The sequence below is a fragment of the Vanessa cardui genome, chromosome Z, assembly GCF_905220365.1.
Source record: "Vanessa cardui chromosome Z, ilVanCard2.1, whole genome shotgun sequence".
NCBI lineage: Eukaryota > Metazoa > Arthropoda > Insecta > Lepidoptera > Nymphalidae > Vanessa > Vanessa cardui.
Genome location: NC_061154.1, coordinates 6,246,028 through 6,375,656, shown reverse-complemented (window position 1 = coordinate 6,375,656; position 129,629 = coordinate 6,246,028). Strand labels below are relative to the sequence as shown.

The window sequence follows — 129,629 nt, the reverse complement described above, 5'->3', positions numbered from 1 at the left end:
AAATAAAATGGTATTTTTATAAAACTTTTCGTTTAATTTAACGGTTACAAAAACAATCCCTGATGTTTTCTGATGATAAGTACATTTATCAAAAACAAGTCATAAGTTATTGGACAATAATTAAACGCACGTATAGATTGTGTTCTCAACAGTGATCAAAATGTGTGCAACATTTCCGTAGTGTCGGTAAGGCGTAATTTGAACGTCAACTGCAATATTTTTCCTCTCTGACAAGGTAAGATCCTAGAAGGCAGCAGGGGTCCCAATGGTAGAGATTTTAAAAATAAACAAAAAAGACTCACTGAAGACGTTATTTGTAGTATATTAATATTAGGTCGTCTTATAGCCTCTTTAAAATTGGCCAAACACATAAACCGCTGACAAAAATAATATCGTTTAATTAAAAGACTTTAAAGATTATTTGATAAAGGGCACACACCCCACTAGTAAGATAACTTGTTAAAAGGTAGATATGGTTGAGAGTCTGACTAACTTATACTCGTATATACAACAACAATATTAGGGGTCATTGATTTTATGATTTTTTTGCAAAATAAATGAATATAGTGATTGTAGAGAAAGAAAGCTTTATGGTTTGTGCACTCATTCGAGCAAGTATTACCTTCTGTTATAATAATATTATAGATACCTTTTTTTTGCAAAACGCATTATGCGCTTCCCCACGTGATGGAAAGTGGGGGGGTATGTGGGACTCCCCGGAGCCCTGCACACCGGATTTACCCACTAAAAAACCAGCGGTACCCTCTCCGTCTTTCGGCGGACGTCACGAAATCGCTTACGCATGCTACCGTGATATTATAGATATCTAATATAAAGCTATAATTTACACTGGTATTAATTAATTTGTGTTAAGTTAGATTAGTATATATGTACAAACATTGTGTATAAATAATGTACTCACTTATTAATCAAATCAGATCAAAACATACTTTATTTAAAAGGGCTTTTACGAGCACTTTTGAATCGTCATTTAACAACTATATTAAGTGAATCTACCACCGGTCCGATAATGAGAATTCTAACGAGAAGAACCGGGAAGAAACTCAGTAGCTACTCATTTTCAACATTCAAAAACACAAAGTCCTGTTAGTTGAATACAATTATATATATGTATGTAATTAATCTGCCTGGAAATCAACTAGTATTAATTCCACGCTTTTTATCGTCTGTATAATCTTGTATTGAATAATATGAGTGGTTAGAGCGCGTGCATCTTAACCGATGATTGCGGGTTCAAACCCAGGCAAGCACCGCTGTTTCATGTGCTTAATTTATCTTTATAATTCATCTCGTGCTCACCGGTGAAGGAAAACATCGTGAGGAAACTTGCATGTGACAAATTTCATAGAAATTCTGCCACATGTGTATTCCACCAACCCGCATTGGGACAGCGTGGTGGAATATGTTCCAAACCTTCGCCTCAAAGGGAGAGGAAGCCTTTAGCCCAGCTGTGGGAATTTAGAGGCTGCTGTTTTTTGTTGTTGTTGTTGAATGACAGTATACAGAAACTTAGAACTGATAATACTGCAGTTTAAAAACCCTAAAAGTCCTAAATGTCGTATTAAGATTAACTGAATCAAAGAATATAATAATTAAATTTATTATAAACTAGCATATAACTTCAAGTATCGAATGGCAGCAACATCGGTCAGCGCAAGCTACTTCACAGTAGGTACACCAAGGTATCAAATAAATCAAAAGAATACCGCCTTACGCTGTCCTTGAATATGAAACTAAAATTTTCAACACGTTGACTGAAAAGTGCCTGGAATTTGTTTACATTAACAATAGCCTTTTATTCATATCTCTTAATAGGTTACAATTAATTTAACTTAAAAACAAACATTTGACTAATTAAATAAATTATTTATACTGTTCCTTGGTGTCTAGATCTGTTTGCCCGTCAACAAAGACCTTCGACCTTTGAAAGGGATGATTGGACCCTTATAGCCCTTATAACTATAAAGTAGGATATTATTTTTCAAGTAATTTGCTTGACGGGAGCTCTTTGGGTATACCCGCTTGAGTAGCTACCACTTATCAGAAATTCTACCACCATTATGGATGGTTAGTATTATGTATTTCTATCAGTCCCAAATACGGTTAAACCATGCAGTAAAAAAATATCAAGGTGGTAATAAATAGTGAAAATTTTAGAGAAAAATATTTCTGCAAAAGATGTAGGCTTTTTGAGAAGACAAATTTCAATGATTATTATTAATTTGAATAAGGTACAAGATTTTTTGATCCATAATAAATACATCTATACATATTTATTATACTATTCTATCTTCTTATAATAATAAATAAGTTAGGAGGCATAAAAAGATAGGCAAAATGCGAATTTGTATTATAGAGAATAAGAAACTTTTTTTAAATGTGGAATACATTTGTAAGAATTATCTATATAATTATCTATATTATCTATTTGACCGATCATTATGAAAATTGTTATGCATATGTGCTTTTTGAAATATGAAGTGATTATGCTATCCTATAAAAAGACTTCTACACCATTCAACCGATTGACATAAAAATGAGAACGTACAAGTATTTTTATTTGATAAACCGAAAAAATAAAGAAAAAAAAATCTATTCAAAAAGCATAACAACTAGCTTACTTACCGTCAAATGTCAATAAAAATAAAATAATCATAGTCATTTTAAAATAAGATAATTATAAATTACATGTACCGGACGAAGTGATTAGCTATTTTGATTATAAGAAACTGAACAACAATCGTAATTGGTTAGTATACTCCTAACTTCAATAACAATCCAAAACAACAACTTATTTATCAGAACATCGACGAGATATGCGCAGAGTCATACAACCAAAAGAGCTACTGAAGCAACACACCAATAAGAAATAATACATTTAAAGTAAATAGAATCCGAATTTCTACTTTGAGAGCTGCTGAAATAGATAGTCAACGTAATTATCAAGTTCCAGATCTTCGAACAAGAGCATCTTCAGCAAGAGCTAATGATAAACCTGACGAGCGAGTCCAACGACTGGATGACCAACGATTAAAACAGACTAAGTCAAGAACTAGAACCAATCTCAATAATTTAGCCTTCAATTACCATATAGATTATTATACCAAGATGCATCTCGATGTGATAATTGGTTCGATGAATATAGTGTGCCCATATTGTCACGCTATAAAGTTTTAAATAAACTGCTGGTATGTGCTGCTCCACTAGCAATTTTTTTGTACCTTAACTGGTTAAACCACCAGAACCTCTTCTTTGTCGTCAACTTTCAAGTGTCGTACATATCGTCAACTGTTTCAAAAAATCGTCGTTAATATGTACGCTAAGGTCGAGAACTAGAAACAATTAAGCTACACACAATACAACCAATTAAAACTGCGAGTCGAAAAGTACTTTCATTTACGACATACAATATGGAATAACAAAGTAGTTGATATTGGACAAAGAGCAATACTTCCATCTTCGTACACTGGAAGTCCAAGGCATATGCACGAATATACCCATGGATGCTTTGCCGTATGGTCGCAAGTTTCGACGTTTTGGAGTGATGCAAACTTTTACAGATTATAGAAATTTAAATAATGAGGTGCAATCAACTTTACATCGATATTACACCAACGAAAAAATATTCATGAATCATATGTTTCCGGATTCACCAAAAAGGAGATGTGAACTTAACAAATAAGTTCATGGGTTTCTTGAATAATCTGCAGCCTATCAAGAACATCATCGAAGAAGGGGAAATAGATGACAAACATTAAATGAAATATTTTTTAAGAAATTGAAGATCTCGCAGGTTTCTATATTTGTTCCTTTGTTATTTATGCATCGTTAATGATCAAAAATTAATTACAAAGTGAAAATTTAAAAATTCATTTTGCTGCGACAAATGTTCAGCGTCCAGATAAGCCGAGATGGCTGAATGGTTAAAACGCTTCTCGTTCATACTACAGTTTTAAAACAGTTTCTAAGTTTTCATTGAAATATACATAACAATTATATATATTTTACATAATAATTCTCAAACAGCGCCATCTATCTTATCTTAATGAAATCACTACAAGGATTGTCCCCCAATACTGTTCCTCGGTTTTTAACTACAAAACATGCAGCTTATACGGTAGATGTCACTAGTAAAATATTCTTTTTTTTAATACCCCTTTTATGACTGGAAGAAATTTTGTAATTAGTAATTTAAGCATTATTATATATAATATAATGATTATATATAAACAATCTCAAAACTTTATTATATATAACAGCTTTACCAAGTAATATGCACTTTCTTTTTCTTCCTAAAACTTCTTTCTTTTTTGTAATTTATACTAAATAATGACATTGTTAATTTTTAATAAATATTTTAAATCATGAGATAGGTACGGTAAATTAAGGTCGGTGTCAATGTATAATAGCAATACGAAATGAGATTGAATTAATATTTCCATATTTCATTATGTGAAGTATAATACTGGGGGGAGGGGGTGTAGGGCAGTTCAATAAGGAGCGATAGAGATTAATTTTATATTACCAGCTTTGGTGCATACTGCTACAAAAGCTATATAAGGTTATTAGGCAGGACCTTCTTAAAATGTTTAGACTATAATACAACTGGCATTAGGGCAGGATCCCCAGACCCGTCTTGCCCATTGGGCACTTTGGGCAAGTGCCCAGGGCTTCGAGATCCGAGGGCCACCAATTGGTTAAAGACGGCCCAGAGGATGCCTGAAGAGGATAGAGAAGGTTACAGGATCGGCGTCGGAAGAGTGTAAAGTGGCCTCCACGGGCTTCAACTTACTGTTTGCTCATGAACGAGCATGGTGAGCTCTATTCGTCCAAATAATCAAAATCATGTAATACAATCCGTCAAATAAGCCCCTAGCTCCATGGGGACACTGCTGGTAGTAAACAGCGTCGCGGCGACTGTTCCTACCAGCTTCATGGGCGACGCCGTCGCCCATGAAGCTGGTAGGAACAGAAACAGAATTAGTTACACTATGTATATTAATTATAAGATATTTCATTCAGTACCTCATTGCCGACTTTTATAGGTACACACTTGCACATTAGAAAATTTAGTAGTATATAGAATTTCTAAAATAATTCAATGCTTCATCGCAGAACCACTCTCAAAAATTTTAATCCTTATTTTTCATCCCTATTATAAAAATAGAAAGAACAGAAATTCGACGTGGAATATTTCAGGGCGATTCTTTGAGCTCCTTGTTATTCTACTTAGCTCTAAACCCATTATCTTCAATTTTAGATTCAGATTTTCAAACAATAGTAAACATTACACACTTTCATAACTTATATAGGTATATGGTCGACATAAAATTTATATGGAAATAGTTTAAATGGACTAAAAATCTTGCTAATTTAACAGGAAACTTGTTAATATTGTTGATAAAGAATTTGGCATAGATAAATGAAGTATAAAACTTCCACTTCCCAGTCCTAAAGATCGTACAAAACAGAAAAATGAATGTGTCCACACAAACACAGCCACAAATTAACACCTGAATACTGAATACAAAAGTCACTTCACGGAAGACATCGCCACGATTTGATGAACCGAATTGTAGCCAAGACAAAGTAGCATAAACTTACACGGCCTCACAAGGGTGCAAGGAAAACATTGTGAGGAAACCTGCATGTGACAAATTTCATAGAAATACTGCCACATGTTTATTCCACCAATCCGCATTGGAACAGCGTGGTGGAATATGTTCCTAACCTTCTCCTGAAAGGGAGAGGAAGCCTTTAGCCCAGCTGTGGGAATTTACAGGCTGTTGTACGGGAAACAATAGAAAACTCATAATCAGAGACCATACACTATAATTAGACCATTGCTGACATTTCCACAATAGCTCAGAAACTATACAGCACATAACGGGCATGTAGTTCAATAACACAGACAGATTATAAACATAGGCACGATCAAATAGCTGCCATTGTTCACCAATACTTCGCATTCAAATACAAACTTGTTGGTGGCAAAACTGTTAATTATACATATGAACCAGACATATCCTTGAAACACGCGAATATAAGCTGCATTGAGATAGGACTGTGTTACATGATTAGATTGTGCCCTTTAATAAACTGGATATTAAGCTACATGATAAGAAAAATAAGACGGTAGGTATACCTTATAGATATTGCTGTACTGGATACTCAGAAGACAGCCTCTACTTTCACCGAAAAATTGCCAAATATACTGATTCATCAATCGATATTAAATCTCAGTGTAAAGTGAAACGGTAAAAACTATACCCATCATAATCACAGCAACTGAGGACATTCCCTACTTACTATTCTTCAGGTTTAGGGCGCTTAGTATACAGAGACTTAATTTTCATTGATTACAGAAACCAATCATACTCTCAACACATGCAGAATTGTTCGTAAATTCCAAACCACTGTTTAGGTACTGCTAACGGTTTTTTGTTAAAAATAAAATCTTGCAGAACCTGAAACAAAACCTCAATAAAACGGGAGCCGTGCAAAAATATAAATAAATATTAGTAATAGAGCAAAAATCTTCATTAAAAGTGTAACACCTCGCCTTAATGCCTTCACCGGTGACAGGAGGGCTGGTTCAATTACTGAGAATTGCAATAGAACGGGGAAATGCTGCTAGCATTCTTGCCACCATTCAATGCGGTTGATTTGTGTAGTAATCATTTTTAAATAGGATTTTTTTAAATTTATACCACAACTTATGTAAATATATCTTCTTCTTAATATGATAATTATCCTTCTCAATTGTCATCACCATCATATATTACAACAAGGTAACAAAACTAGCTATTAAACCGCTTCATGTTGTTTTAAAATAAAAATGGATGGAGGTTTAAACCAGGACTGTTCTTTTAAAGACATCAAGCGTTTAGCGTTGGCCCTTGCATCATAGTAAGTCTTCACCACCGCCCAAAGACATTGATGCTATAAGGAATTTTATACATTCCTTCAGAGGTTATATGCCTGTAGTTTTACTGACTCAATCACTTGTCAAACCCGAACAACAATTTCTACTAAAAATTGATGATTAGCCCTAAAATTTGTTATGTGTGGGCTGTACCGTGCCAGTTCTTGCAAAATGGGATAGCACACAGAATAAATTAGTTTGATCGTCCCGACTTCGAAACACGAAACAGAACGAAGAGTACTTACGATATGCAAATTTAAAATAATATGTTCAGTTAAACCAAGTACCGGTGCTGATAAATTTTACGTTAATACTACACGGATTAAATGAAATCTATAAAAGTACTAAATGATCAACAAATTTTATATACTGAAAATATTCTAACTGATTTTAGTATTGTATAGATATTAATATATGTTTTAGTTAGTTAATACCTTTTGGAAATATTGATATATTGTGACTGTATTTAATTTGAAGGCTTGCACAAATATTATGCATATATATACCTGGATCTAAGGACATAACGTCATGTTGGGGCTCCATATCTAATTAAAGGAAACGGGGTATAAACAAATATTTTTACTATTTTCTAAAATTTAACATTTCTGACAATAGTAAAATTATTAATGTCATCCGACATCCTGAATCAATGAAAATCCGCATCAACTTTAAATCTGATTTGTCTCGGATCACAACGTAATCAATATTGTCGTTATACAAATACAACAAATCATTACACAAAAAAATACCAAATTTCAGTTTATTTTATCTCGTATTATGATTTTTCTGATAACATATTTAAAAAAAAAAGACTCACTATTAATATACTTTTGTTTTCGACAGAAAAATACTTTTATTACTTTGATGCATTGTGTGATCGCTAGATGGCACTAAACAAATAATTCAACTTTTCTATTTGACGCTAGATGGCGATAGTGGAACAGCAATTAAATTAACCCTCGACTAACGACCTAAGCACATAATGATATATCGTAATCGTAATTGAATTGGTTGGTAGAGACCACTTATTTTAAAGTTAAACATAAATAAGAGCGTAATATTTCATTAATGCATGCAAAGCATCATTTTTGGATTTTTGATAAAGATGTAACAAGTAATCATTACGTTATAATCTATAATTTATTACGTTATAATCTCGAATGTATGTACTAAAGGCAGATTCAAAATGTTATATTAGGCTTAATACTGGCAACAGTTCGGAATTCCACAAATTAGCAATGCTACAAGTTCTAAATCATATAATAAACTTTTAGTAAACGAGATATTTTTGAAAAAAAAAATATCATACTATTTAGCAGAAGTGTATTGTTTGCAATAGAAATCCAGAAAATAAATCGTGGATTGCTAAATTGGCCGACACCGGGCAGACATTAAGACATCCAACAAGACATTGAGGTATTCTTACACTGACAATTTATTACATATGAATTCAAATGTTATGTTATATAATATAATTACCATTTACCTTCACCCTACACCACAAGAAGTACTTATTTCCATTTCGCGGCAATTTAACTGCTAATAGATTAACATTAACTTGGTGGTAGGGCTCTGTGCAAGCCCGTCTAGGTAGGTACCAGCCACTCATCAGTTACTATACCACCAAACAACAGTCCTCAGTATTATTGTGTTCCGGTTTGAAGGGTGAGTGAGCCAGTGTAACTACAGGCACAAAGGACATCTTTGTTCTCAAGGTTGGTGGCGCATTGACGATGTAAGGAATAGTTAATATTTCTTGAAGCGTCATTGTCTATTGGTGATGTTGACCATTTACCATCAGGTGGCCCATAAACTCGTCCGCCAACATATATAAAATACTTTTATAAACCATACATAATAAATTCTATTTTTCGAGATTCACGCAGAAGCACTACTCTAATTGTTAGGAAACCTTCATACTCCATATGATATTTAATAAGTTCGAGATAGTCTTAAGCGATATGATACCCTATGTTTGCAAACTTTTAAGGCAATTACCTCGACATAGTCGAAGAGAAAATTGTTTGTCCGGGCGAATAACCAAGCAAATGCTGCCAAGACAATAAAATATAAGAAAAAAAGGCTCTTATATATAATAATTTACAGTATACAAGGTTATTATTTTACACTTTTGTGCAAATGAGTATTACCACTTATGTACACTTTGCTATTTGAAGCAATGCTTTTAAGTTATTAAGCACTAAGGTTGATAAAACTCAGTATATAAAGACGTAAGAAGTAGCAACAGGAAGGTTTATTTTATAAGCACTGGCTATTACATTATTATTAATACTAATTCAATTGATTTAAAAATTACCCTATAGCCTAGTCATAACAGATATTAAATTGAATAAATTTATAATAGTCTGTTTTTTTCCTTTTCAGATTTATTCTTCTTATTATTCATCAGATGTCTAAATACCGTCCATCATTTTTTATTCGTTGGTATAAAAAATAAAGTATACGTGAGAAACTGTTACGGATAAAACAAGAATATAAAATACACCGTCAATAATTTTATTCTTATTTATTACAATCAATCGATAATCTGTTTGTAGGTTTCGAACTTACTATATTTATATAATACGGAAGCTGTATGTTAGTAAGCCATTGAATTAACAAATAAATAAATACCTAATATCACATTCCTAATAAAGGACAACTTTCGAAAAGCCGTTAAAATACTGTTATAATAACATTCATAATTTTATATAACTAATCGTAGGCTGAAATGTTTCTCTCTGATTTAATACTTCAGTAAATTCGTAGAGAGATTAGTAAAAATATTTTAACTCTGAACAATACAGATCCGAAGCTACCTGCTTTAATTGTGTTGTCAGAGGAACCATTGTTTCATTCATTGTACATGCCTAGGAGAGCTTTTTGTGAAAGCACTGCTATTAAAAATAAGTTGAACATTAGACCTTTTTTAATACAATGTAACAACGAACTCGTACCTCTTTTCTTAAGAACGAAGTGCTAATAAAAATAACCTTTTGTGACTTCTTACTTTAAGTATTATTTTCTGTGTTTAATAAATACAAGGAATCACATTAATTTTTATTTTTATTTAAGTAAATCGGAAACTAAATCGGCTTAAAATTATAGTCTACTAAAAACATTATAAATTAATAACAAAATTTATTGATAAGGAAATAAGTTAAAATGATATTGCTTATCGGTATGATTCGTGCGAGTTACAAATGATACCGAGTCGCCTTCACTTGGGGACGTAATTACTCGGGTCCAACGGTTCACAGTGCATTTGCAAAGTGCGACATATTGGCTAATAAGTAATAATAGGCATAGTGGCTAATAAGCCATGACATTAACTATTATAGCGAGCAGAGTAACCATGATCTCCATACTACATTATTTAGAGACATGGAACACATCGTTTTAAAATATTGGTATTAAATTATTTTAAAGCCTTCTGGGTATTTAAAATGCTTACGAACGTTACATAAATTATGTAAATATTTCATTATTAATCACCAATTTTGGTTGTCATCCAGCTTAGCTAAAAGTTTAGAGGTAGACCGTGGCAAGTCCATTGAAATATGTTATATAGTTTAAACAAATTGTGCAAGTTGGAGCTATTCCCTCATTCCGGTGGGATAGTAATCCTCCACGAACGGGGAGGGATCAGGCGCAGGTGCTCTGTGAAATACGGAATTAGAAAACTACCAACTTCCTATCACTAGTCTGCTAATTAGAATTCCTTAACAAAAAATCAATAATTTTAAAGGCGTGACTTGAGATTTAAGCCTAAGGTATGTACGCACTCCAACAAGAGACCAAAATTATTTACTATTTTTTAAATTTGCCATTTTTTTTTAATAGAAAGAACTAGTACGAACGTTACGTTTCAGTACTAGTAATTTTCAACTGATTTACTCTTTTTTTATTTCATAATAGTTAATAGCTATAGTCGAGCTTAAGTTATCAATGGAAAAAAAAGAATCGAATAAAATATTCAAAACATGCAAATTATAGTGTTCTGCTCAAATTTTCAATAATAGTTATCGTTAAATTTCGACCACTTTGTTAATACTACTTTAGGTGAATGTATTTTCAACTTACATTTAAAATCATTATCAATTACAAAATATTTAATAGATACACTTTGTTTTAACGAAAATTTTTAAGAATAGACGTTATATGCCATAAGACGATAATGCATTTTGACCACAAACAGTTAATAATATTTTTATTGAAATCTTCCCGATGTCGATTGAGGTGTTCTTAATGAACACTCTGTTAGTTCCATGACTCCATCTTTTTCCCTCGAGAGAAATTTATATGTTCACTGCACTAGTCATAACTAAATTGTAAATTATTTTGACATTTGATCTGTAGAAATACTTTAATTTTGTTGTAAATTAAAGTAATACCTAGATATTTCGACATAACTAGAATCTATTAGGTCGATAAGTAAATACTGAGTATTTCCACCCTCTGAACTCAAGTCAAGATTTTGAAATCCTTAATAGAAAGCCAATATTTGTTTCCTCTGCTCAAGAGGACTGGCCAAAAGTGCCCGTTGAATAGATATGAGATTGTTATCGAACCACTGAATTTACATGTAAAAATTGTGTTTTATTTCATTTATTAAATTGAAATATAGATTCTGAAACAATCATGCATTAATAATTCAACAAGAAAGTAACGCATTTTTTGCAAATGCTTTTGTCTAATGCATGCTTTGTTGCATTTTTAACGATGTTATTTTTTTTTTTTTGTATTAAAACCTGAATTTTGGTACCAAGCTGCGTAATGCCTAAATATTGTGATTCTAACCAGCAATCATTTTATATTGCGAATGATAATGTTATCAGTCTGAAATGCTTAGCAATAGGTAAGTAAGTTCCTTAACATACTCAGCAATATATATTAAAGTGTTAGATATCTAAGCGTAATAGCGGTAAGATCTAATTCTTAGAGTCATCACATTTGTCCATTGAAGTAGTTTTTATTACAAAAGCGCACAAACATATCTACTGTCTGCGTTCTTTAATTACCTATTACATAATTTTTAACACTATTTAATAAACCGTTGGTGGATTTGTAGCTAAATCACACCAAAGTGGCTGAACGGATCCGAATGAAATTTGGCATAGATATAGATTATAGACTGGAATAGCACCTGCACCCTTTCAAACGCAGTCGAAGTCGGCGGATCCTAACGACATATAATGAGAGGGTGGAAGTCACAAAATATGCCGATTTTGCATAGTTAGACCTCAAAATTGTACTCACTAAAATAAATATAGAGTAATTAGAAATATAATTTTAATAGATAAATAAAAAAAAATAAAATCAAGTAAGTATTGGTAGTATCATTAAAATAATGAAGTTGTATAATTATATTTTTTTTTAATAAAACCTCTTTCCTATGTAACAACTTACAGTGCGTGGCCATCTTGACGGTAAAATATTGACGCGTTCGGAATTCAGCTGTATATCAATCCGCTTATAAGACAAAAGAAAAACGATCCATCGGACACGTCACTCACCGTACAGCTTTAACTGTTTTCCATAGTACAGGAATCATAAAACCCAGATAATAGCCAGCATGAGTGAACAATTGAAAACTGTTTCGGCGATGAACAAGCTATACATCGGTAATCTTCCAACCGAAGCTGATGAGGAAGCAGTACGGCAGTTGTTCGCGGAGCACAACTTGACGGTTGCAGAAATCTCGGTCAAACGCGGAGGATACGCCTTCGTTGATTTCCCCGACCAGTCAGCAGCTGACCGAGCCATCGACAAACTACATGGTAATTATCTGACTATCACAATCTAGAATCTCGTGTAATTAATTTAATGCAGTTTAAAAAAGTAATAAGGATTGTTACAAATTATTTAATTCTTCCTAGGTTACTCTTACTGCGGACTGCCTTTGGTAGTGGAGCCTTCGGTTGCGAACAAAAAAATGTAAGTTGAAACTAGTCAATTTTTTTTTCCATAAATATTTGGTACTTATTCAAATTAATAGAGTAATTTTCGTATACTTAAATTATTGGGATCTTCACTGGTAAACTACAAAACAACTGATTTAAATTCTTTTAATTTATTCTACATATCTAAATATTAAATAATAATTTATATATAAATAAAAATTGCCTTAATGACGCGAATTTATAATTAAAGTCAAAAGGCAATAACCGTTATTTGTTAGCTTTATTTAAAATCATTACGTTTTTAAGAAAAAAAGATCAAAAAAAATTATTTAAATGAATAGCAACGCTAAAATTTTTGTTATCAAGTCAATGAAGCTACGTTGCTGTCTGGGTCTGTAATAAGATATAAAAGTGCAACTTAGGTAATCGGATAAGATGAGTCAGTTGTTTTGGTTTGCGATGCGGGTCGCGGACTGAGAAAGACTATACAAGTAGTGTTACCAGCCTGGGGTTTTACCCTTATAGCTAACAGTAAATCTAGGTTAAAGTTTTTTTTTATATACAAATAAAATAATAATAATTATAATATGTATCTATATACAAAGACAGCGAGTCATTAATTTTATAGACAAGACTAAAATAGTTCCGCAAATTGGGCCTTATCTTAATATCTGTGAGATAGATATAATCGTTTTATTGAATTAAAAATTATAAGGGGATTTGCTTAAGTCTAAGGGTAAAATATTTAAGAGATTGAAAACACCACACACAAGACGCCCGCAGGCATCTCGATCATTCTGCTGTTCTCGGCGAGTTTCGGAGAAGGTCGTGTGTTTACCTGCTCCGATTTAAAAACGCATTGTCCTCGCTTAAACAATGCTTCAATGGAGCCCAGAAATCTCTAGAACCGACGCTCTAGCTCTACTATAAACAATGTCCACGTGGCATTTTAAGTTTGCAGTATAATCATTGATTTATAAGAATCCTGTACTTGATTTAAGTTAACTAATGGCTTTTTTCACATCGTAATCACGATATAATTATATTTCTTTGTGTTAACTATCTTTTAATGTACATATAAATGCATTTACATTAAAAAAATGAGAAATAATCATTTTTCAAGAATAGGCTCGTACAAGCTGGCGTGAATACTCATTTTACAAATGAAATATAACACGGGTTCGGTATGTAGATTCTAAAGTTTAGAATCGACAAGAAACTTGATAAGGAGTATTTTTTTTTATATAAATACATATTTCTTTTAGTCACCAAAAGGGTTATATGAATAAATTACCTCCAATGTATGTGAAAATTATTTTATATCTATGATTATTTTGATTTAACCCTTTAATATTACAAAACAATGAAATACACGTATTATAATACATTTATTTTAATCACGTGTGTGACTGCAAAGTTTAGTAACTTTGCTAAATTCCAAAATACAAAAAAAACTTACAATTCCTTGGAAATCTTGGTTCGTATAATACTACATCCGAACAATTGCAAGACGCCCTAACTGTCCTAACGGTCTCTTGAATAAAAAAATTATAAACCGAATTTGTGTACAATCAAGTTTTAACATAGAATTTGAAGTTTATTTTATTAAAACCACACAATTGTTTATTAACCTATTATGTTATATCCGTTTAAATATCTTAACTCAAGTCTAATATATTAAAGTTATTCATTTCGGGGTATTTACCATGTTTTTTTATTTTTGTTTGGTGCAGCTCGATATTTAGACATTTTCTACGAATGTCTTTTTCACGAAACAGTCTCGTAAAAATAAAAAACATGGTAAATATCCCGAAATGAATAACTTTTATAATAAAAATAACCATGTTAATTTAAAATCTTATAAAGTCTAATATAATTTCGCATATTAATTAAAGACACAAGAATTTATGTATCAATGTAGAATTTAATGGTAATTGTATTTAATCTCTTAATATATTTTGAATCATTTGTTTCGCAGTGTGAACGTGCCAAACTTGCAAAGTGCGAGCGCTATCCAGTTGAAGGAGACCAGCAACGACTCTTCAAATGCAGGAGGCGGCGGGGGGTGGCGGTGAGTACCCTTACATTTACAATCTTAAGACGTCGTATCTCACTCGTGTTACTAGCGAAGAAGATTACTTTATCAAAAGTCAATAATTTGTATTTGAAGTCAGCGCTCGAAGCGAATCTAGCGCTAAGGCATGTCTTGATTACGTCTGCGAAAACCAGGCTAAGTTCGAAGCGTGGTCCAGATCAACCGGTGGGAGACAGCAACCACCCTTCGCGGAAACTGCGGCGGCTCAATTGACCACTTGTTGCGCGCTCACTCGCTTGCTCTCTCTGAACTTGTTGCAGTTCACTTTTACGCTCGGTTCTACGCATTCTTTGATTGTTAATACTAACTTGACTGAAGGCTACTTTTACCCTCATTCTGATTCGTTTAGTGTGCTCGGTTGGATGCAATTAGCGAGCTTTAAAGTATTATATTATATACATGTGATTTATGTTGTGATTATACCTTGTTTGATTTTTAGGCTTTGTAACAATGCGTCTTAATATATTACAATATCAAAAAAGTTTTTACTCCAAACCCGAAACTAAAATGTTTTTACGAAACATTTTTTTAAACATTCAGTTTTTGAACTATTAGCCTAATAGGCAATAGTTTTTAAAAGATTAATATTGTAATTAAACTAATCAAATTCAACAATACATGTATAAAATGGTGGAAAGGAGTGATTGCACGATTAGTAAAGTAGAACGAACCGGAGCTCGTCAAAAGAGGTATTAGAACGCTCGCGGCGCCGGATATAACAAAAACAAGCTCACAAGTTCCAACAAATAGTTGCGCTTCGCCGTTTTGTAGAGGGAAGAGGAATACATGAACACTAGTAATTTTCCTTGAATGCCTCTAAGCTGGCAACAAGTTTCAAAGGGGGTTTTAGTTCTCTACACGTGTTCTCGGCAAATGTTAAGTGATCGCTGCAGATGTGATATCGGTGTGTACACATACCGCGCCAACCGGCTCATATCTACGCCCTTTTCCGCTGAGCCCCCCGCGCCTGCTCCCTTCGCGGCGACCCTCACCTCACGGGAACGTAGCGTAAGATCACAAATCAGTAGGGGTAGCTCTTTTGTCATCTTCCAACTGAATTTAATTTAAAATGTTAGGACCGTTGCGGGAGAGCTGTCAGGTTTCGCTTTTGTCATATTGTGCTGGGCACTCTTATCTAACGGTTAAATGTATTCCAATCTTTTTATGCCCTATAGACGTACGACTACCGTCTTAAGCATAATAAAATATCTAATGCTCTCACGTTCGTTACGCGAGGGGATTTGCCAGGGCTAATTCCCATTATTAAGTTTCTAAAGCGGTTAATGTGTGTATTTATAAACATTTTATTAGAAGATAAAAACAAAATATCGATATAGTTTGACACACATTTGCGGGCAGTTGGCGTAAAAAATTGTGAATTAGTCGTTGGGTACGATCGTAGTGAGCGTAGTAAAATGGTGCGCTACAATAGTAGGCGCGGAGGGCGGCCGGGCGTGGTAGTGACATGGGATGAGGATGGGGTTTCGGGCGAGGCGGGCTCGCTGCCACGTGACGCATCTCGCGATCGATGCCAGCAGTCACGCTGTACCGTCCGGCTCCCCACCACACCGCCACCACGCCGCCGCGGCCGCCTTTGCAGATGCCACCCAGACTACCCAGTATTCTTGAAACTCCCACTACAATTCAATTTGTGGCAAATTTCTCATTCAACTACTCTTATGAGATTATTAAGCTGTTGTAGTAGAACACCTGTGGAGCTCCACTATCACTTTTCTAATACTTTTTAATACCTACTACAATTATTAAATCTAAAATAGTTTTTATTTCAATCCGAAAACCGTGCTCAATAATTACAAAATAAATGAACGTAACGGTTTTTTCCCACCGCACTTAGGTAGCCCAAATCATTCTTATCGTCACAAGGGTAAAAATAAAATGCGAGGCTTAGATTCTGCCCTAAATTCTGCAACAGCTCTTATTGTTATACGCGCATTCTGATATTCATTGTCAAATATTGCGCATCTGTAGCCAAAATTAACACCTGCCGATATGACGCGGTAGTGAATTTGACCTTAAGATTTGAAATCGTTGACCAATTTATTACTATTTACTAAGATCCTATTATGTAATATTTAATAAGTGTCTAAATGAATTCATTTACAATCCTCTCAATTCAATCTTCATTATTTAATACATTATTATTATTCTAAATCTAATAAAAATAATCCTCGCTACCTAACCTAATTCACGAGTCTAATTTTACCCTCGCATTTACGAGTATACAATCTTATTGTCATGGCTTGTATACAATTTTTTTTAAGCGACTGCTGTACTTTGTTGGGCCCCTGTAATAAGTATAACGTAATTGTGAAGCAGCCATATGTCATTGTTAATGTGTGTGTTTCTGAAACTAATGAAGAGACTTAAGTTATTACTTCTCTCATCGAAGAAGCGATGCAATCGCTTAGTATCAATTGGTTATTATCCATAACGCCATAATCCATAAAATGATTGTGTTGTTTGCATTTCATAAAAAAAATATTGTTTTTATTTATTGAAACGTATATGAGTTAGCTTGCGAATTAGATTTGGATTTTGGATTTGATTTAATTCAAACAAAGCTATGCTTCACACAGACCTCGACTAAAGTTGAAATTTCCAAAGCACTTTTTAGTAAACGACATAAAAAAAACGACTAAGATATAGCTTTCTATAAAAATCGTTAGACGATCTATCCACTAATTTACTTTATGTACATATTAGGCGATTTAACGCGTAAAATATACATATACATACCTTACTCCAAAAACTACGAAGGTTTGTGCAGTTAGATCGTGCTTTTTGGCTTTTGCTTTCTACACGCACGTGCTCAGTTGCGCAAACCAGTTTGTACAAGTAAGCGCGAACTGATACTGGAGCGTGTAATTCAAGCGTTTAAAAAGAAAAGACCTTGCCTAAATACATATCGCATTATGATTTTGACTGTTACTCTCCACGTTATTGAATAAAATGTTTTAAATTCTTGGGAAACCGAGGACGAACACTGTTATTGTAAAAAAAAACTACAAAGATCAAAAAGTTAGTTGTGTTCATTTCAATGGTGATTGACTCAAATTTGGCATTATTAATCAGTACTTACTTACGTACTAAATTATATTTACTCGGAAATACTTTTTCTTCTGTTACATTTTTATAATTTCATTTGCGATACGGAAATTACAATTTATAAGAAAATCTTTGACTTTTACTTGTGAGGATTCGAATAATTAAATGAAATTAGATTTTGTGATGTTTCTATGAGCGGAGCTGCTCGATTCTACGAAACGACAAATGAAGAATATATAATTATATAGCTCGATGAATAGTCTGAATCGAAATGGTTCAATTCATACTTTGAAAGTAGCAGCTGTTTAGCGTCATCTTCTACAGCCCGTAAGCTTTTTTCAACCGTGTCGTCAACTGACATATGCTGAGCCCATTATCATTATATAATTAACAGTAGGTTAGCTCTGCTTTAAGTTTTTATGTACGCGGCTGAGCTAATTGTATCATCTCTGATTTGTAATTAATAACGATAAATAATTATTGGATCCTATAGAAAACTACCAAAGTATAAATGCCAAAACAAGGCGAGATTTTTCGTGTAACACATTTTTAGTACGAGTTTTGTATTTTACAGAGGAATATCCTAAGGTACATTCAAACATACGTTTTTACCAGCACTGGTTCTTCTAACTACTTAGTAACTGAGTTTTTGATCATGACGTTAATTAAACGATTCGTCTATAGATTGTTAAATCGTTTTAAATCACCTGTTACATGATTTTAATAATTATGCGTGTAATAAATACTCATTAATATTATTATATATATCATGTAATATTATACATAAATTCATTCAGATTGTCAAACGAACCCTAAATACGACGAGGACTATATACTTGTATGAATTGTATAAACTTTTATTGAGCGTTAAATATTTATTTCATAATATAATTACTGGCTATTATATTATTATTCAATTGTCCAGATAAGTCCAGTGTGTTATATAAGAATTAATTATTTTATTTAAAATTGAAACGATGACATTGGCTGAAGCGAGTCGGTTACATAAGATACAGTTTCGCAATCAACGCTGATTTCACGATTCCTATGGGGGAGGGGGTAGTTGGACGGGTAAGCGCATTCGCGGCCTACACGTGACGTGATATGGCCTAGGTGCTTCCTATTAGTTAGTGCGTAAGCGTCACCGCCCGACCCCCACCTTATGTACTTTGCGCCCCTCTGTAGTGTAGTGCCATTATATACGTCCACTATTAGTGCATATAACCGAATCTATTGTTGAGATGAATTTTTAGTATAAAACTTTGAATTGTTATCAACTCTATAAAATATTTGATTATTTATTATTAATTTACGTAATATTACCGTAAATCTTTCATGAATTATTTTAAAAATACACAATTATTATTTTTTTTAATTTTATTCCGAAACGTATTCTACTATCGCTAATCGTTCCTATTTGTCACACCAGCGCTACCTCACCCCATTCGTTCGCTAAAAATCATTTGAATAGCCAACAATAACTTAAATTCCTAACCATTGATTACCCTATTCATTCCAAGACTATTACCGGATATGCAGTCTAATTCATATCCTCACAAGGCACAATAACTGTTGTATTGAAACTGTAGGTATAATTTTCATATTCTCAGCCCCGTGCTAAACACAACAAGCGCCCGGGGCCATGGCGCAAGTGTTTTAAATATCATCAACCAAAATATTTTTAAGATAAAGGTCTTTAAAATATTGGGGTACATAACGGATGGCTTAAAACTTGACCACCATCGACGAGGTATCCCTTAAAGCGCATTGCTCAGGTTTCCAGCCTCTGCACCCTGAATTAAGAAGGCCCTTTTTATATGATCATGTTTGCGTATTATACATTGTTTTTGTATTAAAACTCTTTGTGCCGCTTAAATTGAGGTTTCTCCCCTTTTTTAAATATTAAGATATAAACAAATAATACAATTATAATGATATTAGTACAAACCCCAGCTATCTCTTGGCCCCTACTAAATTCTTAAACGTCTTTACACGCGCCCCTCTTCTTTTCTTTCGTTTAAACATTTTATCATATTTAAAAAAACTGGTCCGAATTGCAAAGTGCTAACGGCAATTTTATTTTCAGATAGGTACGCTACTTATGTTCAAATTTAATGCGTCATTACTTTGTCAATAGGTAGTGTATAAATTCAACGATAAATTATTATTGGAAATTAGAGAAAAAGTGCGTTAGAATTTTGCAGTTTTCATTACTCTAATTTCGAAACAATCTATTTCCAAAAGTACCTACTAATGAATATAAAGACGGAAAAAAAAAAATTGAAACTGAGGAGTAAAATTTAGTATATTGTTTAACCTTTGCTTGTTTATACATAGATAAATGATACTATATTACTGATACTATATTCTATAATTATACAGTACACTACAAACATCAAATTTGGTTACAAAAAGATGCAGTCGCTTTGGCCTGGAATGTGTCATAGTTTGGTTAAATCGCAGTCCAATGTGATTCGAGCTAAATAATATGAGTCAAGAATTTAAAAATAAATTAACCTTATTATAATATAGCATTCGGAGACTTAATAAGTTAAAGTACTACGTTGAAGCTAAACTTTGATAAACAGTAAATCTTGTAATTATTCAAACACTTGAATATCTATAATGTCGGTATAGTATTTGGTGATAATGCATCGTAAACGAAAATGTTATTGCATAATATGTAATAAGTAAATTTAGTTTTTTTTTTGTAATATACTACGATACTAGAATCTTTTTTTAAAATCATGTCATATCAACCACAGATAAAATTAAGATGTGATTTTAAATTATCAATGACGAAAGTAACATAATATTCTTCAAGGGAAATGTTACGGGCGTACCCGTACCTGCAACATTTCTATTTCAAGAAACATCGTAAGGACCTGTATAAAACAAACGAAAAGTATATATCAAATATATATCCCAGGCCAGATATTTCATTTACATTTGAGAAAAAAGTCGCATTTCCGGACTCGGTATACACAGAAATCTAAATTAAAATTAAAAAAGCGATTGAGGAAACTTTTATGAAAGGATATCTTTTTCTCATCTAATTTTTAATTTCTTCTATTAACACTGCAGGAAATATTGAAAAAAATCCTTATAATATTATTAAAAAAAAAACTTCACAATCTTGTCTTCTCCTGATATACAACCCTGATCTATAAATAAACCGTTAGTAGACTGCACTGTCGATTTCCTGTTGCTCCTGAACGAAGACAGACAAACAAGATAAATACGATTGGCAGGAAAATCTAAAATTATTAAATTCTATCTTTATGTATTTTTCTATAGAATTTTATTTCCTCATTTTTATATGACAGACATTATGTTCCGCGTTACGTTATAATATTAAGTTGAGCAGAAGCGTCAATTGCTAAATTTTTATTTTTTAAAGACAAATAAATCTCTGGACGCATTATATAATATTAATATTTTTTTAAATATTTTATTTCTATTTTGCATGAATTTCAACAACCACAGAAAGAGAGTAATTTAAGATAAATCAATACCAAACTTTTAACTGGCTCTTTTTGATATTCTGACACCGTAAAAATACTACCGTAGAGATTAATTTTTCCAGTTTCTTTGACTAATCGAAAAAAAATTTACGATTAAAATAAAATTAATTGAATTAAAATTATAAATTCTAACTTATAAGTAAAGCAAATAAGAAGATGTGGTTATGAAATTAGATAAAGCGGTCGTTGGTCCATCAAAATGCAGGGGTAGCTAGGGAGAGAGGCAAGAGCGCCCAGCGATCCGATATGCAGCCACGCCGACCGTTGACACAATTACCTTGTCGGAAATCAGTCGTCGCGACGTCGACGTTGACTTGAATTTATTATAAGATATAATATAAATGTTCATTACAAAATACTTATTTTTATATTTAGAAGCCGGCTTCCGCTTATCTGAAAGGAGGTTTAATAAACTATCAAGTTCAATTCAATTTAATGAATTTTACTTGATATACGCCTAGTAGTTTTATTAAGTTAACATTATATAAGTTTGTACCATATATACGTTTCAACCAAGACCATTCATTCGATTGTGATGAAGCGTTATTCTGCGTACGTCCGAGAAGGCTGCTAGCCAAAAAAACCAAGATTTTTCTTTGTATGTTTGTCCCCCAATATCGTATCAATGCATACATTTATTGTATTCGTGAGAAGCTAGGTCAGGTTAATTGTATATTTTATAAATTTTGTAAAGTGTGTTTATCTATAAAAGATGATAGAGATATAATTATATAATAATATTTACTTGGTGGTAGGGCTTTGTGCAAGCCCGTCTGGGTAGGTACCACCCACTCATCAGTTATTCTACCGCCAAACAACAGTACTCAGTATTGTTTTGTTCCGGTCTGAAGGGTGAGTGAGCCAGTGTAACTACAGGCACAAGGGACATAATATCTTAGTTCCCAAGGTTGGTGGCGCATTGACGATTTAAGGAATAGTTAATATTTCTTACAGCGTCATTGTCTATGGGTAATGGTGACCACTTACCGTCAAGTGGCCCATATGCTCGTCCGTCAACGTATACCATAAAAAAAAACAAAAATTTTTTTTAATGCGAGCAATGCACATTTTTATTACGTAACAAGTTATAAGGTAATACATATCTTTGTCAAACATCTGATAGCGATAACGGTAGAAGAAAATTTAACATTTGTAAGTATTAAACATTGAAATTTGCAACCTTGATGTTTATTTTGTCTACCGCGTGAACCTACTCGACTTCATATTCAATATGTTAGTAACATCACACCGCAGACACCGGCCTACCCGCCAAGGTCAGACGTTAGTTGTCTCTATCTAAGATTGGACCTAAAAATAAACCCCAAAAAATAATCTTTGTTTTCTTTTTAAAAAGCGCGTTGGATTTAACCTTAATATAAAAATGAGACCTTCGGCATGATTTAAGTCCTGTGATGCATAGTTAACTATAGTAATAATAAATAATAACGTTGTATTCAGATAGTATACATATCAAAACAAATAGGTTAATATATAACTTTACTCAAATTAAAAAAGTTTAAATTCCTCATACATGAGATTAAATATTTCGATTCGGAATTTATAATCCATAAAAATAAATGAAAGATCTGTATTAACATTTTCATTACTATATAGATTACACAATAGATTCACGTTTTGCGTCTAGATGCTCTATATTGGAACCCAAAATACATCATCGTAAATATTTATTTAAGAAATGTTCATCACTATACTCAAAATTAATATTAGCCTCAAGCTCCTTTTACTTGTATAAAACGTAAATATAAGCTTCGTACCTAGCAAGAAAAATAAAAAAATTAAATTCATTTTATTGCATTAGATTGGGTTTTTGTTCGCCACTGATTCTACACCGGTGAGTCACAACTAGCGATACGTTGGGAGTTTAAGGACACTTAGACACGATCACGACACGACCACGACACGACAATCTCTAACTAAATAACATAAAACAAAATTCGTTTCCCGCTGTAGTCTACCGCTGTAGTCTAATTAATCTTTTAAACCAAACAACGGATTTGAATGCGGTTTTCATTGATAATCCGAGTATTACAAGATGAAGTGTTATATGTATACCTAATACATGCTTATTAAAACTCAAACTCAAATTCCTTTATTCAATGTATAAGCACTACACTTACTTATTGATGGTCAAATTAAACTCTACCACCGATACATTATAGTGTAGATAATCATAGAGGACATCAACTCAAAAACAATAAGTACATAGATCGGTCGGTAGCTAGTATGAATAATTACAGCCGTCCTAGTTTATGAAAAATTTGTTATCAATAGAAGCTGAACTTTAATAAACAAGCTTCTTATTTATATGAACGGATGAACTTGTAAAATCCTTGTAAAAAACTTGTTAAATTAATTTTTAATGATTATACAATTAATACTAATTGATAAGAAATGAATGTAAATATTAGTTTGTTTTGACTATTGATGGGCTAAAATAGAAAATAATGTTTTTTTGTCAATTACCAATTTTAATTAGCGTATACTGTATACACTTCAGTTTATCTTATTACTATGAATATGAGATACCTACTTTAAATTAAAATATAATATTGCAATGTTAACCAAACTGCGGTTTGTTTTATATAAATTAATTAATTTGAAATATACACAATATTTTCATCAATAATATTTATTTAAATGTAACACCCTTTTCGAGTTGAAAATATAAAGTCCATATCTTATATAAAGTCCTATTGTTTTCAATATAAAGTGACTCTGGGTCCTGGGAGAAGCATGAGGTAAAATCTATTCTAACATAATACAAATTTATTTCGTTATTGGCATTGTTAATAATCAAATTCGATAGTATATATATTTCTTAAAAAACTAATTGTTAATCACTTGGCATTAAATTACTAACAACGTTGTTAGTTTTGAAATCAGTAAAATAACCAACTAAGATAATTTCTCAGAGATTTATTAAGTATGTAAATTTATTAAAGATTTTCAGGTTTTATTAAGGCTACCGATTAAAATACAAATTAATTATTGTGTTAAATAAAATCTTAATTGATCGTATATTATAACAATACCATTAAAAGTAGAGGTGACGAGAATCTTAGTTTTTACGCCAATAAACATGTCTACTCGTATCGATTTTAAAATATTCCCTTTTTTTATGGTACAGATTGGCGGACGAGCATATGGGCCACCTGATGGTAAGTGGTCACCATCACCACCCATAGACAATGACGCTGTGAGAAATATTAACTATTTCTTACATCGTCAATGTGCCAGCAACCTTGGGAACTAAGATGTTACGTCCCTTGTGCCTGTAGTTACACTGGCTCACTCACCCTTCAAACCGGAACATAACAATACTGAGTACTGTTATTTGGCGGTAGAATAATTGATGAGTGGGTGGTACCTACCCAGACCCTTCTTGTAGTCAAGAATTCTCGTTTAGAATTTTTACATTTAATCTTTCGTATATTATTAAAAATGGAATATTTTCTGCTCTGATAGGATAATAGCTGATTGGGATAGGACGATAGTGATATTCTTTAAGGAGGGACAAGGTATACGGAGAATGACCAGCACGTAGCCAGTCTATAGAAAAATCCGAATTCATCTCCAGGCTTAGCTCCTCGGATAATGAAATTATTATTATAATGCTCCTTGTTGAGTCCTCTATTGTCAAGGAAAATTCAATGAATTTTATCATCTATTTAGGAAAATTAAAAATGCGAAGATCCTGTAAGTAATCTATGCTACATAATAATTTTATTTAAATATTTCCTTACAGTATGAAAATATTTTCTATTGTCATAGATTTACGCATATCTATGCTAATTTTTATATTTTGGATTTTTTGGGTATCGCAATGAGCTGTCAGATACTTGGGAGCTAGGTTGTAATTTTTAACAAAAACTTTTTGTAATGTACCAGTCCCCTTCATAGAAATAACGGTAGACAATATTAAAGCAAGAGCTACGTAAATAATATAAAGATCGCTTGAGAGAAAAAATGATTTCATTTGAATTATTAAAAAGCAGATAAATGGTCCGATAGATGTAAAGTTGATAAAAGCTAACTGGGTGGAAAGTATAAGGTTACTTATGAAAATAAATAAAGGCAGAATCGGAGACTGTAAGAGCTAACTAAGCATCGGGGCGCAAGTTCCCAGTAACGGTCAACAGGACTTCTAGGTAGAAGCTATCGCCACGCCCATTTCCTCACATTCCCTGACTTGATCGACTGACCCAAATTTATCCCAATCAACTAGTCTAAAAGTTGTATCTTAAAACTTGTTCTACAGAAAACGTAAATATTTTATCGTGGTTCGTAGTAGACATTAAAGAATCGCTTAAACCTAATAGGTAATAAGTTATAAATAATAATATGCACACTTGATTTTAGTAAATAATATGACACCACAGATATTTTTGCTCTTTTATAATTCGAATAACTTTATTAATTACAAGATAAGCCCGTCTTCGTAGGTCGGGCCATAGCCATCCACTCATCCGATATTCTACCGAATAACCGCAGTACTCGCTATTATTGTTTGGGTTTGAAGGATGAGTGAGGCAGTGTAACACAGGCACAAAATATCATTTTTAATCCCAAGGCGCGATTGGTGACGTAAGGGATGTTTAATATTTCTTACAGTACCTTTGTCGATGGGCGGTGGGACCATTTACTATCAAGTGGCCCAAATGCTCATCCGTCTATAATCAAATAATATCATTAAAAAAACAATGATAGAATATACGATTTTTTACGAACTCATGTTTCTATTATCTACGTTATCTAATAGAAAAAACGCTAAAGAAACTGTCTGTTACACTTAAACCGAATATAAGAAATTTGGTACGTAGATAGTTTGAGACCCTGGGGTAATTTTTTTAATTGTGCCATCGATGTGACGATTTGTGTGTGCTATAAGTAGTGTTCACAAATTTCGCGCGCGTAACGCCGCAGGTTCAGCTAGTAACAAATATTAACCTATACTAAAGCACTTGCTTTAAATACGACATGCGACCAAAAAAATGAATACATACCTATTTGTATAAATAAATCTTGTCTCAAAGTTCAAGGATTATTTAAAACATAAAGCATGTGTTATTCACTTGGTTATTGATTCTGAATTTATATAGCTATAGGTAATTGAATCCTATTTATTATTTTTTATTATTTATATATATTATTATAATAATGCATATTAAATCTTGCAACTTATTTTCTTGCCTTTTTTCGTTTTGGTAGTACATATTCCTTTAGTACATAAGGTAAACAAAAGCATCTTTTTCTTTATGTCAAATTGTATTCATGCTGCATAAAACTTTGTCTTTAAATTAAATCATTGTTTAATTTTTAGTCATAAACCTGTATATGAACAACACTTCACTACACTATTGTACAGTCGACGAGTCTTTTGCTCAAACTCAAATGACATCTACTATTATTCGAATGTTTTCGAGGTGCACACTCGTATACAAAGCCGTTGGACATTATTACCTACAGGGAAGCAGAGCCAAAAATGAGCAGAACTTAGTTGGCGCTAAAATGTGCCTGATCGAAAGTAATTTGATCATATTATGCTGTAAACGCACTGATTTTTTTAAAGCCTCCATATAACCTTTCTATTGTCATCAAGATCTCAAAAGGAAATAGTCCGACTAGTCTTTAGTACATTAGTCACCAGTGGAAGTTCCAAGGCCCATTACAAGCAAACTAAGAAAGACTGCTGCCTTTAAATCGAACTTCATTTGTTGCGTTGAATTGCTTACATCGTTCAAATATATTTCGAATTGGCGGAAGGTCGTTAGTATTTACTGTTAAGTAATTTATATTAACATAGTTCGTGCATTTAACCGAAATGAATACTTTGGACCTCTGGGAGTTACTAAGTAATTTGGCTAACTAAAATTATGGCATTTTGTGTGCTATGATAATAAATCACCTCTTATTTTCAGCAACGACATTTTATAACCCACGAGCTCGTAACAATATTTTAATTATTATACGTTTCGAACTAAAATTTCTAACTAACGAATACCTTGACACCGAAACAGATTTAATGAAAATAGTGGAGGTAAAACTTTGACATTAAAATTGTTTGTGATGTAAATGTTAAATATTATTCAACATTTTGGATTGAGTCATTTTATGCACTAGGTGATATGATGCAGACAGGCTACTCAAATTATCTTAATATTCTAAATTTAATTAGAAAACTTTAAATTCTAAGCCATATTGTCAACTTACATTTTACAATATACTTATACTGACCTATTACGTTATGAATACGTAATATGAATGCGTTAACGCCTCGTTCACTTTGATAAGGTGTGCTGTTCAAATGGTATTTAACCTATAAAATATGTATATATAAACGAAATATTACTTATCACGAGATCTTCGAAACTATTTCGATTTAGATTAGGTCCGGTTGACTTGAAATTTAGCATTGTTATTAATTTCCTTTATTAATTGGTTTCCCAGTTACGATAGAAAATGGTTCTTCTATCGTAACTGGGAAACCAATTAATAAAATTACTTGAATATATTGCGGGGTTAATGTGCCTTGCCTTAAGTATGATAACATAATCAATTTGTTTTATTCAAACTAATTATTTTAAATACAGTAACTTAAAGTAATAGTTACATATTTTAGTACTTCCCGTATCTGAGCGCACGACATCTCATTATAAGTTACGTAGATTTTTTTTCCAGGTATATTTCTATGTGTCGTATCTTCGAAACTACGGGTCTTAATTACAAAATGTACTTAACTATCAGACTAATGATTATAATTATCTTGTCTACTCAATACTTAGCTAATGGGAAGGATTGACAGTAAAACAAAAAATCTATTATTTTGTGTAACTATAGGTTTAATGTGTAACGTGTAGAACTTGAAGTAACAGTATACATATCGATTAAAATGATAAAAAAGGGTAATCGTAAAACAATTATTTTGATATTTTGAAAATAGTTATAGATCTTATCACATATTTAAATTTGTATTTCTTACCGATAAAAATTGGAAATGGACCGAAAAAAATTATTAGTTATTGCCCGCAACTTCGCTCGACCGGTGTTAGTCACGTCAGGCATTAGGGAAAAAAGCCCATGTATAAGTTGAAACTTGCTATATATACCTATAATTTTGGCCGTGAAAGAGAAAATGTAAGAAGAGTTATGTCAATTTATATTTTTACTAGATAACCGAGGTGAAAAATATTTTGCATTAGCTTTTTTATAAGAATACAATGAAGGTTGGACTTAAACCTGCTAGAATATTTTGTTGAAACGATGGTTAACACACGTAGTGGCGCCAGATAATAAACAACCGCTGTATTTACCGTCCTCAGGTCGCCAACGGATCGCCATTGCTTTAATACATGACAGCTATTTCAATAGATACGTCACCTAGCAACTAACCGATTTAAGTTAAGAAAATTCTATGAGTAAGACATTGCCAGTGGTCTTATAACGAGAAGATTTGCCATTATTTAAAAATGTAAGGCTTTGTTTTCATTCTCGGTTTACATTTATTGATAACAGTAAAGCTCTACCAATATATCTGGCAATGGCTATCAAGCAGATATAAATCTTATCTTTATTCCTTCAAAAATCTTCTGTCTGTGTAATGTGTATGTAACTGAACTGAATGTATGTCCTAAACAGATTTCAATAAAAATGTTTGAACTGGGTCCATTGGTGCGTTACAATGGTAGGTATCTAAGTGGCACTGCTATCGGGAACTAAAAACAATCCCCATTTGGGGCAGCTACTTTATGTATAAAATTACAAAGCCTTATTAAAAAAAATACATTTTTATTTGTGTGTGTTGCATTGATTGCGCTTTCATTTGCTAAATATTTATTGTTGAAAATTGGTCGAAATTGATTATTTGCGCTCTGAATTTTGTTGCTGCAAAAATATTATGAACTCGTCTTCATTTCTTGTAGTTCGCTAAATGTACATTATGTACGTACCGATACATAAAGTACATTTTAGTAAAACGAGCAAACAAAACTGCATGTTGCAAGCTAGTTTTACTTTGTTAAAGCGTTGCAGTATTATCGACTCCGGAGATTTTATACAAAGCTGAATTTCTGTATAACTGCTCCAATGAAATTATGAACCTGATGAAATCACTGAACTATCCGGTCCGCTGGCGACGTCCTCGCAAATGAGTAAGCTAACTTACAGGCGAAATTAGATGCTCCTTGTCAAGAGTCTAAACGTACGTTTGAGAAGGCGGGTGTTGACGATGAAAATTAAATTAAAACAAATATGTATTACGAATCGCTGACGCATTTCGCATCGATATTCAAACAATTGGGTATTTGACAATTTTATAAAAAGTATTTCATTGTATTCTTAGGACACTAAAAAGATACGTTTAATAATTATTTATTTCATTTTTAAAGTTAATTTATAACAAAAACAGTCATTTTAAATAATACGATTCAAAATTCCCGCCAAAACAGCGAGTCACGTGACAAATTAGGCTGTGACGTCATGATTCAATAAACAAAGATTTAAATCGTTAGATGCGCCCTCACCTTCAAAAACTGTGGTATATTTTTTAAAATGCGTGTGTTGACAAGTCGCTTACGCGCTCACACAGATGCATGCGAAGTACGGTCAACAAATTCATCAAATTGTAAAATGTAAGAAATTAGGTTGTTTTAATTATTTGTAATAATTGCAAAAAATAATACACGTTATTAATAAACAATTTTAATTTTAACAAAAAAAAATATTATTGTATTATAAAAAATAGTATTATATTTTTTTTGTTATTACATACACGTTATTACATAATATTTATTCTCCACGAAATAAAATCAATTTATTATACTTTTGCCTGTTTGTTCTCTGAACATTTTTATGAATATGATGAAGGCGTACAGCAGCGTAGCATTTAATTACGAACTTAATTAAATGTATTTTATGGATCCAAGTTGTTGTTTGTTCTAGGCAGGACAAACTCGACTAAATTTCGTAGGTGACCACGCCTCATCTCCCTGGTCTCGCTGTATTACCTTTATCCACTATTCTTTCCAAGCTACTAGATTTCTAAGAGCAAAAATATTTGACGGACTAATATTACAAAAATATTACAATGCAATTTAAAACATTTTTTTTAATATAATATTTAAAAAACATAATATGCCGACGCTACCACAGTATTTTCGCTGTTAATGTCCATTTATAGATGATCCCTTTCCAAACCACTTCCGTAGTACTTCCGTGTATCTAGTTATATTAGTTAATAGAATGGTACTGAGACAATAGTTTCATCTCTGTTAATTATATAAATTATGCCATACTACTTTCTCTGTCGCACAATTTCTTTCATTTCGTGGTCTTTTCGGACATCGGAATAAAATAAATTCAATATTAAAATAAATATAAATAGTTACGAGTGAAATGTTTTACCCTGGGCTTTATTAGTATTTTTTGAGTTGTGATTACACTTTCGAAAGGCACATGACGGCATTTTGCGATTTTTTTTGGATTATAATTAGAGCATTAATTACAATGGATGACGTCTGACTGTCACTGCGTATAAATGAACACTGGTAGCGAATGAGTAAGCTCACTCATTTCAGGATTGACACATTTTATAGCGGTTATACTATGGCAGGGGCGCATCTAACGATTTAAATCTTTGTCAATAAACAGTTAAGTGAATGATCCTGTGTAAACTGTTTTTCTCTTGTTTTTCTTGAAATCTCAAAGAAATGGCTTCGTCATCATACAAAGTTTGCACAGTTCGTTGCTGTACAAGTACAACAATAAAAAATCCCAATAAATTATTTATTCATGTGCCACAATCGGGGCTTTTTCGTAAAAAGTGGCTGACGAACGTTATGCTCAGGGCATATTCTGCATTTCACTGTGCACAGAGTGTGGTCACGTTTTAATTGAACATAACCAATAGCATCATCACCATAGGACTGTCTTGATGATCTGTAAATAGAAATATTTCAATAAAATAATTATGAAAAAAAAATTGTAAATGGTCAGCAGACCATGTTACGCATCAATGTATTAGTAGTTATATTTTGATAGACACTTTTTGCATTCTAAAACTGCTTCCGTTAATTATAAATTATTACCTACCGCAATATAACCCGAAATATATTTTTTGACATACATAACCAACAAAGTAAATAATGACAAATAATATCAAAACTTTAAGGCTAAGGACATCGATTGAATTAGAACATTATGAATATATGTATATTAGATAGATACCGTTTTTTATACTTACACTGAAGTTTTCACGTTTCTAAATTCTGCAGAACAGAAGTCCGTGTTTGATGCAAAGAAATTTGCAATCATAAACGAATCAACTTTTGGCAGATTAGCACTATCAGCTTTTATAAAGTGTTTCTCTACTTGCATTTTGACTGAATAACTAATAAAATCAACACAAAATTATTAATAAAATAACACCACCGTACAAAAGTAACAGTGCAATTTGTTTGACAGACCAAACAAGATTTGTTTGTTTATTGAATCGTAACGTCACGCGTTCTGATTGGCTAGTGAGCCGTTTGAGTTTTGTAATTGCACAGATGCAAAATTTATTATTTATTTTTAAGAAATAAAAATATTTATAATGTTTAATTTGTAAATTGACAAAGTTATTCTGAATCAGCATCTTGAAATCTACATAGTTCAATTATTTTCTCATTTAATTGTTAGCCATGTCAAATACCGAATTGGGAGTCAATTTTTTAATAAAATTGGGATGATAATGTGTCATCGGAATTGGGATAGAAAATGCTATGAATATAAGGATTTTTTTGATAACTCATGGTTTTCATTTCGTTTTGTTGTAATGTAATATTGCAACTAAATGTAATGTGACGAACAGTTAGCTTCTATTTTGAATATAGTACTTAATTGACTTTGCACATTATGCCATAAAGAAAAAATAATTACTGGTGAGGTGTTCGGAAATTATATTAAATTCATATGATAATCAAATGTAACAAAATTAAACTCTATAGAAAATCAGTCGATATCAATAATTGCGCAAAAATATTAAAAATTCATATTTGAAATATCAATGATAATTGATACAAATGTTTCTCAATTACTGTTCTGGAGGAAATAAAAGAAACTGTTGGCTAGTTAGCAGCCGGCAGTCGAGACGTCAGCGGGTCACGTGAAATTCGTGATCATTGATATTTGTATCGTGATAAATTAAACTTAATATAAGTATGGAACGTGACACTTTTTGTTGTAAAGGTTGGGGAAGCCTTAAAGACAAACTGGCTTTGTTAATGAGTTCGTTATATTTTTTTATTGCCAAATTCTGAGAAAATAAAGGCTAGAATTTTTAGGTTTCATTTTATGTATTGTTTCGAAAGTTAAAACATTGTTTCGAAAAACTGTTAAAGAAGGGACTTTTTTTTAGAAAGACATATTTATGGCTTAATGGATAGCACCAAAAGTGAATAATTTCTAAGATTATTATTTAAAATATTTTCTTTCTCCTCTGTCTTGCTTGAATGACGCAGACTGATTTACAGTAGTTACTTTTAATTGATACTTCATTACAGGTTTTTGAAAATTCTGCTACGGAGTCATTTGAAACTCTATATTAATTCGATTACTTTTTGTCTGATAAGAACTACTAGTCCCAATGTAATATCAAATTGTGATTTTTGCAGTACGTAGCCCTTATGCATGCTAACAAGGACTATTATAGTTGAAATCGTATATAAATGATGGATGATTATTACGTTACTTGTATTCAGATTGTTTATTTATCCTTTGGAATAAATTTAACAAATTAATGCCAAGGTACCCTATTTTTCAACTGTGCTTAAATACACTTAAGTCTAATCAGATATTAAGAATTATTTAAATGAATATGGAATATTAAAATAATACCATTAAGCCGCCGACTAACGGGTTTTGTCTGAGGATATAAAGCCGTATAAGTTGGTATCAAATGTTAATAATCTTCTCGCTCGCTACTTTGTTTCCAGCCCAGGCATTGAAGTAACTGTATTGGTTGTCACGTCCGACTACCACAAAAGCTCGGCATATTTTACCGAACAACTTCTATGTTTTGTATATGCATATGTGCGTCTGTGTTGAGGGTGGCTGAGCCAGTTTAATTACAAACCCAAAGGGACATTACGACTTAGGTCTACAAACTGCACACGGTTGACAGTTTGTCGATAATAATACATCGTACATGTAGACACCTACGTCGCGCCCCCGCCCGAAAGAAAGAAAATAAAAGCAGTGATATGTAAATTCACGTATCCCTATAATTAACATAACTCAAATTTATTTGACGTTCGTCAAATCATTATCCTTACATAGTATAAAATACAGTCGTTCACTGCTGTCGGTCCTTACGTAAGTATGATTTTGAAGCGGTTGCTTTTAATAGATATTGATTGACTAGGAGGTTTTTGTATGCAATATATGGACAATATGGTAAAGAAAAAGTCTGTATATTTAGTATCAGCATTGTATCGGTGCGCAGCCGGGGCGAGTCGCTAGTAACACGACTTTCAGGTCGCACAAGAATCTTCGCGTTTATTCGACAGATTTTTACAAATGTTGAAACCTATATGTGTATCATGCATTACAAGTTTTGTTTTGATTTAATTTCATTGTAAGCTTGGCGACGTCTGTTCGCACGCTTCACATTTGTTTCTTTTTATACAGCCATAGCGCCGCTCTCTACCGGTCCTGTAACTTTTTCCGCTCTCAAAAATTAATTCTTTGTAACGTAACAATTTAGTAATTTGCAATCAAGAATTATACATATCTATGGTAAAGCTTTTGAAAATTAAGAATATCACCTCTAAAACTAATAAAATAAAAAGCAAAAAGTCATACCGTTATATACTAATCCATCGGCTTAAATTGCGCATTATATGTCAGCTCGATTTTTTTAACCTGACTATGTTATATTATATAATATCTCGGAATATAAAAAACCAGTTCCAAATTGAAATTACTCAGTTCTCTCATTTTCTGGTGGGAATGTTTTTGTAAGTCACTTTTAAAATTTGGACTCAATCAATAAAATTAAATGTAGTTGTATTTAAAAAAACATTAACATGTCTTGATACCAAGCACGCATATTGGTTGTCTGTGGAAAAGTGGATCATAAATGTAAAGCACCCACGGACCCAAGTACTTCGGTGTAGTGCTTCAAATATGGGATTTATATTTTCAAGCACTACGCCGAGATTTATACACTATATATTTTAAATTTTTAAATAACTATTAATCCAAATACAACGAGGTAGTCGAAAACGAACTAGGTCGATTACTGAACAATTTAATAATAAAAACTGAAAATCGGTACAATTTAAATTAGTACCGTTGATTGCCGGTGTCATAAAATTGAGAAATCGAAAGTGATGTTATTAAAAAGAGGGCACAAATAGTATGTATATAAAATAATACAATACTTTTATCATCGTAATCAGTACTCTCTATTTACTTTTACGGACGTAAATAATAGTAAATCATTTTAAAATTATTAAGTACATAATATTCAGTCATGGTTGTCCATATACACAATACACTGTTCCTATTTGGCAGGTTTTATTAACTGATTAAAAGAAATGCTTAAGTCAAAAGCTCACTAATCGATACGTCAACAAAATATTATTTGCATTTATGATCAATTCATTCGACTTGGAAGCGCTATTAAATTATACTACTTATAAGTAGTTTGAGTTGAGTTTGAGTTTAGAATGTCCCGCATGTAACTTGCACATCAAACGCAAAAATTCTATTCATAAAAACATGTAGCGTCGTGCCACAACCTAACCTTATCATAAATCATACCAGAATTCTATCTAGTTGTAAAAATGTGTCTGCGATTTGTAAAGCGCTGTCCCGTAATGAGTTTTAAGGAGATAGTTACATGAGCTTGCGTCATGTGTGTGCGATGTGCGTGCGACGTGGGCTGAAGAAAAGGCGCGGGCCACGTGCGGCCGTGGCGTTGCCTGGCGACGCGCGGGCGTCGGGGCGCCACATTCTCACGCCGCCCGCACCCTCCTTCGCCGCCGCCCGCGCGTCTCACCCGCAACACGTTTGGGGCCACCGTGCCGCCAAGCGCCTCCGACCAGTCGGCACCGAGAGCGCTCGCTTATACGCCGTATTTGGCGCCTACTCTGCGCGCACTCTGTGACAGCCGCACCCGCTGGTGTGTGCACTGTGACCCTTAACTGATCTAACCTAACCACCACCATTCTGCATTTCACCGTTGAATCTATCGACATGGACGGAGACGTGTCCCAGAGTCCTTCCGGAGGCGCCTCTCCTACGTTCGAGGAAAGGTATGCAACACGTCCCACTTCCCCTACTTGATATCCTGCTTTTCTCATTCGCTTCGATGAATTGATTCCGCTCCGTTTTTTTATTTTACTTTTATGAATTTAGTTTAAAGACCGCAACCTATAAAAATATCTCATTGAATCAACATTGCAGATTGCTTACATACACGTTTGCAATTTTAAGTTAAATTTTAACTAATTTTAAATTTTGTGTGTAACATTCATTTTATGCAACGACTTTCGAAAGCATATTCTAGGTTTTCATCGAAAACATACGGTAAATTGACTTCTAGTTCAGACATAGCACAAAGAGCATGTAGGGTTGCCAATTTTATTGTTTTACATAGAAGGTATTTACATAGCACAGACACAACGTTAGGTTGCTTTTTATTTATTTTAATTGTTAGTTTTGTACATGTGATATGTAAGGTTGGCTTAAATTCAAGTGTTTTGCATTTAACGTATGACATAGCACAAAAAGAACACTTAAAGTTGCCAATTTTATTGTTTTGTTTTGTGTAGTTTCGTACATAGAACTGTGTACAAATCGCACACAGAAAGACTATGATTGCTAGTTATAGTATTTTGCGTAGTTTAGGACATAGGAAAGGCAGAATGTACGATTGGCAATTATACTGTTTAGCGTCGAATTTAGGACATAACACAGATAGAATATATAAGATTGCCAATTTTTCTTTGTTTTTATTTATTTTATTTTAGACAAAGCACACACAAAATAAAACGTTGCCTATTTTACAGCTTTACATAATTTTGACACATCAGACAGAGACTGTCACGTTGCCTCTTTTGCATTTTTAGCTAATTTTAGACGCAGCACAGACAGAATATACCGTAATACCATTACCAACTTAACAATTTGACATATGATTAGTCACTGTAAGCACAGACAGTTCAACGTTGGCAAAAAATATAGTATGACGTGTGATTAGACACAACACAGACGAAATGTAAGATTGCCAATTTGACAATCCTAAAAAAAATCTAATTGAAATAAAAAATGACATATCACAGACAGAAGAACAACAAACGCTCTAACTCTACATAGTTTAGATTTTTAGCCTTTTACTTTATAAAATTGAAAGGAAACATTTATGCTTTAAGTAAAATTTAAACTAGCTTAATTATAGCATACGGATATTTTTTAATAATTCTGAAAGAAAACATAGCAAAATTTGTGCGTGTTGGCAACCCTAATATTCAATCTTTTAAATGAGCAAAATTGTCAAATAAATAATCAATTATAATGATTCCAAAACTTAAAGATAAAAATTGTAATATTGTGTACGTATTAATAGTATTTTATTTTTCGATATTCCTAGACTATCGTAAAAATATTTTAAACAATAACCTGTTTCATTAAATACCTATTAAATATATATATTAAATATTTTTTTGACCTGTCAGAATTCTTGTTTGTATTGTAATGACTTAGAATGTTCTAATAAGTTATAATACAAACAAAATTTTACGTTCTGATGCAATACTTACATCAGAGTTTAAAAAGATAGATTAAAAAAGGCTTAAGGTATCCTTTGATCTGGTATAACTGATCTGACCTTTCCATGTAATTATGAAAAAGAGGTAATTTGTAATTACACTTGTCGGTCGTAATAAAAATACATTTACACGTAATTAAATCACTAACCGCGCCTATACATTTACTAAATGATAGCCGAGACATTTCCAAGATAAAATTCGTTTATCTGCGTCCACATGATACTTGAAAACTAAATAAAGATGATCTATCAATTTATATACTGAGTCATAATATTGTACGATTTTGTTTTCGATTCGATTCGTCTCTTCGATCTTCTTATATTATTGATTTAGTATAAAATTATAGGTCGTTAAAAATTGTACGTGGCCTATCTCTATAAACAAATACTACAACTGTAACATGAAATAGATTTGTTGATCTCCAGAACTATCATCATTTACTTGCCCTGATGTAATTTATTTATGCTTGGCGACGTCTAATCAGCAAAAAAGCAGGGGAGTAGCTACCGCCGTATCTGCCGTACCAATTATACTGGCCCCCGGGCCACGGTTGCCAAATTATACTTCTTAACGGCCCCCAAACATTTTTTTATAAGTCACGCTACGCTTCTGCAAGAAAGAAAAAGATTTTGCCATCAATGAGAATTTCTCTGACGCCAACCCTCTTTGGTAATTCTTCAGCTGGTGAGTTGAGTCCCCGTTACAATACGGCTGCCTGTGACGCTTGCGTGTTCGATCGATTAACTTTAACGACAACTTAATTTCAAATGACTACTCGCATACATAGCACGCTATACTATATTGTCTTTAAATATATAGATAAAAAAACATGAAATAAAAACTTATTTTTTGTCTCATAGTAATTATATACTTAATATACTGAAAAAGGGTATTAACAGATAACATATAATTGAAAATGAACCTTTAAAATATAAACGCGATATAATAAATATGCGAGTCTGTTTTATACGCATAACTTGAGACCATTTAACCAAGATTGGTTGACATTTAAGGTTACTGCTTCACTCCTTATGCTCTTAGCCCTCAGTTACATACTTTAACATATTCGAATAAATAGACTAATAGATAACATGAAAAATTCAAAGTGGACTCTGGAATGATGGATCTATGGACTTTTCCGCAGAGAAATTCTCAAAAACATGTTGTTGTTAAAGATTGATATGTGTAAACTCTCGTGCCTCGGAAAGCACGTATGGCTGTTGATAATGCGCCTGAAATCTGTAATCGTATTGACTTTGCCGTCTCTCGGATTGTTGGATTGAAGAATAAAGAGAGCACCTATATTTGAGCATTGAGCACAAACTTGTTTACTATATGCTACTATATGTTATTACCTAGTTGCCGTCTCTCTCTTGAGACTCGCTGCCGTGGCCGAAATCGGTTAGAACGACATCAATAGTATAAAAGTGCTTTTTAATCGATTTTTTGGGTAATCTCGAAATAACCAAAAGTCAAAAAGCTTACAAAGCCTGAAGGTATCTTTGTGTATATAAGTCCACACTGTGAGTAAAATGGGATCTGAACAATGATGAATATTGTTAATGCGACATAAATATCTAAATGCATATCAGTAATCTTCTTGGCTTTCGTTCGTCGCAATATATCTTAACTATATAAAAGAAAATTTAAACTACTTAAGATCGTTGCCCTACATCCAATGAAGGTGAGTCTGGCATTTTGACTCTCACTAAATTATTTACGACGATACCCTAACCTACTGCTATTGCGTTTATTCGATTTTTTTTTTTGTTATTTGTATTTCTACGGATACTCCAATAGAATAATCGAATATTTCAAAGCTCAACCTTTGAATGCTATTTTTAATCTATTAAAAAAAGAAGAATTGTACTTAGTGACATACTCTGGTACTTAAAATGGTGAAAAAAGTAACTACTCAGGTTCTTGTCGATTCGTCTCCGAACCGATGATAGATTTACATTTAATTCAACATTGTAACAATTACATTAAAAAGTGCTATTAGAAGCCGACTCGAATAAAAAACCATTTGGATTTTGATTTTGTGATTATTACGTATGTATGTAGCCATGTTTTCGCTTAATTAATTTAAATAATTAGTTAATTTTTTTAATTTCAACATGACATTTGGGGCGACCACCTAATAACATATTCTTATTATTAAATTTTCGTGTCCTAAGGTTAATGGTCTATTTTTTAAATTTAAAAATTAGAAACTAATGGTTGCCCGCGACTTTGCGAAAATGTAATTTATTACATATCATAATACATATTAGGCGGCGCGGTGAGCGCGGTAGTATACGTGAACCTTAATAAAGCTGGATTGGGGGTATGTATATCGAAAGAGGATTAACAGTGTCGTAATAACCAATTTGCTTACAGCGAAGCGAACACAAATGCACGGCTAGCTACAGATACAACGCTTGTTAACGTACGCAAAGCGTTCTATTCGCATTCATTTTATTTGAACTTATCATGCATTAATAGCTGTATGGAGCATAAATTCAGCTCAATTTTTACTGTCTTTTATTCTTTCGGGTAAAAAGGGATTACCTAATAACCACTTAATTTGAATACTTCCTTTTGAATACTAGCCCCTGTATAACTGTACGAAATGTCGCTCTCATAAGTAATATATTTTCGAAAACACAGACTTTATTTTGAACTCCCTTTGAACGCCTTAGGACATGCATTTTGATGTACCCATTATGGACTTGCGAGCATAATGCCGTTTCGAATGCTTTGAAGTTGTCATTGGAACTTTGGAAGTAAAATTATAGTGGAAATAAATGGAATAGCCGCTGTCTTACAGCTAAAGGTGAGAATTAATTAAGAACTGTCCGTAGCGCATAACAGAAGTATACTCGAACCGCGTGGCACAGGAAACTGGTTAATCTAAGTTTGTTTATCTTCACTTCTTCTTTGACTGGAATAGGGCATAAACAATAAGTCGGTGACGCAAACTTCGCGCTCGCTCGATGCGTATGCTCCGCAGTATTTGCAAGAAAAGAGATGAAACGCCTGAAATGAAGTGTACTATTGTGTAATGTGAATTAATAAATTATTCAAGATGCTGTTGTTTAGGTGAAAACTTTACATTGTGATTACCCGATTACTGACAGGGGCGGGTAAGGACAGATTACATATAGGTATATCTCACATCAAATTAGATGGGTAATGAACAAAAGGCAAATATGTGAAATGTGTTGTGTAAATCAACCAAAACTTAGTTTAGATTAAAAAAAAACAATAAAAAGAATCATGTTAATTTTGAATCTACTCATAGATTCAAGAAGCACCACTGTACCCCGAGAGATGTACATGTAGTATGTACATATATGTAAATGTGTGCTGATTTTTTTGTATTAGAAATTAAACCTCCCTCAAACACTCTCAAGCGACAATCAGTCCTAAATGCAAGTGTGAGTGCAAGTCTCACTGAGTCTTGTTCTTGCACGATCAGTTTTAGTCTGGGTCTTACTGTAGCAAAAAATGCCAGAACAGGAGCAAGACTAGTGTCTTTGAACAACACTAATTAGAGGTCATTATTTTGAATAATATAAACGAAATTGTAAATAAACTGTATACATAATAATTGGTCCTAACATATGACAAAGTATATGTGAAGAATATGCTATTTATAATTATAGTCGTTAATTTATGAATAAATACTTAGTTTTCTTAATTCGTACAAGCACTCTCTGACGTATGAATGTGCTGAATTTGTGCGCTCAGCGGTAAAGGAAAACATCCTGAGGAAACATCCATATAATGTCGGAAGATATTCTAACACGTGTATTTTTGAACCCACAGCAGAACACAATATCCTGAAATCGGCTGTGTCATCAGTAGTATATTCTTAAGAACAGTTATTCAAAATATTTTATCGATTAAGGAACATAATAAAATTAATATTTTCATGGTAAAATTAACAATGCATAATTAAATTGTAGCCTTTATTTTTATAACTTAAACAAAAAATAAACTGCTCTCGTTTGCGGAAACTTTATTAAGAAGAATAAATATTCAAAAAGAATCTCATTAATGCATTAAAATAAATAAACACCTCAATTTCAGTGGCTCTCACTTACTCTGTTTCGTACTCGGAAAAACACAATATATTTTTACGATTTGCAGAGAAACTTAAAATGTCAAAAAAATATCAATGTGATACATACATTTTATTTTTAATTAATGACCCCTAGCGTATTACGATACCCCCCAAAATATTACGATTTCGTCTTTGTCAATTTAGAAAATACATTAGATTACAGACATACAGACAAATAATCGAACAAAAATACAACCAAATAGAATCAAAGTATGTGCTCGCTGCAAACTGTGCTAAATATCTAACGAACAAACACGCACCAAGTAATTTTTCTCATGCAACTTATCTAGGATGCATATATGTCGAGGACTTATCTATAGACGTTTCGAAGATTACAAATCTTACATTCAAAGTTATGAGTGATAGGGGGGGCAACGGCCGCTTCGGAAAGCGCAGGACCGATGATAATTAATTTTCGCTTTGACATGTTTACATAACAATATACTATGTCACTTACAAGATAAGGTGCGTCCTGATATAGCTACGTATCGTAATGTAAAAGAGAGTTAAAACTTGTATAAAGTTTGTTTCTCTTGATCGACAAAATATTTTTTCTATCAATACTCTTTTATCGACAAATGACACAAATGTACGAGTGAAATATTGACCTTAATGTCAATATTTTACTCCGATAATGCCGAGTACGGTCTGACTAACATTATTAAAAATTGAAGGGTTCCGACTCGACTGTGTAATGTTACCCTACACGAACAAAAGTAACAAAATTAGCTTGACCTTTATGTGGTTGTATTTGCTCGCATTCCTTTTAGTCGTCAAGCTCGGCTTTAGCTTAATGTGAAAACAAACTGAGTAACCCAAGTTTGTTTTGTCTGTAGTACTCCACGATTAGTTGCTATGGAGATTTTGTATTGATAACACTAATAACTCATTAGATACTCGTACGATACGAGTCACTCTATCGAGTAAATTAACTAAATAGCGGTTAAATTTATAACATTTTAATTGCGAATATATTTTTACATAATGTATAGATTATAACAGATTTTAAATTGAGCATTTTAATGTAGGTATAAATATAAAATATTGCTTAAGATTTTAAAAATTAATTAATCAAATTGTCGTGAAAATATATACGTAAAATAGCAAAAATAATAAAGTACGTATAATTCGATTCTGGTCAAATAATAATACATTTTTCACGTATAATCAGTATTACTTTTACATTATATATTATTTTTCCTTCAACAATACGGATTAATAAAATTTTGCAACTTGAAATGCTAAATTCTTTTGTAGCTGTATTCATAGTTCATACCGATACTCATACCAGGTGATTGCACAATTTTTTTTGTGTAATTGGCTTGAGTACGGAGTTTGTACCTATCAACAACCTTTTCCCCCGTAGTCTCGCATCCAAGTTATTATAATTCATTTAAAATTCTAGATCTAGAAAATATAAATGTAGATATTAAAATGTATACAGTCTTTGTAATAAGTGTCTCTGTTCAGCGAATTGTAAATAAGTCGATACATAATATTAGAATAATATCCGTTGCTACTTATCAATGTCAAACTATGTACGTAGTGTTGGCAATTTACAATTCGCTTAGTTACCATTATTTCAATGCCATCGGGACTATCAACATATATTTCTAATAAGTCTTGGAGGCCTTCCGCATACGTAATAATTGTATACAGATGAAATAGGTTTTTTTTTTAAATGCTGTGGTTTCAATTTCAAGTGATCGATGGTTGCTTGGAGTAGGGCGTGGAATTGTCGCGGGCCGCGGCGCAGCTGTGCGCGCGTCACTCCGCCCGGAGAACTGTTGCGTTCGCTCAGGTCGTTGCCACCAACTTATTTGATGTTCACTTACAACTCCTTATCTATGCATTTATCAAAGGTTAAAATGTATAATATTGTCAGTTATGTTTGTAACAAATTCAAGTTAAAACTTGCCTTAACTGTTTCGGAACTATACTTTTTTAAATTACAATATGTAATTTTAATTGGTCTCATTATATCTAAAAATAAAAACTATAAATTAAAGAGGCATAAATAGCCGCTAAAAAATTCAAAGTCAATCAAAGTAAATCATCGAATTATATAATATTTCTAATGGACACTTTCCAAATCAAATACTTTAAAGGAATATTAGATTTGAATTTACCGTCTTCGTTTATTTAATATAACAGGGTTGTGGAGGTGCACCTGCAGCTTAAGTGCGCGCCTCCTTACACCCCCGTCATGGCGCCCAAGTTATATTTGCTCAATATTTACTTAGTATTTTCTTTTGATTTGCTGCCCCCACATAACCAATTAGTTGTCGTTAGATCCTACTGTATTCTTTTAAGTTTTATTAAAGGTTTGTTTTTAGTGAATTCAACATATTATAATAATTTTTAGGCATAATTTTCTAATGTTACCAACATTAGAAAATTATGCCTAAAAATTATTACATCTACCATAGCTTTGTCTCCGGGAAGATATACGTAATGTTATACTTATTTATTATAATCTTAATTTTATTTAAATTTAGTTACTTAACGATTTATTATTACCATCCATAACAGTTACAAGTTAATGATAAGTCATTAAGTAAGTTAAACACTCAAAAATAACATCACTTAGAAGTAGGTCAGTGTTTTTATCTAAGTAGATTACTAATATTTTATTAATATTTCATTTAGTACTATATAACCTGACGATAAAATAGAATTTTATTTGAGCCGCTTACTTTGAATATATAATATTTTGTTAGGCTATTTAAGTAAATTATTTTAATTCAATAAAGTCGATGCACATTTTTTAGCTGCAACCAGTTTTTTGGTTACGTATTTTGTTTGGGCTTAGTTGAGTTCAAAGCGAAGCATAAGACCCTTCTTAACGTTAAGCTTTAGTAAAATTGCCATATCATTTTTCAATATTCATCCTCCTTACATAATCTCGCGTCGCTTAAACATCCTTCACTCACTATTCTTGAAAACTGTAGTAGTAAATATTACGTTTTTCCTGTGATAGACGTAGGTAATTGAGGTTATACTTAAATTTCAATCACTTACTCTAAGAATTTTTATAACTAATTTAATAAAAAAAAATATTCATATCAAGTAACATTATAGTTGATAAGATGAAGCCTGATCTGAAAAGATAAATCAGAAGGACCAAGAGTGTAAAAACTGCAAGTGTGACATTTCACACCCGCAACTGGACACAAAGTCACGAGAGGTCGGGTCAACTAAATTAGTTTGTACCTATTCATCTCAATTAATTGACTTAATTTTACATTTCATTCAAAATAGTCATATTACAGGTTATTAATGCTTTTATAAATAAAATTAGAGTTAAAATTTAACTCCATGATTTACTCATTTCAAGCCCTTTAGCTGGGCTACAAAAAGATCACGCTACAGCACAATGTACTTAGATTATTAAGTAAAATCTGGTTGTTTATTATTTCTGTTTTTTTTTTTCGAATCTCTTTTACTCTGCGCTTAGTAGCGTTGTAGCGTATTAGTAAGCTACTATTTTCTTCTTACACGTTGTTTACAGTTAGATTTGTGATAGCATTTTTTGTGCAATATTCACAATAGCCGTGCACTGTGCATTGCTCTTTTCTCTCTCTTAATTAAATTACTAGAAATTTTGCTAATAAATTTAGATTTTAGTGCTCTATCAAATGAAGATGATTTTTATATGACTAATAGTTGTACCAAAACTTATGCTCTGCTATTATCTGCGAATTTGACTGATAGATCAAACTAAAGCAAAATACTTTTCGCTATGTTAGAATTTGACCTGAATCTCTTAATAAGAAATATCTACGCATTTTACCAGTGACCGGCTATTTACAAATAAATAAACGTCACTTCATGTTAATAAGAATTGTTGGAAAACGCTTTATAAATACCAAATTGTAAAATATTTCAAAAGAGAGCAAAGACTCTGAACTCAGGAGGCGGTGAGTGCAATCGCACGCGTCTTCGGCACGCGCGAGCCCCCCTCGTTATGGAACGAACACGTTCACTCTACATGCACTTTCTCCGCAAAACACAGTGCATCTCTCAATCCCCTTCGACCCTCTATTATGTGATTTTGAATTATCACCATTGCACAAAGCCGTCTTTCCCTTTACCGACCATTGGACACGCGGCCTCACCGAAAACGTTTATTTGTGACCGTCTCAGAATTGACTTTTTGTAACATTTAATATGATATCAACTCAGTGAATATACAAAATATATTAATTTATATCAGACGAGTACGACGATATCCAAAAACAAGTTTTATGTTATTGTTAATATATGTATGTATTTCTGTAAGAAATATTCCGATAAAATAATAATCCAGTTCCTCGAGTAGAGTAAAAGCGCTAAATCAAATAAGACTAATTAAAAATTAAAACTGTTACCGAATACTAACGTATCCACAATTTTCAATTGATTATACTATTCATTAAATCAATAAGAAATTAAAAGCTTTTAAAAATGTTTTTTTTTTCTTGAAATAGGACCCAGTAGCTTTAGACTTTTGTATTATGTAAACAAGGTATTTGAATAATAAACACTTACTACTAACTACTACTGTTGTGTAGTAGTAAGTTGAAGGTACCGACTATATCCATGTATAACCTAGGACTTTCGCTCGACCTTGAAAGAACATTTCGAACACCTAATGCCCCGGATCGAGAAAGTAGCGGGTGTCATACATAAATCCCTAATATCGAGGGACCGAGGGAGGGAGTTTGTCGTCTCTATTCCGCGCGCCGCTGTCATGCGAGAAGTTATTGTTCGATATTCTTCGTAGTGGTAAAAGTATTATCTTGCTCTCTATCATTGGATCTTCTGGTGGATAGGCGAGACTGTACTGCCTCCATCAGATTGGCGATGGGCGAAAGTGGTAGAAATAAATAAGGGCTCTTGAGAAGTAGCCAGAGTCGGATTTAAAGTTCTAGAGGCCCCGGGGCCACAAAGTAGTGGAGGCCCTAGACCAACAGGAGCGTGGAGACCCCAATAATATATTATGCTTTTTTTATTTCAATCAGAAAGCTATGATTTAATTACATGTATCGGTATCTTTTAAAACATTAAGTAGTAAGATTATTATAAATTGACTATTTACTGTATTTGTTAACTCGCTGAAAAGTGTGGCTGGGGGCCATGTGGAGGCCCCAGGGCAGTTGCCCCGGTTTCCCTCCCCTAAATACGGCCCTGGAAGTAGTCCATAGTTCATGTTCACGAGGAAATAAACGGCGCTTCTGGATAAAAAGAAAACGACGATGCACATTACGATTTACTTAGGTAATTATTTAAAGGAGGGCGAGACTATTCTTCGCCCTCCTGAGTCGGTCTCCGCCAGCCACGAGCGTGCTGCGAAAGCGATCCCGCAGCCTCTCCGTTTCTGTGCTGATGGCGGCTATCGCAGGGTTTTTAGTGAGTACAATCTCACATAAACCGACATACCCCCCCCCCATCAGGAGTCGGGTATCTATGAAGATTTTCCCTGCGTTAAAAAAAGGGTTGAAGACGTGCGACGATGGCAATGTGCCACCTCTGCGGTAGAGAGCGAAACACCTCCCAGCATACACGTTTCGGTGTTCATCGAGCCTCCTTGTTAAACCGCCATGGTGCTCCTGGCGAATGATGACGATGTTGTTTGGGAGTTGTATTCATGTTGTATTCATTTGTACTTCAGTATGTGCCCAATTTAAATAAAAAAAATTCATAAAATCATTTATTTTTAAAAAAAGATGGCCGTTATACAAGCGTATAGTATATACTTACTTATAATATATACTTGAATAATATAAAATGGTTCTTGTGCCCGCATAATAAAATTCTAATTAATACTATTTTTTTCGAACTTATTCAAGCCAGAAGAGTGGGCGCGTCACCGTCGTATTTTGTATATTTTTTTCTATACGACACACAAACCTCAAAAATACAAAAATTTTTTTTTTTTAAATCTCGTCGTCTATGATATTGTAAAATAGACCTACGTAGTAAATACTAATGTCGCATTTGATTAAATATCCAAAGAATACTATTTCATTTTATATTATGATGTTATGTTTTATACTGATATTGATTCGAATTTCAACTAACAATATACTAAAACTAAGGAACTAAATGAATAACATTAAATACTTCCCTTTTTAAAGTATTCTATCACTTAGTCTACTAGACTCAATAAGTCTAGTTTAAGCTTCATTATTTTAATTAATTAAATAAGTATCTAATTAGTTACAAAACAAACACTAACATGTAAATTAAGATTTAAATCTATATTATTTGAGTGAAACAAACGAAATGGCGAATAAAGGGAAATTATTTAGTTATATCTAGAATGAGTGAATGGTTTTCTTTTTTTTTTATAGCAGTTTAACGTTCTGTATGTATAATGTATAATGTCTCTAAAAACCTTTCAGTCGAAGACATAAGCTCTCTTAATTATCTGTTACAAAAAAAATGAAGAATTAAAATTGTCAGAAAATAGTATTTAGGAAATTAGAGGTTCTTATATTATAGACCGCCTTATATAAACTAAATGAGTTAGTTTTTTTTATTTTAAATTATTAAGTCGCTGAGCGGATTAGTTTGTATTTATTTGTATTTTTGACCCACAGAACCAATCCAGTTTGTATAATGCAGTTATAGGGACGTAAGAATCCTAGCAATAACCATAAATTTCAATCAATCTAGCAAACTCTTGGCAAATACTCGTCACATTATGTATAGGACAATTTATGTGGGACTAATATGTTTGGCAAAAATTGACGCAATTCGTTTAAAATATTTAATCGATATACCTATTTGTATGTTAAAGGGATCTGTATGAGTTACATTTTAAATACCCTGCTAAAGAAAAAAAAATTTAAGTTTTTTTTTCCTCATATAGCATCCTTGTAATAGGCTTCACGCACAAGTATCACTTCAAGCTAACTCGAATAAACCAGTTAACGCAGTTAGGCGCGTGATTGTGGACGGTTAGTTTGTTTTCCCCGTTCGTTGCGTTGCTACTCTACACATTTATACTGCACTGCTCTGATATTGAGCAAAAATTTAAAATTGCTTTAAGGAAAGTTCACACATGTTAATTCGTACTGTATCGTAAACGTAAGGTTCTGAAATTTTGGATTAACTTAACTGCTTATAAGCGTATATATTAATCGCATTTCTGCAGACTACAACACTATACTTAATCCTACGAAAATAAGGATATTGTGTAATCAATGCCGGATTATCCATTAGGCAGTGAAGGCAAAATTTGTGTGTTTAAAAAATTTATTGTTCATGAAATTTGTTCAAGGTAATCATTTCTTCTACTGCAATAGGGTGATGGCATATCTTCGTAATATGTTGAAAAATATCGTTACCTTAAATTAACTTAAATTGCGGTACTAGTAAATATACTTACTATATATAATTAGTCCGGTCCTATTGCAATAAGTATTGTGTAATTTGTGTCACGAAAACCTAAGTATACCGTACCTTTTTATATTTAAAACTGAAAAAATAAAATCTATACATACAATAAAATTGGAGTGTAATAGTAATATTAGAATTGCCCTTTTTACACAATTAAAATATTTATTTTACAATTTTTGTCGGTCTGTCTGTCTGTTCCGGCTAATCTCTGGAACGGCTGGACCGATTTTGACGGGACTTTCACTGGCAGATAACTGATATATGATGTAATAGGGGGTAACTTAGGCTACAATAATATTTCTTTTTTGTTAAATTCATACGCGTACAAGGTCGTGGGCACAGCTAGTTAATATACATATCTATTAGTACAGGCCGAAATTAAAAATATGTCAAGTCTTCCACGACCTTGGAAGTCTGAAGTCTGAAATGCCCTATTCCTACCAATAACACTTTTCTAACTCTAGGCTGTTTAATTCATTGATTCAAAAAAATAAGTACCTCCTAAAAATTTATTCATATAAAATAATAATTCAAAACGAAGGTTCTCGAACCTTGACCCCCGCGCGACTTGAATCATATTAACTAGCCACGAGATAAAATTGGCAATATACAATAATGTCATGGCAAGTAAGGTTGTGTTACGAATCAATACGCCGGTATTTGGACCGAATTTTCTACAAGTAGACAATATATACGCTCCGAATGCATTGTGTGTATTTTTATCTCGTCGACACTCGCATGCGCAGTCCCCTAAGATAAACGTAGTAGTAGAGTACTACGTTGAGAGGCCTCCATTTCTCAATGTAGTTGTAGTAGTACTCACACCGCAGGCCGTCGACCGATTTATAGACGTAATTGGTCAGGGCTGTGAAATGTACAATTGTTGGGAAGTGAGGCAGTGGCCTTTACATTATAAGTGATATTTATATCTTTGTTTACGTTAACAAGCACTGGCAAATAGGAAAGTTACTAAATACAGACTAAAAATGATTTAGAATTCGATAGGTCCAGTGCAAAAATGTAATTTTACTGATTCAACAAGGGTTTGGACCTCGAATAATTTCACTAGGCCGTTTTCTTATGGAGGCCATGGGCTGAAGCACCATTTGCTCTAAAATTAATGTATATTTTTGACGAATGTACGGTAAATTTCGTGTGATTGATTTTAGCGAATTGTCCACGGTCAATTTGAGGTTTAGCACTTTATATGCACGTGTGTCTTCTGTGGGGTACCATGTACTCGATCTCGTATTAATTGAAGTAAGTGTCCGTGGTCTAGACGTCCATTTCCTCCGCGCGTTCGTTGACACCAACGGCCCCCCGCGTCCCGGCCAGCCGCCTCGTCGCGCGCCCTCACGATCTAGTACCAACCGGAAACTGCGCGTGTTCGTCACGCTCGCTGGTGTCCTACGCCTCGGAGAACTACTACCGTACAAAAATGACTCACATGTCTAACAGTGGCAAATCACAATTCAGTGCATCGTAATTGAGGAATTGTGCTACTGATAACGCTAAACTTGTATGCATTTTTTTTGTTTTTGTTATTACCATTCATATTCTAAAATTAACTTAATTTTATATACTATATATTTAAGATTAATGATTACTCCCATGAATATCCAATCAAAGGTGTATAAAGCTGATGCACACATGAAGTATACTAATTCAAAATGTAAGTGCTTATATAATAAGGTATTTAACATAGTATACGTTGGGCTAGTCCCATACTGAGACAATGTTGAAAGCTTGCGAACTTTAAAGCTTAGACTCGATACAATGCGGTTAAAGTAGTCGTAACAAACGACTCGGGCGCTAAAGAAATAATTATGTAAACCAGTTTATCCAAGAATAAAATGTATGCATGACGTCGTCATAATTTTACTTTTGTATTTTAAAAGTAAATAGTGTTAGTTGATACGCCAAAGTACGTGTTAATTACGTAATATTATTAATTACACATATTGTTAATAAAGTGGGAACTTAAATCAGATAAAAACTGCGTCTAGTTTTTAGATGATCATTGAAATACTATACTAGCGACCGCCCCGGCTTCGCAGGGGTGCAATGCTGACACTAAACATACTAGATTATTGTCCATGTATTATATACAAAATCCTACCTGTCGAATCAATCTATTAAAAAAAACCGCATCAAAATCGGGTGCGTAATTTTAAAGATCAAAGCATACGTAAGCGGATTTGTTTTATACTATGTACTATGATACATGAATGTCAGTCAGCTCGATGACAAAATAATAGTTGGTGTACAATAAAAATATTCTTGTTGAGAACTGTCAAGGGCCGAGGTAGTGGTAAGTGATAGATACATCACATACCAATTATAGGCGGTTGACATTTCCTTAATTATTCCCTTACATTCGTTAGCAAGAAATACTGTCAATAAACTGATGGACCCTCTTTTATTTAGAAAGAAATCTAAGGAATAATTCCAACATTTTCTAAATAGCCTATAATATGTGTAAATAAGTACGTCCTGTTTACATTTGTGAGTCTGTAAAACTGTTTGAAAGCATTTAACCGCTAAATTAGCCGAATTTTTTAAAATAATTTATAACAATGTTTGAAAATAACCGAAACTCACGATCTAAGGATAATTATATAAAGACACCCGTTACGTAAAGCTATCATGGATAAAACCAATTTTTTTAATGCGCCTCGTACTAACGAGCGAATTTCTCTGAAAATGAATAATATTGGAAGATTTTCATTCAAAACATGTTAGGTACAATACAATCAAGGCAAAATATTCACCAACCATATTCTATTTATTTAAATGAAAAAACAACAGTGTACGTGTACCTAATATCTCAAAATAATCATCTAAAGCAATATTCTATTTTTCTGTCTTACCCTTGCCTTTGTAAACATAAATATGATTATGTAATAAATAGACCAATCTCAACTTATTCGCCATTCCTCACTTAACTGAAACCACAGATAATAATAAGTATAGTACGACATAACTTAGATGTAGCTACGGCAAATTCGTAAAACCGATCACATCCGAATTAGGTACGCTATCCCAAATAATCAATAATTATTTCTTTTGTGAATCTTGAGACAAACGTTATAACTTTATGACCTTATGATATTCGTCAATTTGACACGTCGAGTAACATACACTTGCTTTCTCGGGTTGAATTTAGCGACGAATAGCGTCGAATGGCGCGATAGGGAGCTATTTCTATTGGTTGTGTAAATCGGCAGTTATCGGATTTATTGAGGGCTACGTCTAAGCTGTGTTGCATTATACAGCTATAATGCAAGGCAACTAATGTAACTAATGCAATATGTAACTGAAATAACAATTTAGAAATATCACAGAGATGATAATTTAATTGAAATAACAGTTTATTAACATTAAGAGAGATATTGTGGGCTGAACTTATGTATCGTAGATAAAACTCTAATCTACTTAAGTTTTCAATAACACTATAAAAACATTACAAAAAGTTACAATATTATTTTATTATTATTAAATGCTGGTAGAAAACATCCTGCATAAATAGAAGGAAATTAGTATAACAAAAATTTTTAATTCGTGGGGGCTTGTATTAAATAATAATCTAAATATTTTTTTTAACCCATTTAACACTTTCGTCCAGTTCTAGATCGATACTTAAGTCATAAAATTTGCTAGAGGCTTATGCAATTTCTGTGATGTGTCTGCCTCATAATCTAATATTCGAAATAATTCCACACCACTGTCATCACTGTTATAATATTACATAATTAATAGAAACTACACAGACTTCATTTTCTAAAAACTAAAGTTATCGGCTGACGTTGACGTCACTAGAGAGTAACTTCAAATTGTTTTGGAGAAACTAGGAAGCACTATTTGCATCAGCGTAATATAATGTCTCTTAGTAAGATACCCGTCATCTTATGTACGAATGACAGATGGCTAGTTTCGATTGGAAATGCTTAACCATCGACAGTTCTAATCGACTAATCGAGTACTAATAGTACTAATCGACATTAAAAAGAAAAGTGCGAGCAAAAGAATAGATTGGACTATCTTTAGTTGCTGAAATAGGGATAGATAAGTTGTTGAAAAGGCCCATAAATCAGTGATATTTAGTCAAATATTGAGGTGGTGTCAAGTGGTTTTATATGTTTCAGATGAAGATAAAAATAAGTTTTTAAATTCTTAAATTTTTTTTTAAGTTTTTAAACTTCTCTGAAACTGTAATATTATATTTAACTAATTGTTATTTTATTATATATCAGTTTAAAATTTTATCTAAAAACGTGTTTTTTTGTTTTTATGAAGAAAAAAACAACTACGCGAGTTTTTAACCGATTCTCCTTCGTTAAGAGGCTGCTTTCCTAAACGGTGTAAAATACTAGGAAAAAAAGTGCTGTTTTTGTATAAAGAAAAATTACTTTAGAAATAAAAGCTAGTAAAATAAATTCGATTATAATAGAAAAATTAAAATTAAATTAGGTAAATAATTGAATCCTCTGTGTCATACATGAGCGAGACATCTTTATTTCCTGATTTGCATAACATAATAAATAGTCATTTATAATAATTATTATTATACTTAATTGAAATTATTTTAGTATTTTATCTGAGTGGAAAAGTTAAAAAATATAAACCTAGATTTATTTATTAAATAGCTGCCACTGATTGAGAGCAAAAATGATAAAAAATAAACAGCCACAATCAGTTGACTTACATAGTAATAATAATTAGATAATGGTCATTGTTTTTGATAATTAAGAAAATATATGATTTTCTGTCTTTTAATGTTTTTTTTTTTGGTATTAGGTAACAAATTGCACATAACAGTGTTAAGGCATACGATAGGTACAATAGTTATTTGGATGACTAGGTGACGTGATGATGTTTGAGGCGGGGTGCGGATGGCGTCGCGGCGGCGCGTTGCAGGCGGGTCGGGTGGGGCTGCGTGCCATTGGCCATTGCGGTACCGGGTGAAAAGCCGCGACGCATGCACCTCGATGCACTCCGCCCATTGCTCGTAACATCCGCGCCCTTTCGTTACCTGGTCGTCCTGACCGAGGCCCTCGTGGTCATTGTCGCTCAAGCACTTACCAGAAAATCTAAAGTTATAATCGATTCGAATTTTACCATTCATTGTAGGTTGTGCTAAAAAAGTTTTAAGTTAGTGTCAATATAACCTCATTTAATAGTTTTGTTCACGTTATGTACGACCGTAACATTTAAATTGCTATTAATATTTTTAGATATCGTAAAGACTAATACAAGTTTTACAGATGTCTTTTATCCTCGCAAAGATCTGGGACACGATAATAACGTCTCTAACCCTTTTATAAGGGATGTCACACAAGTAAAAACATCCTTTAAACCAGATCGGTAATTAATTCATAATATTGTCAAGGGGTTCTCATTGCCAGCGGATGTCATCTAACGTTCTTGGCGGTTGCAACGACAGCTCCGCTGCTCGCACTAGCTCATGAGTCTCGTCGCCTTCATCGAAACCTGTTTTTGTTGCGCGGATTGCAATACCGCAAAGTTTTGAGATTCTATATTGTGGTTTACTTATATTACTATTATCAATACTACTATCCGTTACATTCTTTAGTATGTGATTGTATGTATACACTATGACTATGACGTTTTATTTAATTTCTTTACATTTATGACGTTTTTACATATTACCTACTGAATTGTCTTATAATATCTTATATTAGAATTTTAAAATCTATTTACTTATAAGTTAACCTAATTAACAATTTTCACTTATCATAGGTATTATCGTACATCAAATATTATACCTTGATTACATTGGGTGCCAGGTAGATCATAATAATATGCCTGCTAGAAATGTATTCATTAATTTGGTAAAGGGTTAATTTAGAAAATTTTCGTGTGCATTCTTTGTCAAAATAATAGTTCCTAGCTAGCACGTCACGTTGCACTGTCTCATCAAGTATTAATTTATTTTGGACATTGGACAGCGACAATGTTGTAGTAGTGTATTTAAATGTTAGCGTGTGGCAAGCATAATAAGTAGTTGCGCCGGAATTTGTGGCTATTTTCTGCTGTGTTGTACTCATGAAAATTTGCTTTCCACCGATAAAATACCTACCTAAGTTGTACGGGCACACAAAATTATAAAAGCACCACAAAGAAAAACCGAGTGTTTTTGTTAACTTAATCTAAAATCCCAAGACAGGTTTCGTTATGAATACTTAGTTAATACGTAGATAGACCTATGTAGCTGATCATCAGAAATGTAGCTATAAAAGTTTAGTTAACATAATATTAATGTACAAATAATAATATTTTTATACAAAATTACCTTGGAACAAGTTAATTTGGTAAAATAATAAATAAAAAGTAGAGGCCGCTAGTACTGCGTCGATGGCGGGCGGCGCGCGCGGTGCGATTATGAATGGCGCGTGACGCAGTGCTCAGTACCGTCCTATGCAAGCACGCGCGCCCGCGCCGCACTCACTCCGCTGCTCTCGTTCACTGCGCTCGATCGGTACGCTCTCTGCGCCACTACCACGGTTTGCGTTAATTTATTAAAAAACCATAATCTACTGAAAAGTTATATCCAATTTTTTTGCTCAATATATATTAAGCTTAGTCGAGGTGTTCTAGTTCTTTTGATTAGACAGTGTAAGCTCTCTTTAACGAGGTCCGGATCGAGCGAGGGCATAGGGTCTGGATGCGGGCCGTTTGAAGGGCGTTTTCTCCTTGGAATAGCGTCCGTACTCCGGTCGGTTGTTGTTCTAAGGTGAAGCGGGACACGAGGCGGGTGACGCCTGTACCGGACGAAGTAGGCGGTATCTGCCGAACGCCCTCCGCGGGCTTCGGACGGGCGCCGTAGAAAAGGCATTGGCGCGGGGCGCCGTCACACGGACCCACTAACGAATATACTTCACGAACTCTATCGTTTTAGTGGTTGAACATATTTAATCGCCATTATTATCGATACGAATTAATATTTTTATAACGATACGGTTAATTTATTTTAATAGTCTATTTGCAAAAGAGAACAGTATTCTAAACGATTACTATGTGTTTCAAAAACACTACCTAATATTATTGTCAATTGAAAATAGGATAAAGTAAAAAAAACCTTAAAAATTATTGAACGTAACGTTCAACATACCAAAGACGTTAAATTCCTATATACTTTGAAAGTAAAAAAAAATACTTTTGCTATAGCAGTAAACTTAAATAAATAGTAAAAATTGTTGTATCTAGACAACATTGCTTTTTTATCTTAAATAAAACTTTGAAAATATTTTGTATTCCGTATTTATTATTAAAATTTATTTTTTTCGATAAAACAAGATCGATACCGGTACTTCACTAACCTCGCCGCGCTCCCCGCGGCCTCGATTCTGCCACGCCCAGCGCGCGCATTCTCCAACAAAATACACACGAAATGGATGCACAGAGAATCGAGTCGAGCCGGCGTCGCTTGTAGCTCGCGCGGTTCAGTCACGCACGTCACATCAGTCAGTCGAGTAGCGATCTCGATAGCCTGCGAACCGTACGCACGGCGCACACGTGCCCTCGCGCCCGTCCCTTATCCACATCCACACCGCCGCACTCCGCGCGACCATCGCTCTCGGTGCCGATCCGACCGGTGCCTCGCTCGCTTTTGACCTATTATGTAATACGAAAATAAACACCGCGCCTTTAACAGCGAGCACGTGTGCGCACCGGCTGCTGTACATCGCCGTCCACATCCGACCACCAACAAATTCATCTCCATAACCTAAGAAAACGCGATCCTTCATCTTCAATTTGTGTAGCTCCAGTTGCGTCTACTTTGGAAACATATTTTCAATCATTGACAAATTGAGATCGATATTTGCTTTGTCGGTGCCATCATTTCTTTATAATTAATTCAAAGGTGATCAAGTGTTGTAGTGGATTGTTGTTAGTTATCTAATATCAATCTTTGCAAAATGTCTAATTCAATGGAACAGCAATTTGGCGAACTGAGCCTCTCACAGGAGGATCATGACCAAATCTTTGAACAGGAGGATCACCAGGATCAAAGGTTGGTTGATAGTAGAATAATTTTATTTCCTTATTTATATTATATTATGTGTTTTGTAAGATAAATGTAATGTTAAGTCTGACTAAAATTAAGTGTTAACCTCTGGATGCGACGGCCATTGAATTTAAGCTATATTCATTAAAAAGAAGCCAACGAATAAAGTAATCAAAACGTGAATTTACGGTTGAACATAATTCAAATATATTTTAATTATTTAAATAACACGCTAAGAAAAATGACGTCGCTATGAGTCATTTTTTCCTTCAATGGTTACCTAGATATATTTCCAAATAAAAAAACTTTTTAAATTCATAAGTTTATTTTCTAGAACTCCTTAGAACAATTTAAAGTTTTTTATGTTCTGTATTAATTTGTAAACTTCAAATTAATGCTTACTTATCCTTAAATGGTTTATATTTGTAAAATGTGTCATTTTAACCAGAGTATTATTCAATTGTATATTACATATATATAAAAATATACTATATTATATATTTTACAACGAAACCACTATTAGTTAATACTTTTAGTATAACATTATTTTTCAATTCGTTCACTAGTTATCTTATCAAAGAGTACCATTTTCATCGTTATATTTCATCATGTAGTGTGTATAGTATAAATATTCTAAACGAAATGATTACCTTACACTTTTAATATACACGACATTATATTTTTTTAAAACAAATGTTTTATGAACATATTTCCAAATTTTATTTAGAATTTAGACTATAGACTGATCCAATATACAGCTATTATAGATACGTCGTTTTCTGCATTATTTCGCTCAAAAGTTAGTTAATTAGTGCAAATTTCGCGGTAATTTTGGAGTTGCTCGTTACATGATGATACGTAATTTTACGGAATATTGAAATTTCAAGTTAAAAACATTGTTTATTTTAAATAAGAAAAAAATTGTGAATGTTTTGTTCTGTGACTATTAACATATCCAGAAAAGAAAATCATCTAATTCATTTTTTTTTCAAACAAATATGTACAACATGCTGTATATTTAACTGAGCCTGCGGATTTACCCGCGCGAAATGTATAAAACACAAACCCCCAAACCCCGCTCTTTACTCTTTTAGGGTGGACTCAGAACAAAATCCTGATCACGAAGCAATCATTGGGTTGAGACAAATAGCTAATATATTTTTTTTGTTTTGGCCTTTGGCTTATATAAAATAGGTCATATATCTCATCATATCTCTATAAAGCTGTTAAAAAAAATTTGGCAGACTTCCTGTCTGTATGTTATACCTACTAACGCCCCGTCCCGGCTTCGCGAAGGTGAACATAATTTGTTTATTTTTTAAACTTAAACATACCTTTTACTCATATATTTTTTTGTTGTTTTATTTTTATTTTTTTAAATGCAGTAGAATTTTTTTTTCTCTTTCTATAACTTAATATCAGTTGTACATAATATCCATTGAATGGCATAGCCGATTTGAACAATTCAAAAAAGTAATCTATACGAATTGAAATAGTCTTGACAAGAAAATTATTTAATTGCATAAGGATTAAAAAGAAGTATGAATAATATGGTCTAATCTTGGTCGGAATATCTAATTTAACTTTAAAATGTTAATTGTGACATTGTAGATATTAGTATATTCTTTAATATTGTAGAACATACTTTTATTATATAACATATTCGCCGTGTATGCGACGAAAGACGTTTTAGGGACACTTTTCACACATCGGGTTTTTCAAGTTTTAGTAAAGATCCCTAATCTAAATAAACGTAGTCCGTGTTACTCAGGGTAAATGTACTTTTCGAGTCGTGAAAGAATTTTGAAATCTTCATAGTTGTTTATTCATTCGTTTATTAATTTAATTATGTAATATAGGTATAGAGATTTAGGTCATCGCGACTGTTTTGCGTTTTTTAAAGATTCACGATTGAATAGCAATAACATGTCATGTACTATTATTCGACCCAATAGGGTACCATTAAATGAAATAAAGACAGTACATCTCTAAGATTTTATTATATAAATAGGCTTTAATTAAGTAAATCCAACCAAATCAAATTTTTGGTTAATTATTATTTGCAAACCAGAAAAATTCTTTGCATATAGTAAATTCAAATTATTGTTGTTTGTTTTATTATTAATAACTGTGCCTGCGACTCAGTGCGCATTTAACAATATAGGTTAAATGTTAAGTTACTCCGTATTACATCAGCTGTCTGCCAGTGAAAGTCCCGTCAAAATCGGTCCAGTCGTTCCAAAGATAGGTCCAGCCTGAACAAACACAGACCGATTTACTTCTCATACTTTATTGGTTGTATAAGGTGGATAAAAATCAACTTTTCCATATTTCGATTTGTGACGTGCCGAAGAGCCGAATGTTTCTCATGCAACTGACCGAGTAGTCGTTATTCAGTCAGCTTCCGAATACACATTTACACATCTCTTATTATGGGAACGTTCATAATAAACGAATTTGCTCGACCGCCTTTTCTTGCTCAACGTTGCACAATTTGATAACAACGAAAAAGCTTTTTATTTTAATAATGGCGACCCGTCCAGGCTTTACACGGGTGCAATATTGATACTAAATAATTTGTTTATTTACGGCATCACATTAGAAACTTAAATTTATCAGTGTTTCTTCGCTTTATTATACATGTTTTATATGCAAAAACCTTCCTCTGGAACTATCTATGAAAAAACCGCATCAAAATCAGTTGCGTAGTTATAAAAAGCACAGGTACAATATGGACAGCTATAAGCTTATTTATATACTATGTAATGATAATATTGTATTGATGGGGTAGACATTGTCCATCCTGAAGGTTTAATCATTTAAATCGATTTTGTAATTGGATGAGTTGTTTCGGAAATTACCGGCTACGTCCAAACCTACATACCACCACATCTTATAATGTTAATGGCTATATTACCTCCTCCATCTTTGTGATTTTACAGTTTTACGTATTTTCCCTTTTAAGCGGACTGAGACACACAAAACTGGTGATACTTTTGTATGACTCGAGATGATAAATTTCATTGGACGTAAAAACATAAACAATGTATGTTACACATAATATATAAATGTTGCGCAATTCACAAGATGGCATAAAATTAATTATTTCGTTTTATTAATATAATATCTATTTTCTCCCTTTACTGTTTTTATTTTTTAGGAATTTAATTACTAAAAAAATTGTGGTTGACACAAAACGAATAACATATAGTAATACAAATATATTATTATGCAAAAGTAAAGTTGTATCACTATGTATGCATAGATAGCGTGAGTAGATATAGTAAATGTTAGGCTAAAATAAAATTATCGGGTTTTTATCTTAAGACAACAATGTAAATACTATTGACATTTTTTTAATTTGATAATATTAATGAATACTGTTATTATTTAATGAGTATTTTATAAATGATAGTGCACTCATCCAGCCTATTTCATTATATGTTTTTTTAACAAATAACTATAATTTATTTATCGCTTATTCAGTTAAAGTTAAAGCCAAGTGTTCTATTGGTTTAAAAAAATCGTTTTATCGGTAGACCAAACTCACAGTCACCGTAATTTAAAGTAATCTCTCATAATAACTAGCTGCTACATTTTGACTATCTAATAAACTTCCAAGATTGAATGGTAAATATAAAATAACACCGGGTCGAACTTGATAATAAGGCTATTATAAAAAAAATTCACCCTTGACTCTTGTGGAAAAAACATATCCATTATATAGATTATAATTATGTAATGTAATATTTCATTTCATTAAAAAAATGTCTTTTTAGCCGAATTTTGAAGGATCTAAATGCTTTCGATATAAACCAATAACTATTATTTATTATAAGATGAAGTTACAAAGTACTTCAACGTGTAAATTCTCGAAAGAATTATTTAATTATATGTATCGAAATAAAACCGTTGATTTTTATGCAACTAATTCAAATTATAATTATATTAATTATATACTGTTTAATACTATTACTTTTATATTATTCAACGTTAATTACAAAATTTTATGACAACGCTAATGTTAAGTTTTACAAAAATCTGTATACGAAATAGGTAAATCAGCTACATTCCCAACACCGTGCCCACAATAACTTCCATAAGATATTGGGGAACATCTTAGATGACTAGAATTATAGTCCCATAGTACAAACATAGTATTGCTGCAAATCGAAAAATAACACTTCTACTACCTTGTTTGATTTGCCTTGTGCCGTACGATTGACAAATTATACAAGACGAGTAAACATTTTATGCACCCATTACAGTCCTAATTCTCTCTCTCTTTCTCTCTTTCTATTCAGCCTCGTAGCATAAGATCCTTTTTGCAATAAACGTATATATTAATAATTTCGTGCTGGTCTACGATATACCTGATCGAAACGTTTCTACTATTATGCATTTAAAAAAAATAAAGATTATTATACTACAACATATACAATATACTTATTTAAGATATTTCGATATAAATTCCATGAAGAATGAAGTTCAAATTTGTCAATGGGCCGCGATGTTTGACAAAAGAAACTTCCAAATACTTACTACTTTTGAAAGTTATGTTAATTGGAATGTCAATATTACTAAAATTCCCTAGTTAGACATTAAAGTTTGATAGTCGTAATGATGATCACACAGCTTATGAAAAAGTTAAGTGTTATATTAAAAGTAAACGTTAAACCGTATTCGTAAGTTTTATTTCACTTGAGCAATACCGGATTTTCATCTAATTACATAAGTATGAGTTAAGGGACGACGTCTGTATGTATGTTAGATACAAAAGACGAAGTCTGAAGAGGCGCTATAACTTAAAATTCGTTATTTGTTTGATTTGTTTTTAAAGTATTGTTAAGATGGAAAGGTAGTTCAAATAATAAAAGGCATATAGTTTTGTGAATCAATGAGAAATGAAATCGTATAGAGCTGATCGAATCGAAGGAAAGGAGGTCAATAGCTACGGCGTCATGCGTCGCCCCGAGATTAAATTTAGGATCAGGTTAAGGGAATTATGACGTTAAGAAATTAGCGAAGGTGACGGCAGCAGCTATGCAAAAAAAAAGTTAATTATATATTTTAATGTGTGCCATTTTTGTTCTCATATCGACATCACATCAGCTCATTAGGTTAGGAGAAAATAGCATAGTAGTAGGGTTTGAATAATTTCAGAAGAACTCTGTGAAAGATTGAATTGCCTGCCATGCCTGCAAAGCGACTTTAATTTTAGTAAATTTGAGATTAGAATTAATAAAAAAAATTATCATAGTATAGCACTTTTTTTAATGGGAATCAATTTGATTGAAATGATTTTAAACAAAAAAAAAATAACGGAATTAATATAAATATAATAATATCTACGGAATAGACTACGTTATTTTCTATATATATTATTGTAGTTTTGATTGATTATCTGACTATTCTGCCGTGATTAGGGTATTTGTTACGGCGTCTTAGATGGACAAGACTATAATAAAATGTCTCCATTACAATATTATTGTCATTGTACTAACGTTGAGTACCTATCATGCTAACCTGCTTATGACAATCCACCAAATATAAGAGATACAAAAATAATAGATAATATAATTAACTAGCCATACCTACTGCTTTACCCGCAAGAAAATTATTGAATATTATAACTAATCACACATACCATTACGCCCTCGAGAGCGTTAAAGGGGGGGGGGGGGGTCTTTCGAGAGATTATAAAAAACCCATGTCCTAAAACTATACCAAATTCCATCTGAATTGGTTTAGCGGTTAAAATACCAGTATATACATATTATGAATACAAAGAGGCGTTAATATTAAGATTTTTATTTTCTCTAAGAAATGAACTTCAAGAAAGCATCCAATACGTTTGATCTATCTTTAATCGAGACAGAATATGAATTGTTATCGTGTGGATGATAACTAATTGTCTGTTTTCACTGTGTACATATATATGTATACATATACATACATATATTTTTTTGAACTTATCCACTTCAGTTTTACTTTAAAAGTTCCGATAAGAGATGGTGATCGTTGTCTTCTTCGATATTCAAACCGCCGCTTTTCGCGAATCTCAAATGATTAAATTTTTTTGTAAGATCTTGACTAATTATGTCGCGTTAGTTATTTGTCAAGTTTGCTTTGACAATTACTATTAATAAAGTATGTGTAAAATGCAATTTCAGTTACAAATGAAAATATAGGGTTTTTGCTATTTTGCAACACTTAACGATAAATTCTGATAACATGAAATACTATAGCTGGGTCGATATCATACATAAGTTGTCATAATGTGCATTTAATACAGATTTCGATGCAAACCTAGTTTGTTATAATGTTTTTGTATATAATATGACAAGCTGATTTTTACATATTATATATGTAAGAAGGACTTACAACTGGCGTGGACCGGAGGTGGTGCACCTGCCGGTCGGCAGGTGGCGACGGGAGCGCACGTGCCTCGCCGTGCAACCGGCCCTTGTCCGATTGCAGTGGGCTTTTTATATCCATCGACAGTAACTGATGGGATTTACGTCGATAACGCATCGGAAGTAATATCGCTTTAGAATAGACTTCCTTTCCGTTTCAAAATGCGTTTAATATTTAACGATTTTTATCTTTTTTTAATTACATTCGTTAAACCAGTGAGCTGTTGTAAAAATTGTCCGTAATACAATCACTATTCACGCAAAATTTCTTAATAAGTAAATCGTAAATATAAACAAAAGCTTTAGGTGGTACACTCATGTGTTTTTAACGACAGTTTTATTTTAATTTGAATTTAAATAAACATAAGTTTTATTGGGTCAATGGAACCGTGTTGGAATGCGCTTAAGTTTCGATATTATACGATCTATTCGCTAATAATTAATCTATTATTATACCTTATAAACCACTTAATCACAGTTTTAACCATTATAATTCCAACCTCAACATCATTGATCTTTCTCAAGATAAATCTCTTGACGTGTTAATAAAAAAGTTGTCACTTTTATCGCGAATACTATGTATGCGACGCCCGCATTATTTTAGATACAATACATTCGGGACTCCGTTTATCGTATGCACGGCAGTTACTTAGAGGTCATGCAACATCTGTTATTTTAATAATCTTATTTTTACACAGTCGTATAATAAATATTAAAACGACAGTTGGTTTATGTTACTTCAATGTTAAAGGGGTTCTTATAAATTACAGGAAGGTCCTTTGACTGTATTCATAATTCGATACTAAGTTCATAAATTTCATACAAATTGTGGGTATATGAAAATGGTTATGTAGGATACGTAGGATCAAAACTCATCAATAAGTCATAACAATTGTCTATTTGTAAAGAATGAAGTCCTTCCGATAGATTTCAGAAACTGATACTGCTCTCATCTAACAGCGCCTAGCCAATTGAATTGCTTGGGATATGACAATTGTTTGTGCCTCATATCTTTATATGAAGGAAGTTTATTTGCCGCACATCAAATTTATACATAACACATAATCTGATGCACGGCAATTCGGCAAAGTAAGTTCACGCAGGACCTAACGGTTTCATGCTTCCGGAGACCATGAGAGAAAGTTACAGATAATCACGTCATATCAACTGTTGTGCTAAATACTATACTCTTCTATCTTAACAAAAATACAATATTTCAAGTTTAAAATAAATAACTTTTGCATATAGTATTTCTCGTTGTAAATATCGCTTGATATTTTAAACAACTTCTACTATAATGTATTTATAAAAAGAGGTATCTAGTATAAAGCTTATTTTGAACTGTTCATTATAATAAAATTCCTAAATTAAATTTAAATTATACATTAGAAGCATTCACTTCATTATTGATTGTCAAATAATCACAACCATTATCCAACTAAATCCGAATTACTGTTGTTACAGCAAGCAACAAGGAATTGATGTCTCTTAAGTCTTGTTTGTGATGTTTGAACTTTGAACCATATATCGACACATGGCGCAATACTTGTTTTTTTGTTACAAGCTATTGTTGTTCTTATAAATATGTAATAAAAAATCTCATTAAGTGACAAAATAAAAAAATGTTCGCTCCAATTGAATCGATTTTCACCTGTTCAGTAGTATACCATTGCACACCATAATAATATGACCAGGGACAGACAGTGACTTGAGAATGACCGCCGTAGCCTAAATCGGTCACCAAGATCACGACTATGATTGTTTACATTCATATGCATTTAGTATAGCCGTATTATACAAAGATCGTTTTTTTAATTAATTTAATTTAAAAATTAAATCACTCCTAAATTCATTAGCAATATAAAAAATAATATTAACTGAATTCTTAGTACCTATATAAAAAAATATATCTTCCTAGTAAAAATAATATTACATATATCAGTTGCAGCAATAGTTCAGTAAATAAAGCTGCAATGGAACTTAAGGCTATATAGATTTGATAATGCTTAAAGGCATGCACAACTTTTCGTCTTTGTCCTGTTTTTAATGTCCTCGTTAACACTGCTTGTTTATTTAAATTTAAGATATTTAAGAAATGTCAATCAATTTTTTATGAGGAATAAGTTACATAAAAAGACATTCACATTGCTCTCTACGACTATAAAATTTTTTACTACGATTTGGTATTTATGAACAAAAGTAAATTTTAGGTGTTGTTTAAGTAAAACTGTTTAACAAAAATTTAAAACCATTATTTATTTATGAAAGAATATATGAAGATTGAAAGAGGATGGCCACAATATGGATTTTTCTTGATACACATAATAAATAAATAATTTATACTATATATCATAACAATGTCAAAAATATAACAAAAAATTTGAAAGTAATCAATAATAGTATGGTTGCGCAAATTCCTGAAAGTAAACAGGTTTTAGAAACAATCTTTTTTATATAAAAATAAAAAATGTTATTAAAATGATTATTGATCCAGCTATTTCATAAATTCCCTTCTGATAAAATCGTTATCATAATCACGATTGACTTCAGATAAGGTTGGCGCGTTAAAACTACTACTATATAAAAATACTCTTTCTAAATTTTGTTGTTTCTTGAGAAGGCTACAATTTACGGGAAATAATCTTTCGTTAATTCGCATAGCATTGCGGTCGACCTATCTGCAATGTCGGTACGAGTATTTTGTCCTTGAAAGTTGCAGAGTAGAGTAATTAGTGAGTGGGGTGAATGGATTGTTAGTTTTTATCAGGTAGGTGGCGGGAGAAGTGCGGGTGGCGGGGCAGTGGCGGTCGCTGTTTTGCATTGCATGGCCGTTGTGCCGGGACCGCGCCCGCACCCCAGCCGCCGCTGAGCCCGCCGCGCCCGCCGCGCACCGCACCGCTCTATGCGTTCGCCGTTCAGTCATTCGGCGACGCTCGCGCTGGTGCCACTTTTTAGCGCGTCCCCGCTTTGCCCCCTCATCCCAGTTTCATTTTCGCACACAGTTCCGGCCGTTTCCAACCCATTTCTTGTTTTTGTTACTTCTTCGAGCACTACACTAGTCCCGTTGCAGTCTCTTATATCCACTACCTATTAAGCTTCGGCGCCTGTGTAATCAAGTCTTCTGAGCCGCGCCAGTTACGCAGTCTACTTATGGACACAATGGCGAAATACCGCAGGTATGCCTATCGAAGACGCTACACGTCTATCCGAGCGGCTAAATGACTTCTTTACTACTTCCTCGCACCTTGTGGTGTGATATTTTTTCCAAACTTTAATACTGGACCGTATTAAACTAGTTTGTATATTTACCGTTCACTCGGTTGTTTGCTTTGTATTGGGAATAGTTGTTGAACAAAATGAATTGCACTTGAGCACGTGGTGCGTAAAGTTAAAAGTAAAATGGCGGCGCCGGCGGCGGCGCGGCATGAGTCACCATTCCGAGAGCCAAGCACACGCTGATAAAACATACAACGTCGAACGAAGAGTGACAAATTATTTCAATAAAGTAATGTACGCCCCCATAGTATTTCTAAAGAAATTGCGATCAGCTACTTTCGGTTCTTTACATATTTTTGTTTACTAACATAAAACCGGTTTTGATGTAGTATTTGACCTCTTTATTGCAACAACAATGTACCAAAATTAACCATTACTTATCAAGTATAAATGAAAAATGCGTTCGAGGGTAAAATGTTTGTGGCTACATACAAATTACAAAGTTTATTGATCTTTAGATATTGAGTTTGATTGATAATACAAACATTGCTAATGTGTTGGTTGATGTATCACCGATCTCTAGTTTTATTTATTTTTTAATTAATGAGAAGAGAACATATAAATGTTTAAATAAGAAGCAGAACTTATTGTCTTATCGCTTTATCGACTTCCTAATAGAGCGAACTTATACGTATACTACTACTGCACATATTTTTTTTCTGATATATCCCTTGTATATGCATAAGGCGTATATCTTCAAATATCTTAAATTGAAACTAAAATATGAAATTGATGCAAGTAGTAGTAACTTAACTATATGCATTACATGTGTGATCAACTTGCACTAAATAGATATCAAGTATATTTTTTTTAAATCTACATTTTAAAGGTGTCTTTAGTACATAACTGTTAAATAAGCTTTATTTATTATGACATAAAATATAATATACGCAGTTTTTTTTTTAAATAAGAATGATATATAATTATATTATAATTAAAAAGGTAATCTTAACTTATACTAGATTTAAGTCTTCTACAATTTAAGATTTATTTTTAATGCAAGCATAGCCTGCTTTGACATAGTGACATATTGCATATTTTGGTAGTACCTGTTTTTTAAGACATGGAAAACAATAGTATAAAAGTTAATAAACTCGAAACTATACAATTATGTTAATGCTGTTATTATGATAAAACAGCACAAATGATAATTCATACCATATTAGTTAATTTCTGCCTTTTCAGAAGTCCATTTGCAAATAAATAAATGAGCATGTTCAACCCTACTATTGTCACTGAGCAGTAAAAACATTCACGTGTCGAACCCTTTAACTAGCTTTAATCCCTGTTGCCCCTTTAAATAAAAATGGGCGTATACGTACATAATATTCGCATTTTTACGTATATAAGTTGTATATTTATTTATACTTTAACCTTATTTATTCTAAAGTAATGTAGTATTATTAAATATAGTTTCTTTAAATCAGCTCGATAAAGTTAAATTTAGGATGATTTTATTTAATACGTGAAATTAAACGCTACGAGTTTTGTTATAAAACAGCATTACAATTTTGTTATAAAACAGCATTACAATTTTGTTGTATTAAGAGACAGTATTCCTAATAAAGGCTTTACGCGTGTGTAAGTTGCTTCGTGAGTAGTAGTTAACTAGGTAAATGCACTATCAGGGGTCACTCGTTGAACGCGAGAGTGCAATGGAACCACAACCGACTCACTTGTGAATGGCAGCGAGCGCAATTGGCGCGGGAGGGGGCGGAGTAGTGCGCTGCCGATGATGTCATCTCCGCTCCGCCATTTTGTATTGAGGGTCGCTAGCCGCCTGCCGCCGCCATGACTATATAATAAATGCCTCAATTTCAATACATTAATCTACATTGAATCAATGAGCTGTTTTTGTCTTACCGGTGTATTATATATACCACAAAACATTCCTATGAAATGAAATTCAACGTGTAGGTTTCTTGAATGACCGATGTTTTGTAATAATAAGTGATAGGTTATGTCGCTTCTCACAGCCGATCAAGGATTCTCATCAGTGGGCTCCCCCTGCATGCTCGCTTCGACACCATCGAGCCCCTGCTCTCACAGTATGGCAACGTGCAACATTGCGACAAAGCGAACTCACGCGATGCCAACACCCAAGCGGTGTACATCACATTCGAGACCCCGGAGCAAGCGCAGCAGTGAGTATAGTCCACAAAGTTTGAAGACATCTTTTGGGCCTTGTCACTCTTTCGGCTGCTTGGTGTCTCCCGCTTCTCAACGTACTGTGCACTCGAGGCGTTTTGCATGATGTGTGACGTCTCTTTTCTTGCCTTCTCCTTTCTTACTATCGCAAATCTATTGCTTTTCTTATAGTTCTGGTTTTCAGGAAATCTATTAATATTTGCATGGAGTGTGGTTTATGTGTATAAGAAACATTCTGTTTTACATTCAGGATGGACAACAGTTTTCTATCTTATCGTATTTAAATTTGCATGTATATGGTCAGTTGTCAACTTGAAATGCGTGCGTGTGTATTTATATGATGTTAAGGATGTTATATAATAAAAAATAATATGAATATTTTCAAAGTCTAGAGATCTAAATTAAAATTTCATCTATAAATTTGTCTTCTTAATGGTTATTTGTTTTATTTTCGGAAATTAATTGAATTCAATAAAAAATATGTCTTGTTTATTATGATGTAAATATAATATAAAATATATACTTTTCGTAAAGCCGACTTTCATTAAAAAGCAAAATATTGCAGAAGTTATATGCAAGAAACACTCACAAATAATATTTTGATATTAAAAAATTATGTTGGGTTGATGGCTAGAATTGATTTCTAAACAAGTGATGATTTGTATTTGACAGGGCCATCAACGGACTAAACGGGTGCGAGGTGGAAGGGAGTCGTATGAAGGTGGAGGCGGCGGATGGGATGGCGCGAGGCGGCCGGCGTGGGCGACCGGGTGGCGGTCGCGGCGGCGGCGGCGCTCCTGGCACTGGCGCGCGCCCCACGGACTTTCCGTTGCGCTTGCTTGTCCAAAGTGATATGGTCGGCGCTATTATCGGCCGCCAGGGCAGCACTATCCGTCTCATCACTCAGCAAAGCCGTGCTCGTGTCGATGTCCACCGCAAAGATAACGTCGGTTCACTAGAGAAGGCCATAACCATTTATGGCAACCCAGACAATTGCACTAATGCCTGCAAACGAATATTGGAGGTGATGCAGCAGGAAGCAAATAATACAAACAAGGGGTAATTAATTAATTTAGTTTTATGATTACTCTGAACTAGGAAATGATTACAACCAATAATAATGAAGCCTAGTATATTTTTTATAAGTTTCTACAATCCAATAAAATGTACTATTTTCATTTTACAGGGAAATATGTCTGAAAATTCTTGCACACAATAATTTGATCGGGCGCATCATTGGAAAGGGTGGAAATACCATTAAAAGAATAATGCAAGAAACTGACACCAAGATCACTGTATCCTCAATAAACGATATCAACAGCTTCAATTTGGAGCGAATCATCACTGTAAAGGGGAGTATTGAAAATATGGCTAAAGCAGAGTCACAAATATCAGCAAAACTGCGTCAAAGCTACGAAAATGATCTGCAGGCAAGTATATTGATAAACTTACAATATTTTGAGATATATACTAATTAAGGATTCATAAAAAACCTTTGAGCTTTTGCTTAAAAACAATTTAAAAACACAGTATTTTCTATTATTGAACAGGTGCTGGCACCGCAGAGCATAATGTTCCCGGGTCTGCACCCGATGGCCATGATGTCGACTGGCCGCGGATTTTGCGGTGCACCGCCGCCCTTCCCACCGCCCATTTATGCGCCGCTGGCCGGCCAAGGTGGCGCGCAACAGGGCGCTGGTGACTCGCAAGAGACCACTTACTTGTACATCCCTAACAACGCGGTGGGCGCTATCATCGGCACCAAGGGATCGCATATTCGGAACATTATTCGATTCAGCAATGCTTCTGTGAAAATAGCCCCTCTCGAGCAAGAAAAGGGCGCGGAGGGCGGCACCAGCGCGGGCGCAGTGGGTCCTGCTGCAGCTGCGCAACAAGAGCGCAAAGTTACCATCGTTGGTAGCCCAGAAGCTCAATGGAAGGTAAATTATTAATAACTATCGATATGATAATGATAAATGATTATATATATATTATATATAAATATATAAACATAGGTCTTAGATCTAATTGTATTTTAATTTTTTATTTTATGTAATTACAGGCGCAATATCTGATCTTTGAGAAGATGCGGGAGGAGGGATTCATGTCGGGGTCAGAGGATGTACGGCTGACTGTTGAGATCGTAGTGGCCTCATCGCAAGTTGGGCGCATCATAGGCAAGGGAGGACAGAACGTGCGTGAACTCCAGCGCGTTACTGGCTCGTTGATAAAGTTGCCCGAGCAACCACAGCCGCCGGCTGCCGCAGCTCATGACCATGAGACCACCGTGCACATCGTTGGACCTTTCTACAGCGTCCAGGTTGGTGCTGTCAAAATTTCTTTTTATAACATTATTATCCTGTATTTTACTTTTTTTAAACCAAGGAACCATGGACTGGCCCTAATCGTTTTGGTTCCAGATATAATATATATATATCGATTTCTATTTAGAAAGAAGAAAGGTCAACTATATATAGTTTTTTTTTATTCCAAATAAGACATAAAATTCATATTTATCATTTTAAAGCAGAAATACTGACCAATTTCACGGAAACGTAAAATAAATCCACTAACAAAAAATGCTACGTTATTTACGTGTGATTTATTTTGGAATCGCGATTTCTAAATCTTCGTAGGATCTTTACCTAAGTCTTAAAACAAAACCTTTATAAACCATATAACTTACCAATTTCTGACATTTAGTAATTGGTAAGTTATATGTCAGAATAGTATTAGGTGAAGTTATGAAATCATTTGTATGCTAAGCGAATATATTTTAACGTGTTATAATACCAAATTAGTATAAAACTTGTATTAATGTGAAAGTACCGACAAAGCTATATTGTATAGCACGAACACTAATTAAATATCTGTATCGGAGTCAATAAATAAGCAACTTCAATCTCATAATAAATATTAGTGACCTGAAGCATAATTTCTGCTAAAAGTTAAAAGTAGATGGTCATAAAAACAATGCGGTATGTGAAAGCCGCGTAACTAAATTATAAAAACTTAATAGGATAACTTTTATCATAGTCACTGCATACCAAAGCAGTTTAGTTGCAGTAAAATAAGTTTTAGTCAAATAAAATTACCTACTTGAAAATTAGTTTATATAATTATGCCTCCAGAAGGCCATGTTTATAAATTTCATCATATAGTATCTCAACGTTGCTGGTCTCAACCTAGTCAAATATTATTTCTTAGTAAAACTAAAAAAATTAAAAGTATTACCTTAGAAATCTCAATATTACACGAAATAAAATATAAAAAATGTTTGCTTGTATTTTTTCATGTGTATTTTTGTATCGTGTTGTATGCGCCTTAATGTTTAACGCGTTGCGTTAGTAAATATTACAAATAGAAACTGAAGTTTCTTCTTTGTATTGTTGCAATTTTTTTAATGTGTGATTATTGGGCATGTATTGTGATTTGAGAGATTGAGTGATTTGTAAACCTGTATGTAAGAGGAGGAATGCATAATACGTGTGTGAGATAACAATAAGCGATGTAGCAAAGAGTACATGTAGTTACAAGTCTAGTGTCGAGGTCGTGGTCGCCGGGGAGTCGTCGGCCGCCATAAGATAAGTACTCAATTTTGAATAGCTGGCGCGATGCGAAATGGTTGAAGTTATTGGCGACTCACTGCGGCATAATAAATGTTTAAATGTTGTAGCAGTCGCCCGAAGCGGGATGAGAGACCTGTGACAGCGTGCGCTCAGTGGGTGATGTCACAATGAAATGCCACATGACGGCCGTCATGGCGGCACATTTAACGTTTTCATCTTTTCCATAGGTGAGTTTCTCCTTCCATTTATATAAACATCAAGCGAATGTATCAATGACTGCGATGTGTTTATTTAAATAAATATTTAAACAAATAATATTTGTATTTTTATTATGAAACTATGTTACTCGTAAGCTGCTATATATTGTTTGCTTGGACGTTGTAACTACATGTACAGAACATAGGAATTATAAAAGGGTCGCATAAAATTCACAGGTTGTGCGATGATTATGTGGATGAAAGGTTGTGTGATTTGTAGGTATTTTATTACGTGCGCGGGTTAATTGATAAGGTAAAGGTTTTTGTTCTAAGACCGTATTATAATTACTTTGCTATGCGATTAACATATTCTTATTTTGTCACTACTTCTTAAGGCAACGCGATTTGTAGTTCATCGTTCGTTAACGAAGGTTTGTCGCGATGAAATTTGACTCTGTGACAATGTAGTGATGTGTCGCGTTGCTGCTTGCAGTCAGCGCAACGGCGTATTCGTGCGATGGTGGCGCAGGCGAGCGCCCCAGGTCGCCACCGACGCGCCGCGCCGCCGCCGCCGCCGCCCGCCCAGCAGTAGGCGCCGGTCACACCGACACCACCACCCGCCGCCACCTCTCCGTCGCCACTTCACAGCCACGGCAACGCCTGCCCCGCTCCGCCTCAGCCCCGATCCCACCCCGAATTCCAGACTTAAGGCCCAGCTCAGTTAGCTCTGCCTTGTAGTCCCGCTGTGCGCAGCCTCAAGCGCTTTGATTTGTTGGCAGCCTGTGTCCAATGTTGTTGTTGACGTAATTATATTAACGTAGTGAATTATAATTAAATACTATTGACGAATTTTATCCCGGAATTAATGTTGATGAGTAATTGGATATATATTATGTATATTATATATATTATTCATATACACTATTTTTTTTAACGATAGTGACAGTTATATGAATTAGCCGGAATATATTTAATTGTTATATTGTTTTCATACCATGTTATTATACTGCATTGTAAAGAGTTTTCACTGAAGGCAATAGTTGACGATTATGTTCTCTATACATATACACATGTTAGTAGCAATAGGTATAGTACAGCACCATTTTTATACAAACGAGATGTAATACATATTTTGTTTTGTTATGAAATAATAGATTAATCTGTTGAAACACTACAATATACTGTTGATTTTAGTCGAAAGGGTGTGTGGGTTGCGAACTCTGATCTGGAATGGAGATACACGACATCGCTTTACTCATGAGGCTCAACGACAAACTAAAGCTTTGCAACTATGAAGTAAGGATATCCTATTGTAACACATTGTGCGCGCGAGCCGATAGAGGTGCTTGGCCGACCGCCGTCTTATGGACGGGCTGACCAACTGACTGACTGACCATAAGACGGACCATGCGACAGACTGACTAGTCGACTATTTACTCGAATCAACCAGCGGCGCTGCACTCCACCTGCGATGGATATAAATATTTTTGATATAGTAGTCATCGTTGGACGGTAAGGTTTAAAAGGTACGAGTTTTAATTTGTAAGTGACATTTGTTGATCGTTTTCTTTGTAATTTTGTCTTTGTTAGCTTTATAACGGTTTTCCTGTATCGATGCGAAAATGGCGATCGTCACACCGAGCCGCACCAGCTCAGCTAGTGCGGAGCGATGCGGAGCGGTCGTTCGGTTCCACGCGACGATACGGTTTTATGCGAGTGTACGATTTGCGTTATAATTGTGCCAAGTGAGATATTTAACTATGAAAGTTTAAGATTAAGTGAATGATATCAAAATTTGATGAAAAGCTTAGATATTTATATTTATAATTGTGATAATAATATATGGAAGTTTTGGCAAAAGTGTGAGAATGTTTTAACATTCTTTTTCCATTATCTTAATTCTTTCGAGCAGGGTTGTAACGCAGTGGAGAACTTTCACATGACACGTCCCTTTGCCTCTTGTTCGAAAACGGAGTAAACGTTAGGAGGCTCAATTCGGGTTGTTACCTGCTTAAGATAAGAGTTGGCCCCGTAGGATAAAGCGTTATTACTCGTTACTCGTTTAGTGTTTATCGTCAGGTAGTGTCTAGATAAAATATTAAATTAGTTTATAATTAATGGTTTTTTAGTAATAGAGACGGTCTTAATGTAAAATTTTATTAATTTTTAGATAGTTAATAAAATTCATGTAAGTGACGACATAAAATGTTCTGAAAGCATACTTTCAATAAATATCAACGTAAGTCAATAGTATGACGTTATCAGTATGACGAGTCTTACAAATTTGAGATAAGGCAATGATATGCAATGCCAATGCAAATCATAAGAATAACATTTTGGGTAATTGCATCTTTCCGCGGAGGTCATAATTGAAACCTTATCTTCGTGCTTGTTTATTATTTCATCCGTTATAACCCTGCTCTCGAGGTTAGAATATATGAATTATATTTTACGGCGCCGTAAACTTGCGCTCGCTCCCAGGTGCATAAAATAATTTTCATTTCAAATTGGCCCGCCGCTCCGCCGCGACTCTGAACAACTCTGAGCGCCTAAGCAGTCAACGTTTGCCGACCCCACCTGGATACTTCCACATATTATTTAAAACTATCTCGCTATTGGCATTCAATTTTCACCGAATCTACTGTTACCGAACGATTTAATGATTTAAACACGAAGCTAAATAATTTTCATTGAATAAAAAATATATATATGAATAGCCGTTCTGTGCGAGTTTATTCTGTACCTTTCTGCATACCGTACATTATGGACCTATTTGTGACTAGTATTTTGTAATCTGTCCCGACTACTTCATTTACTTTACGAATTTAATTATGTTTACGTACTTTGCGTATTTGTTTATTCGGAACATCGATAATGTACATTGTGTACAATGTTTTGACAGTATTGGCTTTGACGCCGTATTAAAAAATGTAGAGAATGACAGTAGTCTGGTAATAAATAAACTTTATTTTGCCTTATCATGACAATCTGAGAACATAACGGGCACCTATTCATAACATATAATTTGGTTTTTAATAGTAAAAGTAAGTTATGAAACATTGTTGGCAAATAGTATATATGAGATTTTAATCAAATTGAATGCTTTTGAACCGCATAGAAATGTTCCCCTTAAATATAACCCCGCGCCGAAGCTTTACATAACACCCTGCACGGGACTTGTATTTTAAACGCTTTATGCGTTATTTAACATTCCATATTTTGCTATCACATGAAAAAATTAAATAATAACAATTATATAAACATGTTCGTATAAGATCTACAGACATGATCAAGTGCGCGGGGAAGTTAACGGTTAAATAATAGGTAACTAAGACCTCTATGTGAAACTGGATTTCTGCTAAGTTATGTTTGCCCAAGATTTACGATCTGTCATTAAGCTTCTTTTGAATAGGCTTTAATTAAATGAAGCCTCTTTAGCCTAAGTTGTTCCTGTTTGTTTGTAAAAATACGTCATATCATGTAACAGTTTGTTAATATTGGGAATATGTTTTGTACTATAGGCGTGTACTTTATTGAATATTAACAAAGTTTACATGATATGGTCTCTGATCTTATTAGCTGCTCAATTACAGAATTTAAAAAGTTCCTTAACCTCAATGGGCATATTTTGTAATTGTGTGGCTAATAATGCGATTGAAATGTATTATTAAAAGTAACAATTCGCGTTATAGCAAAAGTCCTAATACCTAGTAGTTACACTAGATTGTTGATAGTCTATGTGAAATGGCGCCTGTTTAGAGCCAGGTTTAACAGGAACTGACCAGCAATTGGTTTTTAAAATATCGATTCAAAAACTTGTCTACACGATTATCGTGTTTAGATTTAATAGTAAACGACAACCCACAAATAAATATAAAGCAAGATATACTAAGGACAATATGTGCGAGCGCGTCGGCCGTTTATATTTTATTTTGCAGTATCTTATTCGGTGTAAACGGCCGCTCGACTGCGACCGGAGGAGTGTACATATAGGCATGTCGTTAATTCCTTCCATTTGTAAGCAAGAGTATCATAATGTTGCACATTATGATTTGTAATGTGTTAGGAAGCAGAAATTAATAGTTTTAGTTGATTATTGTATCGTTGTGAAGTAGTGTTAAGTTGAGGCAGGCGCGGGCGCGCGGCCCGAGACTGAACTACATCGCCGCGTTGCCCGCGCCCAGCCATCTAAATGTCATTCTCGCTGGTAAAAATATACTTTATCATTCTTGTTTGATGGTTCTACTGTTATAGACATTATAATATTCATTTCTCATGTGTGTAATCAATATTTTGTGTATTTGGCGTGTGATCGACTGAATTATCGATTTCATTTTATGTGCATGAATGTATCTTAAAAATAGTACCTACGCAAAAGGAATATACTTGTTTAATATTATAAAAAGAGCGCGGTCGAGCACACGGCATTCGGCGCCGAGAGCGCAATGCCCCGTGCGCAGTGCCCGAGGGTCATGTATTGGGGAGCTGTTATTGTTGCTTCTCGTCTGAGTATATTAAGGTCCAATGTACATTTTAGGAAGGTTGATTTTTTTTTATTCAGTATCTGTTCGTACTGGACGTTTCTTACATATTCAACCAAATTTTCTTTGAATTTTTACTGTTATTTTTAGAACCATTTATAATTGGTATAAGTTCAGAAACTAATAACTACCTCAATATTACTAAATGAATATGATAATTATCTTTGTGCATGTTTTTGGGAACTGAATTTAAAAAAATACAAAAATTCAATATAGTATAAGAATGCTATTTTAAACAATAATGGAAAATTGTCAAATTTAGGTTTCTTAACGTAATAAAAATTGATGAAAATTTTAATTATCTTTTTATTTCAATATTAGCTAAGCTTCACGATTTACCCACATTATTTTTTTATTATTACAACCTTTTTAAACAGTACTTTTATAAACAGCATGATATTTACGGTAACTATTTTATAGCTTATAATAAACCATAAGCAGTTATGTATACACACGTTATTTCCCTTTTTGAAAATAATTTGCGTAATATTATTAGTTCATCGCCCAATTAATAAATGACAGCTCATTTCATTTAATATTATTATTTTTAAAGAAAGGAATACATGTCAGTATTAAGTGCTATGCCATATAAAATAATATTAATTACAATTTTACAAATTATTGATACACTACACTTATACTTTACTTTTGTTACGTGATACTGTTAATCACTCGAAAATTGTCAGTACCCTTAGTACGAGTTTGACAGTTAACTTCATGTAATTTACTTTCGGTTTTCTTTTCATACAAATCCTATCAGCGCCCCAAGCGTAAACGCAGAGGAACTAAAATCGGCAGTACGAGTTTTTATTACTAACGTTATCGACTTCGAAGTCGAAATAACGCGCGGTTTTCGACATTTTGGTAGTACGAGTAACACTTTTGACAGATTTACGCAAGTAAATTGACGTTTTCGTTACTTTCTTATCGAGTTTGAACTCACTGAATTTATTTCGGTGAGAGTCAGTGAAACCTATTTTTGAAAATTAATTACTAAACATGTGAGGCAATATAATGCTTGAAAACTAGCTACAACTGTTACGGTAGTCTTTTAGAACATTAAAAAGCAACGAAACTGAATTCTGCGGTGAAATTTATCTTTAATTAGCCGTATTTTAAACTAACATATTTTCTTGAGAATTGCCTTAGAAAATGTTAATATTTTTTTGCGTTAACATGTGAAGAAGAAATGAGTTATAAATATTAACTTATTTTCAATATATTTACAAATATGATACAAACGCAAGGTGAGTCTAAATATAACATATATTTTTAAATGGCATGCTAATGTATTATTTAATTACATCGAAAATAAATGATAATAATGTAAAAGAGTATAATTCAATTATCATAATATCATAAAATCGCTTAAACAAAATAGTAAAACAAGTTATAATTGAAATATGTATATTGTTTAAATGAGTATTTTCAAAAACATCAAAAATACTTACCTTATTTTTGTTATTATTCCTAACAATATTGGTAGCAGTTGAGAATGCTTTGAAGGTATGATGGGGATCATGCAAAGTATAAGTAACTGTCATTCTTTAGTGTAATCATTATTAATAAAAATATATATATTTTCAGGCTATGAGTGAATCAATCCTTTATTTGGAGCAGCTATACTATTATTAATGATGATTTGGTGCAGACAATATCCAAGAAACAAGTGACCATGCATTGAACAGTTATCTACTTCTCTATATAATTTCCTTTTGATTTAATTCAAACAATAAATATACTGAAAAGTGGATTTGTCTCTTTATTGAATATCTATTATTTTCTACGATATTGTAAAATTAAATTGAATTGACAATGATTTAAAAAATATGCATTATTATATTAGAAACATTTATAGGTACATTATTATACTATTATGTATGTATATTATATGTTTATATTAAATTATATATACATTATTATTATACTCAATAAATGCTTGTAACTATTGTTTTGAATTCTTATAAATAATCAACGACAAAAACACTCATTGCTTAAAAACATAGAATGTTATTTATCCTTTTTCTAAAAGGAAAAATATAAATAACAATAGTAGTATAAAACAGATAATTAAAACTATTAACTCTTTATTGTTTAATGTAAATCAGTAACTTTATGTATGTAGTGCATATAATTATATTTTAGGAAAAATAAAACAAATTAAGAGAAAGTAATTGTTAGGTATTTGTTTTCAATATATTAAACTTTATTTTCACAATGATTCTTGGAGTTAAGAGTGTTGGATGTAATGTCACACTGGAAAATCAATAACTATTGTTTTGATTTCTCTCAAATAATCGACTTCAAAAACACTCATAGCTTAATAAAATAGAATGTTGTTATTTATACTTTCTCAATTATGGGGTATATTAAAACAATGAACTCTTTATTGTTAAATTTAAATAAAAAGCTTTATATATGTAGTATATTTATAATTATATTGTAGGAAAAATAAAAACACAAATTATGATAGTAATTATAAGGTATTTGTTTTCTATATATTAAACTTTATTTTCACAATGATTCTTGGAGTTAAGAGTGATAGATGTAGCATCACACTGGAAAATCAATAACTATTGTTTTGATTTCTGTCATAAATAATCAACTTCAAAAATACTCATTGCTTAATAAAATAGAATGTTGTTACTTATACTTTTTCAATTATGGGGTATATTAAAACAGTCAATTAAAACTATGAACTCTTTGTTGTTTAATGTAAATAAAGACCTTTATATATGTTATATACATAATTATATTTTAGGACAAATAAAAAACAAATTAAGGTAGTAATTATTAGGTATTTGTTTTCTATATATTAAACTTTATTTTAACAATGATTCTTGGAGTTAAGAGTGATAGATGTAGCATCACACTGGAAAATGCAGCACAGATGTATTTGTATTATCTAGGCTTGTTTTTCTTCTTTGGAACTGTAATCACAAACAATATTTTTTATTAATACATTCACAAACATATAAGTCATGATCATGGAATTATTTAAATCTAAGTGAACCCTAATTGAAATATAATTAATAAAGGCCATAATATATAATGGCAATTAGACATGCATATTATTGTAGTATATTGAAATAGTTTGTATTTAATTAGGATAATATCGAAATAACAAAATAATTTAAGCATAACTTTGAATTGAGATGAAAGTCACTTCATTTTAAATTAAACTTAATAAACAGGAAATAAAAACAATAATTTAAATATAGAATAAAAGTGTTCGCAAACTAATTTTACTTATTAATAGATGCTCTAAATATGTATAAGTATATCAACGTAAAATTGTAAGGAGAATTCAATTAACAATATTTGTAGGTTAGTTATAGTTTAACACAAATTCCTCTATATTAATAACAATATTCACTGTTTATATATTTTTTAAACGTTTAGAATCTTTATTATAAACTTACGGTCCTTACAATTATTACGTATCGTTTTATTTATTTAATGTAATAATAAATTTATGTTTACGTACCTCTTGATGAATTTTATAATATAATTAATCTTTCAAACAATGTTTCAGTGTAATTTCTTTTCTTTTCACTGCTATTATAACACTTAAAAATTAAAGCATTCACCGTTCTATTTCTTACAGTAATGTAAACAGTGTAAAATACGATAAGATAACCTTAAAATTTTTAAAGACATTAGACAATACTTTGCGAGAAATGTCAAATACAAGAAAAATGACAAAATATTTTTTTTCACTCTTTTTAGCGCGTGTAAGTGAGACGGAAATATGAATTGTGTGGTAGTCTTTTTCGAGTCGCTCGATGGCTATCATGGTTTTAACGCAAACGAGTAATGTCAAACTTATACTATCGAATTCAAATACTTCGTAAACGTTTTCGAATAGACGATACGTTATTAACGCAAGAAGTATTGAAACTCGTACTAGGGGTACAGTTATATCTACACAAGCGGAAAGTTGAAACTCATTTATAAAACCGTATTTATACCATATTACGAATTCCAATTCAATGGATAAAAAATCATTTTAAAAATCAATTTAGTAAAATATATTTCACTTAACAGTATCTCTAGTGTCATTGTTCGTGTATAGTCAAGAATCCCGAACTATTATAAAACAAATTAACTTCGGCTCTCTTCGTTTTTTATTTCAAAACCCAGCGTCTTTTCGGTTACAAATCTCCGTCTAACAAAAATGCATAAACATTTTTTGCTTTAAACACAACTGCTGTATTCGATAAAACCAATCATGTTTAATTTTTATAGTATGATATACGAATATACAAATATTTTAGGGCCTGAGCTGATTATGATATCGCCTTAGTTCAAGCCAAAGGGTGCTTGCTTTCTGCTTGTAAAATAGCGTTTCTTTATTGCCTATTGTTAAAAAATTGTATCTGCATATGAATGCCATTAGAATGGTTGTATAAATAAATACAATAACTACACTTATGCAGATGCATATGTAGGTTCTTTTTAAATATTTTTTAGTCCTATCTCGTCTCGGTCCTTCTCCATACACACAGTCTTATCTATCTATATATCTATTATCTTTATTATTAAACTGCGATTTCTGTTTGCATAGCACCTTTTTCCTCTTTTGCTTGTCTACCAAACTCGATAATTTTGACAAACATTTTAGAAGCAAAAGGTACGAGAGCGAAATTTTATGCAATCCATTTTTATTTACTTGATAAATAATAACACATACGTACCTCAACTTATTGCATCATGATTTATATGTAACGTATTGCGATCGTGATAAAAAAAACGAATGTATATGTATGTATAATATCTTGAAAGAAAAATTTGAACGCCTTTTTGGAAATTTTGCAACCAAGCAATTAACCATTATTATTCACATTATAATATAATGAATTTAATTGTATTTGTGCTATGAGCAATGAAGGAAAGTTCAAGAAAAATTAACATAGTAAAACTTTTTCTTTAATACTTTCAAAACAGTGGATTAAATACTTTATATAGTAATATTAAACTGGATCTTCTTAATTAAAGCCCTCCCGTCTGCCTTATATTTCTGTTTTTCAGAAGTTACTAATTCACAAATACCCACTGTGTACTTAAAAGTTTGTAAAATGATTTACGCGCTAACTAAATCATTATTTTATTTTTGTTGAACCTCTGTAGTAGCATAAATCCGATCTGTCTAATATACAGATACTTCAGACTACTTATTTATTACGCGATAAAATAGGAAATTATTCGTGTATAGCTTTAGGCATATTACAATTTAAAAATATGGAAAGAAATGTTTGTATTCGATTTACCTATTATATCTTAATAAGGAAATGCAGCAGTATTATACTGTTATCATTTTATTTAAAAATAAGTATGTAAATATTATATAAAAGTGCGACATAAAGCGTTATCAGGATTTGTATAACAAAACGCATGGTTTTCTGGTAAAGGAATTTGGTATCGTGTGCTACCCGCTAAATGTACTCTTGTGGAAGCCCGCCATTTTTTAGGTAATTTTCGCGACCTTCTTTTTTTCCAGTTCCCTAAGTTAGAACCAAGTTCTTTCTCGAATTCTGCCGCTGCTTGTGAGACTTCTAGGTCGGTGTCGCTTGTTGTAACGTTTTTTGATAGGTTAGGTTTTGTAGATTGCTCTGAATGTGCTGCATTCGATTGCTTGCTAGAGGTTTTTTTGGACAATAACAGCATTATTCTTCGAGTAGCTGAAATCGAATTGAAATTAATTTCAAATTAACAATGGTGATTAATTGATGATGGCTTTTTATCCTTCTGGCTAAACGAGGTTATGGCGGCAATTTTCAAGGAAGACTAGCTGACTAGGGAGTGTATAGGCGCTAGTACCACGGCCTCATATTATCTATCCTCACTGTTTTCTGTTATAGGTTAGATAAATTCGTGTGGTCTTAATACTATAACCGAAAGTCGAATTGCTTATTATTTATAAATTATCTCATTAATAAATCGAGTATTAAGGAGATAATTTATTAATATGATTTACTAATCACAAATCAATAATCATGGACATATTTAGTTGAGCACATTAGGTACTACAAATTAGTTTAAAAACAAAATCATTGTCGGCGTTTATTGGGTCTTTTTAAGAATTATAAGTTCAAAAGTTAATAACAAAACATAGCACTGTTAAATAATATATAAAATATTTTATTATAGTTGGTGCAATCAAAACCCTGTTGTTTACCTCTAACTGCAAAACATCTTGCACATTTGCCTGGCGAGTATTTTGGTCACTACACCGTGTGGGGCTGGACTAATGTGCATTAAAAGAATGATTAAAATAATAGTCGACTTACCTCAGTTTTTTTTTCTATAATATCATTTGATAATTATTTCGAAAATTACAACTGTATGAAATATTATTTCATTCATGCAATTTTTCACAAATTACAATAAACTAAAATATGAAGTAGGTATAAATAATTATCGCAAGATAATAAGAAGAAACCAATTAGAAATCAACAATAGTCATATTAAAATTAAAATCACCGGCCGTTAATAAGCGTAAAGTAACAGATATCCTGATCGTCATCGTATAATCCGATAGCTGTTTTGGAAATATAGAAAAATAAAAAATGAATACTAGTAGGTATTACTTCTAAATATGTCCACGAGTGTCTTACAAATATGTGTATTATTTTATTATTAGTTACTAAATACTAAATATTCTACTGAATTAGTTTATTTACGACATCACATTGGACGCTTCTAAAATTATCCGTGTTTCTTAACGATACTGTCTGTTCTGTACATATAATTTATACTAAAACTATCCTCTCGAATCACACTCTATTCAAAAAACCGCATCAAAATCCGTTGCGTAATTTTCTAGATCAAAGCATACATAGGGACAGACATTGGTAAGCGACTTTGTTTTATAGTATGTAATGACAATACATACTGTGGCTTGAAGATGTTAAAGACGTTGTTACGGTTTCCTTGGTCGTCTCGCTTTTCGGTTTCTCGGTAACCGATGTCGTTATTTCGGATATTGTGGTCTTCGAAACCGCAGGTGAAGAACTTGATACTGTTATATTGTCATTTTCAGTGCTCGGTGTAAACGTCGGTGCTGAACTCATGACCGATGATGCTTTTGTAGATGATGGTGATGCTGTTTTAGTAGTGCTCGATGTATTGTTGCTTCCCCCTGGCTGTGGTCCAAATGCATCTTCGTATTGAAACCTTCGCCATCCACCAGCATTATTCTGTTCGTCTGAATATACATTGAAAAAAAAATGTTCCTATGACTTATCTATCCTTATTATAAGCTTTACTTTAAAGGATATTACTAAAATATTAAATTTCTTTCTAAAAACATTCTTATTCATAGCAATAAGATTCTTTTGATCAATAAACCTTATTTCTTCGTATATTTATGGCAACACTTACCTTATATATAAGTAATGTTAGTAGGTATACATACCGTATCTTTCAATGTATTCATTATTTCCAGCTTGAATGTCTATAATAATTATGTGTACATCAAAATAAAGCAATTATGATGGGTGGGTACATTTGATATCGAGAATTAATATATTTTTTATATCTTACCATAATATATGTTTGAATCTATTTGTGGGAAGCGCCGTCTCCATTTCCGTAGTGCAGGGACTGCAGAAAGTATTTAGTTACATTTGATTCTGACTTAATTGTTGGTTTTTCAAAGAATTAATGAAGTATTAACAACATTAAAAAAAGGGGGAACTTGTTTATAACATATATAATGTATAATAAATATATAATTTATATAAATATTATTTACAAATTGGCGGAATTCTACGCGGCCAATGCTGCACTTGTGGTGTTATAGGCGATCTCTCAAAATTTCCTTTTTCTGAAACAGGTATAAATTTCGTGAATGAAGCAATGTGTGAATAATTAAAAAAATAACAAGGTAAAAACAATAAACAACAAATAAAATTGTAGTATAATTAAATATAAGTTAAAAAGTCGATAGGCTTTAACATCCAATTACCCATCATACATATGAACGATTAAAAGAGATGCGTGAAACGTAGAAATTCTTACCAGTTGTGGCACACATAATGGCACCATCTTCCTTCAATCCTCTGTTGCTTTTCATTTCTTTGTTCTCTCGTAGAACTCGAGCGTATTCTAAGTACAGGTAAAACGTAATATAGTTACGTAGTATTTAATTTAATGAAGGATAATTAAACTACACTCATTTTCTATAAACCTGACTTGAGGAGCTCGACAAGAAAAAGAGCTTGTTGCAATTCTTTCTGTTCATCGGAAGCTTCTTTATCTGTCGTGGTATCCACTTGTTTGTTTCCTAATACTAACAGTCGTTTAAAACAAAACAGAAAACACATACAAAATATGTAGCGAATCATGCACCCATACATTTTTCGCTCATCCATTTGTTTTGTGCAATCATTTCTACAAGCCATGCATGTCTACATATTCTACATTGTGTTTGCACGATATTTTATATAAGCATATAACTACTTCACTGGAACTGAAGTATTATTTGTAATGTAAAAAGAATTGCATAATAAAACATTTTAAATAAAATTTCATATATTTCTGTTGAAGTAGAAAATTGAAAATGTTAGTGTTTTTTTATTGTTTTAGCGTCAATAAATTTTATAGGTAGGTATATATGTTTTAATTCTGTTACGTTTCCACCATGTCAAAATAGAGCGGGATCGTTGAATAATCTTCAAGTCTTATTTCCATAGGACCTTTTCTATTAAGGAGAACGATGGTCTTTGCCCAGAGGTGGGATTTACAGGCTCATACAATTTAACAATAAAAACATATATTATGGAGCGCTTTCAAAAGGAGAGCTTATTAATAGAACCGGCAAGAAACATTTTAGTTATAATTTATTAATAAAACACATTATTATTATTTGGGTGTATTATATATACACAATTTCATAATAATTTCACAAGATCGGTCGGGTTGGCGATTTTTGGGGGAGGCCTATGTTTAGCAGTAGACGTGTTTCGGCTGAAATGAGTATGATACACAAATTTAATACAACGACATTATAGCGACATCTATTGTCCAATAGCATATCTCACAGTTCATTTCAATGTTAAATAGTTATACAGTAGATAGTTACTCGCTTAAAATATAGATGGCGCTGTCTAGTAAACTGTCAGTATTTTGGTATTTCGTAATCCGAATAAATAAATGAAAATCACTTAACATTATCCATAACTAAAGAAACGCAGGAGAAGCACTTTCAGTGATGGTGAACGTAAACGAAAACAGAGCAAGAGAATAATAGAGATGCTTAATGGGTTTGGTTTCAAAGAAACACCGTCGCACCTTTAGTGCAAGTGATGTGGTAGATATATTTGATAACGTGATGTTAAAGATGTGGTCAGCTATTCTTTGATTGTAACCAAACGTATACTATATTAGATGAAGATCACTACTCTGATTAAGTAAGATGTGACTAAAAAATTAGAAGAAGAAGAGAATAAAGAGCCGAGGTGGCTCAGTGCTTAGAGGGCGTGTATCTCAACCGGTGATTGCTGGTTCAAACCCATTGAATCACCACTGAATATTCATGTGCTCAATTTGTGTCTATAGTTCATCTCGTGCTCGGCGGTAAACATCGTAAGAAAACTTGCATGTGCCTAATTTCATAGAAATTCTGCCACATGTGTATTCCACCAACCCCTATTGAAACAGTGTGTTGGAATATGTTCCGAACCTTCTCCTCAAAGGAAGAAGAGGCATTAACCCAATAGTGGGCAATTTAAGGGCTGTTGTTGTTGTATATCATATATATATAATTCCCATGTAAAATCCTAACTTACTCCTTATTACAGCAGCTACCTACCTAAGCAACAATATTAATATACTTATAACAGCTATAAATGATATATAATTCCAGAATAAAATCCCAAGTTACTACAAAGACGTCATGACGTCACGTCGGGTCCCTCCCAAACACAACTGTGAGTATATTTGCTTCAAAAACACATTGTATGGTTATTTTTGAAAAACTTCCATTTCTAAATTTTATTATTTTTTCTAATCCATCTGTGTTTGCTTCCTGAATTGGCTTAGGTATGCATTGCACCTATTTGAGAGACAATCAAAGGGCGAATACGAATTTTCACCAGCTTCCTTTGTGACTGTGAGATTTGATATATTTTTTAGTTGCTTTGAAATAACTTCGTAGTTGTAACATATTTTTGACTTTTCAGTGTCAGTGAATACTAATAAACAACCAGTACTTCAGCGATTTTATAAATTACCAGAAAATTGAGAATTAAATTACCTACCTTTTGTAAATAAATTTTGAAATGGCAAATTCACTTACTTTACAAAAAGCTAAAAGCTTCATAAATAATAATGCTTCACTTTGTATATTAAGTAGTCATCCATTTCACATAACGGGAATAAATCGAACCAATCACCCTGTTAAATGATAATTGCACCACACGTGCATTGTGTATCCTTGAATGTAAACATATTGGTTTTATCAGGAAAATGTCTTCTTAATAATGGTAATAAACAAACCATCAAAAGTAATTTATATATTGAAAAAAAAAATATATTCGTTTAGAAATACATATAATTAAATCGAACTTTTGTTTCTACCACAACAATCGATATGAAATGAGAGCTAAGATTTCTAAAAACGTAGAAACCGTAGTGATCTGTAATATTTATACATAGGCATATTATGCTTACATATTATAGTATATACATAGTGTTCAAAAATACGGAATACGTTAGAAAAATAAACTAGCATATTATAGACATAAACGGCTTCTCAAAGACGGCAAACGGCTCCTCTTTAGGAAATCTAGCATGTTGTAGGAACTACGTTTTACATTATCATTCATACATGCGTCGACGTTCAAAGACGTGATCCGACTAAAGTAAAAATCCAAATCCCGAGCTACTTATACGACGCGAGAAGCGGCAAGCGCGAATGGCACTCACCTAGCCCGCTCCACCGGCTCAATGGTCTCTATGACCATGCCTCCATTAATACGACTAAATCTTCTACCGGCAACAGACGACTTGGATAAGGCCGAGAGGTCGACGCACTACAAATTCAATGCTCCCCGACTAATCACGCGGTAGACTCCGACCACCTCCTAAAGGTGGATGAGGCCGTAAATCGCATAAGCTCCGTGCCACAAACGGACGAACCACTGACTCCGACGTCAGCCGATGAAATCGAATCGACCTTCAAGACCTTTCAGATCAAAAAGTCTCTCGGTGCGGACCGGATAACCAATAAAGCCGTCAAACTTCCCGCACCAAATCATTGCACTCTTAGTGCTACTATTCAATGCTCCTCTGGCAGGTTGCTTTTTTCCTGAGCAATGGAAAGAAGCCATAGTTAGAGGGATCTCAAAATCAGGGAAACCTAAAACCAGGAATCAGTCCACGAGCTATCGTCTCATCAGCTTACTGAGCACTCTCGGAAAAATATGCGATAGAATCATACTAGCTAGAATTAAAATCATCATACAGGCCAAACAAATCACGACACACGAGCAATTCGGTTTTAGAGCCAGACACTCGTGCGTCAACCAGGTCCACCGCTTAACGGAGGACATATACTAAAAGGCTACGCCTACAGCAAAGCCACCACCACCACAGGGGCTCTATTGTTCGACGTAGCGAAAGCATTCGACAAAGTCTGGCACAATGGTTTATTATATAAACTTCACTCACCGGGGCTGCCAGATAGGCTCGTGTTCACCATACGAGATTACTTGACGAATCGCACCTTCCGCTACCGAGTTGAAGGAACCCTGTCCTCAACTTGCCCCAGCAAAGCTGGAATCTCTCAGGGCTCCGCGCTATCCACGATCCTGTACTGCTTCTTCACCAACGACATACCGAATGTCACTCAAAAGGTCAACCTAACCTTCTTCGCGGACGATACCGCACTTTTTACAACCTCGACCTCAACTTCAAGATCATCACCAAGAGACTCTAATCCGCTGCCAATGCACTAGGCGACTGGTTTAGGAAATGGAGAATCGAAGTAAACCCCGATAAAAGCCTAGCCGAAACCCCGTTTACATCAAGTGGAATCAGAGCCAATACCGTGGAAATCGGAAGCGAAATACCTAGGTGTCTTCTAGACAGTAAAGGTAATCCTTAATTCACATATAACCAGAGTCCGAAATAAAGAAGATGTTAGGCGGGAGAATTAAAATGTCCCTTAGAAATAAGACGACACTATACAAAGCTTGCGGCGGCGGAAACGAGGACCCAAATTAGCGACATCGAGGCGGTAGTGACGTCTGTAGAATCATTTGTTCTGAGCCAAGGTACGATCTCATAGGAGACACCCTCAGGACGAACTTTAAATCCGAGCCCAGCGCTCAACCTCAGGGCTGAGGACATTATCATTCGCCCGAAAGTCCGGTGTCGCTGTAAAGGCCAGTAGGGTCAACAGTGACACTTCACACCAAAAAAAACGAATAAAATCATTCCGATCCGACCAGCAAGAAGTGTTATTTTACTCAAGAAACCTACAAGTAGTAACAGCAAGTTAGCTAGGGACCAGTACCCCTACAATGTCATTCTTTTATCTATCATTGCATGTCAATTATCTATCAGTTATATCAATATCAAGTGCAATATTAAAGCAAGTTAGTAGCAGTTTTAATACCGTTTCATGCTTAAATATGTCTACATATCGCATTAGTGACACCACAAAACTTCTAATTATATTGTAAAAAAAAAAATTGTAAATTACTTGGAAGGCAATAGGGACATAAAGTTAATTCCGATGCCACCTCATAGTCCCGACATAAACCCGATCGAAAATGTGTGGGCAAAAGGGTTCAGGTATGGGACAATACGCGAAAACGAACCGCCGCAAACCCGGAAGCAATAAGGAAGTAGTAATAATTATACACATTTTGAAACTTTTATATAGTTTTCTGTTTATAGTCGCAAAGTGTTTTTTTTTTAGCATTTACCATGGAATTACAAACAAATGAAGAAATTTAGTAGTCAACAAAACTTAAAAATACATTTCTATTTAAAAAAAAACTCCTCGTTAAACAATGTATAGATTTATTCACAATTTATTTTATGGTAAATAATTTAATTAGTATGGAGGGATGTGCATTTCTAAGTACAAAGCATTACCATGGTTCCTGATCCATTTCTTAATGTTAGTAAGGGCACAATAAACACTAATAATGTCTGCCATATGAGCAAATCATATATCAAAATCGATCGGCCATTCACTAAGTATAAATTAAATTAAAAATATTTTTAATTTCACAAAAATGGCTATTTTCGGTATTTTTTGCATTTGCAATGACATATTATATATAAAAAAGGTAAATCATATTTAATATCCTCCAAATTTCTTGGAAAATTAGTGGATACTCAACTACTTGTCCTAATTTAAACATCAATCATGACATTTTTTTAGAGCAGGAATTACCTTCTACGAAATTAGGATTATATAAGTTATGACGTATTTATTTTAACCAAAGACTTATTTATCACCGGAAATTATCTCTGTGATACTGAATACTCTTTGATTTAAGTACAATGTATTTGATTAACTGATTGCTAGTAGTTGATACTTATTCAAGCAAGAATACTGAAATTGTAAATAAAGAAAAGAGAAACCTTATTTTCATAATATATTAACATAAAGGACTTAATTATATACAAATAAGAATTAAAAATAATTACATTGAAGTATTATAGAAGGTATCTGTTTACATGATATTGAGCAATATTTTAGTGATTTCCAGTGTTCATTAGAATTTTTGTATATTTATAAAATCAAAATCAAAAATCAACATCAAAATAAACTTTATTAAAGTAGGCTTTTACAAGCACTTTTGTATCGTCATTTTACAATTAAGTGAAGCTACCACCGGTTCGGAAAGTTATATATTTTGTAAATTATATATTTGGAGCATGTTAAATTATTTTTGTGTAATTGAAGCACATGTGTAAAAACATGAAACTAAAATACTAGGTTGAGATACTGTTTCAATGCGCTGACTCTTTAAACTTCTGACTGGAATTTCTTGAAGTCAGTAGGCTGAAACATAAATAATTAAAATTATTAGAGTTAATAAACTATTAATAACATTACTTCATGGGAGGATTTGTGAGCCTGTGTAGTTAAATAGCAACAATTGGTACTTCTGTGTTCAAGTATGAAGGGTGGATGAGCCATCATAACTACAGGCACAAGAGATATAACATCTTAGTACCCAAATGATATTTCTAACAGGGGCAGGGTCAATGTGTGGTGATTAAAATTTACTATCAGGAGGCTTTTCCTCCACTTAGCTATTAAAAAAAGCTATTAAAAAACAAAGATTTAACATTAGAAAATTATAACAAGATTGTACAAAGTTATAGTAGTCGTAAGATTTTTAAATGGTAACCATATTTATTAAAACTGTCTTTATTCAGGCAACAAGAAAGAAATATTTACAGTTTGAATAGTTATCTTTCCAGTATACTACAAATTTCACATGATCTTCATATCATGTCATTTCCTAGCAAACGAAACTGGATATTTGTCTAAAAACTTACCTTAAGTTAATAGCGTACATCAAACGGCCTCTGTAGCTCGAAGATGTGGATTTATTTAGCTGAACAGTTCTGAAGAAGCATATTTGTCTAATTGTAATTGTCCAACGAATTATTTATACGAAGCTTGCTATCCCACAGCAGACGTCTTCTTAGGATTTATTATATTTATGCAGCGCTTCTTTTCCTCAGCCGGCAGCAAGATCACTCGGATTGATATGTTTCAAAACTTAAATGAAAGTAATCAACGAATTAATTATTAGGTTAATATTAGAGTGTTATTGAGTATATTAACGATTTCCATCCATTGACAACACCAATATGTAATTTAAACTGTATGAATAATGATAAAATGATCATATTTATACTTACATTTTGTTAATTCAATCTTGTAATACCACTCTTCAATTATATCTGTTACTATGTCATTTTTACTAAAACAAACCCTTGTGTCCATAGTTACTTAAAGGTAAAACTATTTTATCGATACAAATTGCAAACTAATTTCTATAAAGTTAAATTGTAAAAATGTAAACGATTATTGCAAAACTTTAACTTTGACATTCCTATCGCAACAGATTAAAATAGCGATTGAAATCGACAAACTGTAGGTAATAGACCATTTTTTCATCAATAGTATAAAGCAACTTGTATTTTTATATAATATAATAAGCATATTGTTTTAAACATTTATTATTGGTGCTGCCAAATCTATAAATACTTAATTTGTTGTATTAGGTACGACAATACGCTATAAATTTTCAACACCGTCCTCTATTTCTCATCATGCGTACTATGAGGTACTACAAGAGTTGCACGTAGCGCTATCTGTCGTAAAAAAGGATTAGCCGTTGTTAACTTAATCCGACTGCATAAGAAAGGGTTCTAGGACATAACGTCATTATCTTATATCCAAAGGAAAAATAATTATAACAAAAAACTTTTACAAAAAATATGTGTATAATTATAATTATTTATAAATACTTTTTATAAATCAACAGTGATATTTACATATAAGTGATGAAGAACTACATATTTTTATTTAATTTCAATATTAATATCATTGTATATTCAAGATACTGTAAATTACTAGTAACTATTAGTAACAATTGCATATTATATGTAATCCATTCGTATACTATATTCAAAAGATAAAAATATAGTATTGATAAAGCATGGTATAAGTTAAAAATTATATTTCTTCTGATTTAATGTAACCATATTTAAAAAATAAAATTTAAACACCATTTATGTTACATTACTTTTTATTTTAAATGACAAAATAAATCATAAATCGAACACAAAACACATCACCAGTATTAGATCGGTACATAAATAAATTTTAGATAATTTATAAATTAAACAACTTATTCCTTACACTAGCTCCATCTCAAACACTTCACTGTTAATAATTACAAAACAAGTAATAAACTAGAAATTCTGTTACATTCCATTGTTCATAAAGTATTTCTTTATTAGTTACATTATCAATTTTTGTTTTAATTACGAGTTTTTATTTATAAAAATAATGTGGAATCTTATTTTTAATACAGGTTTTCGGGGTCCACTTAAAAGTGAGTAAATGTAATTAAAAGAATATTTTATATATCAATAGATCGTATTTCTATAACCAAAACATTAATATTAGTAAAATGCTTGGATGCGAGCTAAGTATTATAAAATTATTTGTGCTTATAATGAGTCAATAATTAAATTGCCCTTTTATTCATCAGATATGGTCGAGATTATAAAGCATCTCGCATCTACAGAGAAAATACTTCTACTTTTTTATTAAGACGGGCGATGGTCAGCCAAGCACTAGATCAATGGTTTTTTTCAATAGTATAATGGTTCCCTACGTTATCTAGGCAACAGCTACAACGCAGTGGACCCTAGGTACTTAGTGTAAGTTACAAAAATTAAATTAATTATAAATTGTAATTGTTGTCTGCTGCTAAAATTTTGTTATTTGTTTCCAAAGTCAGCTTTTTTTTCATAAAGTTTATTATGTATGTTAATTAAATATAAGATTTTTAACAAATTATCTTTGTATTTTTTATTGTTGAAGTAGTAATGATCAGTGTAACACATTATAATGTAAGGAGTTGTTACTACCAAGCAGTATTTTTGAAAACTATAATTAAATTATCTTTATAATATGACTTTTTTCCATTCCATTCGTCAGCTTACATATATCATATATACATATATGTAGGTTTTGTAACAGAACATTTTCTATGATCGAACTATAAGATACATTTCTTCAATTTTATGTGATAGATTTGCGAAAGTTTTATTACATCTACTAGTGGTTTAGGTTAGGAATGACTGATCAAAAAATTTGTCTATTAATATTAATTAGTCTAGCAACAATTTATTTAGTTTTATCACAAAACCGGGAGACATGTTGAAACTTGGAGGGTAAAGACAAAATAATATTTTTACACTAATTTAGGAAGATACGGTAGATTATTTAATTGGAAAAGTGGAATAATTATTTGCTAATTTCATATAAATTCAATAAATCTATTGGAGTTATCATAGAGAACAATATGTCTTCAGTCAAACTTAATATTTGATCGATAGGTAGTTGATTTAGTTACGTAAACGGGAACCAGTGCACTAAACAATTCGAATGCTCAATTATTATTTTTTATTTAGTATCCGATCATTTAAATATTAAAATATCGTGTTGTAATGTAATTCTAACTTACAAACACTTTTAGGCGACATTTATGCCTGTTTATGTGAATTGGTTCCCGTTTCCATAGCTAATCGTAATTATTTTATATATACGGCAGAAGACAGTTTTATCAACATCCTTAGATATTCAAAGTGTTCTTATACTATTAACCTTACAGTACTGTTAAGGTTGGCTATGTGTCGTTACTTTTCGATAAAGACTCTTAACCTTTAAAACTGTGAGCTACTTTAAATAAGTGAAAATAATCTTCTACGCAGCTACTTATTTATAAATAAACAAAATATTATACTTTTAGTTACAGTGCAGGCTAAATATAAGATAGTTCATTAATTTAATTTCGACGTTAAAATTAAAGGTAGTATTTTTATGATTATATTTTTTTTAAACTGACTATTCATAGATAAAAGAAAGGAAATAGCTAGGACGACATCTTAAAGGCAGACAAAGTGAGATGTTATGCGCGATCCATAACTATGTATATTCAATTAAATTTTAATAAAATAAGTAGCGAGTTAATTTAATAAAATGGTTGTAGTCACTATTCAATTTAAATATACTCGAAAAGCTATTCATTCTGTTTCCATTGCTTCATAAAAATTAAGGCAAATTCATATTACATTTACGTTTTCCTTAAACTATGTCCTCTAGTATATTTTCTAATCACGTTGACATACTACGAATTGCATCACCTTTTCATCATCTCTTTCTACCTCTAATGTGAGGCAAACCTAGTTTGTATAATATACGTAGACTACTCTACATTATTACTTAGAGTTTTGATGTAGGTTATTGGCTAGAAGTTTGTTCGTTCATTTTAAACAGCATTATACATTCAAGTTTTAATTTTGAAAATATACATTTTTTTTAATCTGTGCGCTAATTGACTTGTTCGTCCGCGTATATATCCATAGAGATAATAAAAAAAAAAAAACTATTGACGTTTCTTTATTTTCTATAGTTTGTAAACTATATTATATACAAAGCTTGCTGGTGTTAAATGTATTTGAAATCGGTCTAGAAGTTGGAGTACATATTTAAATTTTAGAGATTAAGATTAAAAAGACAACTGGATATTTCATAACGTCGTGTATATGGTTATCTAATAATATCTACTTTTATTTATCTAAAGTTAAACGTCTTCAATTTGCCAAAACGTAACATACCCGCTTAATAGCTACACTTAAACAATAAAAACCACAAGAAAAAAAATTCGTTGTCAACTTCGATATTATTGCTATCGTTGTTATATTGCTTTTATTCGATTTTTATAAATATAACTTTTAAAACACTACCATTTTTACTAACTTGTGTGACATACTATCTTAAGCAAAACATCTTACAAATCTATACGCAATCACTACATCACCGATACACCTACAAAAGTTAAGTAATATAAAAATATTAAATATATAATTTAATACATTTTTAATCAATAGAAATTCTGGTGCATTAATACAAACTTTGATCTTAAAAAAAATCTATACTGTGACTCTAAAAGCATTTTGACAACAAATTTTTAATAAAAAAACATTATTTTAATATTTTAAAATAATTGCATAAATAATTGCTTTGTTTTGTTGAACACATATAATACCTTGTTGGTGATTGGAATCGATTTAGCTTCAATCAATAATGTTATAAAAAAAAAAACTTAATAGAGTCACAGCTGACAACGTTTTGGAACACATTATCAACTACCGCCTTAAATATAAAAAAAAACAACTTATTTTTCGTAACTAATGTAAATTAAACATTCTTTTAAAAGTGATTTACAGCGCCATAACAATATAATAATAGCATAAATACATTAAAAAAATAAAGGCATTGCTGGTTAATTAAAATAGTTACATATTAAAGTAAATAAAAATATATTCAACATTATAACTTATTGCATTGTAATTTTCAGTGGTTTCTGATTATATATCATGTGACTTGATAAATATATTCGCTAGTTTGGGATAGTTTGTACAATGACATTAAATATATTCGTAAGAAAATCACGCCCGAACGTTGTTTTACTAAAATTTCAATTGATAGCATTCTACTCGCATATTGCAAACCTTTACGATTAATTCAACGCCACTTAGTCTAAACTAAAACTAAGTCTTAATGAATATTAAAGTAAATAATATTGCTTTTATGATGTCAATTAATTAGACTATGACTAGATCTATATTATTGCTATAATGTATTATTGCTTAGATATTGCTAATTTGGACAATCTTACTTGTATTATATCACTGTAATTGTGTTTTATATTTAATCTATAAACTTTTAAAAATTTCTTCTATTTCGTTTCGTTTATATACAAATGGCAAAAGGAACCTAAGGATTATCGCGATGGAGCCTCATTACGCGAATGTGTCGGAAACTATTGAATTATTAGGTTTTTAGCTTCTACGAAATTAAATATGTATTAGTGCATAATCAAAAAAATTATAAGAGTTTCATTTTCTAAAATTAAATCTTAAATAATAAAAGTTTGGAATTTATTATTGACCCAAGTGTATTTTAACTTTTTTAAAAACAAAACATGTACCTATAAATTAGTTTTAGAATGGTAAACAATGATAATGTTTGATTATTTATCGCAATGACGTGCTATATAGCTTGTAATCTAAAATAGACATCTTTGAAATTACATAGACAATTTTTCAAAATGAGTTGTAAGGTAAAACAGCTGTAAGATGATTTAATTTTGATGCAGACTCTATTTTAATATACATTACGTTTCGTCATTATCGATATTACTTTTTTTTTATAAATATTCCTTCATTGTATACATATATTTTATAATTATTTCTTGCATATAATAAAGCTAAATTGCAGTTTCACAACGCATGTTTTGTTTTTAAAATAAATTTCTAGTCAAAAAAAAAATTGTTTGTTTTCAGCCCAAACATATATGAAATAAACGATGTTTTGAATTAATTGTTTATTTTAAATGATTAATAAAGTATTTACAGTGGTGTAGTTTATTTTTAGATTTTCGATTAATTTTGTAAAATGTACTGACGATATAAAACGTAGAATTATTTAAAGACACATCACTTTTTTTTCTTTTTAAATTCCGTAGTATTTACGTTTTTTAAAATTTCGTTTTTTTTTCATTTGAAGACTCTTTAGTCTCTTTAACGTTATTAGCTATAAATAAGTAATCATAGCGATTATAAGACTACATCTATAATTGTAAAGAAGAAAATTTGGTACACAATTAAATATTTACATTAAAATATCGTTATATATTTTTGTATATAAATTGGTTTCGTCGTTATCATTATTGCTTACTATCACTAGCTTAACGTATAACCTCTACAACTACTATAACGTTAGTATAAATATTTGAATAAAATATCTCGGTTAAGTTTTTTTTAAAAGCCAATACTTAAGCATCTACGAAGACAAAAAGGGGCTAGATATATAATATTACTAGGGTTAATTGAAGGATTATGTTTAGGAGTACAAACGCTAAATTCTACACGATTGGCTTAGATTTTCAATAGATAAGAGGAGGAATTAGAAAGAGTGGAGGGTAAGTGATTGAAAGTATAGCTAATGAAGTCACTATAACGTATTATAATTCAATTTTTGAAAAACAATATCACAATATAATAATAAATTACACAATATTCGATGTTAATTTCGTTTCATTAATTTATCAATTTATTAAGTACTTCGAAGCACCAAAAATATCTACCAAATATCAATAAACGATGAATATAAACTACGTAAATTCTACCGTAATATTGCTTATAGATTTACATAATATTGCTTTTTACGCGCAACCATTGTCTGGTAAAGCTTATTTGTATCAACGAAACGGTATAATACCTTTATAGTAATTAAGAAAAAACACCTAAAACGCAAGTTGTGGCACTCTATATAAGAGGAAAAATGATTCTAACATTAACTAATTTTAAACAAAGTGCAAATGTAAAAAAAGGCTTTCGATTCAAACAATACATCACCGGTGTCAGTCTATTGTTAATAATTTTAAAAAGAAATTCTTAAATCTACATCTAATTGGTGAATTATTTAACCGTACAGGAACTTTTAATAGAGGATTTTATAATTGACAGGGTTAACTGAAATTCACTGACAAAGAATTGACTCGCGAGGCTTCAACTAATACGCTAGGGTGACGTCGACGACGCAGAGGGTGAATCCTTCAAAGATGTATGCCATCCATACTTTTACGCGGGAGCATAAGTATTACACGAATAATCGTTGTTACACACACGCCGTTAGAGGAGAATCGTACGATTTCTTAAACCCTCTGCGTAGTAGACGTAACACTCTTCTACGAGAGCTACGGAACGCTACGGGGATAGGATAAAGTCTGCTGCGTCCATTGACAGCGTTGCGCGACTTGATAATACCTACATTATTATTGCTTTTCGAATACCCATTTCTTCCGAGCACCTCGTGCTCACCTCAGTAACCTAATGTTAATGCTACCTTATTCTAAACTAGTTTATTGCCAGTTACGTTCGACTTGACACTAATAACACACTCAATCTAAAGGCATGCTCGCTGAGTGACGCGGCGAAGCCCGTCCCATATAGCCGTCGCGTGGCTCGCCGCCGCCCGTCCATAACCGTTTACTTCAATCACTTTAATTACACACATATGTTATGAGTATTAACTATAGAAATATATTGCATTATTTAAAAAAAAAAGGAATGATTTTGTGAATTTGAAAATTAATGTTTTTTTTTAATATAAGCGTATGAGAAATGAATTCGGCTAATAATAGGCTATATAAAGTAATATAGATATATATCGCACGGGAGGGGGATTGCGTGCTTTCGGATAAGGAGGTAAAGTGGGCGCGGGTGTGGGACGGTGCGGCGCGTCGGGCGCGTGGTCGCCGCTAAGGCACTGTCGCGGGCGGCGGCGGGCGGCCGTAGCTGCGCGACGGGTTGTGCGGAGCTTCGGACGGAAAGTTTTGGCAAGTTCCTCACCGAGACGGACGCCGCGGCGCGCACGGGCGCTCCGCCTTCGTCCTCTGACGAACTCGGCGCTTGGCTCTCGCGACTCCATTTTAACTTACACCCTAAAACTCTAACCTACTTCGCGGTTTGTAAAAATCACCTACAAAAGATATTAGTTTCATTCGTATTTCATTACTTCTATGTATATAAGGGTATATTTTATCGACATGTATATACATAATTCAATGTTTAACGTTATTAGGACGTTTATCGCTACGGCCTATTACCGCGTCTGCGGCGCTACGGGGTCGTACGTGATTCGTTGTTTGCGAAACGTTGCTCGATTGCGGCACGACATGATGGCAGATGTGTTTCTCCGCTACAAGTCGTGCGCGTCTACCTATTTTAGAATTTGTATATTTATATTAATTATGCTAGTAAACTAAATTCATAATAATACTTTACGTTTATATGTAAATCTTACAACAGTGATTACGGTCCCTGGTTGCTTTCGGTTCTGTTGCGCGTTAACCGGATGCGGAGGCAGGGGTTTCTGGCGGCGGCGGTGAATCGTCGTCGCGCACACACGCCGATTCTTGGTGTTTATTGAGGTAGCTCTTTAGGGCGAAAGTCTTATGACAGCGTAGGCATTCGAAGTTTTTATCAGCGGAGTGCGTCTGCATGTGCGCGCGCAAGTTAGACCGATCAGCGAATGCCTTTCCACAGTGTGCGCATCCATATGGTTTTTCGCCGGTGTGAGAGCGGAGGTGACCTTGCAGCAACCAAGGCCGAGAGAACAACTTACCGCAAACGCCACACACGTGCGAGAGCTGGTGCGTGAGCACGTGCATGGCAAGCGCCGGCATCGACACGTAGGCCTTACCGCATTCTCCACAACGCTTTGCGGCCACGGAATCGAGGCTCCGGTGAGTCTGTTTGTGCCGTGAAAGGTTTGAGGAGGTTGCATATCGCTTACCGCACTCGCTACACGTATACTTCGACTTTGGTTCAGGCTGTTGGGCGCTCTCAACAGGGGCGTTTGCATAATTTTTGCGCTTCGAACGACCGTCGCTAACAAAAAAGGCGTCATATGTGTAGGCGACTGTTTCTCTTGGACGCTCTGTTGTCTGCTCCTGGGGAGGTTCGGGTGGAGGTGGTGGTGGTTCCGGGGGTGCGGGGTCGGTGCGCGGCGGTGTTGTCAGGAAAACTGCATGTTGACTTAAGTCGAGAATCGCGTGAGCCGCATTGAGATCCTCTTCGGCCCGATGGAGGTACGCGCGGTCGCCGAGACAGTAGGGGCGATAGATGTCTTTCTTCTTCGGCGGTAGAGACAGAAGGGTGCCCGTGCTGGAGTAGCACATGGAGTTAGATTTGCCGCTCGCCGGTGGCGGAGGAGGGGAGACAGGCGAAGATTGGAGCTGTACTTGGAGAAAAGGCTGTTCTGTCGAGTCGGAGGCGGAGAGGTGCAGAAGTGCGTAGGACAGAGGCTGAGGCGCCGGCTGAGAGGGGCCGGGTGGAGCCGGGCTCACCTCGTTCGGCAGTTGTGCGGTGAATTGCGTGGAAGGCTGCTCCTCGGTGTAGCCTGTGTATATGAAAAATAAAGCTCATTAGTTCAGTTTATAAAATTAAATCCTTATTAATTTCTTAAAAAGAACTCTTTAATTGTACGTTCACCAATTTGCTTACTTTAAAAGCCATCTACAAGTAATTTTAATGTATACATATATTCAGAAAGACTTGGGACATATTTCGATTGTTTTGCAAAGAGTAATTTTTGGTCTACATTGCCGTTTGAGAACAGCTTTGGTAGTGTATTGTTATTAATATTAATAGTGATAGTAAGTGGAAGAACTTTTAGAAACAATAGCTGTAAGGAAATGTCGGACCAGAGCCGAGGCCCTAGTTTGCAAGAGTTATACTGGAATCGTTAATAACTTACAGAGGCAACCTGTGGCGTTCACAGACTAACCTGTAGCTTCTTACATTTCAGAACTTTTATTACCATACTTTATAGACTTAAAATTTATTGTTATGTACATAAAGGTTCTTATATTATTATTATATTTCTTGTATTATAATTATAAAAACAGAACATTAATAACACACATGTATATCGAAAAGGTTTATGCAATCCCCAAATTTCATTTTCAAATATAATATTTTAACAAGAAAACTATTCAAAACAACAAGAAACATCTTCGTATGCATACCTAAACAGATTTTTTTTATTTAGTAACCTCATTTTTATGACTTGATTTTGGACTTCTGGGCACATTTTGCAATTTTAAAACTTGTTATTTCATGATGTAGAATGGAAAGTGAAATCGAAGCGAGCAATACCAAATTAATAAATAATAAACACAAATACAAATATGTTATTTAAAGATGCTGCATAAATAAATATTTGAAGTAAGATTTAATCGCAAAGCACAGACGCTTATCAAATCATCGGTCCTATCCGCTTGACTTGATACTGATTTTACTATTGTTTTTCATCTGTAAGTCGTATATCGCTATTAAAAAAAAACAATACACAGATATAATTTTAACCGACTTAATGCTACCTGGTTTGGAATTAGAGAAGCAATGACGCCTAGCGTAACACATATTCAGTTTGATAACATTGATAAATTAAGCAAATTAAATGACTTTATAATATAAATAACTCACAACTTATAACTTTAACTTATTGTTCATTTCTAAATGAAAATGTATTAAATAAACACCAAGTGACGCAACATAAGCTCCGCGGATCAAGAGGCTTAACATTGAATGTGTAAGTAAATGAAACTTTGCTACGAGACGGGATTATTTGGAGCGGAGAGGAGGGGGTGCGCGCGCTACAAGGGGCCACTAGGAATCCTTTCCTCTATCTGGTCTTTGTGAATGTTTTTAAACATAATATGACTTTATATTCATTGGAACTTTTATGCTGATTGTTTATATACTTATTTGTTATATTTACGATGAGTGAGTGCAAATATTGCATTAAATGGTATATCGTTTCTACTCGCACTTCGCATCTTATTGTTATCATCTTCCGTTTTGTTTGATTATATTTGTACATGATCGGAAGGTTTAGACCTTATATCACCACTTTGTATTGAACATCTTTGTATTGTCGAATGATAACACGTGTACGTGTATCAGAACGCCATTCGACAGATATGTCAAATTTCGAGACGACGAAAGAGGTGAATGTTATCAACACATATTAAGCGCAATATTATTTCAACTTATTTAATTAGAATATGATAATGTCAAAAAAAAAATGGATGTCACTGAAAACCAGTTTTGGAGCAAAAGTCCAACAATAACTGAGGGACATTCCTTTTCGGGGACATTGCACCATTAAAGATAGATTTGAAGCATTCATTCTTGTTTTTTTTTATTTTAGTGTTTTTTATAGTCATGTTTTTTTTCTTTTCTCTTTATTGTTGTAGGTATATTTTTATTTAATAATTGCATGTTACATTTGTTTTTCTTGTTTTTCCTGTTAAAATTAGTTACTATTTTTTTTATTTTTATCTTTGGTATTTCTTTAATTTGTAAATGCGTGTGCTCCCGAATAAACCTTTTTCTACACTATTCTATTCAAATATTTTAAAGTTAGTATATATGCGAACGATTTAATCGACTTTGACATAAAGAATTTAGATTAGAGATACCAAATTGAAATAAATAAACTTTAACGTCATTTAATGTACCTAAATAGGAATAAGTTTGACGATTCATTCCTAATTTTAAGATTATATAATTGAGAAGTAGTCAAAAATAGTCCTAAAATCTTTTTCAAATAAATGATTGGAAATTAATAATTTGATAAAATAATAGTTTTATAAAGCCTTCGTTTAGACCACAGTTAAGAGTCATTTTTGTTAAAACTTGTTGATTTTAAGTATCCATTTATTACAGATGTTAACGCTAAAATTGTATATAAACAGACAATATCGACGAAATTAAAGTGCCCTCATTCAATACGAGTGAAATTGGTAGCATTGGAGAATATCGCACCCAATACCGGCGATCAACGTTCGGTTTTAATTAATCGAATTGTTGCAGAAAATCGAGTTCCGCCACTAAATTTATTCAAAAGTGGCGTGAAGCTAACAAGTTGGTAAATCGATTTTCTAGCTCACAATCGACTAACTTGGCAGGTCGATTACAGTGGAACGGCTATTTGTATAGAATCCCTTTCGGTGTACCTTTGTCAATATTGTCTTTCAAAACTATCACGGCTATAAGCCAGGAGATAATTCTAGTGTAGATCGATTTAATTATTCAGTTACTTACTTTTAATTTTTGATTGCCTTGATCTTAAAGGTCTGAATACATACTTTACATAACTTAACAGATATTTCTATATATATTCTATACGTGGAGGTATTTTGTGCAGACCTTTCTGGGTGGTACCAGCTACAATTTTTTTTACCACCAAATATTTTTGTTTCTGTTAGTACAGGCACGATACACTAACAATGCAAATGGTATACACTGACGATCCTATCTATTCAATCTAACAAATATTATGATGAATGCGCTCAAATGTAACGTAATATATGAAAATAATAATTACAATAGCAACGTGTTATCTGCCATATATACAGCAGCAAAATGTTCGCGCTATATGCGAGAATGACAGAGATTCCAAAAATTCTAAGTAAGAGCTATGCTTCAAATATGCGGGAAATAAAATTTAAATGACATCCAGCGCCGAACTAGGAAATAGAGATAACATTACAGATTTTAAAATGCACAGACTGACGTGATAACATAAGATATAGTTGGTACTTAGTACAGGAATTGGTAAACGATTCGATTGTATACGGAAGAGGGAGGCTTTGGTCCATTTTGGTATAGGCTTATGCCTTATGGAATTTTTATGGAATAAGTTGGCGGATGTGCATATGGGCCACCTGATGGTAAGTCATCATCACCCATAGACAATGACGCTGTAAGAAATATTAACTATTCCTTACATCGTCAATGTGCCACCAACCTTGGGAACTAAGAAGCAATGTCCCATGTGCCTGTAGTTACACTAGCTCACTCACCCTTTAAACCGGAACACAACAATACTGTTGTTTAGCGGTAGAATATCTGATGAGTGGGTGATATCTAACCAGGCGGGCTTGCACAAAGCCCTGCCACCTTTTAGAAGATGATTATGTTGATTAGATATGTTTGATTTGGTTTTGTATGAAAACAACAATTAATGTTATTTATTACATAGATCATATGTATGTATGTGTGATATCACGATATCTTAGGAATGGTCGAATAAAATATTTCCACTTTAATTGAAATGCAGATTAAAAATCGATCTGTCGATTTGTATGACATCGATTTGAATGTCGATTTGTAGATACACTGTAGTAACATTCATTTCAAGCATAAGTAACTAACTCGATATGGACAGTAAGAATTAGCGCAAACTGGTGATTTTTGTCATGGTGACTTTTTCGTCACTCTTGTCAAGTCCGTAAATATGTACAGATGCAGACACAAATGTCACCCAATTGTCACGTCGTAACGTGCGCGCACCTTCATACATATTCATGGACTCGACAAATGTGACGAAACAGTCACCGTGACAAAAGTTACCAGTGCGCGCTAGTTCTAAGACACGAGATTTAGTATTAACGTAAAGCAAAATCCGACACGTGGATTAAATTTTTTATTGCTTTAGTTATGGTTAATAAATAGTGAAGTCCAACATAAAGCTTTATTAAATTAGAAAAATAAAGTTTTATATTACATATTGAATTAATTTAGATCAAATTTGATAACACTTTAACATAAGGCATTGTTTTAATTCGAAATTTGTCGTTGTTAAAAGTTAAGCCGCTTAATTTTACGAAAGCGTAAAATTTCGTTGACAAAGCGATTGGTAGGTTATATAAAGGTGCCTCGGAAAGCTCCTGTTTTTAAAGTGATTAAATATTTCGTCGTCGTTGCCACGGAAAATGTTGTAGATTTTTATTTTTCAAACGAGGGAATTGTATCAAAGGGCTTATAATTGTTTTAAGATTCCTAATATATTGTTACAAAAGGTCAAATACCTTTAATTAAGTTGGGCTCGGCGACCCTTCGTAATATGATCCCTTTAACGAAAAAAATGGACACAGTTCAGTCAGTCCGTACGTATTATATTTATATATAAGCGAGTGTATTGTTTGTTTTTATTTATTGTGTATTTATCGGCTGAGCAACAAATATTAAAGTAATATTAGGACATATTTTTTAATTAAAATAAATTTTCAAAATTACATGACATTAACTATACAGATATGGAATACATACACTATATACATTATAATTGTACTACATACATTGTATTACATTGTAATGACAATATACTATCGTAAAAAGTAAAATTACTTTATGATATGGGTAACAACTATGAGATATTATCGATCGACATTTAATTTGTTCTGTGTAACTATTTCCGTACAAATGATCAACCGATGATACCGACTTCGAAGTAGGTCGAAGGCCTACAATTATTTTGTGTGCTTAATTTGTATTTATTATTTAAATCGCGTCCGTCGAAATGACCATACAAAATCTTTCTCGTGTATACACACCAACCCACTTTGGAACGTGGTGATATAGTCTCCAAACTATAATGTCAACAAGGAGAGATCTTAGCCCAGCAGAAACAGCGTCATTTATAAGCCAACATAATATAAAATTTAAAGCAAATATTATTTTCATTCGTTCTAAGTATGAATTGCCAATCTCCGATTCTGCATCCTGATATACAAGCAATAAAAATTGGAAATTATAGTAAAAAATAGAAAATTTGTTCGGGGCACGCAATAAAAATGCTGAAAAGGAGTAATTAATTTGACCTCGTCTCATTTCCTCGACGTATTTATTTTTACATAAACATACTAGACAATGACAAATATTTCCTACCAAAAAATATTTTATATGCATTGAAAAAGTTGATTTGGTTTTAACGTCTGATTTTTATTTTTTAATTATTATTAGAGCTAGAAATTAGTCAAAGGTGTGTCAAAAATTACCACCTATGCGTCAAAACGATGCAAAGGTATATGTTGCCAACGTTTCAATCTATATTAAAAAATAGTCGTTGCAAAATGAAAATCATTTGCAACAGGTGTGTTACTGAAATATTTACGTTTATAGCCGAACCCTGGAATAAGGTTGTATAACAGAATATATAAAACTTCTTTTTTCTTAACTGGTAAGTATGTATTAGTTGCGTAATAACACATCTTAACTAATGCTATTGATAAACTGATATAACTATTAATATTGTTCATAGATTGACAAATATTGTGAAGTATATGCCTAATTGGCAAGATACAAAGCATTTATATTTATTCTTAGTTATCATTAGTGAGTTTACGATAAAATTCTATACAGGCATTTTCTTTCGGTTGAGGTTTTGTTATTAAATGTTTCAGGCCTGTAAACTAATTGTCCTTTTCCGGCTATTTTTCCCAGCCTCTGAAAATTTTACTAAATATTATTTCATATCAGGTAGTTGAATCAATTTTCGCGGTCTCTCGTTTTAATTGACAAGTTGAGTGGACGTGTTAAATTATTTTCTCATATGTGTGTGTTAAATTCGTTTAATAAAACCGCTGTCAAAAAATCTGGACGAATATAATGATGTTTCTTTTTAAAATAATAACAGATAATAAAGAGAACGAATTTTTATTTTAATTCATTTATTAATGTATGACAATTATTCTTTTTTATTTCCTATTATTCTTTTGGTTTTATTCTATGTATTAAAGAAACTGCAATATTCTGATTTTTTCGTTCGATAAAATGTGTCAAAAAAAATAATATTTCAAAATCGAATCATAGATGACGGAGCTCTGAAGTGAAAAATATAAAAAATACCACTGAATTGATAAATATCTTCTTTTTTCGAAGTGAAAAATACTAGACGTTGCAGGCTCTGGTAATACAATTTTCTCGAACGTCGTCTTTCTATCTCAGTCGTATCGTGTTTCCGTTGTTGTCCGGTCTCACTGGCGACTCGCTGGATATTTGATTTAAAATAATTTTGCATTTTCATTGAAGTTGTTTCCTTTAAATTTCACAACAAAATAATGTTTCATAAAGATTTACCACTTTACTTCGCAAACATTATATTCATAAAGTATATGTACTGACTATTTGTTAAAATCACCTCGGTTAATGACTGAACGACTCCCATTTTGAATATAAATTTAGTGTTGAAAGCCATTTATTAACTAATTATATGCCTCTCTCATCCGTGCCGTAGACTACCATTGTAATGGTTTGAGTAAGAATATGAGATAACATGGATTTTTACCAGGAACACACAACAGTATTTGGGTTACTAGAGTTAAGAACTGTACTACTGGTCATGGTGTTGACCTTCATCAACCTCTAGAGAATGGTTTGTGAAGTTATGCAGTCGTATTATTACGAAATGCCTTTGGTTGGTCGCAGAAATAACTTTATTTCTAGTAATTGGCACAGCTCGGTTTTGTAGATATTAAACGAATGCCAAGTCACGAGATTCTCACACTACAATATATTAAGTTGTTTTTATTTTGAAAAAAAAAAAAGAAACTTATTAATACTGTCCATTTTATCGTTATTACCTTTTATTATTAATTAATATATTTTACGTTTGATTAATTATTTAATTAATAATATTTGTTCTAGGTGTATAAATCTTACCTATTTGTAAAATTCATATTTTAAAGTTTATAAATGACGACTAATGGAATTACATTTTATCAGATTAAGATACACATTAGTAAGATACTTATTAGTCATTTTTTTCGGACCGATTATATCACATCCGCCAAATTTTAAAACGTCCGAGCTTAGCTTAGTGAGCTGTGTTTCCAATAACAGGTGTATTTCGAATTTCCAAGCTCTCGTATATCGTAGCTCGATGAGTAGACAATTCAACGCGAGTGATTAGACTAAGGCCCAATAGCCCAATGCTTTGAGGTACTCTTTCGTAAATCCGTTGCTCTGCCAACTTTAAACCCATTCCAAGCTATAGAATATTGATAGTCGGAAATATAAAATTTATCGACTAGTCTAAATTATAAACACAGGAGTTTAGAACTTGCAGCAGTGTAAGCTATTTATTAGAGCAAAGAGAGCAATCAATCAGTGGGAATATTATGCCGACATTTCCATCTCGTTTTTGATAAATAGATAAGTGAAATTGAATTTAGTCCACTGCGTCGAAAGCAGCACGTGCCGAGCCAAATTGATCTTGCATTTATATTTAAAACCATGAAGCGAAATTGGAGAAGAAATTGCTTTTGTTATATTCTTATCTTTGATTATATACATCAAAATAAAGCTGAGAACAGATTGAAATAGTAAAATATACTCACACTAGTGAAATAGTATGACGTTTTGCGTGTGACATGCTTACGTGTCACGCACACCAAGATAACAAAGTTGGCCTATTTTATTTCATTTTTTTTTGTAATGCAACACTATTTAGTTGTGTAAATAGTAGTAAGACTTATAGAGTTTAATATATTAAGAAGTCTTCATGTTAATTGAATAATAAACTTTCACATATTTGTAACGAATAATTATAATCCAAAACAGTTGTTCGATAAGAATTTATAGCGCTAATCTCTTTAATTAACAATAATAAATTGTTATTAGTGGCTGTATTAGCGCTAAATTCGTTTAATTTTATGTCAAAATTAATTATTATCTGTATAAATTTGTGTTAAATTAGCGGCTATTGTTTGAGGTGTCGACTGACGAGCGATTTAAAATAAACACGTTGTATTATATTCGTGGCTGCGATCACATTTCAATATTAATAAAAATACAGCGTTTTATTATAAGTTAATCTTAGTGAAATGAAAAAAATAAAAATATGAAAAGCTCGACCATCATTTAAGGCATTGGATACAAAACAAACATATCAAAATCTACGCTTAGCGTGCCAACTGTGCGGCGCAAATACAATAGCAAAAACAAACCCGGACCGAGGGATGAGCGAAGGGGTACGCCGCATTGCACCAGTTGAATCTCGACCCCTGAACACCCCGAGGGTGAACCTCCCCCCGTCGCGCCCCCCCAGGACTCCCGCCTGGATACTTGTTGTACGTTCATACAGGATCGGGATGCTTACAGAATTGATTTTGAGGAAAATTGTAAAATATTTTCAAAAGAATTCAATTATTTTTACATTCGTTTTTAAAAAAATATGACAATAAGAATAATCAATACTTTGAGGATATATAATACTCGTATGCTTTATACTTTATTTTACTTCATTTCGGCGAATATATATTGATAAAAAAATATTATTACTTATTCTTGATAATATATAATTACTATACAAAAATATTGAACCATAAAAATACTCTTTTCTCTTGTATAATGTATTCAATATGTATACATTATTTTTTTTAATGTTTCGTACGTCAATAATGAGAAAACGAAAATTATAACATGAATACAATTCCTAGATACACGTATTCATTTCCGGATATTACTGGAATTGAACGAAACAATTGTAATCTCGAAAACATTTGGGAAGTACATTTGTACAACGTAAATTAAACAATTTGAAATTTAGGTCAGGCAGACCCGGAGTTCGTTCTCGTATTCCGGACAAAGCTGTCATGCAGCTGTTTCGAAGGCTCGACATTCTCACATGCTCACATTTACCACCATTTACATTTATCTGATTGTATTTGCTTAGGTATATTCTGTCAGTTTCATGAAACTCTTCTTGTCTACGATCAGAATCATTTTATTCGTGTAATATGTATGTACGTTTAAACTGAACGAACTCGGCTTTAATTTACATTATCAGTGGAAAAGAAAAATCGCTAGCACCAAAATGTTACTTTTACGAAATGGGATTCAAAGTAAAAACTTTGACCTGATTTTCCAAAAGTGCCATATTGACGCTTCCTCTCTCCCCATTGACGATAAATTTGAGCAGAGTAGGTTCAGTGCTTAGAAAACGTTAATATCAACCAAATGTTACTTTACTTTTGATATATTAAAACAATTTGCTACCCAATTTATATGAAACTAACAAATTATATCCAACTATAAAATCTCTTCTAATAAAACTATACGCATGATTGAGGAGCTACGTTTTCCATTTACTCTGCACTCTTCTAAAATATATGATTCTGATAGCAATCTCCCTCGTACATGGACGTTGGTAGTTTTGTTCGTCCGCCACGAACTGCGTTGCATCAGCACATTTAAAACTGGAGACTATACGGAAGATGTAGATTTATAGTTCTCTTTACTGCTCCTCTGTCGTTGGTGAATCCTTTTTGCTATTGCTTTGAAAGTGACCACTATATAATTGTTCTTAATAGAATTATATTTTATCGGTTTGGATAATATATTACTTGGCTGCAAATCTAGATGCTATTCCGTTGAGTTATCAACTAATGGTTAGAATCAGCTTCAAGTAACGTCTTGTTAGATCTAGATAGAAGTGTCGTTTTATCGAAGTATAAGTGAGGTAAGAACTTGTATGCATTTGCGCTCAACTCCTCCTATGATATGTCGAGAAAAACATCATTAGCTATGTGTCGAATGACATTCTAACAAGTATATTTCCACCAACACTCATTAAAGCAGTGTTGTGGAATAAACTCCGAACCTTCTCTTAACGAGTGCAAGGTGGGAGGTTTTTACTGAGCTTTAACTTTGCTACTTTACTTTGCCATGGAGTTTGCTGGTTTTGCAACGCAATTGGTACACATTCATGACTGACGAACCGAGCGTGCGCTTTTAACCTATATAATTTTTGACGTCTAGTTTGTCGACCTTGAAAATATATTTGGTCGTAACAGCTTCTACGTAAAAAGGTGACAAGTTAAATAATTTTTTGCCCATGATCGTAGTGATAAAAAGCGAAGATGGATGGAATATCCAAACTGTTTAAACTAATGTTTAAACAGTTTCGCAGAGAACGTAAATTTTATACATCAAAATTAATGAGGGCTCAGATTATTTATTCAGACTAAGACGCACCTACACTTGGTTTATTACAACCGGGACTTGAAGCGCTGCTGGTTTCACGTGATCGTCGCAGCGGCTTAATGTCTTTGCGCTTGACATTTTAGTATCGATAATCTTTATTTAGTTTTAAAGAGGTTTAATGAAATGTCTTTAAAAATGAGTCGTACCAAAACCTTGCCTACTTGAAGAAAAAAGATGTCGGCTGCACCTAATTCATTTCGAAATGTAATATATATCCAGCAGACTGCATGAAAGTCTCAGTTAAGGGCTCGGACTTCGATTCGACGAAAAAAGTCAATAAATCTTTCTTGGGGTAAGGTATCCATTTCTATAATAAAATTCCACAGACATTTTTAACTTTGCCGTCTCATAAATTCAAATCGTTTATAAAAAATACATTGGTGAAAAAGGCGTATTATTCGATACAAGATTTTGTGGATTATAAAAAAGCGTGGAATTAATACCTGTTGACTTCCAGGCAGGATATATTAATTTAATAATTGTATTAACTTAAAAATTAACTAACATGACTGTATTTTTTTAAATGTTGAAAAAGAGTAACTACTGAGTTTCTTGCCGGTTCTTCTCGGTAGAATCTACTTTCCGAACCGGTGGTAGCTTCACGTAATTGTTAAATGACGATTCAAAAGTGCTTGTAAAAGCCCACTTGAATAAAGTATACTTTGATTTTGATTTTGATTTTGATTTGGGACACGTAGTAGTTACTGCGTAGTTATGTTAAATAGAAATAGAGCATGGGGTTCGTGAAATACATATATGAATGGGCAAAAAGTTCGAAGAAATTGTGATGGTGATTTATTTAAGATCACAATGAAATAAAGATCAAAGAAGATAATTGGCTTACAATATTTCCGATAGAGTAAATCGTGAAATAAAAAAATAAACCGAAACAACACATTGGTACAAGATTAGAATCCCAATAAAAATAACATAAGTAATTATATCATTTACATTTTTAAAATAAAATAAAAGAATATTCAGATAAGCAAAAGGTTCGGACAGCACGAGATCCCATAGAATACTTCAGTGATGTTCAGACCAACTGCCAATACTACATACTACCTCTAATTTGAATAGTTGTATACAGTAAGTTTATCATTAGCGAAATGGGCCGTTCTTTTTTGTTCATAAATGGTGTTAGAAACACAACTTTTACTTAATTTTTGCAAACGAATTAAAAAGTATGGGTTTCTGTGTAATTTTCAAATTTGAATTCTGGTTGTAGTTGAATTTCGGCAGTGTAATTGTACTGGAAATTCAATTAAGTGACGTACGAGTACGCACTGAGTCTATAGACACAACGTTGTGTTTCTGTTGACATAAAACGATCATGTCAAACATGTATGTTAACAGTGTTTAACATATACCTTTAATTTCAATTGTTATTATCTATAATATACATAGTTTAAAATATCATTATTTCATGAAACAAATTTTGTAATTTTAGCACAACATGATTCTTGGAAATGCGAAATCAATATTGACATTTTCAATGCTACTGAATAGATTCAGCTAAAAATAATTTTATTTTAAGTCCGAACAATAGAATCTGTTTTCATTGTCAATGTCTTACACAATAAGAAGAGGCCGTGATAGGATCAATAAATGATATCGTTCTATTTATATTTTAACGAATCTTTTTATTTCTACGTTAAATGTGACAGGTATCGGCTTATTTACTTTGTCAACTGTTACTAACAGCTTGCTTACGTCCACCTCGTGCGATATAGCATTAATATGTCAGCTGGCAACGTTGTTTGTCAGAAACAAATTAAAGCTTTTAATGTCAAGGAGAGTGGAACGACCACGCGACGGTAGCGGCGTGGTTTACATAATTTGGAATTTCAGAATGTTGAGTTGAAACCGAATCTGAATTCACCATCGGCACCGTCGGGACAGCGTTTAATGTCTAGTTTGATATTTGTAGGACATCACTCTATTGCAAACACAAAGGTCAGTAATTATGTTTACCTTTATACACAAATACTTTTAAGAACTATACGAGAATATTGGTTTAACTTCAACTTTCTAAAGCAGTTTTAATTAATGATTGATCCCTACTGTAGATAAAACGCGACAAACAATCAAGATAACGAAAGTAATCATCGGTATCAAGAAAATAAAATAAACAATGACTTTAATTTTTTCTCGTACACTTTCTGAGGGAGGGTTTACAATACTCCAGTTTTTTAGGTCAATAGGCAGCGACAAACGAATATACCGTAAGCTATAAGCTGTTCTGCCATGTAAGGCCGAGCTGGGTACAGGCATGAGAGAAAATTAAAAAGTTATTACAATAAATGTTATTTTAAATGAGTACTGTAATTTGGAATTCGAACTGGAATAAAAAATCCAACGAGATACGTTACTCTACCCATACAGGCTTCACACGTTTCGGGGTCTACATAATATCTTTCAACGAAAAACAGCAAAAATGAAATATTTTTTTGTGGACTAGCAATCTTCCCGATCACACGCTGAACAATTCACCAAATTTTCACAATACAAAATAAAAATATAGAAACATTAATATTTCTTTATAAAGACGATACGATAGATTGAAAAACGAGCATCTCGATGTTCTAATTGAAAGTATCAAGTTAGTTACAAATAATAAATTAATATTTTAATTAAAACATTGATTGAAAGAGAATTCATTAAATATTGCTGATTTGCTTTTACATTCACTCCATCATACAGGTTAGACGATTTTTATTCTACGAGTATAAAGTTCAAATCTGATTTAGAACATCTGTGTAAAGTGTAATTATATAGATCTATTCAGCTATGATGGCGCTCGACTCCACTTTCAATTATTATCGGCATTAGTAAGGGTAAGAGACGCTCGTGGTTATAAGATTTCTTAGTCTGCATATATTTATAAAGTTCATTTTATTAAAGAAAATGATTTATCGTTAAAGAGCACGCCTGCTTTACTGAAGATGTGTTTAGAATTATTATTTTATGAATCGAAATATACGTATGATAAAAAACATATTAGCTCGAATCGATTTTCAATTCGTACAAATGTATTGAGTCTTACAAAAAGCCGTAGCACTTGGCCTTGTTTGGAACTCATAAATCGTAGACTCGCTTACAAAAGGAAAAAGTGCCGTGAGCCGTGTACCGATGAAAGTAATTTATTACTCCGGAGCATTCCATTACGGTCTGTCCTGATAAAGTATCACACCGCTGGTTTTGTCTAATCCATTTTTGTTTTAAATACTGTCCAATTTATCACTGAAGTGACATGTTGAAGCATATTAAAATTATATGACTTAATTATATGTGACATATTTTACAGACTTCGCTTCGCTTTTTGATAAAACCATTACCGTGCCTAGAATAATTTGATGTAACATGTGTTTGCAACAGCTTTATAAAGAGTAAATATAAATATGCTCACCTGTATATCGTATATGTTATTACCGTCCTCTTGTTAGAAATAAAAGTAATTTTCTGTAATAGAAAATAATTTTCATTTATGTTCCAGAAGTCGGCAAGATCGTATGCTAGTTTTTTCATTGTACGTAAATATTGCTGAAATGTTCATTATTTCAGTCAATAATAGTGCCAATAATAGCCAAATATTTTTTCATTTATTATTTTAGACTTCTGTTTGTGTAGTTTAGTGTTGTACAAACTTCACATAAACCTTATACTAAATAGTCCAAACAAACTCTAAAAATTTGGTGAGCCGGTTCTTAAGTTATAAAGTGACAACGAAAAATGCCATTTATTTTTATATACATATAGATAGTCTACGGTAATTAGGATATGTACGATGACCATTTATTAAGTTGTAGTTTAGTTGATATTGTATAGGAAAAATTTGATATTTAAGTTGACTTTAAAGGCTTATTTTTGTTTCCAATACTTTTACAATAATACTTCTAAACTTCATGCAACAAATAAGAACATCTAGATCATACTTCATTAGAAATATTGCTTAAATGTTCTTAAGTTAAATTTTATTCTGAATAACTCAACGGAAGTCAATATCTTGAGATGACCTGAATTACGTTCATCTTGGGAGACATCCAAAAAGGGCTGCAGACTAAATGAACCTCCTTTGATTGAAACTTGAATTTGTGTAAAAAGGATCTATATATTTGCGATATAGTTTTTGTATGACAGATATTAAATATTTTTAAAGATCGACGGCTTTAATTTGCGCAATACAAGAAATCGCAAAAAAACTGTATTACTGTATAAGTTCTTTATGTACATAATAATTGATAATTACATGAAGTCTTAGGTTATACAAAAGATAACTGGTAAGTTTGTGTTGAATAACTAATGCGTTGGTAACGAAGTTTTTGTAATTACATCATGTCTCTTTGGGGCATAAAAATTAAAAAGATACGCAGAAATATGCATTTCCAACGAACAAATGGAAACAGAAGTTGGTATCCTTATTAAAAATTGAACATATATAATTTTCTACCTATTTCAATGGAAATGCAGTGCTTTAAAACAAAATTCTGACAACTAAATTCAGACAGACAACAGCCAGGTGGAATGTCAACTTCTTTAACATTACGTAACTAATTTTTCAAAAGTTATATGAGCTTTGCAATTTGTTTGTGGTAATTAATTTAACTTATATTTTAATTTTATGTTAGGAATTGCTAGGAACATATCAATTTTAATAGATAATATTTATAGGATATATTTGAGATGTTATGGCCGTTATGATCATGAATGTACTGACGCATACATTCTTACTGTAATATATCAATACAAAATATATGTAGATTATATAAGCAGTGTGTATTTGAAAGGGCCTTTAGATGATTGTCTAAAGTCATAAGCTTTAAAATATCTTTTAATAAGTACACGTTCCTTCTTTTTTTTTTAATTTGCAATAATATAACCAAATAAATAAATAAGTAAATATTATTTCTAGGATTCTCCTGTAAAAATGTATAATACTTTATCCTTGAAACGGATTATTAACACTGTGTAGTCGGGTAATATTCGTTATTAGCTTATGCTCGTACCTAGATAAGTACTACGTTACTACATCCACAAAAAAGGATTTATATTTTTACGTTCAAACATTACGTTATTAAGTATATTATACTTATTTTTTTAAAGAAATATTGAGGCCCAGGTTTTTTATTGCACAAGTTTCCTTTTGAAACACCGATATCGGCTGCATTATCTCGTAGCAGATTTCCATAGGGTTTTATGCTGTGGAGGTAACTGAAATAAACAATACACATTCAACAATCGACTTCAGTCTTCTTATCAAACCACTAATAAGAGGGCCCCATTGCAGCTTGAAATACCTAGTGACTGCAAGAAATTTTGTTATGTAGTAACTTCGTTTTTACAAATTTGAAGTAATGAATTTGATTAATTAGCAGAAAATTATTAATACTAAATTAATTTACTATTTAAAATATCATTGTTAATTTTGTCAGATATTGCTTAACGTCTTTTTGTATTAAAACTAAATAATTCGACGCAAATTATGATTTTCCAACAAACCTCATTAGTTAGACATCCGAAGACTTTATATCTAAACTAGGGATGAGAGAAATAATTTTTTGGCTTTATATACAATATTGGAGATAATAGTGATCTCTAATTCCCATTTTGGAATCAGTGTTGATGACCTCTCACTTGCGATTACCCGGCCCAGCTTCTAGCCCGCCCAAGGGCGTTTTTAATGAAGTTTAAATAGTTGATACCGAAAGTGCTTGCAAGCCGTTTTTTGCACTTTTTTTCGTCTACAAGACTAGTCTTAACAAGGTAAAGGTAAAGTCTGACTTAGTTCTGTTTGCCAAGAAAGATAGTAAACTCTCTCCTAGTTTCGGCAGCTGATATATTTTTGTTAAATATACTTTCGGAAATAATAGAATTCATTTGTTCAGAGTTTAAGATATATGGCTTAGTAGGAATAACTTCGAGAGGAAGCCTATGGAAAAAATCGTGTAAAATGGAGAAGACTGGTAGTGTTTGAAAATCTTTTAAGCCCATACTTATATTCAACAACCACAACAGCCTGTAAATTCCCACTTCTGGGCTAAATGCCTCTTCTCCCTTTGAGGAGAAGGTTTGGAACCACCACGCTGTTCCAATGCGGGTTGGTGAAAAACACATGTGGCAGAATTTCTATGAAATTTGTCACATGCTGATTTCCTCACGATGTCTTCTTTCACCGCTGAGCACGAGATGAATTATAAAGACAAATTAAGCACATGAATCAGTAGTGCTTGACTGGGTTTGAAGCCGCAATCATCGGTTAAGATGCACGCGTTCTTACCACTGGGCCATCTCGTCTTATACTCAAATGTTCTAGTAATGTACCTTAAATAACATGACCTAGGTAGAAGGTAGACATTGTTTGCGACACAATTTCAAGTTCGCTCACCGTACTTTAAAACAAAGTTTGTATGCTTTATATGTTGGGAATATCTTTTATAGCTAAAATCTGAGATAAGTTTCAAAGAACTTTACATACAAAGGTTATAAAATTAGAAAAAATAAGTGCAACCAATCCTAGAGCGCCATTTGAAAAAGCAGTGTAACATACGTCGTAATACCTTCGTCCTAAAGAAGATGGCGGGAACCAACTTTATGCGGAAGACAGACAACTGGCATCTTTGGCATACCTTGATTAAACATCAATGTTATTAAAGAAGATAGTTGATAGACAGACAGATTCAATGGTATTTTTAAATGTTTATTTTGTGGGCCATTTGATGGTAAGTAGGTCACCAGTTTATTAAACAAAAATAAGACGAAAATTATTTAGGGCACGACTATTTAAGTATTGAAATAAACGTACCTATATGCTCACCTGGCAAAGATATTAAGAGTAAACTTTTAACCTTGTTACATTCGCACCACTAACCTTAAGAAAAAACATGTTCCTTATTCTATCCTGCAGTAAGTTACACTGGCTAACTCACTCTTTAAACCGGAATACAACAGTACAGACTGGTGGTGTGTGGCGATTGAATGTATTTATTATAATGAGTAGGTGGTTTCTAGTAATACGGGTATAAAGTTCTACTACCAAATTCAAGGGGATAAATTCGTGATTGATTGATTAAAGCAAATAAATTCTTGCTCAGCTGTAAAGGAAAACCTCGTGAAAAAACCTGCACGTGTTGGATTAAAATTACGACACGCTTGTGGAATATATCTATCAAGATAAAGTACGCAACGCGTAGATATGTAACCCGAAATCTTATCCTTAATTATTTTTTTTGCGAATGACTGTAATATTATTACAACGGTGTTATAATATTGACTTACATTATAATAATGATGATCATGACTGCTCCTCGATCTTTTGAATTTCAAAAGCAATTATGTGATTAATAAAAGTATGTTTGATTTAAATCTCCACAACTCTAAATCGCCAAAAGTATTCAAGGAATAAATGAAATTATATTAAACGAATTTCCTATAAAGAATTCTTGGTATTTGACAACAAAGGCATTTGTCGGAAGCACACAGAAATTGTTAAGTGTTATACCGCATTCCCTACCATTAAAAAACGTTTATACTAACTTTGAAACGGTTTATGCATGTGATTTTAATGGTTTATTGTGGATTAAATAACTTTGTTTGAGTTACAATACTTCAACTTGTGTACTCTAGCCCGTGGTATTTTGCTGTAATGGCATTATTGTGAACTAGAACTTCGTACAGCATTGTTGCATTTGGAGTGATTTTGAAATAAAAATGTATTTTTGCTTCTTGTAAACAGAGATTAATAGCAGACAAATAAAATGCTTTATATATTATATGGGATTTAGTTTTTGTTCCTATAATCTCATTGATTTATTTTCGTGTAGGGGCCATCTGAAAATCAGTGCTGTGCATTAGCACAGCTTATACTGAGATGAACCCCTGGCTACCTACACTGTGTTCTTTAAATTTAATTTAAATATAAATATAATTTTTTCCTATATAATCTATGTAATGTATGTGTGTAAATAAATGGTTTAAATGGTTTATATATATGTACCTATATGAGGGTTATATTTCTACGAACAAGCATATTTTATTTATACGGGATATTTGACGAATGAGAGTTTCAGTCTTATAAAGTTCTGAGCTCAGGATATATTGTCATTATTTATCCTGTCACAAGTTTTCGTCGTAAGTTTGATAAATGTTAGGAAACAGACCGCGAAAACTAAGCCATACTTAAAGCTTCGAACCGATAGAATTTGATTAAAGTTTTGTTCTTTTTTTACGTTGTTATGTAATTTCATTTTCAGTTATGATACTTTAACCGTATAGTACGACACAACATAGATGAAGCATCGACAAAATTCGTAAAACCGATCACATCCGAATTAAGTACGCTATCCCAAATTATCAATATTTATTTCTTATGTGAATGTGATCCTTACACAAACGTAATAACTTGTAATATCATATGAATATATTCGTTAATTTGACACTTCGATTTACATGCACTTGCTATCTCGGGTTGAACTGACGTGAGAATTTACAGCGACGAATAGCGCGATAGGGAGCTATTTTAAATGGTTGTATAATTCGGTTGTGATCGGTTTTACGAATTTTGGGGAAGCTACATCTGAGTTGTGTCGCTGCTGCATTGCTGTTTAATTAAAAATAATATTCGTATTTTGAAATTGTGAAAATATAATTGTACATTTGAGTTTCTGTAACGTTTGCTTGATTCATTTTAATTCACTCTCGAGCAACTCTTGGATAGACATTTAATATCTTTACTAAATGTTTTGAATGTAGAAGTAATTATTTTCGGTCTTGGCCCAAACATGCTAGGTATATTTCATAGACACGAACGCTTGCCCAAATATTGGTACTTATTTAAAAGCATCAAAGTTTCTCTTCTATATGACAAAACTATTAATTATTTTAAATTGGCAATCCGATCAAATCCACCGGAAACTTGGGATTAACTTGACCAAAGCTATTTTGAAATAAATTTTAACAATTAGAACATGATATAAAAATGTGACGAATTTTTTTTAAATAAAAATATTTTTACTTAATAGACTAAATATTAAGGTCAATGTTACTACTCTGATAAATGTGAAATAGCTATAAAAAGTTCATCTCTTATTTAAGACCCTTAGGAAATATTTTCTAGAACGCTGTAATAAAAATATTTACTTTAAATGGAATCAAAAATGAAGAACTACAGAATTTCAACCTCAATATAAAAGCCTTTTTCATAAAAATATTAAAAGGAATGATCATTAATTCATGTCATTAAAAAAATTAGGCAATCAAAGTAATTCGAATAACAAACGATCACTGAATACAAAATCTCAAAAAAATGTAATTTATTATATGAAATAAAAAAAAAAAACAAAAGTAAGGTATATACAATTAAATATATCGACGAAGCTCAATCTGTATGATATCAATTTATACGTCAATGAATACGCATCAAATGAAGGCCTACGGAACTATGCCGGCCCTACATAATTGGCTACATGCGGCAGTGTGGACCAGAAAATCAATAAGTGACCCTCGTTTCATGGTTCGCCACCCAAGCGTTTACGACGGACTGCACCTTCGTGATACAAATTCGATTAATATTCGAAGGCGACGAAATAAATTTTAAAAACGTTATATGTATACATAAATATATAACTGTATTTAAACGTATCGTTTAGTTAGTATAGCTAGTCTAGGATCGTTTGTAAAATCGGTTAGAATTTTAAATGCAGATCAACTTTGACTTTTATAGATAAAGTTTTTATCTTTTATTATCACACATCACATCTTGTACAATAACAATTATTAGCTGATTATTATTGCAAAAAATGCATTTATTTTTTAATATGAAATGATAATTGCTTATATTTTTAAATATTTAGAGGAATATGAAACGTTGAAAAAAACCTCCGTCAATTCGAGAGCACGGCTTTGAAAAAAGAATTGTATTGTGGAATATTTTGCGTGCGCAGTCGTAACTGGTTGAACTCCCGGCTAATCTCAGCAAACCTATTGCCCGTGAGACAGCCGATAGTGCTTTATACGTGAGGGGGCTGTGGGCGCCGTTCCAGTACCCATGGCTCGTCAGAACGACGATGGTTTTTATTTACGTCATGCAAATATTTTATTGTATATGAGTTTTTTATTATACTTATATTATAGGTATATTCAATTTTGTGTTTGTGTATGTTATTGTTTAGCATTTTTTGTAGCATGTAATAACGGTTCGGCAGGTTTTTTTTATGTTTGTCCAAAATGTTTTAAATATTTATGATTTTTTGGTTTGATGTTTATTTGTTATATTATTTTATAAGTATTTTTCAGTATGAACATAGTGTGAAAGCACTTTAAACATTTAATTATTATTGACTTTCCACGAACATGATCTCAATTAAAATCGAAAAATGCAGAAAAAAAAGCTTTTCATAGCCAATAGGACGGTTAGTGAGTAAGCAAGAGTCGGAAAACAAAATTATTGTTCTAGGGTTTGACTCGGTGTGCTCGTGATGTGGTAGTTGAGCGAAAATATGTGAAAACGAAAAATCTTTACTTGAATTGTTTGTTCCCATCGATCAATATTAAGTAGTTTGATCTTTACATAAGGTTAAATGACGTGTTAAAGAAAATATGTTTTGATTTTCTTCTATTAAGAAAGTGCAATAAATATTTCATATTTTTATAATGATTATATTTTACCAGTGTAAATTAATATTTCTTTTAACAAAATCGAAAGACGTAAATTTTGTATTAGTGTATAAATAGAATACTTTTTTAAACATAATATTAGTCCTGGATCTTACTGTATATACCTGTAAAGTAATATACGTATAATATAATTTAAAAGCAAAAAAAATAATACGGTAAATTAAAATTATTATTTATAGTCTAATGGAAATATTAAATCATGTTTGTCAGTAAGTTTGAGTAACCGTTAGGTATTTGATCGCGTCAAAACAAACTGAATGTGTCCAAATCCGAGGAATTTACTAGTGGCCAATGAAAGCGTTCATCTCCCGACGCTAGAGCGAGTTCGGTGCTTCCAAATTATTGCATTGCCGACCGAAATACAAATACTTGCAAAATTTCGAGACAATATGACACGAGAAATTGCATAAAATTGATTTCTGACATTCGCTTACATACTGACTCTATTAATTTCTTACTAATCCGAAATTAATGAAGCATGATATGAAAATAAATTATTTAGTCCACGAATAATTTATTTGTACACTTGTATAACTACAAAGTGCGTATAGTAAAATATGATTTTTTTAAACTACTTCCGAAATGTTGTTATACTGTTTACAATTTTAAATATAATCAATAGTTTTATTGTAATTATTTCTGTTTCAAGAATCGCCATAGATTTGTGTTACAATATCGTTATATAATACACGAACGAAGTTATCAACACGTAAAATACTTTATTGTGTCTTTAAAACATTATAAAATCCTTTAAAAATATAAGACGAAAATATATTTCACGAAAATACACCGAATGTAAGTATACCATCGACTTAGCCTTTCAAAACGTAACGTTCCAACATTTTCAACGGCTCATAGCAACTCTCCGCGAGAACGCGACATGACTTTCCTTTCCTCGCAGACAGGCTCATCGCCTTTGCTTCTTCGCTGTCAATTGGAAATATTGTAGACTGAAAGTGAAGCGGACAGGCGTGAAAGCTCTTCGCTTCACCAAGCAAATGTAAAACCAGAGTGTACTCAAAAGTATTGAAAACAGGATTGACAGAATGTTAGTACATCATGTATGTTAATTTTATATTGGAGGACGAAAACTATAGTGGAAAGTTAGTTATGAGATATTTCTTATATAAATTTAATGTATGGTTTTATGAAGCGAAGTCGAAGTAAAATTGAAATTAATGTTAATAAATAAAATTGTTAGGTTTACTTGGTAAAAGGGTTTTGTGTAAATCCGTATGGATATGACTATTCTTCATGTTATATTCTGTCGAAATAGAGAAATATTTGTTAGTGTTGTGTTCCAATTTCAAGGCTAAGCGAGCCAATGTAATTTCCGTGATATTTGTGGCGCATTGGTTATGTAATATCACTCATAGCGCCAATGTTTATGGGCGGTAGTGATCAGTTGCCGTCGAGCGGCACATTTGTTAGTACCTATTTCTTAAGAAGAGGCTCCAAGGGTTGAATCTTAAAAGCTTTCACCTTTCAAACTTTATTTCCTCATTAATGTTTTTAAGTTTTCTCGTCTGTGGTAAGTTTCACGAATAAAGCTGACAATGTTATGCGTTGAGATACGAATATAAAGATAATGCATATATCCATCTACTATATACATATAGAGTATATGGTTATATGGTAGAAAGTTGAAGGCCTTTAAAAATTAATATATCATAAAAATTGTCTTAATGCTAATGTTAATAAGGCAGATTTAGTAGATTATCCAAAAATATGTTCTATCATAAACTTAATAAATTTGATTCAAATGAAATTCATGAACCATGCATTGTCAGATGACAACAGTATACCATCCTCATACAATTGCCGAAACTCTGCGAATTTGAGTTTAATCGGATACAAGATGTGTGAATTCCAAGAATATGATGATTAAAATGTGCATTTTTTATATTTAATTATAGATAGAGTTCAAATAAATTAAGTTGAAATTTTCTATCTGTGGACTATGCACTTTGTTTGATTGTAAATGTTTAACTTCTTGACACAAGTGTGCGTCAGTATCCGTGTAAAAATGTGTTACAAAGGCCTCATGTAAACTTGTTCGAAATACTTGAACATGCAAACTTGTCAAGTATTTGATGTATCATGAATAATAACTCTCTCTACGGTTATTCCTTTCTACGGTATATTATTTATTAGTACAAAAAATCTTAGAGTACTTCATTGTTTAATTTTTTTTTAAATGAATGTATTTGGGCAAGTCAATCAATTCGAAATAATATTTTTTGAGTAGGCTCTTTAAAGCATTAGAATAAACTTTATCTAAATACAAAATTTGAGTCACACCGTTAGAGCCGTTTCCGCTATATATTATTCCTAAGTTAAACATTTATATACTAAACGCGTCTTGCGAAATTAGATTCCCTCGAGGCCACTACGACCACTTTTCATATTGAAGTGTATTTTCGTGGCCAAAATTTTAAATCAATACATCGAACGATACGATAAGCGCAGTATCATTGTTAGACGCGTTGTCTATTCATTTAACAATGAAGAACTTTTAGTGGATAGTGTTTCGATGTTAGCACAATCTGAAACTTTATTTTTTCTTTTTATGTTATAGGTTGGCGGGCGTGCATATGGGCCATCTGATGGTAAGTGGTCACCATCACCCATAGACAATAACGCTGTAAGAAATATTAACTATTCCTTACATCGTCAATGTGCCACCAACGTTGGGAACTAAGATGTTATGTCCCTTGTGCCTGTTGTTACACTGGCTCACTCACCCTTCAAACCGGAACCCAACAATACTGAGTACTGCAATTTGGCGGTAGAATAACTGATGAGTGGGTGGTACCTACCCAGACGGGCTTGCATAAAACCACCAATTAAAAAAACACCATCCACAGAATATATAGTAAAACTACACAGGCCACAGAATGATATTAATAATAATTAATTCCTTAGTTAATAGAACAATCATTTAAACGATGCAGTAGTAATCCTTTTTTCTCTTCAAAGTTTTCAACTAAGATTTTTCAGCTTACATTTTGAAGACATTCTTAATGATATTAAGCATTACTTACCCTATTAGCCTGCTAAAGATTCTCTACCTGTAACTAACAATACTGAGTATCGCTTTGTTCCAGTTCCAAATGATTGATCGTAGCTACAGTGAGAAGTATTATATTAGTTTCCAAGATCGACGGCGCATTGGCGATGTACGGATTATAGGTAGAAATATAGTGTCAATGTTCCTTGCGATGCCAATGATATGGGCACATGTGACCACTTACTATCTGGTTCAAAAATATTCGTTTCTCGTCCCGGCCCTTGATTTGAAATTCGTCAGAAGAAAACATGGAATGGATTAACTTTACTTTACTTTACTCGTAAAAAAAATATTTACAAATTGTTTCCTAGTTTCCATTTCATTCAATTTTAATAACATGAGATAATTAAATAAAAAATCTGGACTATTTAAAGTATTCTCATAACTCACATATATGCTTCAGATGAAGAAATATATCAATTCCATTTATTTATATAAATGTCCTAAATGGAGACTTATTCAATTTAACAAACTGACCTAATATTCAAAAATAAATGCTCAGAATAGTCGGACTTCTCTAAACAAAAATAATAAATGTAAATTAAGTTATTCCAAATGGGAAAAGGTGAATGTCGAATGTCAGAAATAAATCATTTTATTTTTAACTAACTTTACTATATTTCTGTATGGGATGGTATTTTTTATCTTTGATCCGTCTTTTATTATGCTTATGGTGAATCAATCCCTTCCTTCTCTGCACCAGAAGCTTTTAGGGCGCTTTCCAGAAAATTTATTAGACAGTATTTTTTTAGGCAGATATATTTGAGATGATTCTTGAAATGCTTAATCATTGATCTCGAAAAGTTTTAATTATCATTCAAATATTTTTTAATCTCTTCGTCAAAATTACCATCATAAAGCAAATGTTAAGATGCATTTGTCATCATTCTAATCAATGTCATTGGAGATTATCTTAAAAAGTGTGTTTTTATATAAACGTCAAATCTATACTATTATTATAATTAATTTGGAAGTAACTCTATCTGTGCATGTTTGTCTGTCGCTCTTTCAATACCAAATCGTTGAACCGAATTTGATTGAATTTGACAATCAAACCCTTCAACGCAAGCGAAGCCGCGGGCAATAAGTAGTGGTTCATAATTCGAACAACTCTAGCAATTTATATATCAAAGGTTTTTTATAGGAACACAAATCAATATGTTATTATAAGACGCGACCTTCAAAAGTTGTTTGTTCTTGAGACAACAATTTTAAGCTTCAAATTTTAAAGAGTTTAAATCAAAGTTCTGTATGAAGATAATTTTGGGTCATATTAGAATCGGTATTCCGATAAAGACGCTTACTGATCAGAGGCATACAATGCTTTTACTTAAGCTTTGATTGTCGCAATTACTTAGTGCTGTTTTTTTATGTTATAGGGGGCAGGATGCTCACCTGATGGAAAGTGATTCCCACCGCCCATGGACATCTGCAACAGCCGGAGGCTTGCAGGTGCGTTGCTGTCCTTTAAGGAAGTTACGCTCTTTTCTTGAAGGTTTCCAAGTCGTATCGGTTCGGAAAAATCACTGACGAAAGCTATTTAAATATAAGTTATCAGTGACCAATAACCGTCACGAACGAAGGGCATGATTACTAACCGAAACAGTTACAGCTTCACTTCACGCTCTGCATTGGATTAGGTTATTGGGCAAATTTATTGGAATAGGTTTAAGGATTTTAGACACTCGATAAATCCACTTAGAGTCCAGTAAAGGGTAAAGTTATTCGAAAGAGGATGAAAAAGGAAAATCGTTTGAACTGGAAACATCAATTCGAATGAATGTGGATTTAGTGAAGCCATATACAAATCTGAATATAAGTTACGGAGTTTATTATGATATGATTTTAATAATGGTAAAGTGTAATTGTTTTATTTGTATATGACATAATAATTGTTTCGTATATACCACAGATTTGTGAAATAAAAATAATATATACTTGTCAAGTAATCTTTCAAATAACGTCGATAGTTTATAAAATATATGTTGTTAGAATTTTAATTCTTAATGAAATGAGTGATCAAATTTTTTCCATCACATTGTGTAGACGATTATGAAAGGCGCTCAGGCTTCGAGATAAATCATCCTTACGGATTGATCCGTTAGCGCGGCGGTGTGCGTAACGAGGCGAGGTGTTTTGCTCTCCCTTTGTCCCGCACCGCGTATATCACTCATAATAGTAATAGTAGTAGTAGTAACTGTAATAGTAATGTTTTCTTTAGCCACGTATTTAAATTTGGAAGCACGCAGCGCAAACGTTTCAGAATACCTCTTAAATTGTAGCTTTACCTTACATAGGGAATAGAATCCCCAAAAGTGAATTCTGTAGTATTCAATAAACGTTATCCTTGCAAAATTAAAACGTATAAAACCTTAACGGTTCCTCGTGAGAGGCATTGTAAAGTTTTTTTTTCATTTGCCGTAATTGCATTTCTACGTATAAAATACGCTTATGTTGTACTCAATAATCGGATTTAGATCCTCGGGCGGGCTTGTAATCCCGCGGTACTGGGCGGATAATCGTTGTTTTTTACGTTGTGTGATGCGACGGACCGTAAATCATTCTTATCATCACTCGAATAGAAGAAATTGTGTCTTTTAATCAAAATATTTTTCGGTTTTCAGTTTTAACGCGACTGTAGAGGCTGTGATCAAAATACAAGTGTAACAACACGCTTGTTTATTATTTCAATGATAAATTATTATTTATATGTGCACGAACATTTGGAAGACTATTTAGTATAGAGTTTATTGGTTTTCGTTTAATTTCTATTAATTTGATAAGAATAAAATTCAATACGTGTTGAAATTTAAATGTTGTTATTCCAAGGTATAATTAATAATTGATATTGTAAAGAATGTTTCATGTAATAAATAAAGTTGTTTTTAGCGTTTTCGTTGAAAGGCTTGTTAGTAATATTGAAAACGGCTTAATGAACGCGGAGACGGTCGCTGCCGTGCCCTTGCTGGGTCAATTTACAGGGACTGATTAATTTTTATATTATTAGATTGTAAGTTACGTTTCATAATTATTTTTTTTGTTATTAGGAGAAGAAGAAAAAATGCATCATATTAGATATATTATATATTATAAATTTCAACGAGTAATCCGAAATATTCACGTATATTTTACGTTATTATGTTTCTTTAATTTTAAATAATGAAATTATTTGTTAACTTAAAATAAAAATAGTATTTGATTTAAAAATATTCTACGAACCTACAACTATGATTAATGAATGTATTATTAATTGATGATTATATAAGCGATGCTCGATTATTATTGAATTTAAGAAGATTTAATTCAATAATCTAAAAGTTAAATAATAAATACAGCAACTTAAAGTAATGGCATTTTTGTAAATACTCTCATATTATTAGGTAATTTCCTATAACGCTACTTTAATAAAATATTTAAATATCACTAAGGATACATCGATGTGTTGTATTTTCTATATAAGATGTTCGTAGCAACTTAAGATACTTAATTACACTTTAAAGTGGTAAATAAATGCAATGGTATATCGCATGCGCATAGCGTTATAACTAACGATGATATAGAATTCGCGAACATATAATATCAGCAATCGCATACGGCAAAGCTTAAAATGTAAAGTATATGTATGATATTGTAAATTTCATTTTGTATCGAGCCCGATCTCTTTAACGTATTATAACACATTACCTTCTCTAAGATGCTTTAGGTTATATTAAGCGTCTTGCGTCATTCGTATACATAAGTATAGTTGAAGTGTTCATTCTTGGTACGTTTATAAAATTATTGTTTGATATCATGCCTTGTGTTTATCTTGTGTACAGCCAGACACTTATTTGACCGTACATAAGAAAACATACGACCAAGACCATGCTTGCATATTAGATACAAGTAATGTATTAATGATACGTTTCTGTTTGTTCAAGGTATCGAAGTAACAGGCTGATAACGGCTCACGTATATAGAGAATAGCTCGAGTAGAATGCGAGTAACAAGTGCTTACCATTGTAGAGGAGAGTTGGCTCGGGATCGCGAGGCGAGGGCCCCGGCGCGGTGGCGGCGGGCGCGGGGCTCCGGCCGCGCCCCTCGCCGACCACGTCGATCTCCTCGTCGGACTCGTCGGCCAGCTCGGTTGCCTGAGCCGCCTTCCACTTCTTGGCCATGAGGCAGCGCGGCATGGCGGCGCCCGCATCGGCCTCAGCGCGACCGCATCAGCGAGAAACAGACGAACAGAGAAAAAGAGAGAAAAGAGAAAGAGCGGCGCCCCTGGCGAGCGGCGTTACAGGCGATCGCGCGCGTCCTCTTGCGTTGTGAGGGTTTCTCGTGCGTTCCGCGATATATATTTGCAGAGGGGTGGTGCGCGCGCCGCCACTTCGATCGATGTGGGCGGAGGGTGGCACGCGCACCACGCCGCACAAACTTTGCCTGCCAACTTGGAGCGATACTTGTGAAGACGGTGCGGACTTGACGGTGCAAAGAACCGCGACCCAACTCGCTACTCGCAATCAACCGGTGGAAGTAGCGCGGACCTTTGCTTTCGACTATCTTATACTTCTATCTCTAGTATACTCTGTTAAATAATTAAATAAATATAGATAATATTGATTAACTAATAACAAAATTTGTTGTTATAAAATAAGATTTCCTACAAATTAGCGAGATTTTCATATTTTTTTATGCA

At 32.8% G+C, this 129,629-nt stretch overlaps 4 protein-coding genes and 1 long non-coding RNA gene across 11 annotated transcripts; 2 read left to right on the top strand and 3 right to left on the bottom strand.

Annotated features, from left to right (window-relative positions):
* The first annotated feature begins 12,437 nt into the window (after positions 1-12,437).
* LOC124542919 (insulin-like growth factor 2 mRNA-binding protein 2) lies at positions 12,438-14,924 on the top strand. Its single transcript, XM_047120856.1, has 3 exons — positions 12,438-12,726; positions 12,826-12,883; positions 14,828-14,924. Exons 1-3 carry the CDS (start codon positions 12,522-12,524, stop codon positions 14,922-14,924), a joined length of 360 nt encoding a protein of 119 aa, XP_046976812.1. The 5' UTR covers positions 12,438-12,521.
* A 20,708-nt stretch (positions 14,925-35,632) lies between these two features.
* LOC124542918 (insulin-like growth factor 2 mRNA-binding protein 1) lies at positions 35,633-77,332 on the top strand. Of its 6 annotated transcripts, XR_006967406.1 has the most exons (8): positions 56,204-56,893; positions 68,556-68,723; positions 69,400-69,786; positions 69,914-70,157; positions 70,278-70,667; positions 70,790-71,047; positions 72,404-72,523; positions 72,987-77,332. XR_006967406.1 is itself a non-coding variant. In XM_047120851.1 (7 exons), exons 1-7 carry the CDS (start codon positions 35,791-35,793, stop codon positions 73,083-73,085), a joined length of 1,605 nt encoding a protein of 534 aa, XP_046976807.1. In that variant the 5' UTR covers positions 35,633-35,790; the 3' UTR covers positions 73,086-77,332. The 6 variants fall into 6 exon arrangements, 5 of the variants coding, with proteins under 5 accessions (XP_046976807.1, XP_046976810.1, XP_046976809.1 ...); XM_047120851.1 differs by lacking the exons at positions 56,204-56,893; positions 72,404-72,523 and adding an exon at positions 35,633-35,849; XM_047120850.1 differs by lacking the exon at positions 72,404-72,523 and having other exon boundaries at positions 56,202-56,893.
* A 4,747-nt stretch (positions 77,333-82,079) lies between these two features.
* Positions 82,080-85,479, bottom strand: LOC124543251. 2 transcript variants are annotated; one of them, XM_047121403.1, is made up of 7 exons: positions 85,226-85,479; positions 85,057-85,143; positions 84,791-84,868; positions 84,580-84,639; positions 84,452-84,490; positions 83,930-84,241; positions 82,080-82,715 (listed from the first exon to the last, which is right to left on the bottom strand). In XM_047121403.1, exons 1-7 carry the CDS (start codon positions 85,437-85,439, stop codon positions 82,378-82,380), a joined length of 1,128 nt encoding a protein of 375 aa, XP_046977359.1. In that variant the 5' UTR covers positions 85,440-85,479; the 3' UTR covers positions 82,080-82,377. The 2 variants fall into 2 exon arrangements, with proteins under 2 accessions (XP_046977359.1, XP_046977360.1); XM_047121404.1 differs by having other exon boundaries at positions 82,082-82,715; positions 84,791-84,862.
* Positions 85,480-90,909: 5,430 nt separating this feature from the next.
* Positions 90,910-92,161, bottom strand: LOC124543243. The gene is made up of 3 exons (XR_006967437.1): positions 91,933-92,161; positions 91,564-91,789; positions 90,910-91,060 (listed from the first exon to the last, which is right to left on the bottom strand). It is a non-coding gene; the product is annotated as an uncharacterized LOC124543243 (long non-coding RNA).
* Positions 92,162-97,252: 5,091 nt separating this feature from the next.
* LOC124543153 (transcriptional repressor scratch 2-like) lies at positions 97,253-129,409 on the bottom strand. Its single transcript, XM_047121224.1, has 2 exons — positions 128,952-129,409; positions 97,253-100,780 (listed from the first exon to the last, which is right to left on the bottom strand). The coding sequence occupies exons 1-2, from the start codon at positions 129,124-129,126 to the stop codon at positions 99,726-99,728; spliced, it is 1,230 nt and encodes a 409-aa protein (XP_046977180.1). The 5' UTR covers positions 129,127-129,409; the 3' UTR covers positions 97,253-99,725.
* Positions 129,410-129,629: the final 220 nt, after the last annotated feature.

Excerpts from the sequence above, each read along its gene's own strand:
- LOC124542919 (XM_047120856.1), top strand. The coding sequence starts at position 12,522 with ATGAGTGAACAATTGAAAACTGTTTCGGCGATGAACAAGCTATACATC. Across the intron at positions 12,727-12,825 it reads AGCCATCGACAAACTACATG|GTTACTCTTACTGCGGACTG; the intron begins GTAATTATCTGA and ends AATTCTTCCTAG. Across the intron at positions 12,884-14,827 it reads TCGGTTGCGAACAAAAAAAT|TGTGAACGTGCCAAACTTGC; the intron begins GTAAGTTGAAAC and ends TTTGTTTCGCAG.
- LOC124542918 (XM_047120850.1), top strand. The coding sequence starts at position 56,799 with ATGTCTAATTCAATGGAACAGCAATTTGGCGAACTGAGCCTCTCACAG. Across the intron at positions 69,787-69,913 it reads GCAAATAATACAAACAAGGG|GGAAATATGTCTGAAAATTC; the intron begins GTAATTAATTAA and ends TTCATTTTACAG. Across the intron at positions 71,048-72,986 it reads GACCTTTCTACAGCGTCCAG|TCAGCGCAACGGCGTATTCG; the intron begins GTTGGTGCTGTC and ends TGCTGCTTGCAG.
- LOC124543251 (XM_047121403.1), bottom strand. The coding sequence starts at position 85,439 with ATGGCTTGTAGAAATGATTGCACAAAACAAATGGATGAGCGAAAAATG. Across the intron at positions 84,640-84,790 it reads GCGTAGAATTCCGCCAATTT|TCCCTGCACTACGGAAATGG; the intron begins GTAAATAATATT and ends TACTTTCTGCAG. Across the intron at positions 84,242-84,451 it reads TGAATACATTGAAAGATACG|ACGAACAGAATAATGCTGGT; the intron begins GTATGTATACCT and ends ATGTATATTCAG.
- LOC124543153 (XM_047121224.1), bottom strand. The coding sequence starts at position 129,126 with ATGCCGCGCTGCCTCATGGCCAAGAAGTGGAAGGCGGCTCAGGCAACC. Across the intron at positions 100,781-128,951 it reads GCCAACTCTCCTCTACAATG|GCTACACCGAGGAGCAGCCT; the intron begins GTAAGCACTTGT and ends TCATATACACAG.